This window comes from Amblyomma maculatum, chromosome 11 (genome assembly GCF_055883805.1).
Source record: "Amblyomma maculatum isolate TAMU_Amacu chromosome 11, ASM5588380v1, whole genome shotgun sequence".
NCBI classification, from domain to species: domain Eukaryota; kingdom Metazoa; phylum Arthropoda; class Arachnida; order Ixodida; family Ixodidae; genus Amblyomma; species Amblyomma maculatum.
In genome coordinates, this window is record NC_139354.1 from 157960731 (window position 1) to 158104909 (window position 144179).

Below are 144179 nucleotides of genomic sequence, written 5' to 3' on the forward strand. Positions count from 1 at the left end.
GTAAGGCATTAGAGGTAGTGAATGTTGGTGCTGCCTGAGAATTAGGTAAAGCGGCTGCTGCTGGGATTTTTGGATGAGTAGTGCCAAAAGGGAACGTGCCCGAAAGCATAAGACGCTCCATAATGGTATAGACGCTTGTTTCTATGGCTCGACTAGTATGTTCTTGAACTCTTTGAAATATAGACTGCTCTAATCTGCCATTCGCTGCTGAATACGCCGCCCAAAATCTTGGAGTGTCATTGGAGCCGGAAGATATGTATTATCGCGGGGCTGCGAGAACTATTGCGCCGTTATTGCCTTGGCTACCCGTTCGGACGAGTTTTCTTCCTTTTCTTTCTGGAGTTCGCTGTGCTGACGCCCCTGCGTTTGCCCTTTCTTGAGCCGCTGCTTTCTAGCCGGTTTACGCTTTTCCTTTTGCGAAATTTGTTAACATGTTGCTATTTTGGACAGTTTTTGGCCATAGCCAAGTGAGAGTCACCGCAGTTCCGGCGTGTCGGTTCTGCGTTCGAGCATGATGTGCCCTCTTCGTGTTACCGCAAACCGCAGCGGGAGCATCTTGCTGCCCCCCCCCCCCCCCCCCCCCCGTTAGAGCATCTTGCTGCTCCTTGCTATGTCCAATCTTGTGACATATCGCAAACCGCAACTGGCGGACGGTATGGAAAAACACGGACCGTAAATGACCGCAGTCCGACTCTGTAAGGTAGGCTGTTACCTTGAAAAGTTTTCATGGCAGTGCCTTTGTCCCCAAGTGGGCGCGCTTGCAGGATTTTGCACTTGCGGCAATTCAAATAGATGATTAGTTGCTCAGAAGTCATATTACCAGCATTCCTAATGATTCATCGTATTTAATTATGACCCGTGGTTTCGTATGCTTGAAACGGCACGTTTTTTTCATTGATTGTCAGGGATTCTATAGCGAGAAGTGCATTTTGCACCTCCGGTTCCAACGCGTCAACAGCGAGATGGTTGCTCTGGAATTAGTAGCGGACCGAAAACTTCGGCAATGCATCTTCCTCCAAGAGACTGAGATGAGCCGCAATATGGCGCGTTATGAGTCTGCCTATCCATATACAGTGCTCATCCTTGATTCGGCACGGTTGCTTAGAACGAATAATGGTGGTGTGCTGGTATTTGCGTGCGGCCCTGTAGATCGGCGTCGCCGTGTCTTTCGTGCGGATATTTGTTTTCCGTTTATAAGTAACGACTTTGCAGGCGTCCGCTTCGCCCTGACTAATCGGAGTAGACAGCGTTTGACTTGCGTCTGTCGCCGGTGGACATTCTTTGAATATATTGCGGGTAGCGTACAGCCGGTCTGCCGTCAACAGGAAGAAGCCTCGAGCTCGCTTCTGTCCTTTTGGCGCGGTAGAAATGAAGCGAGCTTGATGAAGAGTTTTCGCACTTGCCTTCAGTGGCGTTGTGGTCCTCGAGATTCGCGAGTGGAGCGAAGGGGTTGGTGCACGGAGGCATCCTTTGAGGCATGTCAACGGCGGCTGAAGGGGGGGCCGAAATTCCTGGTGCCTGCGGGTCCATTTCATCGACAACATCGCTTGTGGTTTCGGTCCGGCGAGGCCATGCCAGAAGAAATCCGAAAACATTTCACAGTGTAAGCTTTAAAACATTGGACCTTTGGCCGCCGGCAGCAGGCCGGACGGCGGGGGCAGTGACGGGCTCTAAAAGCAGTGTCCCAGATAGCAGTCACTGCGTGCGGGAGATTCTGGCCAATTACCTTGGTTTGGCAGGAGCGCGCTCGCAAACGCGTCCGTCGCTCTCTCCTGAAGGGGCTGAAAAAAAAAAAAAAAAACTTTCAAAGCATCTCCTTCGCAGTTGGCCACCTCCTTGTCAAGTCTGTCGAGCTTACACTCTATTATCAACTGCAGCGCTCTATTCCTAGCCTTAGCTGGCTCAAGAAGCGAGCACTTAAAGTTCTTATCAATTGCATAAATCAAAGCTGTTATCAATTGTAACGATCCGCGGCGAAGGATGAAGCACGAAGACGAGTTTGACTTGCCCGATGAGTTGTTCCGACTCTGTTCAACACAGGAACAAGCAGAAAGTGGAGTGACAGTGCAACGATTGCCAACGAATATCTATGAACGGGAGCTTACGAGCGAGTGGGTCTTCGCCGCGGCGGCAAGCGCACCGCATTTTTTTTTTTTTTGCTGTCGGAGGCTTCCAACGACGATTACACCGTGTTGCAACGTACATACGTAAGGAATGTAAGATTGTTTGCATCACACAGTGCGCCGGTAGCGGAAGCCATCGGGCGGAACGATTGCCATCAAGGCGCCACGGGGAGATACGGAAACAAGTCGCTAGGCAAGGGGTTCTACGCACGTTGTGAACATTACAATAGTGAGTAGATTTTGTTTTGGGACTGCGTGTGCCTGGCTAAGTGTTCGGAAGATCCTAGTAAACTTGTATTGTGCTTGTTTTATCTCAGATCTGCGACGCGAACACGTGCATTTCGTGACCCTCGCTGCCCGCAGGAGCAACGCCTCCTCCATGACGGGTTCGTCTAGCGGTACTCCTGTGCGCCGAGAGGTGAACGCAGGTCTGCTGAACACCTGCGTCTTTTTCGCGCGTAAGCTCCAAAAAACCCGTGTTGTTCATCGAACGATCGTGATTATATGCATTAATGTGTGCAATGGACCACTTGTTGTACGTCGGCTTCTCTGCAAGGCTTGTTTTCCAGTCAAAAGGTCCCGTTCCCACTCGTGCATTGTTTGAAGAAACGCACACAGGCAAATTCTTTTTTTGTTTTCAACAGTTGTCTTCGATATGACCTAGCGAGAGCTGTCGAAAGGGTTCAATAGCTGTATACCTGCCCTTTATATGTAAAGTACAGGATGAAGGGACTATTGATTGTCCAGCGCGCCTTACTCCTCGATGACTGGTTTCGGGCCATTTGTCACGTACGCTCTCTGCCTGCGACATATTCGCGACTGGAAAGTGAATGCGTGTAAACGCGCCTGCTTCTTTTAGTTTCAGCAAAGACCAAAAGTGTTTTCTGATAACAAGACTTTTTTTTTTACTTTTTTTTTGTAAAACAAGCCTTGCAGGGAGAGGGTGACTTAGATTTCGGCAAGAGATACATTTACTAAATATGCTGAAACTGCATGAATTGAGACGGGCTAGTGATGCCAAAGAATGCACGTTGCAGTGAAATTTTGTGGTCATGGCAGAAGCAACAGGAGACTAATATTTATAGTGTTTAAATTTATTTGCTACCTAAGAAACCAGGGTGCTTATATTATGCAGGTAATCATAGCATGTTGTTTATATCAGTACAAAGTTACAAGGCTGCCCTTAGAATGAAGCTTGCCTAAAAGGCATTGGTACACGTTGTCAGCATTCCTGCGAATGTTTACGATTCTGGCTGTGGGTTACTTGGTATGGATCTTCAATTGTATGCTAAAGCATGCTCAAAAGCTGTTGAGATTAGCGAAAGGTAGGCCTAAGTGGATGTCATATTTTGGTTACGCAGGAGACGGCAACTACATACTGAAGTCATGGCTGATTACACCAGTGCCAAGCCATCCCAGTCCCAACTCGCTGTCCCTTCTCTGCAACCGTCTTGCAGCCTGGTACAGTTGGCTGTGGTCACTGTGGTGTAAACATGCTTAAACTGAAACGTGCAGCATTACAGCAAGACAGTAAATATTCATGATGCCGACTGTAATCAGAAAATACCACCAACAAAGATTTTGTTACTGCCCCTCATATTCAGTAGAAACACTTATTTCTTGGCATCAACATTCACTTGATTGCTTTACTGCAAAAGAGGCAGCATATAGAGTAGCACATTTACCTTGATGTACATTGACCATACAACATTGACATGTACATTGGAGAATAAATTATTAGGCTCAAAGAAGCCACTCCCTTGCATATTGAAGCTACCTATACAAATAGGTACTGTATGCATGGTGCAGTGTACAAAATGCTTATATATCAGATATAACAAAGCCAGCTGGATGGTAGACTATTAGACGTCTTGATCTCTGCTGTAGCAGCTGCTAGGAGAATAGTGACTAGGCTTCAGTGCCCAAAGTGACTGCTAAATGACAGAACTCTTAGTCACAATAAAATAGCAGCATAACAAAAGGATTGCTGTGGCGATGTGTAAATAAAAGATATTTTACAAAACTAAAATGTGCAACATTGTCAAAAAGAATGCTAAACAGCTGGAAGACACTAAAGGAAGCTAAACTATAAGCATCCAAAAATAACTACGCCATAAAGGTGTGATATGTACACCTTTACACAGGTACTTTTGTCATTGGCATTTATTTTTTATGTCTTTCCAACAAATAACACCCAAAATTTATCTTCTGTTCAAACTGACATCTGAATAGAAAAGGCTTTTACGCAATTCACACAATATTGAAAGAGAATGCGAAACGTGCATAAAATGAACATATTTTGAAACACTAAAGAGACTCCTTGATGGATATAAAGGCACTTGAAAGCTAGTACACATTCTCAACCTTCGAGATATCTGCACCCCTCTCTGGTGGGCGCTTTGTCATATTGCGATCGCGGAAAATGAGCAGATTTACCAGCTCGCCTGCGGCATTACGCACCAGAATGCATAACGCGCTTGCCGTTCCCGCCGACACAATGAATACCGTCTAACACGAACAGGAACTATGACACCGTCATAGAGGCCTTGCAACAATGTGCGACCAACATCATCACTTCTCCCGCTACACGAAATGCAACATACTACCCGGTTCAGGCCTGCCTTTATCGCCTCTAAACTGAGGTCTGGTAGAACAAACTCGTTCCCGCCTCGGTGACGGTAAAAGAAAAGTTCTAATAGAGTGTTTTTTTTTTCTCCGGAACAAACCAGAGTACAAACATCATTTTCTGGACCTTACAAGGACGCGGGATCGAATCCCGGCCTCGGCGGCCGCTTTTCGATGGAGGCGGAAAGTAAGGCGCCCGTGTGCTGTGTGATGTCAGTGCACGTTAAAGAACCCCAGGTGGTCGAAATTTTCGGAGTCCTCCACTACGGCGTTTCTCATAGCCTGAGTTGCTTTGGGACGTTAAACCCCACAAACCAACCAAACCAACCATCTGCACCTTACACAGTCTGAACAACCGCAACTGAACATGAACGCAATGGAGCAGCAGCAGCATCAATCGGAATATCAAGAAGTGGGCTCAATGTGCCAGAAGTTAAACTAGTTGCGAAGCACAGCAGCTAGTCACCGTGGCTTGCATGAGAAGTCAGTGGTGGAGGGTCGTGCGTAGGATCTCGTTCCCCGCACTCCAGTCGTGAGCTCTTAGATAGCAGCTTCCATCTACTTTCTGATACTGAAGTAAAACTTGTTGCTTGGCTAGTTGGTTCATGATCGTACGGGAGAAAAGTAAGCGCAAAAAAAAAAAAAAACACAAGAGAGGAGACAGGACAACGCGCTTCCTCTCTTGTGTTTTCCTGTTTTTGCACTTACTTTTCTCCCGTACTTTACTGTCGGCAGATGTAACAGTGTAGCCTTCATGTTCCTCTTGTATTTTCTAAAGAAACAGAACACTAGATCGCACGGCTCCCTCTCGTTGCTCTTGTCATCGCTGGTAAGCACTGATGGAAAACACTGACTCTTGTGCAAGTCGATTTAGTCGATTTTCGTGACAAACACTTTCGCCAAGCTGTTTACTGCAGGATCGTAGCTTTCATTGCTTTCAAACAGATTTTTCCGGCTACTAACCGCATCTGACCTCGATTTTAAACGACGCGTAAAAACTAGACGAGAAATCATCTGTTTCTTTGCAGGCCTTCATGCTCATGCCTCCCTGTCGTCAGCGGACCCTCGCGGCGAAAAACGTTACCTAGGGGTCCATTTAATTGTAATACTAAAAATGCTTGCCTTTTTAGTTGCAATTTTTTTAGCTTTAAACAATATTACTTAGGTAAATAGAACATTTATACTTTATTCGCTGTGTTCACAAAAAATGTTTGCACATGGCCCTATTATCGTGCAAATAAACGTTTCTGGGGCTGGGCTGTGCTATTAAGCACCCTAGCCTTGCTTGTGTTTGGATAAAGCCGCGATGCCGTGACACTTCACATGTCTGGGCCTCGTCATTTTGACGTCACGCTCTCAAGCTTGAGAGCAATTTTGAGAGCGGTGCGTAATCCGGCCCCTAGTACAAAAGTGATCATGAATTCCTTTCATGCTGCACTATAACTCTTAGATGCTACATCACCTAAATATAAAAGGCGGTGGGGTAATGATAGCTACAAAGGAATCCTTTCGCTGTTCAGTTCTTCCTGACTTTACCAAATCATGTAAATATTTTGAAATGCTTTCTTTAAAGACCGGGCAAAACATTTTTCTGTGGTGTATAGACCTCCAAGTCGTAGTGTAGTCGTAGTATCTCAAACGTGTTTTGTTTCTTGACACTTATTTAACATGGGTAACCCAGAACAAATTTTATTTAGTCCTTGGTTTCTTCTCTTCTCAATCCAGCAGCGCCAATTACAAAACCTTCTAGACTGTAATGGTTTTATTACCATCAGTGACCCAACGCGGATGTCTACTTGGACTTCAACTTCAACAAGTTAGTGATCACCTACCAATATTTTACTTTATAGATAGTGGCGGTGCAAAATCAAGTAAAAGCCGACCCACATGGAGCGATTTTCCCGCGGCAAACCTTGCGAACTGCCGCCCGGCGGCCGTTCGCATAAGCGAATAACACAAAGTCAACATAGATTCAGGAAGGCCTACTCCACTGAGACCGCTTTTCTCACACAAAAGGAGCTGATTTTAGATTCTTTTGAACAGAGAGAACTAACTCTAGTCTTTATTGTATATTTTTCGAAGGCGTTCGATAGCGTTAATCATGCAACTTTACTAGTAAAACTGAAAACATATGGTCTCGCGGTTGTTTTCATCGTATAATAAAATCCTATCCAGAGGTCCATTTTCAGCAAGTTGTAATCGATAACACTGTATCCGATTCCAAGCGTATTTGTGCCGGCGTGTCCCAGGGTAGCATACTTGGACCATTACTTTTCATTCTTTAGATTAATGAGATTGTAAATATTGCTCAAGAAGTACATTGCTTTGGGCTAGTTGGTTCATGGTTGAAGTGGATTATGAAGACGGCGCGAAAGGGACGAGGACAAGGAAGGAACACAACTTTTGTCATCTACGCGGGTGACACCAGTTTATTTTTAAGAGCGCGTTGTGTATCGAGACTGGAGGTAGATGCTATGAGATGCCTAAATTCACTGCACCGAAAATTAATATGTAACTTCCTGAACATTAATATAAATAACACCAAAGCGGTGCTTTCTAGACCCAGTAATAAGCCCGTTTAGGAGCTAACGTTATCAATTGGGTCATCACAAGTACACATCATTTATTCCGTTAAAAGCCTTGGTATCACATTTCACGAGAATGTATCATGGGATGTTCATATTAATAATACAGCCACAAAAGTTTCAAGAGTTGTAGGCATCCTGTCAAAGTTTCGAAACTACTTTCCTCAATGCATAAAAAAACTTTTGTACGATTCATGATTTTCCAGTGCTATAAATTGTTGTTTCTTAATTTTGGGGTACAAGCATGGTGTCTAATATTACAAAACTCCAAGTATTACAAAAAAAAAATGCTTTTCGTGCAATTAGCAACATTCCAAATGATGCACGCACCAAACCTGTCTTTAAGGCACTAAACACTGTACGTATAATGCGATTGTACTCTGTCCTTTTGCATAAGAGGTACACATCAAATATAAATCTAGGCAATGCATTTCTGGCCAATTTGGCTAGACTAATATGTAGGTAATGTCCCTACAATACGATATTGGAGACAATTTGTCTTTACCTCGAACGCCAACTACCTATGGCAGACAAATGCTGTCTTATAATTAGCCGTTAGTCCAACTAAAATCAGTTTGTGCGCGTGTGGGTTATTTTCTTTTTATATAATATATTATTTACTTTGTTAAGAACCCTTTGTGTGGTGCCTTCCTTCTCGGCCTGAATTTTCGATTCCTTCAATATATGTTTTTCCCCAAACAGTGCGTGCTCTTTGCCTAACTATGAATATGTCACAGACATACCATGTGCTGTTGCGTTGTGCGATTTTGGTTATGTAGTGCACAGTGAAGCTGCTGCAGGGGGCGGGGACCGCCGTCAAACCTCACATAGGCTTTTTGTCCTTGCCCCTTATATCCTTGATGTGAAATATATATTGTTAAGGTTTATTTACAGGGTGGTACTGCACCTTAGTCTGATGTGCTAACCAACAGATGGTGAGCTTCCTCTTCTTCCACTTGTATTCCGGAGAGCATCTTTTTGCACTTCCTTGTTCTCTTCTGTTCGCATGCCTGACATTTCCCCCTTCGCAGACGAAGCCCCTGGGCTTTCAGAGTCCCGATCGAGAGTGGCAGCGCTTCATTCTTGCGACATGAACTACCTGTGTTTTCCGACAGGGGCGACCTTCGGAACATTGGCGAGACACGACGTAGTTCAACTCATTGATGCGTTTGAGCACAATAAATGGGCCTGTGTAGTGCGACAACTGCTTCTGGGACAAACCACGCTTGCGGAGAGGTGTCCAGAGCCACACTAATTCGCCGGGAAGGTAGGAGACATCCTGATGCCGATGATCGTAGCGCTGCTTAGAGCGGTCCTGCGAGGCCAGAGTGCGTAATCGGGCGACCCGACAGCGCGGCAGAGGATGCTCGAAACAGAAGGCTCGGTGTCGAGAGAACGGCAAAATGGTGTCGAGACAACGTCGAGGCGGACGGGCGTAGAGGAGGAAAAATGGACTATAAGAAGTTGTCTCATGCTTCGTGGTGTTCCACCGTTCTACCGTGTGTCCAGAAGTCCGTGACCCGACCTATCCTCCTCCTTCGGGCTCCTACCGCTACGTACCACCACGCAACGACTCACCAGTTTCTGTTCGCATGCCTGACAATATGATTAATTGATAGATTTATCGATTGGTTCAAGTGTAGGTGCCCACCTGGAAGCAAGACAGACATTAGACCTACATTTGCCCTTCCTAAAATACTAAGAACCAAACAACACCAAGACGTCTAACAATCTGCTAAACTGTGTGCACCCTTCAATGCCAAATATTTGCGCAATAAAAAGTCGCGTGTACCTCGCAAGGCAAAGCTTAAGCGTCCTCCTAAGTATTTTTTTCTGATTCGCTTATCAGGTGTACCTCTGTTTCTATTCTTCAACATTTTCAAAGAACACTGCTATGCTTCCACAAGGATATTTGCATTTGCTTCATTCTAAGAAATCTAATTTTTCGCTCTTCATTTTGGGCTCATAATGTGTGTATTACGCTGCGCTCCATTTCTGGGTGATATTGCTTGAAATATTTCATTATTTCTTTGTCTTGTGCTTCGAACCATTCCCGGATCCTTTGAACGGTTCCTAATCATATGGTCACACATTACCAGATATCAATATGTTCCTTAAGGGAAACTGCAGTTGTTTTCAAACTTGCTCACCTTCCACTGTACTCAAGTAGACTTATTGTTGGTCATGTTTGTGAAGTTATTTTTACGATTATTGTGAAAACACCAAAGCAATCGCCGATTGAAAGCGCATCGTTCAAATTTCCCGCGGCCCGCGACGGCGCAAGAGAGGAGAGTGAAGAGAGAAAACTCATCCGCGCCGGCGTGCGTGACGTCACTCTGAGGATAGGCCAGGCGCTCCCAGCAGCCCGAGTGCGTTTTTAGCCTGTGTCGTTGCTCGTGTTTCGAGGTTGCGGAAATTCAACGTGTCGCTTGAGTTGAACACCCGTCCCGACATGCGGTACTGCTGTGCCTTCGTGTGTATGAGCACCTTCGGCCGCGACGATGCCAGTTTCCACAAGTTCCCGCAAGGCAAAAAGCTCCGTGCGCAGTGGGTCGCTTCTGCAAAAAGCGACAAGTTTATGCCGACCATATTATTGGGCAATGGAAACTGCAATAATTGCTGAATTCAGTATGGTGTATTCTGAGAGCAGCTGCAATGCATCTGGCAGCTATTTTTAGCAATATATAAACACCTATTGTGAAAGAATATAATGTCCTACGCGAAAATGCGATTATTCGCGCGTAAAAAATGGCAGACGTGCAGCGGGCATGTGCCCGATTTTTTTTTTTTATTGACCACGACCGAATTTGGGCAGTTCATTTTCTGAAGGAGGGTTTCCACCAACGGCTGCGAGCCTCGACTATCTGTTGCGTCAAGCTTCTCGTATAGTTACCATTCGAGCATAACCATACAAAGCAATATTGCGAATATACTGCTGTTGATCAACGCACATACGAAAGCTAAAATAGCATATTCCACTGCCGCATCACCATTGCAAAAACCAGTGCCGCTGGGTCCCAGCGCCCCAGTGCAATACCTGATTATGGGCCCTGTATGACGCTGGAGACCGTGCGTACTGGAGCGCGGCATATTGGCACGCGCCGCACTGGTCGCCCGGAGAAAAAAAATACGCTTCGGATAAAAAGTAAAAATGAAAAGTAAAGAAGCACCTCAACTACATTAAAAAAAAAGTAAAAAAAAAAGATATCGAAGAAAAACCTCGAGTACTAGTGCGCTTCGAACTCGGTATTACTTGCTCCAAAGCTTTCTACGCTAGCCACTCGGCCACGCCGAAAATGTGGGGAATTGCAAACATATTTGCCTCTTATCTCATGATCGCATTCATAAGGTTGGGACATAATGTCTTGGAGTGTACTGGCCATTGCTGCCGTTCTAACAATTATTTCAGCAACCGATGCGATGTTCAAAATATGTGACTGGAGCATGCAGTTACGAATAATCGGTCCCACCATGCCTCGAGAGAATCGAAAACACTCTACACCAAGAATACACCGAGTGCTCGGTTCGCACGCAGCTAGCCAGGCAACAAGCAAACGCCTCAACTGGTTTCGTCACTTCTCTACTAGGCATGTTAGGGACGCCTGAATCTGCCTCCGAATCGGAAGGTAATATTAGAAGTGCTTTGTCGTTGAACGCTGCCACACATACATCTAATTTCGGGCAATAAAAACATATGGAGCTTTGCAAAATGCCGCTCTACATGCCAGCGCCACATTTCGATGCCAGTAGACGCTGATGGCTGGCCTTCGCTTCGTCGATGCTGCGTCGTTTGCGGCCGTATCTGGTGCGTATACATACGACGAGATCCAGATAGTCACTTTAGCGTGCCGCAACAGCTTTTATAACGTCGCAGAGAGCTGTGACGGCTGCGATCTACATGCCGCGCAGCGCATCGGCAGCGTCTCGGGTCCTCACGACGGCGTCACGACAGCTCAACCATGTGCAGGCGGCGGCGCGGTCCGCGGCGTGCTCGAGGGACCGGCAGTGCCGTTCGCATATTTTAACTTCAAAAAAAGACAATGGCGCTTAATTCTGCCTAAATTTATTTAGAGAGTCGAGTTCGCGGTTTGAGAAACTGTTATGCGCCACTAAAATCTCGATTTCTGCAAAAAGTGCTGCAGTGTCTTTTTATGACTCACGCTTTCTTGACCTTAGAATCACTCTATATCTCGAGGCTGTAATTTCTGCTTGTACTCACTTAGGGCACATATTTTTTTTAAACGCAAATGCTACCTTTTGACGCGAACAATAAACTGGCGCGTTTCACCTGCGTGGTTACAATTGTTTTCATGCAGAGTGCGGAGTAGCAAAGCCAGTATCCCGAATCGTCAGCGGAAAGCCGATTTCAAGAGCATACCTGCCATGGATGGTAAGTGTTGCGAGAGATATTGAATGCAATCAAAAGCGTGAAACTTTACTCACTTCTGTCGATTTTCGCAGAAATTCAATCGCAAAAAACTAATTTGCATCGTTCTTATTGTCACGTGTTCGTTCAGATGTCGAAACCAACAAAAGCAGACGGATGTTCAACTGATGAACTTTATTATGCTGACTGGTGCTGAAAAAAAGGTAGATAATCAGCGGAGATAGGAGCAGGCGTGCTCGAAGTCGCCACTCTACGAATGACATCGCACCGTCAACGCTCAGTTTTAAAGTCGACGAAGGAACATCTACAGAAAGCCGGGAACGTTGACTAGCATAACCTGGAACATTGTAGAAACAAACGTGAGTGGCTGGAATCTTGAAGAAACATCTCGGTGCATCTTCCAGGATAAAGTAAATGATAAAGCTGCGCCTCGCTACAACGAGCATGAACAAACGAAGATACGTACCTATCTGAGCGCTAGAATCAACAATAAGGCCGCATGCCAGCGGCCTTCTAAAAACAACTAATAAAGATTTCAACGGTTCGCGGCACTACTGGCCCCTTAAAAAGGCATCGCTCGATGCTTACAAACACAGAAAATGTAATAACTAGAGCCTTTGTTGCGCGTAGTAAGGTTTAGGGCGCCGCGGGGTTGTTGTCGTGCAATCGAGTATGACGTAGTCCAGCTTGTCCGGTGCGTGGAAAAACTTTATATGGCCGAAATACCACCGCAAAAGCTTTTATCCTTGTGCGCGATGGCTTATGGAGTCTAAACCCAAACTTGATCTTCTGGGGGTTACTGGTGCACTCGGCGTGGCGTCGTTGCAAGTTGTATCGTCGGGCAGCGGGGCGAGTGGTCGTTTTCCAACTGCAGGCTGTAGATAGGCGGCGGCGTCGAGATTGTCTTCTGTCACGTGCGGCAGTATCGCGTCCAGTGTTGCTGCGGGCTTCTTGAAGGAACGCGGTCGTTATGGTTGTGTCCTGGACGGCCATGATATACGCCAAGATCAAGTACAGCAGTATGGCGTCCCATGTCTATTGGACGCACATAGCAATCAGGTCCGAAATTATTTTGTAAAGGCGCTCCGTAATTTCATTGGTCTGGGGATAGTACGCTGATGTAGGTCGGTGACTTGAATAACTGTACGTCAAGATGGTTTCCGTGAGCTTCGCCGTAAATGATGTACCTCTGTGAATATTGACCGCTTTGGGGGGGGGGGGGGGGGGAGCGTGTCGCTGGAGAATGGGTTGTACAAAGAACTTCGCGACTTCGGCCGCTGTACTATTAGGCAGCTGCTTTCGGTTCAGTGTAGTGAGTAAGGTAGTCAGGGGCCACGATGATCAACTTGTTACCCGCAGATGAAGTTGAAAAGGAGCCGAGGAGACCCGCCTCAATTTGCTGAAATGGCCTATTGGAGGATGTTATGTGGTTCTGCAGCCTGGCAGATCTGATCGAGAGCGTCTTGTGCCGCTGACACTAACAGCATGTTTTCACGTAATGGGCAACGTCGGCAGGCAGCCGTGGCCAGTTGTTCTTATGAATTCGCCACAGCGTACGCGCGAGCCCGAGGTGACGTGCTGTCACCTGAAATCCTGCAATTCCTGCAGGATGTCCTGTCTGAGGATCTTGGGCACTGCAAGGACCTGGCTGGGTCTGTTGGACGCGAAATGCTTCTTTACGCGGATATCATTGCTTGAGGAATGTCGACAAAAGGTGCCTGTACACAGCGGGAGGGGAAGCGGTCTCTGCTTCCAGGTAAATCGCTAGCCTTTAAACTGAGGGTACCAATGCTGCTGCTATGCACAACTGCTATAGCTTACTGGCCCCAAGAAGGCGTCGTGGTCGTCTTCTGGTGGCGGTACTTCAACGGGGCTCATGACAATAAGTGTGCGTCGGAGGGCTGGCGACTCGACTTGTAGACAACTGTGATGTCGGATTCTTGAAGATGCAAGCTTGATCCAGCAAGGCGACCGAGGGGTCATTTAAAATGGCTAGCCAATAGAGCGCATGGTAATAGTTTACTATCTTCAACGGCCGACTTTAAAGGTACGGAAGGAACTACAATGTAGCCCAGCGAGACAGCGAGATACTCCTTCTTGGTAATCGAGTAACTGGCTTTGACTTTTGAGAGGAACCTGCAAGTGTAAGCGGTAATGTTTTGTACTCCGGCATTCCTCTGAATAAGCATGTCCCCTAGGCCCTTTTACCGTCCTCAATGTTCCAGTACACGCTCCTATGAAGGAGAAATAATTAGTGTTGCAGATGCGGTCTACAGTGCAATCAGTGCGAGGAGCCGGTAGACATCCTTTTCCGTCACGTTCTTCAGGCAGCGGTAATCAAAGAAGAAGCGAAGATTGCCGTCTTTCTCATTCACTAAAACGATTGGTGCAGCTTAAGGGCTCTTCGAGGGCTGGATCACGTCACTTAAGCATTTCTTCAACTAGAACGTGGATGACCTGATGTTCCGGCGGGGATACCCTGCTGTCGGCTCATCGTGTAACGTCTGCAGAATTTCTTGCCGGATGCTTTTAGGCACACGAAGAAGCTGCGCGGTCCTGTTGAGTGCGAAGTTTTTCACAAGGGCGTCGTTGCTTGAGCGAACAACGAAAACGACTCCTGAACACAGGAGGAGGCCGAACGGTCTTGCCTTCCAGGCTAGGTCTTTCAATTCAGCATTTCATTGGTGTAACTGTGCAAAACTGCAAACTGCTAGTGTTTAGCGGTCCCAAAAAGGCGGTGTCGTCTTCTTTCGGGGGAGCATTGACGGGGTCTACAGATATACGTAGTCTGCGTCGGAAGGCTTGCGGCTAGTCCTGCACAAAATGATATTTCAATAGAGAGCTTTAGTTTAGCGTTAGCGTAAGTAACAGTGCTAACGAAAATAAAGTTCGCGTGCCGCAGATCTCGACATCAGAGCTAGTTTTAGTATAGCGTTTAGCAAACGGTACACAAACATGAGGTATCAAAGATTGAGAATATATTCGAGGTGCTTGCCTGCGCCGCTTGGTAAGAAAAATGTTTACTGAAATGAAACGCGTAGGTTGAGCCGCAAGGAGCCGAGACAATCTACTTTGAAGCCACAGGCAAAGCGAAACGTTTAGAAGCAGACGAACATCTGTGGTGCCTGTGGGAACAGACGAACCCGGAAGGGCACGCGTTCTGATTTGGAAGCAGACGTGCGAAACGTTTAGAAGCAGGCGAAAATCTGCTTCTACAGGTGCTACAGACGTTCTTCTGCTTGTAAACGTTCCGCACGTCTGTTTCCAAAGCACAGGCGGCGTGCCCTTCTAGCGCTGCGCTACTGAACTGCACATTCTTCAGGCGTTTTTCAACGATACCGTCGAGGGTCTTTGATGATTCACGATATGTGTTGGTGTTGACATGGGTGGAGTACGAAGAACTGTATCTAGGAGCGCGTAAGTCAGCGCGAGCTCCCGAGCTCGCTCGCACTGACTTGTTTGAAGCCGAGTTTGGAAATCTCGCTGCAAAGCAGAAGTGAGCCGACTATATGCCGCTATCGCTCGAAGAATGGTTAGTGGGTGTATCTGCGGTGGACTCTGCGCTGTTCAGATGGCCGTTCCGATTGAAAAAGAGGATTTTTGTCTGAAAGTGTCTGGCTTGCAGTGCCAGACACTTTCACCAGCGCCCAAGGCGTTATGGTCCCTGGCCGACATGCGCTTTGTATTGCCCTAAGACAGCTTTCATATTCTAACCGCTGGTACCATTTGGAGCCTATCTTCGCTCTGCATTCGTCAGTGATGTCCAACGTCATGGTTCAAACTACCAGCTACATTGTTGGTAGTTTTCGGCACCTGTTTAGCGATGTCAACAATCACAGCTGGCTGACGGAGAAACTCGCAACACTGAGTATTCACACAATTCATTTTTTTTTCTTTTTACTGTCGCTTACGCTTCGAATGAAAACGTGAAAAGTAGCTATGCGCAGACCACGATTGTTAGGCAGCGGATGCTCGAAACAGATACAGGTTCCGCACTTCTTGCAGAAGCGCGACGTTGTCATGAGCAGTGAATCGCACATGCATATTTCCGTTACACTGTGCTCCGACTCTGGCGCAGGATATTTTGATTATGGCGCTTGTCGTCTGCTCTCTTCTACTCTGAGGATTGATGGATGTATACTACAAGAACCCCGCTTGCATGCCTTTTCTGAGTGAGACTTTGATTAGAGGTGCATTTCAGACTTCACAGCCAGCTCAATACGTTCTCGTAAATTAAAATTATATAGCAGCCAAAATTAGTAGGTAAATATAGTAACCACCGAAACGCGACTTTAAACCAATTCGCTGCATTCAGAGCGGTTGCATCGTCGTAGGCGACCCGATTAGGCTTAGGAGCATCAGATTGCATACCGAATTTTAACAACAAAGCTTCTGTACACCATGTAAATCATCGCCGAAGCAAGATTAGTAAAAACAAAAAACGACAGTACCAGTAGCTGCCCATAAACGTGCCAACCGAAACAGCAACGACTCCTTGTTCATATGAAGCGGACGGCTGCCCGTTCCAAGGACGCCGCCATATTTTAACGCTAAATGCGCAAAAGACGCGCGCTAACTTCTCAGAATAGCGTGCAAGCGCTAGTGCTATTTTGCTGTTAGCGTTCAGCGCATGCGCATTTCCGACCCGCTATTTCGCTAATCATGCAATTGTCGCAAATCCCGCTAAACCAAATCTCCCTAATTTCTTAAAGACGTTGGCTCCATCGGGTAAGGCGGCGGGAGGGGTTTTTCAAATCGGCCAGCCAACAGGGGGCATGATGATGGCTTACCACCTTGAACGGTCGACAGTATAGCTATGGGTGGAAATTTGAAGCGGCACAGATGATACTCCGTCTGGGTCGAAGAGTAACACCCCTGTTACACGGCCGGCTGAACCGCGGTTAAGATTAATCGAAGTTACCGAACCTAATCACGGTTAACAGCCAATCGCGGTTAGCTGCTGTAACACAGCTCGCCGCCCTTCTTGGTTAGGTGGTCATTACCCATCAAGTACAACAGCCGAAGCGACGCGGTGATCGGCGGAACGAAGCTGCGTTTACAAATATCTTATTTATAACGTGGTTTAAGGAGCACCACAGTGCCTTCCGACGAGGCGTCAACAAAGCAGTAGCGCGGTCAAGCACTGCACAATGGCAGCACTTCTTTGCATGCCGTAAACACCGCCGCGGTGGCTCCTCCTTCAAAAAATCGTACGCGAACGACACGGCGGATCGCTAGCGCCGATGTCAGAAATCATCGTCCTCATCCTCAGCCAGACTATACCAACTGCAGGGCGAAGGCCTCTCTCATATTGTCACGTACACGGTGACTAAGGATACCAATGATAGCAGGGGGTAGCCCAGACACAAGAACACAGCAGCACAGACGCAAACGTGTAAGCGACACTTTGTCGTCCTCTTCAACTTCGTCCTCCTTTTTCACCTAAGTCATGCGCCACCTGGCAACGCTAGGTGGCATTACCCCCTCCCTCCGGAAAAAAATGAGAAGGGCCGGTAAAAATGGTGTGAAAAGCAAGAGAGTGGTCATAGCGGGTGGCCATACGCTATCGGTGGTAGTACGGCTTCAGTCGCACAATGTGCACAATGTCCGAGCTGTGCTTTCGACGTTTTGGTTGTGTGGCACCGTCTGGGATAACTTCATAACTAAGGTCACTCACACGGCGCAACACTTTGTACGGCCCGAAGTAGCGGGAAAGGAGTTTCTCTGACAAGCCTGGACGGCGAACTGGTGTCCATACCCAGACTTGATCTCCAGGCTTGTAGTCAACCTGGCGGTGCCGGAGGTTGTAACGGTGCGCGTCAGTGGTCTGCTGCTGCCCAATGTGCACACGGGCGAGCTGGCGGGCTTCCTCAGCGCGGATGGCATATTGCTGGGCATCTGAGGATAGCTGGTCATCATCTGGGCACGGGAGCATGGAATCGAGCATGCTCTGAACTTCGCGTCCGTAAACAAGTCGAAATGGTGTGAAGCGCGTTGTCTCTTGTAAGGCTGTATTATACGCAAATGTAACGTACGGCAGCACCTCGTCCCAGGTCTTGTGCTGCACATCGACGTACATTGCCAACATGTCCGCAATCGTCTTGTTCAATCTTTCTGTAAGGCCATTGCTTTGTGGATGGTACGCTGTGGTTTTGCGATGGGTCGTGCAACTCAGCTCAAATATGCGGTCGATCAGCTGTGATGTGAAAGCTGTCCCTCTGTCGGTAATGACGTAGGAAGGGGCGCCATGCCGCAAGACTATGTTGTGCATGAAAAACTCTGCTACTTCGGAAGCTGTGGCATGAGGGATTGCCTTTGTCTCAGCGTATCGAGTCAGGTAGTCAGTAGCGACTACTATCCATGTGTTTCCGGCCTGCGACAAAGGGAAAGGGCCAAGGAGATCCATTCCAATTTGGTCGAACGGAATGCGGGGTACTTTAACGGGCTTGAGAAATCCGGCAGGCTTCTGGGGCGGTGTTTTACGGCGCTGGCATTCGCGACAGCTTCGTACATAGCGTTTCACTGCTGCGGAAAGTCCTGGCCAGTAATACATGTTGCGGACGCGAGCAAGCGTCCGTGAGTAACCCAAATGACCAGACGTTGGTTCATCATGGCAAGCAAGGAGAATATCCTCACGGAGCTCGCATGGCACTACCAGAAGGTAAGTTCTGTCTTGGCTCTGGGAGTTTCTTTTATACAATACGCCTTGCCGTATGCAGAAGGAACCAAGGTGCCGAGATAGGTGTCGAGGCAGAATCGTATCACGCCCTTCCAGATAATCGATGAGTGGAAGGATGTCTGGATCAGCTCTTTGTCGATCCCTGAGCTCAGATGCGCTGAGGGCTCCTAGAAAACCGCTATCGTCATCGGCTGTAGTATCGCCAGTGTCAACGGGTGCTCGTGACAGCGTGTCGGCGTCTTCGTGTTTGCGGCCGGACTTGTAAACAATGGTTATGTCAAACTCCTGAAGACGTAAACTCCAGCGTGCAAGTCGTCCAGATGGGTCTCGCAGATTTGCCAGCCAGCACAAACAATGATGGTCGGTGACGACTTTAAATGGCCGGCCGTAAAGATAGGGACGAAACTTCATAGTAGCCCATACGACCGCCAGGCATTCCTTTTCTGAGGTGGAATAGTTCATTTCGGCACGAGAGAGAGTGCGGCTGGCATAGGCTATTACTCGCTCAAACCCGTCTTGATGCTGAACAAGGACCGCGCCAAGACCGATACTACTGGCGTCAGTGTGTATCTCAGTGTCAGCCGCTTCATCGAAGTGCGCCAGAACAGGGGATGTTTGAAGGCGCTCACGAAGCAAAGAGAAGGCCATCTGCTGCTCAGAGTTCCACACAAAGGAGGTGTCCTTCCTTGTAAGGCGCGTCAGAGGTTCTGCGATCTGAGAAAAGTCCGCAATGAAACGCCGATAATATGCGCACAGGCCGAGGAAGCGCTGAACAGCCTTCTTATTAGCTGGAACGGGAAATCGTGCGACGGCAGCAGTCTTATCGGGATCCGGGCGCACCCCATCAGCGCTTACAACATGGCCGAGGAACTTGAGTTCTGTATACCCGAAGTGGCATTTCTGGGGCTTCAGCGTGAGATCAGCAGAACGGAGGGCTTCCAGGACAGCTCGAAGGCGTTCGAGGTGTTGATCAAATGTTTCGGAAAAAACAACTACATCGTCCAAGTACACAAGACAGATCTGCCACTTGAGGCCAGTGAGGACGGTGTCCATCATCCTTTGGAATGTAGCTGGGGCAGAGCACAATCCAAATGGAAGTACTTTGAATTCATATAGGCCATCTGGAGTGACAAATGCGGTTTTTTCTCGGTCTCTTTCGTCTACTTCGATTTGCCAATAGCCGCTTTTTAAATCAATAGATGAAAAATACTTCGCACGTCGCAATCTGTCCAGTGAGTCATCGATGCGCGGCAACGGGTATACATCTTTCTTTGTCACATTATTCAATTTTCGATAGTCGACGCAAAATCGAAGAGTGCCGTCTTTCTTTTTGACAAGGACAACTGGTGAAGACCACGGACTTTGTGAAGGCTGCACAACACCATCATCCAGCATCTCCTGAACTTGCGTCTGGATCACTTCTCGTTCTTTGGCAGACACACGATAAGGCTGCTGTCGTATTGGGCGAGCGTCGTCATAAGTAATGATGCGATGCTGTGTAATGGGCGTTTGACGAACCTTCGAGGAAGAAGCAAAGCAGTGCTTGAAGTCTAGCAGCAGTTGCTCTAAAGCCCGCCGTTTCTCCTTTGACAAGTGACAGTTAATGTCGATGTTGTCAAGAGATGGCTCGTTAGTTTCTACTGCCGTGGATGCAAAACAGACCGGATCGTGCGCAACATGGTCAGCAAAAGCGATAGCAGTCCCCGGGAACAAGTGTCGGTACTCATTAGAAAAATTTGTGACAAGGAGTGCAGCCCGGCCATTGTGAAACGACAATAAACTTCGGGGAGCGCAAATGCCATGAGCAAGCAGGAGTGTATGGTTCGCCTCCGCTACAGCATCACCGGTACGGAAATCGTCACAGGTAACTTCCACAAGAGCACTGCTTCGCGGCGGCAGCGAGACGCTCTCAGCGGAAACACGAAGTGCGTTATTGCAAGGACTGCTACTATCTTGTTCGGTAGACTGTCCCATCGAAAACGTGACGAGTCTATTTCGCAGGTCGATAACTGCTCCGTACTCCCGCAGAAAGTCAATGCCGAGGATAAGGTCACGGGAGCAGTCACTTAAAACAACGCAACTAACGACGAACGTACGTCCGTTAATCTGAATGCGAGCCGTGCACATCCCCTTTGGAGTAACTATATGACCGCCGGCGGTTCGAAGGCACACACCTGGCCAAGCAGTGAGCACCTTCTTCAAAACAGTCGCCATGCGACCACTCAAAATTGAATAATCGGCACCGGTGTCCACTAAAGCATTGACCGTAGTGCGACCGTCTAAAATAACCGGAAGGTCCAGAGAAACGCTTTTTGCTTCCCTAGGTGACGGTACCAGCAGCTCGCGGTCGGATCGAAGCGGCGGCGACGGGAGGTCTTCAACGCAGCGACTACCAGCGGCCTCGCCCCCGAAGGTCGCTGTTTTCAGTTTTCCCGACCAGGGCTAGACGAGCGGCCTTGGTCCTCTCGCGAGGAACCGTGAGTGAACGAGGAGGAGCGCCTTGGCGAAGGGGAGCGGGGCTGACGCTGCGAACGAGATGAACGCTGCTCCGCCAGGTACTCCTCAATAACTCGGGGCCGTTGACCAAACCGGGGAGGAGGCGAGTCGATGCGGAAGCCGTGGAGACCGAGGCGTCGATACGGACAATCCCGGTAGAGATGTCCTGGTTCACCGCAGTGGAAGCAAAGCGGACGGCGGTCAGGCGTGCGCCAAATGTCGGCTTTGCGTCGGGGCAGCGGGCGATTGTCGAAGTTCTGCACTGGCTGCACCGAGGGCAGCGGAACTGTAGGTGACGCGAGAATGGGCGGTGGTGAAGGGGGAGCCTGACTCTGCAGAACTTCCGCATATGTGGGACGATTGTCGGTCCCCGACAGCAATGGCGGGCTCGGAACTACAGGCGAAAGAGGGCTCTTGAGTGCCTGCCGCACCTCCTCCCGCACTATAGCAGAAACGGAAGATGGCGATTGCTGCAGAGGGCTCCAGAACTTGCTTAGTTCTTCGCGCACGACGCTGCGAATCAGTTCGCGCAATGCATCGGGATGCCGCTCTGAAGATGCAAATGATTCCGCGGTTGTGCGTGTATGAAAAGGTCGGTCATAAGCCACGGCACGTTGGTGTAGCACCTTTTCCATTGTGGTGGCCTCCGCAAGGAATCCGTTTACAGTCGAGGGTGGGTTTCGCACAAGGCCTGCGAACAACTGCTCTTTCAAACCCTGCATCAAGTGCCTGACCTTTTTGTCCTCGGACATGGCGGGATCGGCTCGCCTGAAGAGGCGCGTCATGTCCTCGACGTATGCTTGGACACTCTCATTCGGCCTTTGGATGCGAGAGTGAATGGCACGTTCTGCATGCTCGCGACGATCTGCGCTAGTGTAAGCCTCGAGCAGTTGACGACGGAATTCCCGCCACGAAGTTAAAGCTTGCTCTCGGTTCTCGTACCAGATACGGGCGCCGTCCTCAAGGCTGAAGTAGACGTTCCTTAGTTTGGCAGCATCGTCCCACTGGTTGAATGCAGCGACACGTTCAAACTGAAGGAACCAATCCTCCACATCCTCAAAGAGGTCCCCATGGAAAGTCTTCGGTACCCGAGGGGCCTGCAAGGTGTAGTTACAGGCCGGTGCGAGGCCCGTCACCTGGTGCGCAGGAGCACTAGATGTCATGGCGGCGGGTGCTGGCTGAAACTCCGGAGACAGTCCCTGGAGCCGTCGACTGGAGCGATGCACGGGGGTGTCCAATGGTACAGGGCTGGCGCGACGTCTTGTAGATGGAGATTCTTGCATAGGCGATCGTTTTACCCAGCAGCTCCACCAGAATGTCACGTACACGGTGACTAAGGATACCAATGATAGCAGGGGGTAGCCCAGACACAAGAACACAGCAGCACAGACGCAAACGTGTAAGCGACACTTTGTCGTCCTCTTCAACTTCGTCCTCCTTTTTCACCTAAGTCATGCGCCACCTGGCAACGCTAGGTGGCAATATTTCTCCAATTAACCCGGTTCGGTGCTAGCTGCATCCACTTGACCCCTGCGAACTTCTTAAATTCATCCGCCCACCTAACTTTCTGCCGCTCCCTGCTACGCTTTCCTTCCCTTGGAATTCAATTTGTTACCCTAAACGAACATCGGTTATCCTCTCTTCGCACATACATGTCCTGCCCATGACCATTTCTTCTTAATTTCAGCTAGAATGTCAGTAACTTGAGTTATTTCTCTAACCCATTCTTCACGCTTCCTATCACTTAATGTTACCCCTACCATTTTTCATTCCATAGCCCTCTGGGCTGTCCTCAACTTAAGTAGAACCCTCTTCGTTAGCCTCCACGTTTCAGCCTCATGGATAAGTACAGGTAAGATGCGAGTATTGAATACTTTCTTCTTGAGCGATACCGGTAAACTGCTAGTCATAATCTGCGAGTATTTGCCAAATGCGATCCATCCCAATCTTATTCTTCTTGTTGTTTCCTTTTCATGGTTCGTATCTGCGGTTACTACCTGTCCTAAGCAGACGTATTCGTCTATACTTGCAGTATTTCGCTACCTAATGAAAGCCGCTGTTCCTTCCCGAAGCTGTTGAACATTACCTTAGTCTTCTGCATATTGATTTTAAAGCCTACCTTTCTACTTTTCCTGTTTAGGTCATCCATCATTATTTGTAGTTTGTGACCCGAGTTGCTAAGCAAGGCAATGTCATCAGCAAATCGCAGATGACTGAGGTATTCTCCATCTACCCTTATCCCTAACTGCTCCCATTCCAAGCCTCTGAATACTTCCTCTGAGCAAGCTGTGAGTAGTACTGGGAAGATTGTGTTTCCTTGCCTAACACCTTTTTTAATGGGAATTTTGTTACTTTCTTTATGCAGAACTATGGTTCCAATGCAGCCACTATATATATCTTCCAGCACTGTCACGTACGGCTCGTCTACCCCCTGATTTCGCAATGCCTGCATCACCGCCGACGTTTCAAATGGATCAAAGGCTTTTTCATAATCAATGAATGCTATGTATAAGGGCTGGTTATATTTCAAGCATTTTTCTATCACCTGGTTGATGGTATGGATATGATCGATAGTAGCGTAGCATTTCCGAAAACCTGCTTGATCATTTCCTTGATTGCAGTCTAAGGTTGTCCTGATTCTATTAGCGATTACCTTAGTAAATACCTTTACGTAACAGACAGTAAGCTGATTGGTCTGTAGTTTTTAGGGTCTTTACAGTCCCCTTTTTATGAATGAGGATAATATTTACATTCTTCCATGTTTCCGGTACCGTCGATGACACGTGCACGCACTGCGTATACAGAGTGGACAGTTATTCTAGCATGATATCCGCCCCGTACTTCAACAAACCTGTAGTTATCTGATCATCTCTAGCTGATTTCCCCCTTTTCATAGTTTCTAATGCTTTCTTGACTTCGTCCTTCGTCACTGGTGGAACGTCTGACTGTTTTTCCCTACCGCCAATCTCATTACGGTCCTGACTACTTCGGCTACGTAGAGATCTGTAGAGAACTCCTCGGCTACTTTGACTATCTTATCAATATTCAAGGTGGCCGATATAAGGAAGTATAACATGGACAAAATTGAGCATGCTGTAAAAAACGGGGGAAGCCTTAAAGCGGTAAAGAATAAATTGGGCATAGGCAAAAGCCAGATGTATGCGATAAGGGACAAGGCGGGCAACGTCATCACTAATATGGACAAGATAGTCAAAGTAGCCGAGGAGTTCTATACAGATCTCTACAGTAGCCAAAGTAGTCAGGACCGTAATGAGATTGGCGGTAGGGAAAAACAGGCAGACGTTCCACCAGTGACGAAGGACGAGGTGAAGAAAGCACTAGAAACTATGAAAAAGGGGAAATCAGCTGGAGAGGATCAGATAACTACAGATTTGCTGAAGGACAGGGGGGATATCGTGCTAGAAAAACTGGCCACACTGTATACGCAGTGCCTGGTGTCATCGACGGTACCGGAACCCTGGAAGAATGCAAACATTATCCTCATTCACAAGAAAGGGGACTCTAAGGACCTTAAAAATTACAGACCAATCAGCTTACTGTCTGTTACATATAAGGTATTTACTAAGGTAATCGCTAATAGAATCAGGACAACCTTAGACTGCAATCAAGCAAAGGATCAAGCAGGGTTTCGGAAACGGTACTCTACTATCGATCATATCCATACCATCAATCAGGTGATAGAAAAATGCTCGGAATATAACCAGCCCTTATACATAGCATTCATTGATTACGAAAAAGCATTTGACTCAGTTGAAACCTCGGCGGTGATGCAGGCATTGCGAAATCAGAGGGTAGACGAGCCGTACGTGAAAGTGCTGGAAGATATATATAGTGGCTGCACAGCAACCATAGTTCTGCATAAAGAAAGTAACAAAATTCCCATAAAGAAAGGTGTTAGGCAAGGAGACACAATCTCCCCAGTACTATTCACAGCTTGTTTAGAGGAAGTATTCAGAGACTTGGAATGGGAGCAGTTAGGGATAAGGGTAGATGGAGAATACCTCAGTAATCTGCGATTTGCTGATGACATTGCCTTGCTAAGCAACTCGGGGATGAACTGCAAATAATGATTGATGACCGAGACAGAAAAAGTAGAAAGGTGGGGCTTGAAAATCAATATGCAGAAGACTAAGGTAATGTTCAACAGCCTCGGGAAGGAACACCAGTTTACATTAGGTAGCGAAATACTGGAAGTAGTAGGCGAATATGTCTACTTAGGACAGGTAGTAACCGCAGATCCGGACCATGAAAAGGTAATAACAAGAAGAATAAGATTGGGATGGAGCGCATTTGGCAAGCACTCGCAGATTATGACTAGCAGCTTACCGGTATCGCTCAAGAGGAAAGTATACAACAGTTGCATCTTGCCTGTACTCACCTATGGGGCTGAATCGTGGAGGCTAACCAAGAGAGTTCTACTTAAGTTGAGGACAACCCAGAGGGCTATGGAACGAAAAATGGTAGGGGTAACATTAAGAGATAGAAAGCGTGCAGAGTGGGTCAGAGAAATCACTCAAGTTACCGACATTCTAGTGGAAATTAAGAAGAAGAAATGGACATGGGCAGGACATGTAGTGCGAAGAGAGGATAACCGATGGTCGCTGAGGGTAACAAACTGGATTCCAAGGGAAGGAAAGCGTAGCAGGGGGCGGCAGAAAGTTAGGTGGGCGGATGAGATTAAGAAGTTCGCAGGGGTCAAGTGGATGCAGCTAGCACAGAACCGGGTTAAGTGGAGAAATATGGGAGAGGCCTTCGCCCTGCAGTGGGTATAATCAGGCTGATGATGATGATGATGATGATGATGATGATGATCAATATTCGTGACGACGTTGCCTGCCTCGTCCCTTATCGCATACATCTGGTTTTTGCCCAATTTCGTCTTCACCACTTTAAGGCATCCCCCGTTGTTTACAGCATGCTCAATTTTCTCCATGTTATACTTCCTTATATCAGCCACCTTGCGCTTGTTGATTAGCTTTGATATCTCGGCCAATTCTATCTGGTCTCTTGGATGGGAAGCTTTTATACTATGGCGTTTCTTAATCAAATCTTTCGTTTCCTAATACAGCTTACCGGTTTCCTCCCTGACTATCCTACCGCAGATTTCTACTGCACTCTCAGTAATGATATCTCTGAAATTTTTGTTCATTGCTTCTAGGGTAATGTCGCCATCCTCGGTTAGAGCTGAATATCTGTTATGTAGCGAGATCCTGAACTCTTATGCCGTCCCCCTCACCGCTATTTCGTTGATGGGTTTCTTTCTTACTAATCTATTGCGTTCGTTCTTCAGATTTAGGCTAATTTGGGACCTCACCATCCTGTGGTCACTGCATCGCACTTTCCCGATTGCCTCTACATCTTGCATAATGGCGGGGGTTGAACACATTATGAAGTCAATTTCATTTTAGTCTCCACGTTAGGACGTTTCCATGTCCGTTTCCGGTTCTTCCGTTTTCTTAAGAAGATATTCATGATTCGTAAGTTATTGAGCTCTGCAAACTCAACTAGTAACTCCCCCCTGCTATTCCTAGAACCAATGCCATAGTCACCTATTGCCTGGTCTCCGGTCTGATTTTTCCCTACCTTGGGATTGAAGTCGCCCATTAGTACTTTTCGCATTGCCGATTCTACATCTTCGTAGAAGCTTTAAACTGCCTGGTCATCATTACTACATGTAGGTGCATGGGCGTGTACAACCTTCAGTTTATACCGCTTGTTAAGCCTAATTGCAATGCCTGCCACCTTCTCATTAATACTATAGAATTGATCTATAATACCCCCTATATACTCATTGACAAGGAAGCCTACTCCTTGCTGTCGCTTCTCCGGCAAACCTCGTTAACACAGTACATACCCATCCTTCAGTACAGTATATGCCTTGGCTTCCTAACCTCCCTAAGCCCTATGACATCCCATTTCATACCCTCTAGTTCCTCTAAGAGTACTGCTAAACTAGCTTGAATAGCTAAGGTTCTAGCGTTAAACATTGCCAGCGTCAGTTTCCAATGGCGGCCTGTCCAGCGGAGCCAGGAATTCTTAGCACCCCCTGCTGCGTCACAGGTCTGACTGTGGGCCGTGGTTTTATGGAACTCATCATGAGAGGTTGCGGCCAATACTGCACCAGTGTGGCCAACTCCTATTCTGGTGAGGGTTTGCGTTGCCGGAGGTGTTAGCTGGCATGAGGTCGCACCCCAAACCTGTTTATGCAATTGCATCAACATGCGGATTTTTTTTTAATCCGGTGGAGAATGGCGCGGCACCGAGATTTGAGCCCGGTCCTCTTGCCTGAGAGGCGGATGTTCTACCGCTACGCCACCGCTGCACCAGAAATAATCATGCTGAATTTGTTGCCGTCTGGAATACTTGGCCGATTATCAGTAATGAAGCACACGTGAGGATTGGTAAGTTGCTGGTAAGAGCTATAACCGCAGCAAATTGCTGGTAAGAGCGATAACCGCAATACAAGCAAATTTGTGCTCAAGCCAGCTGCCGCCAGTGCATTGCGTCTCATCCCATCTGCTTGTACTAGCTCTGCGATTGATATGTCGCCTGAGTTAATCCTATCATTCTTTTGCTACAGCAGAATAGGATTCACAATAAGGCGGTTTCATAAGTAGACGATATATGAGAGCGTTGATAAGTTCCAAAGTGCCGACCGCAGCCCGACGGTGATGCACGGCGCCGTCGTTCGTCACGCTCGCGCGCCCCACCGCCGCGGTAAGTGCAACGTAGGTCCGCCTGCGCGCGGCATTCCGTCTTTCCGTGCTACAAGCGTTGCGAACTCGTGTACTTTTATGATACAGCTCAGGGCGCGCATATTTTGACGTTCCGCTCAGCAACAAACCAATCAAACGATACTGTAGGCAAGACGGGGCTTCAGTACGCAGTCGCTGCGCTGTTGGTCGTAACCGAAGACGTCGGGCAGCACAGTATACACTGCCTATTCTATATATCGATATTTATACGAGATACAGCGGGCAAATGATAACTCTGTGAAGCAGAGCCGCTTGTAAGTACGCTTCGCGCACTCGGGCGCCAACGAGTAGCCTCCGTCAACAGATGCCGCCATAACCTCGGTTAACGACGCAAACCTAGGTCGCTCGGTTTGCGATAACCGCGTTTAGTGGTGTAACCATGGCTTGGTCCGCCATGTAACATGGGCTAACCACGGTTTCGCGTAACCGCGGTTAACCCTGCCCGTGGAACAGGGGTATAAGTAGTCTGAGCTTTTGAGAAGGACCTGTTGGGGTACGCGATGACTTTCTTGAGGCCGCCACTCTTCTGGACAGTAATGGCGCCTAGGTCCACACTGCTGGCTTCGGTGTGAATTTCAGCCCTTACCAATCAAAGTGGCTTAAGGCAGGAGAGGACTGTAGACGGCGCTCAAGTTCGTTGAAGGCTTGTGCTTGCGGCGCTTTCCATGTAAAAGGGACGTCGGCCTTTGTAAGCTGAGTCAACGACTGGTCGATGCGCGAATAGCTTTTGACAAGTGTAAGCACATCGATCAAGGAATCTGCGCACAGCTCTTTTGTTGGCAGGTTGTGGAAACTGCGATCACAATTGTTTTCTGTTCAGTCTGGGAAAATTCCTTCATTTCTTACACTCTAGACCAGGAACACCAGCTCCTCGTAGGCAAAATGAAATTTCTCTGGTTTCAGTGTGAGCCCTGATGACGTGATTTCTTCCAACACTGTTCGTAGCCTTTTTAGATGGTCTTGAAAGCTTGAGAAGAAGACAGTGATGTTGTGTTGTCTAAGACATAAGACAAATTTGCCAGTTCAACCCAGCCATCAAGGTATCCTAACTCGCTGGAGCAGAGCAGAGGCCGAATGGCATTAACTTGATCTTGAAGAGGCCTTCTGGCGTGATGAACGCAGTTTTCTCGCAGTCTCTTTCTTCAATTCAATTCAATTTGCCAGCACCCGCTTTTCAGTTCCATCGACGATAGGTACTTTGCATTGTAGAGCCGATCCAGTCTGTTGCCGCTGCGGGGGAGCGGGTAAATATCCTTCTTTTTTATTCTTTAGGCAGCGGTATTCAACACGGAATCAAAATTTGCCGTCTTTTCTTCTTCGCCAGAACAAAGAGAGCCGCCAAGAACTTTTTATTGGCTGGACGACACCGTCACAAAGCATTTCATCGATTTGCTCGTGGATGTCTTGGCGTCTCGCGGCGATACAGGATAGAGGCTTTGACGAAGAGGTTGGGTGTATTCGCCTGTGACAAAGCGGTGCTTTGCCGACGGGCTCTGTCGCACTTTCGACGGTGACAAAAGCGCTCGCTGTATCTTTCAAGAAGAATGCGAATCCAGTCTTGTCTGCTCTGGGGTAGTGTTGGGTAGAGGTAGAACTTGTGCTGATCTCAGAGTGAATCGTCTACAAGCTGGTCGGGGAGGGCAAAGGCTTCTTGAGTGTCTTTTAGCGCATGGAGGAAAGCGATCGTTGTGCTCTTGCCGGTATTCTTCAGTGAAGTTCGTCACTGGTAACTGAGGTTGTCCTCCTCAAATATGGGTGATGGCTCTTGCGACACCGAGCCCTCGGCTTCAAGCTGAGTGTTTCCTTTGACGACGCCTTCGGCGCTTTTTTAGTGTCTGTGCTACCCACCCAGGTGATGACGCTTGAACGAGGCGGCACTGTCAACTCTTTGTCAGGCACATTTATTGCAACCTGGATGAGTTGGATAAGTAGTCATTGTAGGATAAGTACGTGCATTCACATTTACTCTTGCTGTGCATCGTCCTGACGGTGTATAAGGTATCACTCAGCGGTGCGGATCTTCGGGCCATCCAAAGCAGTGGCCACTTTCCCGAGCTGCTCGGTGAACGGTCCATTGATGACTGAATAGTCGGCTCTGGTAAGGCGGTAACCGTACGATCATCGAGAGGAACCTCGAGGTGATTTGTTCGTGTCCTCGTACTGCATGTTGGCTTCAGTGTTATATTGCAGCGTCGTCGTGTACCGAAAGCGTAGCTGGGGCACGCCGTTGTGATGTTCCTGGTTGGCATTATCACTTCGAAGTCTGGGCGGATGCTGATCGAGGATGACTTCACAAGCAGCGTCGGCGTAAAAGCGGCGTCATCGTCACCTGTCTTCGATGGCAGGTCTTCGTTTTTCACCTGAAAGCAAACTCACTAGCAAAGATTGCTCTGTTTAGTCCTCCTCGGGAAACTAGGAGACATTCGTCAGTCGCGTTTGTAGTCCGACGACACAAATCGGGATATGTGTGGCGATGGAGAGCGGGCAGACAGCTTGAATGTGCGTCTCTCCTGCGCAGGAAGTCGTTGATTTCTTGCTGGCGTTTTTCATCGCAAGGTCTTGGAGCGTTGATTTGAAAACCGCTCGATTCTTCCGTACCGGCAGGGGCAAGAATGTGCTTAACCTCAGCACAGTGAAAGCATGAGGGGCGGTTTTGTGAGGCCTCTAAGAAGTAGCATTTCCACCGTTGTTAGGTCGTTCGTAGTGTTGGCGGGCGGGGGCCAAAAGGCGTAAGGCGCGTCGTTCAGGAACGAATTTTTAGCGACCAGAGGGGCCTGGTGCGTCTCGTTGGAAAGCAGGAAGACGTAACGCACCAGCGTAGTTCATCGCAGTGAGATTTTGCTTTGAAGCCACCGGAGCCGTCCCTTAAGGAAAACCTAGGGCCTACTGATCATCACGAACGACATCCCTAAGCGGAGCCAGCTGGGGCTGATGTAATGATGGCCGCAACCGGCAGAGTTTCTCTCGGGCGAGCGCTCAGATATACCACAAGTAGTAGTTGCCTAGAGATGTTTCATCGGTGTGGGTTTGTAAGATGGGCGCTGCACGATTGTACTTCAGGGCTCGGGAGGCAAGGGTCCTCTCCACGGCGGACGCTTCCTGAACGAACATGGCTGTGGCTCTAGGGAATTTCTGACAAGACCAGCAAAAGTCTCTCTGATGCCTCTCATTAGAAATTCCAACTTCCTTTCATCTGAAATTTCGGCATTCGCGCGACCCCCCCCCCCCCCCCTTCCCCCCAAATAGGCACTGCTTCACTTCTACGTAAGTGAACACCGACTCATTAGGGTACTGAACCTTAGACTGCAAAAGCTGTTCAGCTCTCGTATTCGTCGTGACGCTGCCCAATACCTTGAGAAATTCCTTCTTGAATTCTTCCCATGTCATTAGCGAGACTAACAATTTTCATACCGCGTTCGCGTGGCCCGATTCAGAGGGAAGAACAAGTTTCGAAGCCTCACGTCCAAACTGTTGAAAGCTGCAAACTGCTCGTATTTATCCAGCGGCTCCTCCGGATCTTCTCTCTGTGCTCCATTTGAAATTGGCTGTTGTCGATGCTGTTGGCAAATCTGCGGAACAGATGGTTGATTCTGCACCATTGTGGTGGTTGTGGCATTTTCAGGGGTCTCAGAGGGCTATGATAGTACTTCATGTTCAGTCGGCATTCCTTGCAGTCGCCGGATAATCTGGTGTACTCCACGGTGACAGAAATAAGAGTGCTGTATCGGCTAGTAGAGGACGTCCGGAACGCAATGCGTAGCACCTCCACCAGTTGTCACGTGTTTGTGATGATGCCGAAACCAGCAAATAAAAAGGCTGGCATTGAACGCAAGGAAATTTTTATCGGGCTGACTTGCGCCCGAAAAACAACTAAGCAATCGGCGGCGGTGACAGCAGAAAGCGGGCTCAGCGGTCTTTCATCTACGAGCGCCGTCGCACCGTCAACCTCAATTTAAAGGTGGCGACGAAACATCTAGAGAAAACCGCGAACGGTGACTAGCATTACCGGGACATTTAAAGAAACAGACGCGAATGGCTGGAACCTTCAAGAAGCATCTCCGCACATCTTCCGCGATAAAGAAAATGATAAAGGTGCGTTTCGCCACAACGAGCGTGACCAAACAAATAATGGTAGAAATAAAATAGAGCGAAACACACAGACGAACGAATAGAATCACACACCACAAGCGTCTGTGTGTTTCGCGCTGTTTTATTTTTAACCATGCATCACCAACTCTCCCACTTAGATATTCTGTTGAAACAAACAAAACGTTGCGGGCTAGTTGGTTCATCGCAAGAGGGAAACAGCGCAAGCTAAACACGGACAAAAAGGGGAGGACGAGACACACACAGCGCTGACTTACAACTGAAGGTTTATTTCAGACACGTCTGTAAATATACAGTAGCATCAAGGGATACAACAACAACCTGGTTGGGAACAGTCATCGCCATCAGAAAACATACAGGTAAACACAGATCATCCAGCTCTCGATAAGAACTGGATGATCTTAAGGAATACAAGGGATACAACCCAACCAGGTTGTTGTTGTATCCCTTGATGCTACTGTATATGCCAGTATACTGTACTGTATACTCATGATCTCTTTAAAAAATACAATATTATGCCAGTTACTAAAGCTTACGGATATAGACTATGTAAGTCACTTAAACGAGATTTCATAAATAATTCTAGATTTCTGCAGTCACTAGCTGAACTGAAAGCAAACGACAGAGCGTACGCTACACGCAAAATTGAACAATGGAAGGTACACACATAAAGATCAAACTATGCTCTCCAAACATTACACAACATACTGCCACGAACATTAAACGATCTGGATAGAAAACACATTAAACTTGAATCAATCACTTATAAAGAGCTTAGAAAACATTTTTTTGTCCGTTTAGAGGTGTGCATTATTATTTTCCTATGCTAGAAGTATGCACTAGTGTTGTATTAGTTTTTTTTTCTCATTCTATTCCCGCCCCCCCCTGTGAAGAATGTTGTCTGTTGGAACGTTATGTTAATTTTAGTGTGTATATTTTGTGATTGTATATTTTCTGCACTGCCGATGAATATGTGCATAATGTGAATATATGAAATTTGAATATGTGCATAAGTTTGCGTTGCAGGATATCACAGGATGACAAAAGTATATTTACGTAGTCAACTCATACGCAATTTTGACGTCATCGCCGAAGTAATGGAATAGGTTCTGGAATTGCTATATTATTCCACCCCTGGCCGATCCGCCGAGCAGTGACGCCGCATTATCGCATCTTCCAAATATGCCCACACGCAGTGACAATTAGTTTCTCAACGAGCACGCGCAGTCTTCGTCTTGGTGTAAAGCTTTACCACGATGACGCACGCACCTCGCTAGTAAAAAAACATTCATTCTGAGCAATCTCCGAGCTTCGGGAAACTACGCTGCGGATACTAAATGATCGAGAGAGGTCACTAAAACCATGTTAAATATTACTATAATTATGACACGTTTTCTCTTATGCAAGAAGCGAAAACTTCCTTTCTGAACGAAGTGGACGGTAACGCTGCGTCGACTCTCTTGACTCAGCAGCGGCTAAGCGCATGCTAATGTTAATTGCACTGACGTTTCGCATTCTCTCCCGACAGAAGGAATGGTGGTCTGTTTTTGTTTTGATTAGCTGAGTCAACTGCACAATATTTTCCACTTTTAATCCAGCTAATACCTTAGTCCAATCGGTGATTCGGAACAAGCTTTCTTGTTCTATGAACCGGAAAGCGCTTTTCAGATGATGATTTGTATTGGGTGAGGCCTTGTGCTCTGTCGCTCCTTCAAATCGAAAGCGAGGTGAATTGTTTGTCAACGCCATAAAACGGCATGTGCCTGAATGCACAGTGGACCCGTCCTGAAATTGCTAGCCTGTTCACCGATGCATTACTCTAAGACAGAGTTTTGTATACGAAAAATGCAAAAAGCTGCTCTTTGTTTCAGCTGTGGCACGATGGCAGGGCAAGAGAGTTAGAGCCGGCGCACTGCTATTTAAATCGATCTGTAGCGTGAGCCGCTATTGCGGCGAATCTGATCAACGTATTGGAAATTAAAGCAAACAAAAGAGAAGATGGCCCCTTGCCTCTTCAGTATTTAAAATTCTGTGTAATATAAATGTGTTGTTCAGCAAGTCAGCATTAATAATAAGGGCACACAGGCATCACGCCGTATCTTGCCGACAATAGTCAATCAGATTTCGTGTCGTCATAGCACTTTTCGCAACCAATGCTATCTGGAGGAACTCAGTGATCGAACGATACAGCCCAAAATATATCACGGCGTCATGGTAGCCATTTAGATAATCAAGATTCTAATGAAAACCATCAATCGAAGTGTGCTCTCCTGTGGAGAAAGAAAGCTTTCTCCGGTTCTTCGACTGGAATAAGCTATTAGCTTTTATTAAAGGGGCAAACTCGCGCAGACGAGTTCTCAACTTTAGATACAAATTTCAAAAATTATCAATGACATGCACGTCACATGACACACAATAGCGACACGATTATATTATTACGCCGCGTAGCGGCGCACTGAGGAGCTGCTGAAGCAGCAGAAGAAGAAGCGGAGGAAGCGAGGCGCGTGCAGACTGATCCGGGTTTTTCTGAGCCGTGTGCGTCCGTCCTTCATACGAAGTTCACCTGTATGAAAACCACTTCATCTGTTATATTTAGTGGAGGTGCTGGGTAAAACGTCCTGGATCCACCAGTACCTCGTCGCAGCCGTCATGTAGCAGGTTTGCCACCTTGATATCCTCAACAGTACCTTTCAATGGCTACCACCCGCACGAAGCAGACTCATGAACAGCAACCTGAAGAGACGACGGCCTTTCTCCACCAGCGAGAGCTGCGTACATTCCACGGTGAGCCCGAAGATGACGTTAAGGAATGGCTCCGACATTACGAAAGATGCAGCAAGTACAACCGATGGAACTCAGTCGCACGTCTGTACAATGCTGTTTTCTTCCTCGCTGGCACGGCTCTGACTTGGTTTGATAACTACGAAGAAATACTAACGACCTGGGACCGATTTGTTGAAGAAATTACGAAGTTCTTTGGGGATACCCTTGCGAAGAAGGAACGCACTCAGCATCAGCTTTCCCAAAGAGCCCAGCTTCCCGGTGAGACATGCACACGTTATATCGAAGAAATATTGAAACTTTGTCGCATTCTAAACCGGCAGATGTCAGAAGAAGACAAGGTAGGGCACCTTCTCAAGAGGGTTTCTGAGGATTTGTACAACTTTCTTATTTCGCGGGACACCCTTGCCACAGTTTCAGATGTCATCAAGCAGTGCCGGGCATTTCAGGCGTTAAAAGCACGTCAGATAGCGCCCAAATTTAGCTGTCTTTCAAATATGACAACTGTTGCCGGCTCGCATGAAGCGCTGCCATCTTCGATCTAGCTAATTTTCTCAAGGACGACAATCGTTTGCCCGGGGGGAATTGTTACGCCGCATAGCGGTGCACTGAGCAGCTGCAGAAGCAGCAGAAGAAGCGGAGGAAGCGAGGCGCGTGCAGACTGATCCGGGGTTTTCTGAGCCGTGTGCGTCCGTCCTTCATACGAAGTTCACCTGTATTAAAGCCATTTCATCTGTTGCAATATTGTAGTCTATGTAATGAATAAGAGCGAGAGTAATGCTTGCTTTTGAATCATTTAGTGTGTCGCGAAAATGTCTTTTTGAGTGACGCAGACCATTTGCGAAATCAGGGGGTAGACGAGCCGTACGTGAAAGTGCTGGAAGACATATATAGGGGTGCACAGCAACCATTGTTCTGCATAACGAAAGTAACAAAATTCCCATAAAGAAATGTGTTAGACTTGGGACACCATCTCCCTAACACTATTCACAGCTTGCTTAGAGGAAGTATTCAGAGACTTGGAATGGGCGCAGTTAGGGATAAGGGTAGATGGAGAATACCTCAGTAATCTGCGATTTGCTGATGACATTGCCTTGCTAAGCAACTCGGGGGATGAACTGCAAATAATGATTGACGACCTAGACAAGAAAAGTAAAAAGGTAGGATTCAAAATCATTATGCAGAAGACTAAGGTAATGTCCAACAGCCTCGGGAAGGAACAGCAGTTTATACTAGGTAGCGAAGTATTTAGGACAGGTAGTATGTCTACTTAGGACAGGTAGTAGCCGCAGATCCGGACCATGAAAAGGAAATAACAAGAAGAATAAGATCGGGATAGAGCGCATTTGGCAAGCACTCGCAGATTATGGCTAGCAGTTTACCGGTATCGCTCAAGAGGAAAGTATACAGCAGTTGCATCTTACTTGTACTCACCTATGGGGCTGAAACGTGAAGGCTAACCAAGACAGTTCTACTTAAGGGTCCACGGAAACGGCCCCCAAGAAACCACTGATAAAAGTGTTCAGTGTGTAGAACGCATCCTTTTGAGCATTAACGCAAAGTATAACTGCTTGGAACAAAGCCAGCGATTTATTATTAATTTTTAAAACCAGCGTTTTTTGAAATTCCCGGGAGAGGGAATGTCGCCTGGCGGTGTCGCATGGAACTATTTCCCAATCCCGTGACGTCACGGGTCGGTTGACTGGAAAGGCTTGCTAGAAGCTGCCATTCGCTGCGGTCACTGCAACCATGACGTCACGAACACACTTCCGGTAGCTGCGAAAGTCGTCTGCTCGTGCGCTGCTCGAACTCTGTGCGGGCTGTTACAGCTCGCCGCCCTTATCGGTTAGGTGGCCATTGCCCATTAAGTGCAACAACCGAAGCGACGCAGGGATCGGCAGAACGAAGCTGCATTTACAAATATCTTATTTATATAACGTGGTTTCAGGAGTATCGGAGTGTCGTCCGGCGAGGCGTCAACAGCACGGTCAAGCACCGCACGATGGCAGCACCTCCTTGACCGCCGTAAACATCGCCGCTGTGGCCCCTCCTCCCGCATACCGTTCGCGAACCACACGGCGGATCGTTAGCACCGATGTCCGAAATAAAGGGTGCTAAAATTTGTTGGCGTCTGGAATATTGAGCCGAATATCAAGTATGAAGCCCTCGTGAGGATCGCTGACCAGCAGCAAATTGCTGGTAAGAGCGATAGCCGTGATACAAGCTAGTTTCTGCTCAAGCCAGCTGCCGCTGGTGCATTTCAGCTGATCCGATCTGCTCGTACTAGCTCTGCGATTAATGCGTCGGCAGAGTTAATCCTATAATTATTTTACTATGGCAGGATAGGAATCACTATAAGGCAGTTTCATAAGTAGACGATTTACGACAGCGTCGATCATGTTCCAAAGCGTCGACCGCCGCGGCTTCGAAGCGAAACAATAGGCCTAGCGACGACTAGGGACGGTCACGCACGGCGCCGGCGTTCGCCGCGCTCGCACGTTCCACCCCCGCGGTAATTGTGTAACGTACCTCAGCCTGCTCGCGGCATCCCGTGCTGCAAGCGTTGCAAACTCGTGTACTTTCATAGCTAAGGCCGCGTATTTTTTGGCGTTCTGCTCAGCAACAAGCCGTTCAAACGATACTGTAGGCACGCAAGGCTTCAGTACGCAGTCGCTGCGCTGTCGGCCGTAATCGAAGATGTCGGGCGGCACCATAATCTATACATCGGTCTTTAAACGTGATACAGTGGGCAAATGAATAACTTTGTGAAGCAGACCCGCTCGTACGTTTGGCGCACTCGGGCGCCGACGAGTAGGTTCCGTCAACAGACGCCGTCATAACCTCAGTTAACGACGCAAACCGAGGTCGTCAAGCTCGGTTTGCGGTAACCACGGTTAGTGGTGCAACCATGGTTTGGTCCGCCTTGTAATATAGGATAACCACGGGTTCGCGGTTACACTAACCGTCGCTGCGCGAACTGGCGAACTCCTCAGACGTGTGCAAGCGAGGACGGGTTGGCGGAGTACGCCAGCGAGCGAGCGCGCGGCAACCGGAAGTTCGTCGAAGTGACGTATGTCTGGGCGGAGCTTTGAACTTGCTTGTATTCTTTGTTTTTTTATGGCTCCCTTCAGCGTACGAGTTGAGAGGGAAAATTGGAAGGGTCATTTTTAATCGCCGATTTCTCTGGTGTTGCAGAAGCTAGATCGAAAATTTTTCGGGAGAATGATGGGTGGTTCAATAAGTATCAGTGTTATGGCGTTGTTTACCCTTCTTGGTGACCCCTTTCTGGGGACCTTTAAGTTGAGGTCAACTAAGAGGGTTACGGAACGAAAAATAGTAGTGTAACATTAGGAGTCAGGAAGCGTGCAGAGTAGTCAGAGAAATAACCCAAGTTACCGACATTCTAGTGGAAATTAAGAAGAAGAAATGGGCATGGGCAGGACATGTAGTGCAAAGAGAGGATAACCGATGGTCACTTAGGGTAACAAACTGGATTCCAAAGGAAGGAAAGCGTAGCAGGGGGCGGCAAAAAGTTAGGTTGGCTGATAAGGTTAAGTTCGCAGGTGTCAGGTGGATGCAGCTAGCACAGAACAGGGTAAGTGGAGAAATATGGGAGAGGCCTTCGCCCTGCAGTGGGTATAGTCAGGCTGATGATGATGTTGATTATGAGACCAGTTGGTCCTGCCACAGTCAACAGTTCTTTCAGGTGAAGGTTTAGAGCTCAATGGGATCATTACAGTGTTATGGTAAGGGAAGTGCGGACTATGATGTTATCTCTCAGAGACATGCTCATACTTTTACGAGGCTGGCATGCTTAAAAAAAAGTTTTTCATGGCTTTGAGTATCGATACGGCGACGCCTCTGACGCTGACGGACATCATTATTACCAATGGGACGGCGCAAGGACATGATAGCAGGAACAGAATAGGAATAGAAAAAGCGCCTACTAACAACTGAGTTTATTGCAGAAGACACCATCTTTTATACGCCTGCATTGTACGACTGCATTCCAGGATGGCTTGCGTCAGCTCTGCCGTTAATGCCATTCCCCAGTCCGTGATGAGCACTTCTGGAGCGCCGTTTCGAAAGATAATTTGTTCGACAATAAACTTAGTGTCTTCTGTCGCAGAACCATGCTGCAGCGATTTTGCTTCGGCGTAGCGGTTAAGGAAGTCTGTGGCCACGATGATTCACTTGCTACCTATAGATGAAGATGAATTCTCACAAACGCTGCGCTGCTTATTTGTACACGGACAGAGGAACTGGACAAACGCTGAGTTTAAGCGCAACTGCGCAAACCTCAGCGTTTGTCCAGTTCCTTTGTCCGTGTACAAATAAGCAGCGCAGCGTTTGTGAGAAGATGTTCCAACTAGCCCAATATCAAGCACTTCTTAATGAAGATGAAAAGGGGCAGAGGAGACTTATTCCAATTTGTTTTTACAATATCTTTACAGTCACCAAGTATTTGTGAGTTTTGTGCGACCTAACAGTAATTGTCCTGCGAAGGTTCGCACGGCCGATCAACTTCGCTGTATATAATGGCACAAAACCCTCTTCATAGTATGAATAAAGGTTGGTAATATGTAGCGATTATGCTGGATCTGTTTTGACTCGTATTTCTTGAGTTCTTTGCTTACATTAAGTACTCTTGCTCTATTTTGCGTCTGCATAAAAAAACAATATAAAAACAAGTTTTAATTTCACCACGTAATGTTGTTTGGAAATCTTGCTTTAAATTTTTAATTCATAATATTTTAAAATATACGCGAAACTATCCTTCGAACATAACAAAAATGTTTTGGCGCTGAAGATAGGTTTGTTACATGCTAGAAATTTCACCTTGCTATCTTACTCCTAGGTGCACATAGAGAGTACATTCTACATAAATTTGACATACCTGGAATACAGCACATGTGGTGGAAGCCTGATTGCTCACAACTATGTTCTCACAGCGGCGCACTGCTGCATGGACCCGTGAGTAACCACTCAGTATTGCCGAAGTACATACGACCCGGCCCGTAACTAAAAGCTTCTCCGTGGCATTTACAATCGCGTCAAGAACTCAAATACATATAGTACTATATGGGCTCCTTGACGTCTTTATCTGGGCTCTTATTAAGCTGCTTGTTTTTTACGTGGCCGGTTCTTGAAAATGATTGCAACCTTGCTACATTTTTCCCTCAGCGCTAAAACACAATCGATAAAAATTGCAGCTTCCAACTTCCAAGTTCCTGGAGCGCTAACACTTGCAACACTTCACGGGCTGACATCATTTGCACAGACAACTTCCTCGGAAACGAGAATGCTTGTGTGCACCGACTGACGTTTACGAGCAACTGTAAACACACAGCGTAACGAGAGAAAGACGACATATGTCCTGCTAAGAAAGCTTCAAGCGTGGTGGGAAGTTTCACAATTTCGTCATGGCACGGAAAGGTGAACGCTGCGTTCCTGCACCTCAAAAGAGTCATTGCCACTACGTGCTACAATGCTATAAAGCAAAAACGCGGAAGTTTTATCCAGTGGTGGATGCAAACGAATGAGCGTGGCTCTATGGCAGAGACCTTCACGCCTGAAACAAGTGATGTGCACATATTGCTAGAATGTGAACATGAGCCCTCTACGCAGGACACGTGCACCTGAATACATGTACAGGAATGTTTTCTGTTAGCAACACATGCGTTTATTTGCATTGTACACACGGCAAATTCTTTAGCAGTACCCCGCGACCGTCGACTGCCCGGGAAGATGCAGGCGATGGCAAATCAAGTGAGGGCATTTGCACAATTGCTGCTGCTGCGGTAAGCCTCACCTGCTCGGCTGTTCTGATTAGTACGAGCAATCTCTGCCACAGTAGGCTTGGTAGACATCGGCGCCCGAAGACGTTGTCACTGCTTGTTTTCATCCGCCTTATGTGTATACAGAGCGAAAAATATTTTTAAAGTATACACATTTGCAATAAAAAGTATAACATGGCCAATAACTTTGGCATCGTTACTTTTGAAAGAAATTATTATTGTGGACAGTAAATATCGGCGCATGCATTCCTTAAAAAAAAAAAAAAAAAAAACTTCCTTGAGACCGTACTTGCCAATGGAACAAGTATAATATTGGAATGCTACAAGTTCGCAACAATAGAAGCCACAAGCACACATCAGATAGAACAAGCGCTCGCAGGACTCGGACATGAAACTTAATTCAAGGGGTTGCTTCCACAGCAGCCAAGCAGACGACACTCACTCAATCAGCATGATTACGCCCCCCTGCTCGTTCGCTCTTCCGATTTCCTTTTTTTGCTTCGGCTCAGCGCCGCTGCACCGCGCACTGGACGCTCGCGCGGTACTGTTAAGGAATTGACAGGGTGTGCAGTCCCTTGTTTAGTTGAACAGGTTTTGCGAAAGTATTTTTATACCCGTGTCGCCCTCCAGCTTCATTGTGTAGCCCGTCTGATCTGTTTGTCAATTTGTTGCATTGCATTCAGTGATATTATCTTTATTCTGTGTACTTAACACATTGCATTCCACCGTATTCGCCATTGTGCACAGAGATGTGCATAGTATTTATTGTCTTCAAAGCAGTTTATGGATGATTCTTAAAATAAATATTATAGCAATGATTGGGAGAACGAAGAGCGCTGAAGGCCAGTTGGTGGATGGTAATGAGCAAAATTATCGGGATAAAAGTTAGTAGAGGCCGATCACTGTGTTCAACCTCATATTTCGCTGGAAAACGTAGACTTGTTTCGAGCTAAGGCGTCATTATTTCAAAAATATCCTGCATGAACACTTATATTAACGTTTAGTCCTTCCTATGCTTTGTTTTTAAGGAAAGTAAGAGCAAAAAAGGCTGACAGCGTTGTCGTTTACTACAACACGACAAAACCCAAGCAAGGACCTTTCATAAAGGTGGAAGAAGTGATACTGCACCCAGGTTACGATGAAGACACCATCGAGAATGATATTGCGTTGTTGAAGGTATGTACCAAAATTTGTCAACTTTTTTTCTCAAATGATGAGGTTAGAGAACACTTTATAGATACAGAAGTATATACGGAGTGTCTTTTCGTTGTCTTGTTCTCTGACATTTTTTTTTAATCGGGGAGTTATAGCTCGAAATACGGGCTTTTTGATGACTGAATTCCACTTAAGAAAGATATTCACTGCGATATCATGAAATCGGGAGTAGGTGAAAGAATGAATATTTGCGAAGGCGGAGTACACAACAGGGTGGGCTGGTGCATGAGGTTGCAATTTCTTGGCTCCGCTGATCGTCATAAGCTTTAGGGCACTCGACTGCTGGACCGAATACGCGATATTAACTCCGGCCGTTTTTTGATGCGTGTAAACAAGGCACAAGTATGCTGTGCGATGTCATTGCACATTACATAACCACACTTTGTCAACATTATTCCACAGCCCTCCCCTGCGACGTGTCCCTTAGTCTGAGTCGCTTTGGGACGCTAAGAGGTATAAACCAAACCAATCCTATTTAGCGGCCTCCTCGAACTAGGCCATGCTCGCGGGAGGATGGCAAGACAGAATTGTCTTTCCCACTCGGACTGAGACTCGAAAGAGCAGTTCTAGACACAATTGCTTACCGGCATTCACCTGTAGGGAAGAAAAGTGGAGGCTAAAGAAAGGTTTCTACCTAAGTGGAGGTCAACTGAAAAAGAAAATGGTATGTGTTACGTTAAGAGATAAGAAGCGTTCCGAGTGGTTCAGACAAGTAACTTGATTTATTGACATACTAGTGTAAATTATGGAGCAGTGGGGATGGGCGGGACACGTAATGGAAAGGAAGGGTAACCGGTGGTCTATCAGGGTGAAAGACTGATTGTCAAAGAAAGGTGATCGTAGCTGGAGGCGGCCGAAAGTGAGTAAGAGGATGTGGGAGATGCCTTTGCCGTCTAGTCAGGCCAGAGATGATGATCATGATGAGATGCGGGTCTCATATATGTAACCGTGGGGCGTACCCACGGTATGCCGCGTCAAGAGGAGTCGATGTCGCGCAGTGGTCATGCGACGAGCGCCACAGATAAAACAGCGCAGGCGGAAAGGTGCACCGCAGCCAAAGGCGTCGTAATTTCGCCCCCACATGCGCTTCCTCTGAAGGCACATTTTAGGTGAGAAAAAAATTTAGAACGAATTAGGGACAGATACCGGCGCAGCAGCTACGGTACCCAAAAAAACTCATGTCTGAAAATCGGCGCCACATCGCCACACGCTCCTATTGGTATTACTATTATTAATCATCATCATCATCATCATCATCATCATCATCAGCCTGATTATACCCACTGCAGGGCGAAGGCCTCTCCCATATCTCTCCACTTAACCCGGTTCTGTGCTAGCTGCATCCACTTGACCCCTGCGAACTTCTTAATCTCATCCGCCCACCTAACTTTCTGCCGCCCCCTGCTACGCTTTCCTTCCCTTGGAATCCAGTTTGTTACCCTCAGCGACCATCGGTTATCCTCTCTTCGCACTACATGTCCTGCCCATGTCCATTTCTTCTTCTTAATTTCCACTAGAATGTCGTTAACTTGAGTTATTTCTCTGACCCACTCTGCACGCTTTCTATCTCTTAATGTTACCCCTACCATTTTTCGTTCCATAGCCCTCTATTATTATTATTAATACTCATAAAGAATTCAGTATATACATACATCTACCTAATACAAGTTAATCTTAAATCATCGCCTGATCCACCTCTTATGAAACAGTTTTTACCTATTTATTCATCTAGTTTTACTTCTTATTGAATCTCTGGCACCTCGCATTGGCAACTCATAATCAGCTCGATGAGGGAAGGATGAGGCGCTCAATGTTAAGAACATAGATGACAAAGTTGTTCGTCTCCTGCCTCAAATTCTTGCTTGAAAATGTGCATCATGATTTGATAAGACGTGCTTACTTGGCAGAAGCAAAAGTGAAAACGCGCGGTTGGCACTTTTGAAGCCTCTCATATCGATAAAAAAGCTAAAGACTGCGTTTAGCGACACTTCGTTTCGCTGTACGAAGCCGAATACAAGTTCCTCTACTCGCGACTTTGCTGTCTTTTGTGTTTTGTTTGCTTGCATATGTGGTAGCCGGAGGTCTACATATGCTTTGTTGCCAAGAAGAATAAAATAGTTGTTAGTGTAACACCTTTCCGTGCCTCTTCTGCGTAAATTTGGGCTCATCAATTACGTACATTATTGAGAAAGCAGCCATATTCTAACGACCACCGACTGACAAGGAATCTTGTCCGACCTATGCCGTTCGTTTATATCGGCGCTCCAAATGACTAAGCACTTTTATGTCCATTATAGCAGATCGGACGTGCCAATCTCCATAATTAAAGTTTGCCAGCCAATAAAGAGATGGTTGAAGCTTATGTCTGATTATTGACGGATGAAGACCTTTAGTAGCACCTTAACAATAAAAAAAAAACACATTGGAGCGGACTCGAACCCATGAGGTTCAGTAGCCGAGCGTCTTAACCACGGCGGCCTCTCAAAATAAGGACACAGGGCCAAACATCCGCCATTTCACACGGCGGCTCCAAGTTGGCGCCACAAAAGGAACTTATCAGAACAATTGCCCGCGGTTGTACCGCGAATGCTACGGTTAGGACATTTGATGCGGCGGCTCCCAGGTGGTACAATATGGGGAGGCGAAACTGCCTCTTACTGCCTTGTGCATACTTAGAAATGTTTAAAAGATATACCCATTGCCATTTTTTCGGCTTTTGGTAAAAATGTTATACGCGACATGCGCTGTACGATCTCAGCGTACTTTTTGAAGCCATTTGGCATTCAGAGCCCTTACATCTACTTCATGACAGTTCTTGATGTTTTGAGCAAAGTAGAAATAAAACGCCACACCACGTCCGAAGCCTATATGTGCATGATATTGGGCAACGTGCAATGAAGCATCAAAGCGATACCCTAAGTCCTTTTTTCTTTTTATTATGTCCTAGTTAACCAAAACAAATTAAAAATGAAAATGTTTCTCACACAAAGTGCGGTCTGCTTATCTCGGGTTTTTCGCAGAAATATAAATGACACCCCCAAAAGACTGCAATTTTATATTTAGCGCCGCGCCGCAGCAGCCGGGGTCCATCGCAGTACAGGGACGCCTCATGTACAATTTTGCATCGGTGGTGTCAGATGGCAGTTTAATATACGACCTCTGTTTCTGCCGTCCAGCTCGAAAGGTCTGTGGACATAGACCGCTTCGTAAGACCTGTGTGCTTACCAGAGGCCGAGATGAAGCTTACTGGGAAGCCTGTGACTATTGCCGGCTGGGGTGGCACCTTTGAAAGTAAGCTAATAATAAATTTTTCACCTTTTGAAAATTCACGTGCGCCAAGACTAACTGTGTACCGTTTACCTTAAGCAAAGGGTCATGAAAGAAAAATGAGTTTAGAGAAGACGGCAATCCACATGGTCATAGAAACTATAACATACAGAGCGAGACAAACATTATTACAGTAAGTAGATGGCAACTCTGAACTGATGATGAATTATTAATATATAATGTTTCCAATGTAAATGCAGCAGTCACACAAAGAGCTGCTTCATGCCTACAAGTCTAAGTACTCATGGAATACTTTTCAGTAAGATGCCGAAAGAGTAGCACTACGGTCAATGGATTTCGCTCTTTAAACCAGACTCCTTCAATTATCAGTGCATTTCGTCTTGTAAACTATAACCCAGAGCTCACATGAGATTTAAGCTCATAGCTTTCAGCTCGAAGACACAGGGACCACTAACTCTGCTGAAGTACATCGTGCTCGCCTTTCCTCTGAAAACTACGATCAAGCATAACAACTAGCCCAACAACTGACCCTACTGAAGTCACGTGACTCTCTAATTCCTGCTGGCTTTTATAAGTTGCAGAACTGTGTAGACGAAGCATATCCTCAGTTTGTATTGCCACTTTCATATTGAAGCTACTAACTTGATGTGGAGGTGCAGCTGAGGTATGCGTGAAATTGACCGTCCGGCGACCTTACCTCCATCGGTCGCACCACCTAGTTTCCCAGCGGTGGAAAACCAAAGCGGCGATGTGGGGATGGCAAACGGGGTTGTCGCTTCGGCGGGGGAGTGATGCTGCGATGGGACACAGGGCCCAGCACCTCTACCAAATGTAACGGATGAAATGGTTTTAATGCAGGCGACCGTCGAATGAAGGACGTACGCATACGGTTAAAAAGCCCGGATCAGTCAGCGCGCGCCTCGCTTCCTCTGCTTCTTCTTATTCTGCTTCTGCTGTTTCACAGTAAGCCGCTACGCGGCATAACAATATCATTAATCTAGCCTAAATGACTTCTTGTTCCGTCTTATTCAGACGGTGGAGATGTCTTCTGAACAGTAATAATGTTGTTGTTGCAACTGTAGGAAGAAGGAAAAGAAAATCCACGGGCCTGCTACTGGGCTTTGTTGGTGAGCCATCTCCGCTGCCTAGTACGGACAGAAAAGAAAATAGAGAAGAAAGGAAAGAAGAAGTAGAAAAAGACGCGCGAGGATTGGATTGGAGGGGTGGCTGCTCCTGGCCTTAAGGGGCTGTGAATGGTAGATTTCGGAAAGCAAAACAGCGCACTTCAAAACACAGACACAGAAAGGGAACAACACAGCGCTGTGTTGTTGTTCCCTTTCTGCGTGCGTGTTTTAAAGTGCGCTGTTTTGCCGTTGTCAGATGGGGGGGGGGGGGGGATTGACACCCGGAGGTGTCGTGCCCCAGAGTCACACATAACTCATCAGCCCATCATCATCCATTCAACACCTCCGGCAAAGTCCCCCCCAGGGCCAAGTGGGGTCTGGGAGAGTTTTTTAGTTCGAGGTGAGGGTCCTACCCGGACAAGGGGGCCGCCGCGTGATGCCCTCACAGGAGTGAGTGTCATCAAACGCAAAGACGGCCTGCAGCGCCATCGTGGCATCGAGCCGACGAGGCGAACCTTCATGACAGCACAAGTGTCACTAAGGACAACCAATCCCTGTGAGAAAATCATAATGACACAGAGAGTGTTCCACCCTTAACCGAAAAAATCACAGACGGTCCGCACCAAATCTTCGAGAACCTCTGCTCGCCAAGAATGCGACGTTCCCGCTGCAGGCAGAACCAGACCTCTTTCCGTACTTTTGCAATTACTTCATGGAGGCCCGGAACTCTGCTGTTGTATGCGGCCGCGCAGCGTGCCAGCCATACTTGGTACGCGCACTCTACGAGCAAGAGGACGAACTGGTTAACGGCCACGCCTGGCAACGGGTTCAGGTATTGCACGGTCTGGTACGGTATACCCGGAAGCTGGAAGAGGTTAGCTACACGACGAAGAAGCGCTTCAGGAAGGAGACACTGCGAGAATATGTGCACAGTGTCCTCTCTACCACCACAAGTCGGACAAGTTGGTCGCAGGCTGGTCCGTGTAAACGCCGGCGCCTTAATGGGGAGGACTCCCCTGGCGAAGCGGTACATAAAGGACGCTCTGCTTGCTTCCAAAAAATCCGCTGTGATATACCGCCAGCTGGGCTTAACATTAGCGAGGTCGTAAAGACGGAGGTGAGGGGGGAGACTGGGAGTCAGAAGCCTAACTAGTTCCTTTAAGGGAACCGAAACCACATCAATGTCCGCCTCCTCCTTACGCAGACGCTCAAGGCAGGTAGCTGCCTGAGCATAAAAAGGGGAAGGAGAGCCCGATCGTGGCACGCAATGAGAATATGTGCTCTGGGCGAAAAGGCGGAGTCGAGTACTCAGAAAAAACGAAGTCAGGCTTTGAGTCAGAGGCATGTCCGAGTTCAATGCCACTTGGGTCCACCTGACGTGCAAGGCTGAGGCTACGATGCCAAGGTCGGAGATGCCGAGGCCTCCCCTCTCCCTAGGCAGCTTCACCACAAGTCTTTTGACCTTGTCAGGAGCTCCACTCCACAGAAACGGAAAAGGATCCGCTCCAGGTGAAGCTTCGTCCGTGCTGACAAAGGTGTTACGCCAGCGACATAGGTCAGCACCGAGAACAGGAGGGACCGAGTGATAGTGGCTCGAGCCGTAAGCGGACACAAGAGCTTCTCATACTCTCTTGCCCTCGATTCAATTTTCTCTTGAGCAGAGGACCAATTCCTATCTGAAAGGCCTTGTGAATTGAAATAAAAACCAAGGAGACAGACTTCAGCCTTCACGGGAAGACCATGAGCGGGCTGAGGACTGGATGGTGCACACCCAAAATAGAGGGTGGCACTCTTCGACCTATTAACCTTAGCCCCACTCGCCTTACAGTACACCTCCATGACATCCAGAACGGAGGAGACAGAAGCCTCATCCGGGACGACAATGGTTAGGTCATCTGCATAGGCAAAGATGGGAGCTGGTGGAGAACCTGGCGGGAGCGGAAAGCGAGCTATGCGACTGTCTCGAGAGAGCCTTTGTAACAGGGGTTCAAATGCGAGCACGTAGAGGGCAGGAGATAGGGGGCATCCCTGCCTGACTCCACGGCCCACGTCAAAAACTTCGGAGGTGCGTCCTAGCACAGTAACGGCTGAAACTGGCCTGGTATATAGAGCTCTGACCATGCGCTGGAAATCAGAGTCTATACCAGCTTCCTCCAGGACTTGGAATAAGTAGGAATGACTAACAACATCAAAAGCCTTCTCCTGATCAAACGAACAAAGAATACCCTGAAGATTTCTATGTTGAGCCCAGAGGAAAAGGTCCCTAAGGGCAAAACCGTGAAGCTGAGTGGAACGACCAGGAACACTACAAGCCTGATATGGACCTATAATGTCTGGAAGAAAAGAATTTAACCGAGAGGACAGGCACTTGGCTATGAGCTTGTAGGCGACGTTCAGGAGCGTGATGGGACGCCAGGCTCGTAGGTCAGTGCGTCTCGACTCATCCTTACAAAGGAGAGTGATCCGCCCTTCCCTCTGAGTACCTGAGAGCGTCCCCTCACCCAGGAGCCTGTTTACAAGAGCGGTGAAAGGCTTCCTGAGCTGCTTCCAGAACTTGACATAAAACTCAACAGTCAGGCCGTCCGAACCTGGGCTACGATTTCTGTGGAACGATTTGAGCGCCGCTTCTAATTCTGTCTCATCCAAGGGAGCTCCTGATAGGTGAACTGGTTTGGAGGGGGATTCAAGTGGAAGAGTAGCTGTGGTTGGAGCTGGAGCCTGATATAGGACGGAATAAAACTGCCGTGCTGCTTTAAGAACAGCATCCGGAGTGTTGGAGATGGACCCCGTAACCGGGTCTACCAGTTCAGTGAGGGAAGTCTCTGTGCGCGCTAAGCGGCGTCGGAGGAGGTGTCTGCTGCACCAATGTTCCCTCTCCCACCGCTCAGCTCGCGCCATAGCCCTAAGACCATCCCAGCGTTGCTGGAGCAATTTTCGGAGCCGGATGCGCTGCGAGGCGAGTGCTTCGGTGACCCCTTGGCCAGCAGAAAGAGGCTTAGAAAGCAGGAGGATGACATCAGAGACAATGGTGATCTCCTGCCGTTCCTCACGTGCCCGCCTCATTCCCGCTGCCTTGAAACAGTCACGCACATCTGCCTTAATGCCATCCCATCCGACACCGTCTAAGCCTAGGTTGGACTGCAGAGAGTTTCGAAGAATACCAGAGACCTCCTTAACAACCTCCTGGTCCTCTAAAAGCCGCGAGTTGAGGCGCCAGGTCCCCTTCTCGCGAGGGACCAGTATCCCATCACTGAAGCGAAGGATGACACACTTGTGATCGCTCAACGCGGAGGGGACCGACCACATGGAGTGCATGCCGGAGGCTAGTGTTGGAGAGACGTAGAAGCGGTCTAGCCTGCTCTGAAGGCGCCTCCCAGTCCAAGTCATCCCTGACTGTCCTGAGCGGAGCACCTTCCAGGCATCAACCAAATCTAGCTCCTCGACCAGCTCCCTAAGTGCACGCGCCCCCTGCCTATCCCGCTCCTTGGGCGGAGTGCCTCGAAAAGAGAGGCGATCCGCCCTGTCAAGGACACAGTTGAAATCACCCACTAGAACTATCTTGGATGGACCTATTAGCTGGGAGTCAAGGTGCTTGTAGAAGGCACCTAGATCACGACCTCTGTTCGGAGCATAAATGTTAACTATGCGAATGCCAGAATCAAGGTCTACTGACAGGACGCGGCCCTCAGCATCCCTGGAGTGGCGCAAAACCGAGCCGCGGAAGCGTGGCATAAGGATAATACCAACGCCGCGGGAACCCGACGCACCATAGCTCCAGTAAGACCTGGTGCCAAATGTTCTGTCAAAGCTCCTGATCTGGCCAAGGCGATGGATGTAGGTCTCTTGCAAGACCAAAATATCTATGTTTTTAGAGCTAGCAAGCTGAAGGATCTCAGCTTGCTTGGGACGACGGGACATGCCACGACAGTTAAAAGTAGCTAATGTGAGTGATGCCATGATGAGTTGAGAAAGAAGCTGCCTAGAAACCTAATAAACGGAAAAGAAAACCCGCGAAAGGCGGAACTATCGGAGCAAGAGACCTGGAAAAATAAACACCCTATTGAGAACCTGGGGCTGCCCCAACCTGACGGTCGGGGGGGGGGGACTTCTCTTTAGCAGAGGAGTCGGAAGTGGAGGGGGAAGGAGACGAGGACGAGGAGGAACTGGAACGCTGAGAGCATTCGCAGTCAACCACGCCACAGAAGGAGCAAGCGGACCTTAGGGACGGTGAGGACGAGGGGGGAAGCTCTGCCTCATCGGCCTCAGCAAAACACTCACAACCCTTACCCTTACATAGCAAACAGGGAGCTAGCTCAATGGGAGGAGAAATAGAATGCTGCCTCTCACCAATGCTGACTTCCTGCTCCATGTCTGAACCTTCGTCCTGGCTGGAAGATGTCGCGCCAGGTTCCTCGTCCCCGTCGGAGGGGTTCCGTGCTTTCCAAGATGATTTACCAACTAGCCCGTTCCTTCACCCTTGCGAATGGTAGGTTACCGGCGCCTAATTGCCGCTACAGAGCCAGTACTCAGAGTGGCAGCAGGTGGTCCATAGCAACCACATAAGGTGCAACACTTAGCAACTACTGTGTTTCAGTGTTTTCAGTACAATTTGCATGAGCGTGAGAACGAAAGCCACGTAATGTTTCTAACTTACTAAAAATGTCAGCAACTGTTATCCAACTCATCTATAATAGTAATCCAGGGCAACGTCTAATACAAATAAAAGATGGAAAGATTGCTTGCATAATAATGTGCGGAAACGGCGGTGTGTTCAGCCCTGCTAAGGCCAATATAGGACCCACTGCTGCATTGATTCGGCAGCCCGATTCACGCTAGCGCTATTTCTCGCGACAACAGCCCACATTTATGTTGCGTCAGCAATCATTCTTAAGAAATATGACGAACATACGGAAGCTCTAGTTTCTATTTCCGCCAAGGCAAATATAGGACCTACAGAGGTTTTTGGTGTTGTTGTTGTCGTTCTCTAATTTGATGGCACATACCCACACAGGGCGATCAGCCATGAATTGGGGTGCAGGGATATTAGATTTTGAGATGTATATTTACATCGCAAAAAAAAAAAGAAATCATTGATAAATAATAAAAAGGGCAAGTAAAATATGAAAACCCAAAATAAAAAGGAGAATTATACATTGAGATTTGTATTTACAGATTAAAAATTTCAAAGCATATTAGCCTGCAGACATTTTGATTCTATTAAAAAGTTTTGAATGGCGTTAAAAAAAACAGACATGTGGCTGTACCCAAGCATGGTGGCACTGAACGATAATATCTGGCTGTTCAAAATAAGACCACGTATTTTTTTGTGGGCAGCCCCAAATGGGCTGGGTGTTTTTTTTTTTTGGATCTAGAGCCCACTTGCTGTTGCATGTGTCTTAATGTTCTCCAGAAGGGACCAATTGTGGTATCATGCTAGCTCGCCTGCCTTTCACTCCATCACGGCCTATAGGGGACCCAAATCAGTTTTCTGTGGGCAGCCCCAATTGGGCTGGGTGCTGTTTTGAAACCTAGAGACCACCTGCTGTTGCACGTGCCTTCAAAGTACCAACAAGGAATCGATTTTGGTACCATGCGGGCACGCCCGCCTTCCAGCCTCATTACGGCCGATGGGGGACCTAAAGCGGTTTAGCTAAGGCTGCCTCAGTTGTGCTTCACTGGGGCCCAAATTGAGCTCTCATTAATATTTCACCTGCCTTCACGTAAACTACATGAGGCCGAGTGGGGCATCTTATGGGCATGCCCGTTTTATTGCCCCAGGTCTCAGAGAGATTTCATGTGGGCGGCTCCATTTCGGATCTATTACGGCTTTCTCATAAAGAGCTCACATTTAGGTTGAATTTGCCCTCAAATATCCGGCAAGGGACCCTTGTGGTCTGGATGCGGGAATGTTCTCTGCATTAGCCAGAGCAACGCCGCTCTGGGACACTTGCAGTAGGAACAAGCGCGAGCCCAATTTATATTTGCCTGCGCACTGACCACAGTCGCAATATTAATGACTATCGCGCAAGCTTCTTCTTTGTTAAATCGATATCTCAATGGAAGAACTGACAAAAGCGCAAGTGCGCCCCAAAATACTTTTGGAAGACCATTAACCCTAGTCAAATTAATCAGATTCCACTTCGTAACAGCGGCGAACTTCCTCTACCTGACAACGAGGTCGCAAATATTCTGAATAAAACATTTTTTCAGTGTTCACAAATAAACTGCGTGACACTTTTCCAGATACACCATACGTTACGCACGCACTCAAGCAAAACGTCACATTTCATCTATTGGGCATTGTTAAGGTCATCGAATCTTTGAAGAACTCCTCATCCACTGGTATAGACGGTATTAACACCAAAGTTTTGAAATATACTAGGCATCCATGTAGCCTGTTTTTGTCACTCATCTTTCAGGATTCACTCCAAACCGGTATCAATCCCACGTGACTGGCAGGTGGGCAAGGTCATCCCAATTTTCAAGAAGAAAGCCGTTCATCACCGAGTAACTACCGCCCAATTTCAATAACAAGCGTCAGTTGTAAAATAATGGAAAATATTTTTTCTCAGATTGGGGGGGGGGGGGGGGGCAAATTTTAACGTCAGTAAATTTCTGTCATCACAATCAGCATGGTTTCCGCAAAAATCATTCTTGTGACACTCAGCTTTAGCTTTTCCTGCACGACCTAATTTATACATGGGCAGCAACATCCTGACTGACGCAGTATTCTTAGATTTCGAAAAAGCGTTTCATAAGGTTCCCCAGTGTCGTATTTTGTTAAAGCTATCACGTCTTAACATTCATTCGTGCGTTTTGAGCTGAATTCGAAGATTTTTGGATAACCGTCAACAGTTCGTAATTCCTTAACGCCAGTGCTTTCAGGTGGTATGGTGCTTGGGCCTCTTCTTTTTTTGATACACATTAATGACCAGCCTAATAATATTTCTTCTCATATTCGCCTCTTCACTGATAACGTCGTTGTTTACCGAGCAATAACAAGTTCCGCTGACTCTCTCGCGTTACAAAGGGATCTTGTTCGTATACAGGACGGGTGTAACACTTGGCTCATGTATTTAAATGTCTCTAAAAATGTACACTTGCCAATTCACCACCGTCGTAACTACATTGCTCCCGATTACAGCATTAATAACACCCAGATTGCAAAAGCTGAATAAGTGATATACCTCGGTGTACATATTTCATGTGACCTAACATGAATACAGCATGCTCATCAGATAACAAATCCTGCTAACCGTGCTCTAGGTTATATATGAACTAACCTTTCCAGCCTATTAAACAACTTGCTTTCCAAACGTTTGTGCGTGCTAAACTAGAGTATGCTAATGCTATTTTTGACCCATACCAAAATAGCCTTACTAATACCCTCGAATCAGTTCCGAACAGAGAAACACGATTCATTTTGTGAAACTATTCCTATTATTCGAATATCTCAGCACTAAAAGCTCAATTAAACTTACCCTCTCTAGCCTCACGGCGTAGAAGTGCGCTTCTTAACCTTTTTCATAAATTTTTCCATTCTTTGCCATCTGATAACCCGTACATAAAAAGAGCCCACCAAATCTCCCGCTCCAGCCATATTAACGCAGTACCCCCCTCAGGCGCACACTATTCCTTTTCAGCAGTAATTGTTTTCTGCGCACAGCCCAGGACTGGAATGGCCTGCCCACCGAAGTCGCTACAGTCATCGACCCCAAAATATTCAAGCGGCTCATTGAAAACATCTCATTTTGATTTTTGTTAAACTTATTTGCCCTTTAACGCCCACTCCCTCACATAATGTTTCATCGGAGACCTTTGAGGAATAAATAAATAAATAAATAAATATATAAATAAAATATGAATAAAAATAAATAGTTAATAAATATGTCTTTTTTCACGCTGTGACCGCCATGCTGTAACGACGTCGGCAGCTGCGCTGTAATGTCACAGGGAGAAAAGCAGAAACTTTACTACCTGTAATCACAAAGCAAGAACCGAATCTGAGACCTTGATGTCATTCCTTTCCAGATGACTCAAGAGGTTCCGACGAACTGCTGCATATTAATCGAAGAATATTGCCCTACGCGAAATGCAATCGGACGTTTGTGGAGGACTGGCAAGCAAACTATTTTAACAGGTCCATGGTGTTTTGTACCTCCTCTGCTGGCAAAGATGCATGCACGGTGAGTATGACATGTCAGCGCATACTGCAACAGCCTGAGGAAAGGTACTGATGATTTTTCAGAGTTCATCAAGAACATTTAAAAATACTAGTTATGCGGTTTCAGAAGAGAAATCATAAAAGGTGGTTGTTCGATTCTTTTATCCACTATCTAAAATCAGATTTTAATGTCCGGTCACTGGAAAATATGTATCTGTAACTATTATGGTGCAGAATGAGGATTTGTTGAGGTAAAGACAACGTTACAAGAGGAAGAATACAATAAACATTATATCAAGAAATTATTCGAATATTTTGAGAAATTTTTTATTGCTACAGCGCGTTGAGGAGAAAAGTGTTGAAAATTGTGCGGCTCGTTGTAACATACACATGGAAAGCACCAAACAGTCAGCAAAACTTCGCGAATGACAAGAGAGTGTTTTTCAAATTTGTAAAATGGTGTAATAGAATCTAAGATCAAAAGCAAACCCATGCGTGACGTTGAATCTCAATTCACCACTAACGAATTTCAAGGAACTAAGCTACAGCGGCGTATGTCTGTATTTAGCTCTCGTGTAACCGGACCTGAAGAGTGTTCACTAGCGCCACTCTCGTCCATAGGGGTGGAAGTAATGAGCCATGTATTCAATGGAAACGTCACATTTATTTTAATATACAAATTATATATATATATATATATATATATATATATATATATATATATATATATATATATATATCGTAGGAGCCCTAAAAATACAGGAAACCATCTGATGTTTCTTTTAATACAATGTTTTTGGTAATAGTGCAATAAACTGGCCACTACAGCAGAAGTTGGGTGAAGAACGCGTGAAATTTGGTTCTGAACATAGACAGAACACAGGATGCAAAAGCGCATTATTCTTAAGAGAAACATAAGACATATATTTACCTCGAAGATGTTCCAAACTTTCTCTAATACATTACAACTTCACCATCCATACAGCTCTTACCTAAGGTGGTGATCGGATAAAGGTAGTTAAAAACTGGCTATCATTAAATACATGTGCAGTGATCATTAGGATAAGAAAATTTCCTTTTGTAGGGAAAACAGTCCAAAGAAAAGTTTGGTCTTCTCTCCTAAACTGATCCAGGAATAAGTACTGCTACCGTCGTCATCAGCTGGACTATATCCACTGCCGAGCGAAGACCTCTCCCATATTCCTCCAATTAACCCGGTCCTGTGGTAGCTGCTTCCACTTCATTCCTGCGAGCTTCTTACCCTCATCCGCCCACCTATCTTTCTGCCGCCCCCTGATACGCTTTCCTTCCCTTGGAATCCAGTTTGTTATCTTGCAACATAGCGCTAAACAGACAGGGACACAACGAGACATACGGGATGGGCACTAACTTACAACTGAACTTGTATTGCATGAAGAAAGGCAATATAAGCACTATTTAAACAATGAAGAGGACACATGAAATGATTGAACATACAAGGAAGCAATCAAACAATGTTATTGTCGAGAGACATTCACAGATTGGCAGAGAGAAATTTCATTTCCTTGTCAGATAAAAACACTGAGGTGGTGCTTACACACGTGTCTTCTTTTTGGGATAGTATATTGAATGCTTCTACGATTTCCCTGGTGAGCTGGTCTTTGTGGTGATCAATGACAGAAGAGCTTTTAAAATCAGGATAACAATCAAGACACTTTTTGTTTTACCATCTTTTTCTTTTTCATTGATGTAACTAGCCAGATGCCCTCTCACACCATTCCTGACATCATTGTTATGTTCCCGTAACCTATCATTGGTACCAGCTCACCAGGGAAATCGTAGAAGCGTTCAATATACTTTCCCAAAAAGAATATACGTGTGTAAGCACCGCCTCAGTGTTTTTATCTGACAAGGAAATGCAATTCCTCTCTGCCAATCTGTGAATGTCCCTCGACGATAACATTGTTTGATTGCTTCCTTGTATGTTCAGTCGTTTCATGTGTCCTCTTCATTGTTTAGATAATGCTTATATTGCCTTCATTCATGCAATAAAAGTTCAGTTGTAAGTTAGCGCCCTTCCCGTGTGTCTCGCTGTGTCCCTGTCTGTTTAGCGCTATGTTGCCAGAAAACCGTCACCAACTCGCCCAAGCTTCCATCCTGGTAAACTTTATTTCTTCTACAAAGTGCCCTTTTCCATGTATGTCTTTGCAACCGTGCACTATAGTCCCCTCATTGCCTTGGCTGCCTGCAAATCGAGAGTGCTTGAAGTCTATATTCGACACAAGATTCTACCGCCTGAACTGCAGTGGTGGTTTGGTGGGTATCAGCCATCCCAAGGACACGGTGTCAGGATATGCAGGATCATGACATCAGAATGGCAGGACATAACTCGCCTTCGCAAGAGCGCTCTGCTCCTGCGACTGCAAGCTGAGTGCGGCCTTTTCGGAGCACACAGGCCTTCCGGGAACACCTCCTCATCGCAGGAAGGTCCACTGAAGTCATCTGGCCACAATGCCGGCCGGCTCTGTGGTGTCTTCTCCATAAGAAGGCATCCATAGGGGTGAGCAACGTCTACTGCACAGACGGAATTTCCCTTCCTCGTGAAGTGACCAGTGTACTTGGACTAGGACCAAAGTTCGCCTTTCCGCCCAAGAAAACACCCCCAGAACTGGTCGCAATTGTTCAACACGCCTCCCGTCTTGCTCCCGACTCAGAGAAAGACAGATGCATTTCCGAGGGTATGGACGCTGTGAAGCGGTATGGGCATGCCAGATGTAATAGTATTGCTATTAGCCGCACAGTCTCCTATTTAAGAGAGAACTCGCTTTGCTTGTTGATGTCCGACAAAGAAGGAGGATTTGCCGTCATACCTAAAGCCACCTTCGACACCAAGGCCTCTTCGGCCATTAACTCGGTCTTTGACAAGAAAAGTGTCTCTACAGCATCTGTGAAAAAGAAAGCGATGCAGTTATGCTCCAAATTGAACTTATGTGGTCTTCAAAAGAGTATAGAAAAAAGTGAATATGTTTTTCGCAGCGAAAACTCATAAGGTTGATTGCCCCTTCGTTTAATTATATCCGAAAAAGGGTCATGGCAAAAATCGATATCGACCTTTCTCAAGAAGCAATAAGGATGCTTAATGTCGAGTACCCGTATCTAACAAAAAGTTCCTATGACGTAGTAAAACTTCTGAAAACTAGAACTGATGGGTTACTTGCCTTTTCTATTGACGTCAAAGATTTATATTATTCTATCCCCCATGACAAGTTACTTTTGTGCGTTGAACAGTGCATAGACCGTCATGGCTCCACACCCTTCCAAAACGCCTCAGGGGTGTCGGTGCAAGGGTTCCTTTAACTGCTTACAACGTACCTGTCCTCGACGTTTTGCTCCTGGGATGGAACCATACACCTTCAAAAAAAACCGGAGTTCCGATAGGTTCTTGCATCGCACCAATTTTAGGCGTTATCTTCCTGGCTTCAGTGGACACAGTTAGCTCAAATTCTAGGATTTCTCTATGGTTAAAATATTTCGGTATGTAGATGACTATTTGGTTTTGACGAATGTAACTCACCAGAACTTTCATGGGACTGCACAACAAATCTTAAAGTGCTTTTGCACGGCCCTATCTCCTTTAATCCTAACTCATGAGATGCCAGCAGATGTAACCATTCAGTTTCTGGACGTAAAGATACACCTACAGGCGCATCACACCTGCTGGTTCTATGAACCACGGTGCGAAAAACCGGTCCTTTTGTTCCATTCAGCTCATTATAAGATAGTGAAACGTGCCATCGCAAACCTCTGCTTTTCCAATGGACTCAAAACGTCTTATACACATTGTAAGGCATCTAGTTTTCTTAATCAGTGCAACAGGGTAAAGGAAGCAGGTTACCCGCCGTATCTTCTGGTATCTGTCGCTCAGACGTTGCTGAAGCATACCCTGTCTGAGTTCGGAAAGGCCGAACCTAGAGAGCCGACACCGGAAAACAAAGAGAGAGACCAACAAAAATTGACAGTTATTCCTTATTGCCACACACTTTCCCCATAATCTTAACAGGATAATGAGCCGTGTGCAAGTAGAGTTGGTTTTCTCCGCTCCAGACAAGTTAGCAATTCTATGTAATCGCGTGAGCCCTCGTCGTAATCAAGCCATAAGGTGTAAAAAGAAACACAAAGACCGATATGTCACATGTAAAAAGAATGTAATCTATTCTATACCACTAAAATGCGGCCGGAAATACATAGGGCAGACAGGCAGGTTGTCTCAATGATCGGTTACGGGAACTTAACAATGATGTCAGGAATGGTGTGAGAGGGCATCTGGCTGGTCACATCAATGAAAAAGAAAAAGATGGTAAAACAAAAAAGTGTCTTGATTGTTATCCTGATTTTAAAAGCTCTTCTGTCATTGATCGGCACAAAGACCAGCTCACCAGGGAAATCGTAGAAGCATTCAATATACTATCCCAAAAAGAAGATACGTGTGTAAGCACCGCCTCCGTGTTTTTATCTGACAAGGAAATGAAATTTCTCTCTGCCAATCTGTGAATGTCTCTCGACGATAACATTGTTTGATTGCTTCCTTGTATGTTCAATCGTTTCATGTGTCCTTTTCATTGTTTAAATAGTGCTTATATTGCCTTTCTTCATGCAATACAAGTTCAGTTGTAAGTTAGCGCCCGTCCCGTGTGTCTCGCTGTGTCCCTGTCTGTTTAGCGCTATGTTGAAAGAAAACCGTCAGCAACTCGCCCAAGCTTCCATCCTGGTAAACCAGTTTGTTACCCTAAGCGACCATCGGTTATCCTCTCTTCGCACTACATGTCCTGTCCACACCGATTTCTTCTTCTTGATTTCCACTAGAATGTCAGTAACTTGAGTTATTTCTCTGACCCACTCTGCAAGGTTCCTATCTCGTAACGTTACCCTACCATTTTTCGTTCCATAGATCTCTGAGTACGTTCTCAACTTAAGTACAACTCTCTTGGTTAGCCTCCATGTTTCAGCCTCATAGGTGAGTACAGGTAAGATGCAACTGTTGTATACTTTCCCCATGAGCGATACCGGTAGGCTGCTAGTGCTAAGCTGCTCTGCGAGTGCTTACCAAATGCCCTCCATCCCAGTCTTATTCTTCTTGTTATTTTATTTTCATGATCCGGATCTGCGGTTACTATCTGTCGTAACTAGACGTATTCGCTTACTACTTCCAGCGTTACCTAACGTAAACTGCTCCTCCTTCCCTAGGCTGTTGAGCGTTATCTTAGTCTTCTGCATAATCATTTGCATGCCTACCTTTCTGCTATTTCCATCTAGATTATCAATCACGCATTGCATTTGGTCCCCTAAATTACCTAGCTAGGCCATGTCATTAAAGAATCGCAGATTATTGAGGTAGTCTCCCTCTACCCTTATCCCTAATTGTTCCCATTACAAGTCTCTGCGTACGTCCTTTAAGCAAGCTCTGAATGGTACTGGAGAGATCGAGACTCCTTGCCCAACACCTTTCTGTATAGGGATTTTTTACTTCTTTTATTCAGAAATATGGTTGCTCTGCATCCACTGAATGTAGCCATTATGCAGCCCCTTCCAGTACTTCACATACGGCTCGCCAACACTCTGATTTGTGCCTGCATCACCGCCGAAGTTTCTACTTAGTCAAATGCTTTTTGTAATCAATCAGTGCTAATCTATAAGGGCTGGCTATATTCTAAGAATATTTCTGTACCCTTGTGGATGGTATGTGTATGGATATATTCGATTGTAGAGTACCCTTTTTGGAAAACCTGCCTCATCTTTTGCTTGACTGAAGTCTAAGGTTGCCTTGATTGAGCGAGAACTTTAGTAAGTACCCTCTACGTAAATGATAGTAAGATGATTAGCCGGTGAAATTTCAAATCGTTAGCTGCGTATACAGGGTGGCCAGTTTTCCTAGCGTGATTTCCCCCCCCCCCCCCTTCAACAAATCTGCGATTGCCAGATTCTCTCCAGCTGCTTTCCCCCCCCCCCCCCCCCCCTTCAACAAATCTGCGATTGCCAGATTCTCTCCAGCTGCTTTCCTCCTTTTCATAGTTTCTAAAGCCTTTATAACTTCTGCTTTCGTCTCTGGCGGAACGTTTGACTGTTGTTCCGTACTGCCAATCTCTATTGTCCTGACTACGTTGGCTACTGTAAAGATCGGTATAGAACTTCTCGTCTACATTGAATATCTTGTCCATAGTCGGGAAGACATTGTCTGCCTGGTCCCTTAGCGCATACATCTGATTTTTGCTAGAGCCCAATTTCTTCTTCGCCGCTTCAAAGCTTTCCCCGTTCTTTACAGTATGCTCCATTTTCTCAATGTTATACTTCCTTATATCGGCTAATTTGCGCTTATTGTTTAGCTTTGTTACCTCTGCCAGTTCTATCTGGTCCGTTGGGTTGGCAGCTTTCATACTTTGGCTTTTCTTAATCCAATATTTCGTCTCCTTAGAAAGCTTACCGGTATCCTCTCTACTATTCTGCAGCTTATTTCTACAGCGCGCTCAGTAATATCTGAAATTACTGCTCATTGCTTCTTGGCTAATGTTGTCATCTTTGGATACAGCTTAATATCTATTCTGGAGTGAGATACTGGAGTTTTCTGCCCTCACCCTTACCGCTAGTTCATTGATAGGCTAATGTTTGTAGGCTCAGTGGAAATCAAAAAGAAATGGGCATGGACATGATATGTAGTGCGAAGAGTGGATAAGCGATGGTTGCTTAGGGAGCAAACTGAATTCCAAGAAAAGCAACAAAGTTAAGGGTCGAATGTGGTCAAGAATTTGGCAGGGGACAATTGGATGCACCTCATGCAGAACTGGGGTACTTGGAGGAATATGGGAGAGGCCTCCGCCCTGCAGTGGGTATAGTCCGGCTGATGACGAGGAGGACAAATTGCATTTAAACATTGCGCGCAACGTTACAGATCTCTTAATCGTTTCTAGAAAAACTGACGACTTAAATACAACGCTTTCTGGGCTAGTAGTTGGCGCCACTTGAAAGGACTAACAAATTGCGTCGAACCACGCAGACCACATGACAGAAAGCAGACGCGTGTCGTCTTCTTCCTTTCATGTGGTCTGCATGGTTGGCGCCAATTTGATTAAAACAGATTCCACTGTTATCAAATAACGCGCATTGTGCTGAGGGTGTTGCACCTTTCCGATTACATCCTTGTTTTTAGCAAAAGTACGTTTTGGAAAGGAAAAATGCAGACTAAAATATGATATCTTGTGTCAGGTGAAAGCGAACACTAATTTTTTCTTCACGGCCGTAAACGCGTACGCGTACGGCGTAAAACCCGTGAAGCGTGGAAGGATGAATTCGCATTTTTCATCGAAGCATAATCGGTGCCAAATATTCTCCGAGTGCCGATGTAGTCTCGGTAAGACCGTTTGTGCTGTGTAGTTTTACAATAAATCACTACTTTCCCTTCACAAACACCAAAAAGATTCGATACGTGCACTTCAACGTCTACGCCTGAGGATCAGAAATGATGACTTTTTGTGGCGGGAACGTATCGGCAAATGTATTTTTCCCCATATCACGTGTTCTTCAATGTTTCCTCTCCGGTAGCCGGTATTGCTCTATTGGGCTCATTTTTGCCGCATTGGCGAGGAAAGCTGCGAGCACGTCGAATGAGCTGTTCAATCAGATACAACGATATCGCCTTGTTAGCGGCGAACCCTGCCCTTGTCTCGCGTCCTATAATCATCATCATCAGCATTTATTCCTTAAGGTCCTATTACGGACAATACATATGGGGGAGGGGGAGGAAAACGGCTTTAATAGTCATTAATTAACAGGTGAACAAAAAAAACGCAGATATTGAGTAAGAATAACCGACGGAGCAGAAACTGTTATGTTATTAAAACAACAGTGGCAAAAATATGAAGACACTAAACGGCCATAAAAACAATAATATATCGAAAAGAACTGGCAAATTGGCAAGACAGTGGAGAACTACGCAAGAACACATCATGATCCAACACTACAAGCAAGTAGGATTGCATCGAGAAGAGCGCGAGGAAAGGTGGCTCTTGCAGTTTGAAATGGTCAGTTAGTACGTGCCCAAATTCGGAAGGATTAGATTATATAATTCCTTCGGGAAGACTGTTCTATTCCTTATATGGGGATGGGCAGGAAAAAATTGTTGAAGGCGCTCGAAGATCTGTACAAACGCTAATGGCTAAAGCAGTTGAACAATCGGCGAGATGAGCGGAAAGGAGCGCGCAGTAACATTTCGCACAGGGCCTGAAAACTGAAGTATAATTTCTGAAAAAGACAAAGCATTGCTAGTTTCCCAGAAATAACGAAGAGTTCAGAACAGAGATACGATTTCAAGTTAGTAACGTTGAGCCGTGCTGTATATTGGGAAGTTTTGAAGCATGCAGAGCGGTTCAGGATAGCCTCGACTGGCTGGACGAAGTAAGCCTGATGGGGGCTCCATATTGCTGCGGCATATATATCTTAGAGCAGACGCAGGTTTAATAAGCTAGTTGTCTGATGGAAGGAGGGGATATAGCTATCTTCGAATGATGCAAAGTGGTCTGGAAGTGCTAGCAGAGAGTTTTAAGATGTGACCTACGCAAGGTACTGTTTTCGTTATTTCGACACCAATGTACATAAATGAGTTGGTTAGTGACAGAACGCTGGAGTGGAGTAAATACGAAAAAGAAGCAATTTAGCGTTTACGTGAAATATGCATCCATTTACATTTAGAAACGTATAACTGCGTAAGCCAGCTAGTCGGAGCACCATTTCTAGATTTTGTTTAGATCAGCTTGTAAAATTTCCAGATTGTTATTGTTGAAAATAGGCGATAAATGACGCAATCGACTACAAAGAATACATATTGCCATCTGGTTTTCCTATGTTCTTGCTGCGTCTGAAAGAAGAGGACACTGAAGTCGGCTCGCGCGTTGTGTTTGGAATGCTGCCTGTCCTACAGCTTAGCCCTGTCGTTCACGTCTTGCCCTGTTGGACATATTTTGGTGTCGGCGCAAGGTATCGATCCCAGTATATGTACCGCACTCCTCTGAACGCTCAGGATTGAAGTCCTGTGCCAGTCGACACTCCTGTGCACCGCGCTCGCCGGAGGAACCTAGGCCTACCACCTGAGCACGGGCCGTTGGAATTCACCACCGCAGCCGCCCCTCGACTTGTCATTGCAAGCTCCAACTTATAACACTCTACAGAACCCACGACTGCCTAAACCTTTCCACGGCAGTCAGAATGAAGACGTCGAAGACTGGCTCGTCCAGTTTGAACGGGTCGCCTCGTTTAATCAGTGGGACGACGCCGCGAAGCTCAGGAACGTCTTCTTCAGCCTGGAGGTACGAGCCCAATCTCCAAATGCTAATAGACGAAGAAGGGAAGTGTAGTTTTGGAAGTGATCATAACCGTATTTGTCAGCAATGGGGCCCTTGATGAAAAGAAAAATGGAACTTAGACAAAAAGTAAACGCAAAAGTAAACGACGATCAAATAGAGCAGATAGCAGCAGACATTGAGGAAGCACAAAGAAAAAAGCCGCATGGAAGACTGCGATTATGAACAGGTAGAACTACGCATAAGGAGAAAAATATATGAGGTTGAAGTAGCAAACCACTGGAGTGGAAAGAGGAAGCCACGGAGCTGGTGGAATAAGGAAATCACAGAAGCCATTGAACAAGAACGGACAGCTTCAAGGGAACACAGAGAGGCAAAGAAAGCACGGGTATCTGAGGAGGAAATCGACCAAAAAGGGGAATCATCTCTACAAAATAAACTTCATGTATCGGAGGCCTCGACCAAAGCAAAATAAAGCAGTCAACCGATCGCTTGATGGCTGACATACATGATGCCACTAGATGCCAATTCCGATCAAGCTGATTAATGAACTTGGTCCAAGAAGTAAGGAAACGCTGTTAAGAGCTTTGGAAACAGTCATAACGAATAAGCAAATTCCGGACAGCTGGCGGCAGAGTAAAATGAATTTGATTTATAAAGGGAAAGGAGAAAGGATGCACGTAAAATCCTACAGGCCGATTACCATAACATCTTGTATAAAAAGGTTGGCCATGCAGGCGGTGACATTAAACATGCAAGCATGGGTAGAAAGTAACAAGATACTCGGAGAACTTCAGAACGGCTTTAGATATGGTAGGCGCTTAGATGATAGCCTGTTCGTGCTTACCCAATGCATCGAAATATCTAGACTGGAAAATAGACCTTTGTATTTGGCCTTCCTGGACATAAACGGGGCGTACGACAACGTAAACAGGGAACTCCCGTGGAACATATTAAAAGAAGAAGGTATCGGTTACGAGGTACAGAGTTCCTACAGAAAATATGCCGGGATAACAAAGCAGAAATTACATGGTAAGGGATGAGGAGTACGGAAGCAGTCAAGGTATGCAAATCATTAAGACAAGGTTGTCCTCTATCACCGCTGCTGTTCATGCCTTATATGATAAATATAGAACGGAGGATACAAGAAAGTAACCTAGGTTTTAACCCGTTATATAGATTAGGCAGAACGGCGGTAGAGCAGCGCCTCTCCGGTTTAATGTATGCAGACGACATTGTGCTGCTAGCAGAACGTCATGAACAATAGCAAACTCTGGTTAAGTATTGCGGAGACGAAGCGGACGCTATAAGCTTCAGTTTTAGCAAAGTTAAACAGGGTCAGATGATTTTAAATGGCTCAACTGATTAGTGTCTTAAAATACAAGGCCATGAATGACCCAGAGTGGCCTAATATAAATATCTAGGGTATGGGTAAATGAAAGATTGGCATATATTGAAAAGCATGAACAATCACTTAAGGCAAAAAGGCGAAGAAATGCCGGGATAGTGAAGCATAGGGCATTCTGGGGATACAGCAGGTATAAGGTTTTGAGGGGTGTTTGGAAAGGAGTTATGTTGTCAGGGCTTACTTTCGGAAATGCGGTTTAGTGCCTAAAATCAGAGGTACAGTCTACATTAGAAATAAATCAGAGAGCTGTCGGACGATTAGCACTGGGTGCGCAAAACCTTAAATAAGGCGGTGCAGGGAGATACGGGCTGGTAATCTTTTGAAGTACGGGAAGCTCAGGGTAAAATATTATATGAGGAACGCCGTAGGAAATCGGACAGTAACAGACGGGCAGCTAAAGTATTAAATACATATGCCTAAAACTCGCTGACGCACAATGGAGGAAAATAAATAGGAAACTAACCAGTGACTATGCTGGTCACAAGGACGAAGAAATAAAGAGCATTAAGCAACAGGTCAAAAACGCAGAATGTAAAAATTAGGTAAATTTGATGGGAAAGAAATGGAGTGTGGAACTATACCGAAAGTGAAAAAGGCAGATCAGGAAGGAAGCTTTCTTTGAGAACTTAAGAGGCAGTGACCTACTTTTTGAAGCTAGATCAGGGGGTCTTAGAACACGCAGCTACAAAATAAAATTTAAGAAGGAAGATGACTCATGTGCAGTATGTGGTATATTTAGAGAAACAATTGACCATATTATACTCGAATGTAATGGCATCCATTCGGAAGTTGATGCAGGCGCAGTCACTCTTCCTCAAGCTCTGGGGTTTAGAGATACCAGTGGCCGGGTGAATAAACCTGCGGTGGAAGCTAGTAAAAAACGATTGGAAGATTGGTGGCTTAAAAGCAGAAAAGTGACAATGTTAGTAATGTAGAAATAAAAAAATTACCGACGATTACGTTACTTCCTAATGCGAAATTTGAGCGCAGGAAATAAGCTGTTTCACTTTTTCGATAGATTGAGGCAAAGAAATCGAGCAACACATGTATGCGCTATCACAGAATTTTTTCGTCTCGCTCATGGCTCAGAAAGAACTGGCAGATAATTTTGCAGTGGCGAACGGCAGCGGCAATTTCGGCTCGGGCGGTGCACATATACAGATCCGCCGCCACCGATCTGGCTGTCTGATTGCCACCGCACAGGGGCTGCATTGGAGGAGGAGCGAAGAAAGGAATTAAGTTCGAGCGGGCGCTTTCACAACCGGAGACTCGCAGGAAGAGGGGGGAGGGGGCGGCGTGTACACCCAGCGGCAAACGATGGGGGCAGAAGCGCGCGCAGCAAGCGGACAACGCGATAAAGGGAGGAGGGAAGAGATAGCAGACTGATGCTGACGCCGATAGTGAGTCAACCCCAGCTGCGGAGTTGGTTTCAGGGTCAACGCCGCCGATGCCGACGCAAACAATATGATACCCTCGCTTCCACAGCGCCAAGAACCAGGTCTAGCCGTGGGAAGGTGGTCACGTATTCGTCGACGTGCCGGGGCCTACGTGAAATAACTGGCGCGTCGGCAACTGAAGAGCACCCTATCCGCCACACAGGAACAGGGGGGGGGGGGAACCTCCCCTCCTCTTTCTGCATGGCGGCGACGGTGTTCTATGCAGTCACGTTATCTTGACTCTCTAGCGGCGTCAGCGGCATCCAGCGGTATCAGTCGGTCGCTGCTAGCGCTGGGGGGATGAAAGGGGGGCGGAGCTGGTTACGAGGCCGACGCCGACGCGAAACCCAGGAACGGACGCCAAAGAGCTGCGCTCTAAAACACAATAAATAGAATGATGGTATGGTTGACGAATCTAAAATAAAGTAAGATAGGGGGAAAAATGAGCATGATAGCAACTGCTACCACCCAGTTTCAAAAAAGGGACGCTCCTATATTCCATCTATCCATCCATCCAGAATCGCGAATGCGCCCTAACATCGTGGCGCGAGTTCTGCTGCAGCATCCTGGACACCTACACCAGCTCGGATCGCCGAGAATGAGCGGAAAGGGCTTCGCACTCTCGCATGCAGATGCCGAACGAGACTCTATGTACGTGGAGGACATGACCAGGCTGTTCCGACGATCTGACCCGGCCATGCCCGAAGAGAAAAAGGTGCACCATCTCATGCGCGGCGTTAAGGAGCAACTGTTCGCTGCCCTCGTGCACAATCCGCCGACCATGGTTGCCGAGTTTCTTAAGGCGGTAATCACGATGGAAAGGATGCACCAGCAGCTGTCTACGACCTACGACAGGCCGGTACTCGCCGATTCGATCACAAAGCCGCTTTTGGCCTTCGGGGCTACTCCTGACCTTCTCCACGACATCATCCGCTCCATTTTGCGCGAAGAGCTTCAGATTCTTTTCGGTGCCCCCAGCCGACGGTCGGCTCTGCCGCTAGTATCGTCCGAAAATAGCTTCAGCAAGCATTTCGGCCTTCGGTACCGTCTGCTGACCCGTAATCCTTGTCCAGTCTTGTCGGCGAACGTATGCCAACGTCTTGCGACGTCCTCCGACTGATTCCACACAATTACTCCCACCCGACCAAGGCTCACTATTCCGCCCACCCCGAGCCGTAAATCCACAACTGCCGACGACCCCAGCGAAAGGCAGACCTGTGGCGTGCCCCATATCGGCAGCGCCTGTGCTTTCACTGCTGAGAATAGTTGACATGTATCGGCAGTGCTTATATCGACAACTCGGGCTGTAGGATTTCCCCATCGACACGCGTCGTCCTCCATTAGGCCAACGACCCCGATATATTGAGGACTACGTAGCCCATTAGTGCAAGGCGCCAACTTTTCAGCGACAGTCATGATCTCCGTCTCTACGCCGACTATTCTCGCAGCCCGGCTCCTCCTGCATGGCGCGGCGACGGTCGCCGAGTCCGCGTCGAGAAAACTAAAGAGAGTGACCTCCGCGGGCGAGGCCGCTTCAAATCGATGCGACGAAGACCCCCGACAACGTGACTTGTGAGCGACCTCGACTTGATGGCCCCGACGATAGTTCGTACACATGATAGATTCTCGCTGGATATACCCGTGGTCCTCGACAGCTATACGGCTAGCGCATTGGTAGACACTGGCGCTGATTTTTTAATTTTAAGCGGGAAGATAGCGGCGCTTTTTAAAAAAGTAATGACGCCACGGTCTGGCACGCAGATTCGCACCGCTGGCGGGCATGGCTTAACTCCAGCGGTCAGTGCACGGCGAGAGTCCAAATTCGAAACTCCAAGTTGTCAGCTGCCTTGTGATATCTGACTGCTCCCGCGACTGTATCCTTGGTGAAGATTTTCTCCAGGAGTATGGGGCCATTATCGATCTCCGGAAGCGTACCGTAACCTTTTCTACCGAGAAAGCTGATGACACCTTCGGAACGCCAATGTCGCGCCCTTCTTTGAATTTCTACCGAAAGCGTTTCTATTCCGCCACGTTCCAGTGTTTTTGTGATTATTAATTGCGAGCAATTTCGTGACGGAACGGCGGTCGCTGAGGGCAACCAGTCCCCTTTGCTCCCACCTGGCATCACCTCGGCGCAGAGCCTCACCAAACTCCGCAGCGGCCGATCTGAGCTCCTGGTGACTATACGAATGAACCCCGTCATCTTTTCCGCGCTACTGCAATCGCATTCGCCGACTCCTTAGCGGACGGTTTTTGAATGTTTTACGTTCGGAGCGGTTGAAAATGTGCGCTGATCCCTTGATCGTCTTGATAGTAGTACAGATCTCACGGAAACAAAGTAGCGCGAACGGCGTTCTCTCCTGCTAGAATACAGCACTTGTTTCGCGACCTCATTGAGAATTCGGCAAACGCCTCTTCTGAAACACCAGATAATTACGCCCGACGATGCCCGCCCTATACGCCAGCAGTCGTATTGAATCTCAACGATGGAACGTGAATTGATTCAGACGCGGGTTTAGGAGATGCCTCGTGATAGTGTCATCCAACGCTCCAGCAGTCCGTGGTCGTCCCTTGTCGTGCTGGTAAAGAAAAAGAATGGCAACCTTCGCTTCTGTTTTGACTATCAAAAGTTGAACGATATTACTAAAAAAGACGTCTACCCGCGGCTCCGTATCGACGATTGGCTCGACAAGCTTCGTCGCGCCCAGTACTTCCTCTCCATTGACTTGAAGAGCGGGTACTGGCAGATTGAGGTCGATGAGCGGGACCGCGAAAAAACAGCTTTTGCCACCCCGAGTTTAAAGTGCTGCCAGTAGGACACCTTACCCCGCCTCCGTTATCTATTCTGTCCATGTGCTGATTTTTGTTTTCGCTTGCATTGCCCATCGCTCGCGCTCAGTCTCTGATTTCGTTCTTTAAGAGGGGGAGTAATGCCACCTGGTGTTCCTGTAGGAACGCTTCCTGTTCCTACAGCTTACCCCTGTCGTTCACGTCTAGCTCTGTTGTGCGAGGCAATATTGTAACGAAAGAACTATAGCACAACCAAGACGAATACAAGAAAAGATTGCACAGGACTAGCGCTAATGATTGCGAACAGAAGCGGAGCAAGAACTGAACCCTGGGGTACTCCAGAGATAGCTTCAGTAGATTGAGATGCGTGTCTGGTGAAGGTGGTGAACTGTGAAAGGTAGTTAAAAAGAGCATATCTAGGATAAGATTAGAGGGTCGAGTGACAGGCATGCAATTCACTCGCAAGATACAGGATATACAGGTTATACGGAATATGCAAGATAAAGGATATTCTAGAAGAGTTTACATGAGAGGGGTCAGACCAAGCTCCGGTTTTAAAAATTGGCACAACTTAATTTTCAGTCATTCGATGTTTTACTCGTGTCGATAGACTGGGTGAAGATGAGCTGCAGGATTTCGTTTGTAATCTATTTCGTTCCTTTAAGATTTTTCGGAGGATTTTTATCTGAACCGGATGATACAGATGGCTTGAGACTGTTGTCGTGACGCTGGGGCTAAGTCGACCCGGCCTTCACTTGGTAGCGTGCAGAGACTCCGGGTTCATGAAGGATTGAATCTTCGAAGTTGGTAAAACATATACAAGCAGGTTTATTGGCACTTTGAGAAAACTTATTTAAATGATTGTTTACATGAAAAAGAAGGGTATATTAACAAAATGGCAAGCGTAAAGAGTTCATAGCGAGAAGCGTCTGGATGAGCCGTTTACCCAGGGCTCAGAGCCTTTTTTTCGTGCTCAGCAATGTCCTTAAAACCCCCTATGTCCAGCCCCTCTCTGAAGATGCTGACCAACCAGTTCCAGGGCACGCCCCTCAGATATCGGCATCCAATCGAACACATCACTGCACTGATGGTCTGATTCACTGCCTGGTCCGGCATTGTTTCGTTGGGCGTGGTCACTTGTTGGCGGGAAGAGCTTGGGAACGGCGAGGAGGTACATTTCTATTCTTCAGCAAAGATTCGATATGCTGGTTCCGGTAAGTGGATTTCCTTCTCAGAAACCCAAGTGCACGTGCGCGCCGCATACTGCTCTCAGCATTGTCCCTTTCCAGCAATTGCAAATCTTTCCTGCATTCCCGGGAAATCCTCTAATGGCCGTAATCACCTTGCTCCTTTCTTGTCCTGTACGTCAGCGGACGTGTCACTCTGTCGTCTCCTTTGGACAGAAGGCATTCCTTACTGGACGATAGCGCTTCTCGACGGGAAGGGTGAACAATTGAACGAAACCACTTCCGGCTATTTCCCGCAGGGGGACATTTCTTTGTATTTTTCTAGACGTTCCTTTGACAGGGCCAATTTGGCATTTGCAGGGTCTCCACAAAGCAAAACAGGCTTACACAAAAGGATTCATGGAAACAGGCTCACTTAGCGCCCTTTGCACCAGCAGCCCATATCCTCAGCACATATCCATGCCCACAGGCGAACAATAGAGCGCGCCAGTGCGAACGATGCAAGGTCATAACAGCCTGCTCCCCCGCCAGAAGAGTCACGGAGGGCAGCAGTCGCAGCTGCTGCATGAAGAGACGACTTAATGGCCTGCACATGAATGCTTGAAGCTCGCTGTTGCTTGTCGCGTTGTCTTGATTGTCGTAGGCCAAATTGCTTGAGCTGTCTCTGAAACTCAACCACATGTCTAAGCAAGCACTCGGCTCCCGTCTGAAGAGACCAGGTGAAAAGAAAACTGCCATTGTTGTCCGAGAAAAGCCCACACTCAAGACGCTCAGGACCCACGTATGCCTAGAAAACCAAACGTGCTGCTTTACATAGTCACACATATACAAGCGCACGAAAAAAAAAAAAACCTGATTATCAATTTGGATACATGGTGAGGAACACCTCGGACCGCTTAGAAACAGCGGCTAAGCGCGTCCGCATTCCCATTTAACTTCCCCTTTTTGTATCTTATTTCAAAATTGTACTGCTGTAAAATCAAGCTTCAGTTCCGATCGATACACAGCACGAATATCATACTTTTGCTTCAGTTCCGATCGATACACAGCACGAATATCATACTTTTCAAGCCCTAAGTGTAGCGAGCGAGGCTCCAGTGGAATCTTTAAGGGAGTACAGCCGTTCCGTAACGACTTCGAAGGGTCGGCCGTACACATAAGGGCGGAAGTTCCCTTTTGTTCAAAGTATATATGGCTAGGTACTCCCCAGTAAGTCAGTAGTTTAGCTCCAGCTTCGTTAAGGTGCAGCTCGCGTAGGATGCGACATAGTTAACATACCCAGGTTTACGTTGCGCTAGTATCGCACCAATACCTGTGCCGCTGACATCAGCGTGGATCTCAGTGGGTGCAGCAGGGTCAAAATACCACAATATGCGTTGGGAGGTAAGCAGTCGGTGCAGTCTGCTGAACGCTTCGTCGCATAGAGAAGACCATCCAGAGAGGTTGTTGCGTCCACGAAGGAAGGTTATCAAGAGTGATCGTTGAAGCAAAATTGCGGATGAAGCGTCGGAAATCAGAGCCGAGGTCGATGATACTTCAGAGTTCCTACATAATGGATGGTTTTGGGAGAAAAGTGACAGCACTAAGTTTAGCTGGGTCGGAAACCGCAGTGTCATTAGAAATGACATGGCCCGAAATGGTTAACTGGCATGCAGCAAAGTGACATTTCCTTAAATTTAGTTGGAGGCTAGCAGCAGTAATGCATTCGTAGAGATGTTTTAATCGAGCGAGACACGTCGGAAAATTCGGCAAGAAAACAACAATGTCGTTAGTTAGCACAAGCAGGTCTTTCATTTGAGGCGGAGCAATATGATGTCCATGTGCTCGAACGTGGCAGACGCATTACTCAGTCCGAGCGGCATGATGTTAAATTCGTACAGTCCGTCTGACGTCAGAAATGCGGTCTTGGCACGTTCAGCATCGCACAGCGGAACTTGCCCCCTGAACGGAAACCTAACCGGAGGTCTAAAGATGGGAAAATTTCGGCGCCTTGCGGTCAGTCAAGGGCGTCGTCCATTCGAGGCAAGGCATAGACGTCCTTACAGGTGATTTTTTTCAAGCGCCGATAGTCAATGAAAAAGCGGATAGAGCCGTATTGTTCCTTATAAGAACTACGTGGGAGGCCGCCGGACGGTGTGAAGATTGAATGACGCCCCGCTGACGCATGTCGGCCACTTGGTCGTCGATGATTTTACTTTCGGTTGCGGAAACGCGATAAGGTCGATGGAGGAGGGGCGAATGGATACCGGTGTCGACCCAGTGGGTAACAACCGATGTGCGGCCTAAACTATGGGGTAAAAAAAGGGGAACGGAACTGTTCAAGCAATGCAAGGTGTTGGGTCCGGTGAGTCGGTGCGAGCTTATTGTCACTAGAGCTGGCGAAGATATCTACCGAAGATGGATTAGCTGAAGTAGCAGTAAGCGCAGCGAACGGTATGTGGCAAGGCTTATAATCGCAGTTGTCGCATTCCAGCATCGAGGCATAAGGCTGGATGTGTCCCAGACGTTCGCCAAGAAGTAAATAGAGCGGACAATTGAATGGATTGATGACGGCCGCGTGGCGCTGCAGCCAGCCTAAGCAGTAGGCACGGCAAAAGGCAATAATAGACAGTTGCAATGCGTGAAGCCGTCGGAAGGCATGAACATGGCAGGTCGGTTGGAGAGTAGAATAAAATAGACAGAAGAACGGTAGTACATGGCAGCATTGAAACGTCGTCAGCCACAGTAGGTTCGGTGCACGTAGTAGGGGTGCCGGTCATCATGGCATAACAGAGATAAAACAGCGCTACGTCAGCATGAGTACAGTCAATAACAGCCTGATGTTAGGATAGAAAGTCCCAGCCCAAGTAGACGTCGCGAGAACATGATGAAAGGACGATGAATTCAATGATGCAGAGAGCGCCCTGCATACGAACTCTCGCTTACAGGCGGCCTCAGGGTAGATGAGTGGCAATTGGCGGCACTAAGCGAATAGCCATATAGCGTCATAGTTCCTGACACAGCCCAAAAGACGCGGACGTTAGAAGGGGACACAAACAAAATACACACGCAGCCGTGAGAATGGGACACAAACAAAATACACACGGGCAGCGCCTATGTGTTTTTAAGTTTTTGCCCCCCTTCTAACGTCCGCGCCTGTTGCGCTGTATCAAGAAATATGGAACAACAACTCGCTCATGCGTCCTAATTAGCCTCGCAGCAGCGTCGTCCCTTTGCACATGTGGCGGCACAATGTTTCGTTTAACAAGGCCACAGCATCATCGGTGTCAACTAGGGCAAGAACATCGATGTCCTCTACGCAAACATTTATCAAATTCGGCTGCGAAAACGAGGGTTTAGATCTTTCATCAAAAACACAGTTGTTGCCACAGGAACTGCGGTCACTAGATTTTCTGCGGCCGGGTAGAACGTCAGTGCATGGGGGACACTGAGAGATGACGCGGATGGAGAGCGGCGACGAATCGATGGATGGTATTCGGAGTCGAGGAACTTGAAAGTCGGGGTTCGGGTAAAACGCAGGCGAAACTCGTAAGTAAAAAATTTAGCGCAAAAATAGAACACAAAGCACAACGAAGAACACATAAGACGGTTGACGAGCGCTATCAAACGCTCGTAAAAAGTCTTGTGTTCTTCTTTGCCCTCTGTGTTATGTTTTTGCGCTAAATGTTTTACCTAATGGATCACCAACTTGCCCATCAATATGCTCTCAACTGCATTTCTAGTACAGCGGGACCATCTTTTTGCGTGTCTCCGCCTTCTAATTCCCTTATTGATCTTCTTGTGCAAATCGTAAACGCAACAAGTCCAGCGCTCATCAAACGTCTTATGTGTTCTTCTTTGTCTTTTGAGTCCTGTTTTTGCGCTAAATGTCTTACTTAATTGATCACCAACTAGCCCGGTAACATGTTCTCCTAAACTCGTAAGCGTATGCTCGGGCGTCGGCTTCGTCAAAAGAGGTCATGACGCGGAGGGAGGCAGCAGTGACGCATCCCGTGTTCAGTGATGCCACAGGCGTAGGAAATCGGCAAGTTGTCTGGTGTTCGCCATGGTTGGAAACGTCAGGGCGCGGCCGAACAGCAGGAGCGGGACTGACTCCGCCGAACCACCTCCAAATAGTGGCGGTGGTTGTCGGGTTAGTTCAGCGTAAGTAAGCGACGAAACAACAGGATGCGCAGCAACAGGATACGCAGTAACAGGAAGCGCTGCGACGGTATGCACTGCAACGGTAGGCCGGTGACAAACTGACGGCATAGCCTCAGAAACTTGGTCGCGGATGATGTGTTGAAGTGTCGCTACCAGATTTGATGGCGGTGTCGGAACAGAGGGAAGCAGCGACAGCTGCTGAGCGACTTCCTCACGGAAAAACTGCTGGATATGAATCATGGGAGATCTGTTGACTGCTATCGTCACGTCGACGTTGTTAGGAGTCTCGGCCTGTGCGGAGAGCGACCAAGAGAAGACTCGCCATCAACGCAGCTGGTCATAATTCTGGCACAGGTTGACAATCTCACTGGCGAAGGTTGGGCTCGTGGCTACAAGCATGTGAAAGGCGCGTCCTGGATGTCCTTGAGCACATGCTTGATGTAGTCAACCTCTGTCTGATGCACTGACGGGTTTCGACGTTTTCGATACAACTGGTGAAGTTTCACCAACCTGCTGGGAGTGAGAGCAAATACACTGCTCAGTGCAACATTTGAGCTCGACCGGATGCCCGAAAATACCAATAAAGGCAATCTTGAAAGAGGAACATGTGAGGAAGTACGATTCCTGGTTTTTGAACCAGAGTTTCATGCTATCGTCAAACTGGTTGTGAGCGCTCATCCGGTGGTAGGAGGACAACCAGTCCTCCCCATCATGGTCGTCCATGCCACTGAAATGGCAGCATCCTGTTGTCGAAGCGCGCCGTGGCTGGTTTCGCGTAGCGGTGAAGAAGCGGCTGTTGGATGGCGTCAGATGGCATCGTGGTACCAATTTTACGACTGCGTAGCTCCAGGATCAGTCCTCACACACTCCACCAAGATTATAACGAGCTTGATTGAAGGCCGAGCTCGCTATCTAGGGCTAGGTCATGAGAACCACTAGCGCTGTTGCTTCAACGGTGCACCGTCGACTTCAGACAATAAATAAAGCTTCTGGCATACTACATCAATCGAATTATGCCGTCAAGGTCTACATAAAGCAGCGGCATTGCTTGTGCGCGTATTGCTTACGTGACCCCACTTATGTGCTGTAGGCGACGCAGCCGAACTGCGTGCTTAACTATGCAGCTCTCCTGCGGTAGTACTTTGAAATTCTCACCTCTCAAATGGTCTTCCCTGCCTTCTTTCATGTCGTCGCAGTCCATGTAGCTAACCGTTTTGGCAGGACCAGAGCGCAGGCGACGAAATGTGTGCGGAGATGTTTTTGTACACGTGTGGACAATAGAGTGCGCGTGCCCTCATCCGCGATCGGACAACGACCAATGCGCTTTCGTCTGTTTTCTCAACCGGCGAGCATGATGGATAAGAGGGCGCAGAGGGAACGTGGACAAAGAGGATACAGCAAGACAAACTTCTCTGTGTCCACGTTCCGTCTGCGCCCTCTTATCCACCGTGAAAAGCTTTCAACTAGCCCAACTTTCCTTTCTGCTGAAGCGGTGAGCCCTATCCTCCCTCCATTGTCCCTGTAGCCATACAAATTGGGTTTAGATGGTGCCAAAACGCGGTAGCAAGTATGTTCCGTCGTGTTTCTTATGTTTAAAAAAGCCTTGTTTGCAGTCAGTGGCAGACATAAGAGTGGTGACAAGGAACCAGATCCGAGCCCGGACTTAAGCTATATCTGTGGAACATCTTGGCTGCGCTTGGGCTTGCCGCACAGATGCCGCCATTCAACGGCTTTTCTTTGGCTTCTGTATGAAGGAGAGAGCACAGAGTAGAAACCATTCGCTGATGCTATACGGGGAGGTACGGTACGCAAACCGTGGGCAAACCAACAATGCCATATGCCGTTGCCTACGACAGCATCAAAGCTGCACTGCCGGTGATCCACCACCGGTGATCCGAGCTTGCTTCCAAAGACGAGACAAGTTGGAGGAGACCTCTAAGTGCCTCCTTTCCGGCATTTAAGAGATTGAAACGCTGCCAAACGAGCACAGCAGCCACCAAACAAACAGCCGGAGAAACGTCATCTTTATCATCTGTTATTCCCGCTATGCTACCATTGGACGTGATACTTCGTGACCAATCCGTGTGCTGAATTCGTGACCCCTTACAACAGCGTCTGTTCGCGGTAAAGAACCACGCGTTCTAGAAAGGTTAAGTTGACCACCGAGACAGCGAACCAGACAAGCCATCTACGCAACCATAGCCTCAACACGAAGGCAAGCTTTAAAAAGCTTACGAATTTGCAACCTTTTTGGCGCTACCTCATGCAGCAAGTCTATGGTGGGCCCGCGCTCGGATTTGTCAATATGGCCGCCTAAAATCTCATCCGGTCGAGCTCGGCTGCCTATGTAAGGGAATGACAAAGGCTTAGAACAGCCCATCTTTGGCAACGGGCCTTGGACCAAAAAGCATGACCCACGTGGCTAACATACCGCCAAGGTAAATCAGGCATGGGCCATGGCTTACCAATAATGAAAGGCGCAACCACGGCCGCAGTGTGGTCACATCAGGGTACACCCATGCCTGGCCCGGGGTGTACTCGTTCACGGCCAGTGGTTTATCCGTGCAACGTATGCAGTTCTTTTGGGCATGAAAATTGCTGCTGCGGCGGCATTTCTGCATATATAGTTTTTGTTTGAAGCGGGCTCTAGCTTTGTTGCTTTGACAATCCATAATGGCGACGATCTTCGAGTAGGCGAAAAGCAATTCGTATTCAAACAGCTTAAAATAAGGGCTCCACAGCAACAAATGTCGATATAGAAAGCATTTTTTTTGTGCAGCGGTGGCGTAGCTGTAGAATATCAACAAATGTCGATATAATAAGCATTTTGTTTGTGCAGCGGTGGCGTAGCTGTAGTATATCCGCCTCGCATGTAAGAGGACGGGGGTTTGAATTCCGGTGCCGCGCAATTCTCCACCGGAAAAAAACAACAAAATCCATGTGTCGATGAAATTGCGTAAACAGGTTTGGGGTGCAACCTGAAGCCGGGGAACACCTCCTGCAACGCATTCCCTCTCCAGGAGTTGGCCACCTTGGTGCTATAATTGGCCGCAACCTCAAATGATAATTAGTCCCATAAAACCCCGGCCCTCAGTCACCAGCGGCTGCGGAACAAGTGACCACGGTGGCGGTGAGACTTGCGACGCAACAGAGGGTGCTAAGAATTGCTGGCTTCGCTGGACAGGCCGCCATTGAAAACTGACCCTGGAAACATTAACGCTAGAACCCTGGCTAGTGAAGCTAGTTAAACAGTGCTGTTAGAGGAACTAGAGGGTATGAAATGGGATGTCATAGGGCTTAGTGAGGTTAGGAGGCCGAATGAGGCATATGCTGTACTGAAGGATGGGCATGAACTATCATCATCTTCATCAGCCTGACTATACCCACTGCAGGGCGAAGGCCTCTCCCATGTTTCTCCACCTAACCCGGTTCTGAGCTAGCTGCATCGACTTGACCCCTGCGAACTTCTTAATCTTATCCGCCCACGTAGCTTTCTGCCGCCCCCTGCTGCGCTTTCCTTCTCTTGGAATCCAGTTTGTTATTCTCAGCGACCATCGGTTATCCTCTCTTCGCACTACATGTCCTGCCCATGTCCATTTCTTCTTCATTTCTACTAGAATGTCGGTAACTTGAATTATTTCTCTGACCCACTCTGCACGCTTTTTATCTCTTAATGTTACCCCTACCATTTTTCGTTCCATAGTCATAATCTGCGAGTGCTTGCCAAATGCGCTCCATCCCAATCTTATTCTTCTTGTTATTTCTTTTTCATGGTCCGGATCTGCGGTTACCATCTGTCCTAAGTAGACATATTCGCCTACTACTTCCAGTATTTCGCTACCTAATGTAAACTGCTGTTCCTTCCCGAGGCTGTTGAACATTACCTTAGTCTTCTGCATATTGATTTTCAAGCCTACCTTTCTACTTTTTCTGTCTAGGTCATCAATCATTATTTGCAGTTCATCCCCCGAGTTGCTTAGCAAGGCAATGTCATCAGCAAATCGCAGATTACTGAGATATTCTCCATCTACCCTTATCCCTAACTGCTCCCATTCCAAGTCTCTGAATACTTCCTCTAAACAAGCTGTGAATAGTACTGGGGAGATCGTGTCTCCTTGCCTAACACCTTTCTTTATGGAAATTTTGTTACTTTCTTTATGCAGAATATGGTTGCTGTGCAGCTACTATATATATCTTCCAGCACTTTCACGTAAGGCTAGTCTACCCTCTGATTTCGCAATGCCTGCATCACCACCGATGTTTCAACTGAGTCAAATGCTTTTTCGTAATCAATGAATGCTATGTATAAGGGCTGGTTATATTCCGAGAATTTTTCTATCACCTGATTGATGACATGGATATGATCGATAGTAGAGTACCGTTTCCGAAACCCTGCTTGATCCTTTGCTTGATTGCAGTCTAAGGTTGTCCCGATTCTATTTGCGATTACCTTAGTAAATACCTTATACGTAACAGACAGTAAGCTGATTGGTCTGTAATTTTTAAGGTCCTTAGAGTCCCCTTTCGTGTGAATGAGGATAATGTTTGCATTCTTCCATGGTTCCGGTACCGTCCATGACACCAGGCACTGCGTATACAGGGTGGCCAGTTTTTCTAGCACGATACCCCCCCGTCTTTCAGCAATTCTGTAGTTATCTGATCCTCTGCAGCTGATTTCCACCTTTCCATAGTTTCTAGTGCTTTCTTGACCTCGTCGTTCGTCACTGGTGGAATGTCTGACTGTGTTTCCCTACCGCCAATCTCATTACGGTCCTGACTACTTTGGCTACTGTAGAGATCTGTATAGAACTCCTCGGCTACTTTGAATATCTTTTCCATATTAGTGATCACGTTGCCCGTCTTGTTCCTTATCGCATACATCTGCTTTTTGCCTATGCCCAATTTCTTCTTTACCGCTTTAAGGCTTTCCCCGTTCTTTACAGCATGCTCAATATTCTCCATGTTATACTTTCTTATATCGGCCACCTTGCGCTTATTGATTAGCTTTGATATCTCGGCCAATTCGATCTGGTCTGCTGGATTGGAAGCTTTCATACTCTGGCGTTTCTTAATCAAATCTTTCGTCTCCTTAGACAGCTTACTGGTATCCTCTAAAACTATCCTACCGCCTACTTCTACCGCGCACTCAGTAATGATATCTCTGAAATTATTGTTCCTTGCCTCTAGGGTAATGTCGCCATCCTCAGTTAGAGCTGAATAGTTATTCTGTAGCGAGATCCTGAACTCTTCTGCCCTCCCTGTCACCGCTAATTCGTTGATGGGTTTCTGTCTTACTAATCTGTTGCGTTCCTTCTTCAGATTTAGGCTAATTCGGGACCTCACCATCCTGTGGTCACTGCATCGCACTTTCCCGATTACCTCTACATATTGCATAATGGCGGGGGTTGAACACATTATGAAGTCGATTTCATTTTTAGTCTCTCCGTTAGGACTTTTCCATGTCCATTTCCGGTTCTTCCGTTTGCTGAAGAAGGTATTCATGATTCGTAAGTTATTGCGGTCTGCAAACTCAACTAGTGACTCCCCCCTGCTATTCCTAGAACCAATGCCATAGTCACCTACTGCCTTGTCTCCTGCCTGTTTTTTCCCTACCTTGGCATTGATGTCGCCCATTAGCACAATATACTGCGTCTTTACTTTTCGCATTGCCGATTCTACATCTTCATAGAAGCGTTCAACTGCCTGGTCATCATAAATACATGTAGGTGAATAGGCCTGTACAACCTTCAGTTTATACCACTTATTAAGCCTAACTACGATGCCTGCAACCCTCTCATTAATACTATAGAATTCATCTATATTACCCTCATCTATTACATTCATCTATGAACTATATTATCGAGGTTTACCGCAGAGGCCAGAAGTAGGAGTAGGCTTTCTTGTCAATAAATATATAGCGGTAATATAGATGAATTCTATAGTATTAATGAGAGGGTGGCAGGAATTGTAATTATGCGTAATAACCGCTATAAAATTAGGGTTGTAAAGGCCTATGCGCCTACGTGTAGTTATGATGACCAGGCAGTTGAAAGCTTCTACGAATATGTAGAATCGGCAATGCGAAAGGTATAGATGTAGTATACTGTACTAATGGGCAACATCAATGCCAAGATAGGAAAAAAGCAGGCAGAAGACCAGGCAGTAGGTGACTATGGCATTGGTTCTAGGAATAGCAGGAGGGAGTTACTAGTTGAGTTTGCAGAGCGTGAGAACTTAAGAATCATGAATACATTCCTCAGCAAACGAAAGAACCGGAAATGGGCATGATAAGGTCCTAACGGGGAGACTAAAAATGAAATTGAACTTCATACTGTGGTTAACCCCCGCAATTATGCAAGATGTAGAAGTAATCGGAAAAGTGCGATGCAGTGACCACAGGATGATCAGGACCCGAATTAGCCTAAATCTGAAGAAGGAACGCAGCAAATGAGTAAGAAAGAAACCCATCAACGAATTAGCGGTGAGGGGGAGGACAGAAGAGTTCCAGATCTCGCTACAGACTAGATATTCAGCTCTTACCGAGGATGGCGACATTACTCTAGAAGCAATGAAGAATAATTTCAGAGATATCACTACGGAGTGCCCTGTCGAAGTAGGCGGTAGGATAGTTATAGAGGATATCGGTAAGCTGTCTAAGGAGACGTAATATTTGATTAAGAAAACGGCAGGGTATGAAAGCTTCTAATCCAAAAGACCGGATGGAATTAAAGCAAAGCAGCAGATATAATTGGCCGAGATATCAAAGCTATTCAGTAAGCGCAAAGTGGCCGATTTAAGGAAGTATAACAAGGAGAAAATTGAGTACGCTGTAAAGAACAGAGGAAGCCTTAAAGCGGTGAAGAAGAAATTGGGCATATGCAAATGCCAGATGTATGCGATAAAGGACAAGGCGGGCAACGTCATCACGAATATGGACAAGATAGCGAAAGTTGCCGAGGAGTTCTATGCTGATCTCTACTGTAGCCAATGTATTCAGGACCGTAATGAGATTGGCTGTAGAGAAAAACTGTCAGACGTTCCACCAGTGACGACTGTCTGTTATGTATAAGATATTTACTAATGTAATCGCTATAGAATCAAAACAACCTTAGACTGCAATCAAGCAAAGGATCAAGCAGGCTTTCGGAAACGGTACTCTACTATCGATCATAGCCATACCATCAACCAGGTGACAGAAAAATGCTCGGAATATAACCAGCCCCTATACATAGCATTCATTGATTACGAAAAGCATTTGACTCAGTAGAAACCTCGGTGATGATGCAGGCATTGCGAAATCAGTGGGTAGACGAGCCGTACGTGAAAGTGCTGGAAGATATATATAGTGGCTGCACAGCAAGCATACTTCTGCATAAAGTAACAAAATTCCCATAAAGAAAGGTGTTAGGCAAGGAGACACGATCTCCCCAGTACTATTCACAGCTTGCTTAGAGGAAGGATTCATCGAATTGGAATTGGAGCAGTTAGGGATAAGGGTAGATGGAGAATACATCAGTAATCTGCGATTTGCAGATGACATTGCTTTGCTAAGTATAACAGGAGATGAACTGCAAACAATGACTGGTGACCTAGACAGGAAAAGTAGATAGGTAAGCTACAAATCAATATACAGAACATTAAGGTAATGTTGAACAGCCTCGGGAAGGTACAGCAGTTTACGTTAGGTAGCGAAGTAGTGGAAGTAGTAGGCGAATATGTCTACTTAGGACAAATACTAACCGCAGATCCGGACCATGAAAAGGAAATAACAAGAAGAATAAGATTGGGATGGAGCGCATTTGGCAAGCACTCGTAGATTATGACTAGCAGCTCACTGGTATCGCTCAAGAGGAAAGTATACAACAGTTGCATCTTACCTGTACTCACCTATGGGGCTGAAACGTGGATGCTAACGAAGAGGGTTCTACGTAAGTTGAGGACAACCCAGAGGGCTATGGGAGAAAAAATGGTAGGGGTAACATTAACAGATAGGAAGCGTGCCGAGTGGGTCAGAGAAATAACTCAAGTTACTGACATTCTAGTGGAGATCAAGAAGACAAAATGGGCATGGGCTGGACATGTAGTGCGAAGAGAGGATAACCGATGATAGCTAAGGGTCACAAATTGGATTACAAGGGAAGGAAAGCGTAGCAGGGGGCGGCAGCGCGTTAGGTGGGCGGATGATGTTAAGAAGTTCGCAGGGGTCAAGTGGATGCAGCTAGCTCAGAACCGGGTTAATTGGAAAAATATTGGAGAGGCCTTCGCCCTGCAGCGGGTATAGTCAGGCTGGTGATGATGATGATGATGATAATTGTTAAATAAAAAGAACAGGCCAAAAATTGCTTCTGAAACAGTAAGTACATTTAGTTTAAATTATTCAGTTTGTGAGTCTTCACAATCACTTATGCCAGCTTTCAGCTTCTAGGCCGACATGAAGATGCCAGTCTTTCTTGCTTCACGTACCCGCTCTTTCATTTCTGCTTTGTTATGAGCCATCGCAGTAGTCCCGAACATCACGGGCTGTAAGTCAGGAGGGACTCACTGTCCCTCTTCACGTGCCCTGGAAAATAAGCAATAGAAAAAAAGTAAACTAATGTTGCAGGCTGGGCGTGTTAGTAGCGCAAAAAAGACGCGGGCAAGAACTAGGCGACATGGATGGGCGCTGAACTTACAAGAGCTTTTATCTTGGAAGAATTCTCAGGTATGCACATTCTGTGTAGTCGGGGCTGTCGCTCACGCATGGGCAAAGAGGTGAGATCTTGTTGAGGGTGATAGTGGCGGTGCTGACACAGCCCTCTCCAAGACTACATATTTATTCAAATTCTGCGATTTCTTTTATAATGCGTTCTTTGCTCTTTCTAGTTATGAAGGTGTTATCAAGTGCAGGTGAAAAATTCTGGCAGGTAACAAAATGGCTTGCGAGGAAACCTTCAAATATTTTTCCCTCGCGCATTTTTGACGTTCCTAGTATGGCCTCGTAATCTCTTGGTTATGCATCTCCCAGTTTGCCCACCATTCGGTTTTCCACAACTTAAGGGAATTTGGTAAACTACCCATTCTGTGCATTCAACAAAAGGCCGCCCCTGTTCTTTGCCACAGCCTCGCTGCTGGGCTGCCTCTGGATGAGTTATCTTTGGCCACCTTGTGGAAGCAAAGAACACGACTTTCACTTCGTAACGCAGGGCTATCTTTTTCAGATTGCCTGATAGTGTGTGTACGCTGTGCGCGGGCAGCGTACGTTTGTGCCTTTCTGAGGACCTTTTTCGGGAGGCCGTCGGCGATTGAAACCAGGAGATGCTGTGGGTATACAGCGCTCAGCAGTCTTTGGGCTTGATGGACAAACGCTGCTGATATAAGATTCGAGCAAGTTTTGACGAGAGCTTTCTTTAGGCATGAGATGTCAGGAACTTGTCAAGTGAGCGGTATCGAATGGTAGAAGGGGTTTGTTGACGCGCGGTTCATCGCACCAGTCACCATCATCTTTAATGTGAAAATGAATATTTAGAAACCTTAATTGGCCATTGAGTCTGAGTACGTGGGTGAGGTCAAGAAGGTTCATTATCATTTCGAACGCAGCCAGTACATCACCGCTCCCTTACAAAAAAGCTTAATGAGTTTCTGATTAAATGGTAATTACATTCCTCATCATGCACATTAACATTTCTATACATTTTCTTGATGCATTTTTGATGAGTTTCACAAGAAAGTTGGCCACCGTGTTTCTGGTTGGTACCTAATGTGTGCATTTCTTGTGTGTTGTTCATGAGTGTTGACCAATGAGCACCTGATGGCTTTCACTCTTGGATAAAAAGTAAAAGGTAAAGCGTAGCGAAGCACCTCAACTTCATTAAAAAAAGCTCAAAATTAGAAAAAATAAAACTAAGCGAAAAAAAAACTGCACCCCTGGCGCGATTCGAACTCGGTACCTTTACTCCGTAGCTTTCTACGCTAACCACTCGGCCACTCGGGGAACTGGTAACGTCGCTAATGTATTTGCTTCTTATCTCTAGACTGCATTCATAAGATTGGGACTTCATGTTTCGAAGCATGTTTCGAAGTGTACAGGCCATTGCGGCTACTCTAACAATTACAATTTCTTGACCATTAGAACTTGCATCTAATGTTCTAGATACCTATGCCCACTATTCTGTCCACTGCAGTCATTTTAACATGTCGAGTTTGGCATCGCTGGCAAATTTATCAGCGCTGCCTCTTCGGTGGTTGCTACCTTGGGCGTAATTTTCGCTGAACACGGAGCTGTAGCACGAACCTTTAAGGAAAAAAAGTGCGACCAAGCTTCAATACCGGCAAGCGCAGCAGCGCCAACACTATTTTACTGGTAACTAAATCTTATTTGTATCTAAACATTTTGGGAAGCGATGCGATGACTGAGGGCTCGGCTAATCTATACGCAGAGCAAGAAGGAGCTCGAAAGCTTAAGAAACACGCAAAATATTATGCATTATAAAGAAGGCATTGCTTCTCGTGCCCTGGTCGCGCACATGCTCCCCGGACGGTCCAGTTCCGAGTCAACGCACGGCTCGGGTTACGTCCGCGCGTCGTCGTCGGCGCAGGCCGGGGTGCCCCTGCTGGTCTCTCCAAAACGGCCTGCTCGCAGCAGCAAGGAGGCATTGGAAATGGAGCGGCCTTGCGTCCGTTTGCTTGGAGGCGGTGTGGCAATACGTCGGTTCGCGTACACAACAATATCCTTGCGCGTAACACCCTCAAGCATATTGTCCAACCACAGCACCCATTCGCTTGGCAAGAAGTGATTTGCAATGGCACAAACACCCAAGACGCAGGATGTAAGCGTGTTTTGAATGAAACAAATGTCCAAAAAATTGTTTTTGTTTTTACAGTGCATGCTAAACAGAAATGAAAACATAGTAAAGAATATACATTCGCTTAGTGATGTATAATTTCCCTCATTTGAGAAAGTCAATGTATTTCCACATTAGCTCCTATACAAAAATACTGTTGTGTTTTCCGAGTACAAAACTTCTTGCGTAATCTCAAATGAAAGTCTGTTGCGGATCTCATGTTAAAACACATAAAAATTGTTTCTTAGGTAACATCCTACATATGCTAATCAGAAATGAAAACATAGGGGTCTGAAAGTGTGCAGTTAACAAAGATATAATATATATTCACTTAGTGATGTATACATTTCCTCATTTGAGAAAGTCAATGTATTTCCACATTAGATCCTACCCAAAAATACTGTTGCGTTTTCCAAGCACAAAACTTCATGTGTGATCTCAAAGGAAAGTCTGCTGCGGATATGATGTTAAAACACATCTAGTCTTGAATCTCCTTTGAGTGGTTGATGACTGATCAAAAACACATTACGTGGGTAACAGAAATTCAATATCCATTTTTGTAAGGGCTAACACATTAAATCGCCTGCGAGTCACAGTCTAAACCTAAAATATCATCTCCATAACAAAAAACCTTGATAACATTGCTGTCCATGAGGGAGGCAGTTTTCTCATACGCAATCTTTTTTGTGTAATTTTTTTTGCTATAAAATTTATGTTATTGAGTGCGTGGTCTGTTGATTTGAATATGTAATGAATACTGCATGTATTGATACCTTTTATATATCGTATGTAAGTGTTGTATAATGCTTTTTTTTTATATTTTCTATACACTAGCGGTGTGTGCTGTTGTCTCTTTTGGGAGCCAAGGCCCAGTCAGGCTTGTCGCCTTTTGCCTTAGCTTCCCCTTTCTTGTAGAAAAAAAGAAATAAACTCCAACTTCAACTCCTCCAACTTCAATAAGTTGGCGACTGATGGGAGCCAGCACAAGGTCACTGAGAGCAGGGGCTATGCAGGACACGATACATATACTTTGCTTTTACAAGCGTGCTGTCCCTTCAAACTGAATGTAGGTTGACTTAAGATAAAAGTTCAAAAATTTTGGAAAACCCTGTAGTGTGTACCCCAGGGTGTTTTGAAAAGCAATGAAGCCATATCTGCCAATAGAATGCTCAACGCACTCAAGGATCAGGTTGTGAGGTAAAAAGTAAAAGAGATGTTTGATGTCAATGGAGAAGGGCTGGCAGCCTTTGCCAGTGTTAGAGCTAAAAATTCCAAAACCTTGTTGGAGTTGTTAACAAAAAAAGGGTCGTTCACGTGAAAAAGTTTAAGCTGGTGCTGTAAAAAACCAAGTACAGAATGCTGCCATGTTGCAACTTCATGGACTACGGTTTTCAGTGGCACATGTACCTCATGGAGGTTTGCGCTAAAAAATTATATAAAAATCTTTCTTGCTCTTCTCGATCACCTAGACAAGTTCAGATAGATTAAACCACTCTCAAAGTTTCTTCTCTCTGGACTCGACATTGCTTAGAGGGAAGCTAACCCTACTGTGTTGTGTGTTATATTGCAAAGATGTCTCTAAGGAATGTAAAGTCCAGAGCGAAGAAACTTTGCGAGGAGTTTAATCTATCTGAACTTGTCTAGGCGATCTATAAGAGCCAGAAAGATTTTTTAAAATAATTGTTTAGCGTAATGCCCCATAAGGTAGATGTTCCACTTCCCAGCTTTCCGCGCTTCTGCTGGTAAGCACAAGACTGCGGTGATTCTGTACATACAAGGCTGGAAAAACCGCGTATGTACGATGTGTAGTCGATGGGAAACATCGACTAAAAAATTTGGCAAAAGGTGAATGTCCGAGTGGTTCTTTCTCCTCCGAACAAGCTTCAAGAAATGTTTGGTTTGGGCTAGTTGGTAGCAGATTCTTCAAGACATAGCGCAAAAAAGACGGGGACAACACAGATGTAGACAGGACAGGCGCTGTCCGGTCTACATCTGTGTTGTCCCCGTCTTTTTTACACTATGTATTCAAAGCTTCAAGAACTGCGCAAAATGTCTAACCCAGGCGACTCTCTCAAGCTTGGGTGTAAGAAGCGTCCCAGCGACAAGTTTGTCAAATGTGCAATCGGTCGTGTATAATCTACCGATTTCATAGGGCAAGACATATGTAATACAAAGTGGGGGGGGGGGGGGGGGGTTGTCAACAACCGCCACCGCGAACATTGTAGAAATGTAAGGAAAACGTGTGGAGGGTTCTACGACGCACACTGCAGAAAGTGTGAGTCAAATGATGATCCCAGTGAAGTACTCTGTTCCGGCCAGATTACAGAACCGTGTGCGAAATCCAGCTGCATGTCTTTCTACAAAGAATGCACCATTGTCACCAGAGTTCCTGCCAACTAACGCGTGAAATTATCGAGTCGGAGACAATAGACAGTTAGGGGCAAAATGCGTGTCCAAGCCGTCGATTGCTTTATCCCTCAAGGAATTACAATTGCGCTCGTCTTGTACCCTGTCGTGTGTGCGTCGGCTTTCACGCAGCTATAAGGTGCCTGAAGAATTACAATACCGGCGTCGTCATTGTATGGTTTCGGACTGTGCATGTGTGATGACCGGCCAAGATTTGCCTATGCATGCTGCTTCGCGGTTCACAATAAACAGTTGAAAGTTAGCACTCCCTTGTCTCTCGTCTCATTCACTGTCTTCGTCTGGTCGTGCACTTCAAATTTATGAAAAGCAGAAAACTAAGAATTCAAAATTACAAATTCAGAACAAGATATTAGAGAGTTGGGACACCTTACCTTTTGGAGGCGCTGGAGATTCAGTCCAACTTGGGCGTCTCGTTGTTGTAGTCGGCTCCTTGGAGTCCTCCAGGATGCTGCACATGACGGCCAACGCAAGTAGCGCAGGTGAAGGATTTGTTGACAAGTGAAGCGCTTGACAAGGTGCGTGCAGGACCGCTTTACGCCGAGGAGCACAGAAAGCAGAAACGGAGGTAATGATTGCTTATTCCGTGTTTCAATTTAGGGCTGAGCAATCGGCTGAGCAAAAAGCAGGTATTTGCATTGGCTCGTGTGTGGCGCCAGTTCTGTGTGACATATTTTTATCTCGCGTTGACAAGAGTTTGTTAAACTCGCTTCCTGACGTGCGTATTTTTAGGTATGTAGACGACTATCTAGTGATAATGGACAAGCCGCACAATTCATCTATTGACGAGGCTGTTGCTGACGTTCTTGACTCATTCAGGTCTCTCTCAAATTGTTTAAAGTTTACCCATGAGCTCCCACGTGACAATAGCATACAGTTTCTTGACCTAAGAATTTCATTTTTAGAAGGACACATATGTTGGATGTACAATCCAAGATCACAAAAGGCACTCCTCCCCTATAGTAGCGCTCATTCCAAAATAATCAAAAGAGCAATTGCCATGAATTGCCTAAATTCCGCCTTAGAAAAATCGTGTACGCATCTAATGTCCGAAAGTGTCAAAATGCAAACAAAGCAATTGCGTATGTCTGGCTTTCCTCCTGGTACTTTATCTGCAGTTGCAGAGAGCCTGCTTCAGAAGAAAAAGGGTATTAAAAAGAAAGATAAGCAAGATCAGAAGCAGGTCACTCAAGTAATTCCGTACCTTCATAAATTATCTCACAATCTTAAGAAAGTTGCCAAAAGATATGATGTAAACGTGGTCTTTTCTGCGCCGAGTAAGCTTTCAAAAATTTGTCCTATGATGGTGAGAAAAGAAAAGCCGATTTGTTCGATCAAGCACCACCTTTGGTTAACTCGGTGCACTACTAAGATAGTGTACAGCATTCCACTCACCTGTAGTCGTGTGTACATAGGTCAAACTGGACGCTGTTTTAATCAGAGAACAAAAGAACACCACGATCAGGTGAAAGAAGGAAAAGGCAGCAATCTCGCAATTCACTGCCGAGACTGTAAGTGCAAACCCATTTTTCGGAAAACTAAGTTTCTTGGGCGGGGAAGGGATCAGGTAGAAAGAGAAATTATTGAGGCATATCACATTAGAAAAGCAGGCGATCAATGTGTCAGCACCCCATCCCTCTATCTACATGATAATGAAGTGGCTTTTTTAGACACACATGTTTGACTGTCAGAAGGTGATAGTAGCTCTGTATTTAAGCTTGGGTTTTTCATAATAAACTTTAGTTGGAAGTGCAGCATTCGTCCTGTCGTGTGTGTTTTCTTCTTGTCGTTGTTTTATTCATGCTGCGAATGGGTTTGAATATGAAGTATTTTGGTTCAGCTGTGCCTCAAAATAAAATAACAAATGCGAGGCAATATGGGAGCGAGGTCATCGGAACACGAATCTCATCCCTTCATTTCGCCCATACCAGGGAGACTCTGGCGGCCCGGTGACCACATGGAAAAGGGGACTTGGATTCCAGGTAGGCATAGTCTCCTTCGGACAGGGCTGCGCTCGGAGCTATGCCACAAGCGTGCATACCAATGTGCGCTTCTATCTGCCCTGGATGATCAAGGAGATGACAGCCCGGAAGGGAAAACATATCTTCCACCCAGACATCGACAGAGATTCTTGGACCCCGCTGCCCATGCAATATCTTCAAACATGGCATGGCTTTCTTGCTTTCATAGCGCACAACTTCACAGCGGAAAATGAGAAAGACAGAGTCCTTAATTCAGAGGCCAACGCGACGACCGTCTCCCCGAGTCCTGAGCTACGACACTGGAAACCGGGGCGCTTGAAAATTAGTCCCCTTTTACTCCAAAAAACAATGCGGCAGTAATATAGATTGATTATTCCGACTTGACTGCCATTACAAATCACTTTTTAAATAAATGCGTCCAACTGAGATGTTGTTACACTTATGAAGTCTTTATTTTTATGGTATTTACTCGCACTCCTGATGCCCGAGCTTGCAAAGACCTCTTTCACTTCAATTACTCTGAGAAAAACCTCATGCGCTCACATCTGCACCAGGCGCCACCATGTGAAGATTGAACGAATGAACGACAACTCTAATGAAGATGAATATACATAGAACAAAAAATAACGCGGTTGAATAAAATAGGCCAGTACTTCAAGTAAAAAATTACGAGGGACTTTAGCGATCAAATTGGTGAAAGGCGAAAGCCTCAGTGTTGCATTCTTCTAGGCAACTGAACGTAATTAGTAAATAATGAATTATTAGGTTGGCCATTAGGTAGACACTTGACTAATTACCTATTTGAATAGACGTTATTTAGTTATAATGCATTAGTTAATTAGCCATATATTAGTAATTGGTCATTGATTGGTATGTGGCCTATAAGGCACGTATTCGCGCGTACTCTGGTGGTGCTCTGCGATTGGTCGAGAGCTCTATGACGTCTTCCCGCCTCGGCCAATCAGAGCCGCCGCACAAGCGGGACTCATTTCGTTCACGACAGCATGAGCCATTAAAGGTTTTCGCCTTAAAAGTAGAATAGCATACACTGCGTATCCTATTCCGATGTAAGAAAATAAGCGTCTGAATTATCTGTACTTCGCATCCGGTGCTCGAACAAAAGAGGAAAGAGCTCATCAATTGTCTACCTTCTCAGGTGTTCAGAATAATTTGAAAGCACTCGGGCAGACAATAGCGAGTGAAGTGCACGGGACAAGCGCTACACATCCAACTTTGTTTATTCCATACCATCCGGTCCGGTGACCTGTCTTCCCACGCAACAGAGACGACTAGCGCAGTGTAATGCGTAGTGTAACCGACAAAATGAGGAGAGTGTGAGAAACAGCAGCACGTTCTGCAGCAATGTCCCTGGCGTATCACTGAAGCTCTTTTCACATAACCTGTGAATGAGAGAGCATTCCAATATTTTTGCTTTGAGCTATTTTGTGCCTCCTCCCAGGATAGTAGATTTGTATTCTTACAGTGAAGTGGCGAGCTCAATCAATTTTCTGCCCCCTACGAAAGTTCGTGCTCCCTGAGACGTTCAATAATACATCGGCCGGTCTGGCCGACATACTTTCTCGGAGCTGAGCGAAACCTGTGCGGGGAAGAATCCGTTTTATTATTGGAGCTGCCGGATGGACGGGCGGACGGACGGACGGAGGGACGGAGGGATGGACGGACGGACGAACGGATGTATGTATGTATGTATGTATGTATGTATGTATGTATGTATGTATGTATGTATGTATGTATGTATGTATGTATGTATGTATGTATGTATGTATGTATGTATGTATGCATGTATGTATGTATGTATGTATGTATGTATGTATGTATGTATGTATGTATGTATGTATGTATGTATGTATGTATGTATGTATGTATGTATGTATGTATGTATGTATGTATGTATGTATGTATGTATGTATGTATGTATTTGTGTGTGTGTGTGTGTGTGTGTGTTGTGTGTGTGTGTGGATGGATGGATGGATGGATGGATGGATGGATGGATGGATGGATGGATGGATGGACGGATGGACGGACGGACGGACGGACGGACGGACGGACGGATGGATGGATGGATGGATGGATGGATGGATGGATGGATGGATGGATGGATGGATGGATGGATGGATGAACTCTGTTTCCTAGCAAATCGAATTTATCCAATTTTTACCTTCTGTGTTTTTCACCTGTTGCTTAATGCTCTTTATTTCTCTGTCCTTGTGACTAGCATACTTACTAGTTAGTTTCCTAGTTCTTTTCCTCCATTGTGAGTCAACGCTTTTTAAGTACAGGTATTTAAATACTTTAGCTGCCCATCTGTTACTGTCCAATTTCCTCAGGCGTTCCTCATATAATATTTTACTCGGAGCTTCCCGTACTTCGAAAGATACCCAGCCCATATCTCCCTGCACCGCCTCATTTCTAGTTTTGCCGTGGGCACCTAGTGCTAATCGTCCAACGGATCTCTGATTTATTTCTAATGTCGACTGTACCTCTGATTTTAGGCACGAAACCGCATTTGCAAAAGTTAGTCCGGGCACCATAATTCCTTTCCAAATACCCCCCAAAACCTCATACCTATTGTATCCCCACAATGAATTATGCTTCATTATCCAGGCATTCCTTCGCCCTTCGGCCTTAAGTGATTGCTCATGCTTTCCAATGTATGCCAATCCTTCGTTTATCCATACCCCCAGATATTTATATTCTGCTACTCTAGGAATTTCATGGCCTTGCATTTTAAGACCCTGATCAGTTGAGCTGTCGAAAATCGTCAGACCCGACTTAACTGCGCTGCAACAGAAGCCTAGAGCGTCCCCTTCGTCTCCGCAATACTTAACTAGAGTTTGCAATTCTTCCAGACTCTCAGCTAGCAGCACAATATCGTCTTCATACATCAAACCGGGGAGGCGCTGCGCCACCGCCTTTTCACCTATTCTATACGACAGGTTAAAACCTAGGATACTGTTTTGTATCCTCCGTTCCAGGTTTATCATATAAAGCATGAACAGCACCGGTGATAGAGGACAGCCTTGTCTTAATCCTTTGCATACTTTGATATCTTCCGTACTTCTTATCCCTTCCCACGTAATTTCTACTGTGTTATCTCGGTATATTTCCAGTAGGAACTCTATTATCTCATAACCGATACCTTCTTCTTTTAATATGTTCCACAGGAGTTCCCTGCTTACGTTGTCGTACGCCCCGTTTATGTCCAGGAAGGCCAAATACAAAGGTCTATTTTCCACTCTAGATATTTCGATGCATTGGGTAAGCACGAACAGGCTATCACATAAGCGCCTACCATTTCTAAAGCCTTTCTGAAGTTTTCCGAGTATCTTGTTAGTTTAAACCCATGCTTGCACCTTTAATTTCACCGCCTGCATGGCTAACCTGTACATAACAGATGTTATGGTAATCGGCCTGTAGGATTTTATGTGCATCCTGTCTCCTTTCCCTTATAAATCAAATTCATTTTACTCTGCCGCAAGCTGTCCGGAATTCGCTTATTCGTTATGACTGTTTCCAGAGCTTTTAACAACTTTTCCTTACTTTTTGGACCGAGTTCATTAATCAGCTTGATCGGAATTCCATCTATTCCTGTAGATGTGTTTTTAGGAATATTTTTTTCTGCCTTTTTCCAGTTTAGATCGGTCAATTCTAAGCTGCTTTGTATTCTGCTACCTTGTGTTGCTTCCTGATTTGCCGAGATTACCCTATCGTCGCTCCTAAATGACTCGGCTATAACTGATGTACTGTAGTTCACTGCGTTATCTCCCTTTAAACAATTTCTCTCGTTATCTTCAATCCGATCCTGCTTTCTTTGATTCTTCTTCCCTAGCCAGCTTATATGGTTACAGAATTTTGTTGATCCGCCTCTAGAGACATTGTGTATGTCAGCCATCCAGCGATCGGTGGACTGCCTTATTTTATTTTGGACGAGGGCCTGCATCTGAAGTTTCTTTTGTCGATATGATTCCCATTTTTGGTCGACTTCCTCCTGTGATACCTGTGCTTTCTTTGCCATTCGGTGTTCCCTTGAAGCAGCCCGTCGTTTTCCAATAGCTTCCCTGATTTCCTTATTCCACCAGCTCCGTGGCTTCCTCTTTCCATTCCAGCGGTTTGTTACTTTAACCTCCTTAATTTTCCTCCTTATGAGTAGTTCTACGTGTTCATAATCCCAGTCTTACATGGGGCTTTACTCTATTGCTTCTTCTATGTCTGCTGCTATCTGCGCTATTTGATCGTCGTTTAATTTTGCGTTTACGTTTTGCCTAAGTTCCATTTCTCTTTTCATCAAGGGCCCCATCTGCAGACTAATACGTTTATGATCACTTCCCAGACTACTCTCCCCTTCTTCGTCTATTTCAATTTTTATGACCTTGCTATAAATTTCCTGCGACATTAGACAATAGTCAATGGTCGTCTGCCTGTTGCGGAATTCCCACGTGATTTGGCCTTTCCCGTTTTGTTTCTCTATCTACTATAACTAGATCGTGTCGCTCACAGAAATCTAGCATTAGCTTGCCGTTACAATCCGTGTATCCATCCAGATCGTCGATGTGGCCGTTCATGTCCCCCAATAGAATAATATTGGCCCCGTTTCCAAGCTGGCTTATATCGTCACTGAGACATTCAACAAGATCCCTGTTTTCTTGCCTGCATTGATGTCCTGTTTCTGAATAAACTACCCCTAGCCATGTCCTTATGCCGGCAATTGTTCCTGAAGCCCAGATATGTTCTTTACAAGATGATTTGAAGATGATATATTGACTTAATTAGCCGCTCCCTGGCTTGCTCCATTCTGCCGAGTACTGCCCCACAAGCCCATTGTTGGCTTGGGCAGGCTCGTATTTGTATGTCATTTTTGAAATAAATAAATAATTTATATTTATATATATTTAATTCTTTGCCAATTCCTACCCTGGTGTATCAACATACCTACCCTTCCACCCTTTTTTTGCGTTCTCGTTCTGTTGCACCCTTGCCAGACGTAGCCTTCTATAAACGGCGGATCTTCTAGATCCCTCAGATGTGTCTCGCAAAGAGCGTACACACCTATTTTGTCATCCTTCAACTGCTGTTCTATCTCTAGCCATTTCGCTCTTTTTCTACCTGCTTGCATGTTTATGTAGCTGATCCTAGTGTTAATTTTCTTTTTTTGTACTTTTCTTTCTCGACCTACTCTTTCACATTTTTGGGGGCTCAGCCTCCATTATTACACTTTCTTCTGATTCACTTCTAACTACCTCTGTGCACGGAGTCCTCGCGGACCCCCTAAAAAAGCTACAGCCCTGCCTGACAGGCGCCAGCCGATCTCTGCTCCCACCTTTCTGTTAAAATGAATGCCTTCTCGCTGAAAAGCCCTGCCAAAACCTGCTTTATATACCTCCCTGTTTACCTCAACCACTTCAAAACGCTTCTCCAGGCTTAACTTTTTTATGTCCTGATTAACTGTCACCACGTCCTTTTCCATCTTTCCGTTCAATCCTAGCACCTCTGGTACTGTCCATACAACTATCTGCGTCTGCTGTGCTATCTCCCTGATCTCGTCAGCTCCCTTAGCTAAACTTTCCACCACTCCTGCAGCGTCACCATTTAGGACATCGTTTAGCCTCGCGGTTACTATTACCATACTGCGCTCTGCGGAATTCATCAACAGCCTATCTTTACTCTCTTTCAGCACTGCCCTCACTGTTCTCCCTGGGAAGGCTCCAACAAACACTCTCTTATCACCCTTTACAGGTTCCAAGATATCTCGCTTGCACCTGTTCATGTTAGAATCTCCGGCGATAAGCATCTGGGCCTTCCCTCTCCCTCTCCCAACTGTTGGCTCCTGCTTTCGGTTATCTGTGTCCTTATCTCTGGGATTTTCATTCTTCCTTACTTCTTCCTTTTTTTCCGGCTTCTTAGCCGCTTCTAAATAACTCTGACGGTTCGGATCCGCCTGACCTACTTTACTTATGCCTTCCATGCCAGTGCTGGCCCCAGCCACGTGGCCCGCATTGGAATGTTCGTCCTCGTTGGTTCCAAGGATAAAGTCGGCCCCATTTTTTTTTTCAATTTGAGGAAGCTGTCCAAGCAGTTTCTGATTTTCCGCCTTTAACAAACGTACTTCATTTTCTAAATCATCCACACGAGACACTAAACTGCCCCTTTCTTGATCAAATCTATCTCAGCGCGCACTCAGTACGCAACACCGACACAAAAAGTCGCTGCCTTCCGCTTCACCTACAGAGTCAAAACGCGTTTGCTTGAGATTAACCTGCGCCTCACACTGAGTGCACTTTACCTTCTTTTGATTGCACATCTTAAGCGCTCATCGAATGAACTATATCTATTACGAATTCTCAGAATATACAAATTGCCAAAAGAAGACACAAGAAACGACTAGCAAACACGCGTTAAAAAGCCAATTCTGCGAATGCCAATAGCCTACAAAAAAAAAAATTTATCTAAACAAGATAGCTAAATAATGAACGCCAAGAAAACCTAGCTGCCGGCACGAAAAACTAGGCCGCTAGGGCCAAGAGCTAAAATCTTTTCTTTAGGATGCACCTAACCTAACTAGCTGAAAACGAAATAAAGTTAATAAAAGAAAGAAATCTATTTGAGGCTTCGGAAGCTGCCGCTGTCGCCAGTCCGTCCGTTTCCGGTAGCCACGTGCAATCGGAGGAGCGATGGAACACGCGTCCGCACCACACGGCTGTCAACAAACAGCCATTTTTTGTATGTGGCGCCATCTAGCTGCCAAGTTGAGAATAATCGTCATGCTGGTATGTGCGGTCCCTTCCAAAGAGCAGGCGAAAAGTAGTGTACAGCAGCATTTCGGAGAATTTGCATGCAAAGTATTGCTTTCTGAAAGTACATGGCTGAAAGAAAAAAAGTTTTTCAGCAGCAGCTGATCCATTTGGTCGTCAGAATTAAATGAACAAAATTGTTGATCTTAATCGGGTGCGCTGAAGGCTTGATTATTTATTTATTTACAGATATTGCTAATCCCATTCGGTGTTGTTGCAGTAGGGCATATATTAGGAGAAGTGTATATAGAGCATATAAGGAACACACAGTGACATGATCATTTGTACAAAGCAAATCAAGAATGCAAAACGCATAGGGTACAAAAATGGTGAAACATATTATACAGACAAAAACAAATATGAAGTTGATATGAACGAGAATTATACATGTACTACGACACTACACTAAGAGAAGAAAAAACATAAACGTACTGTTTGTTTTTTTATGTTTTATGTTTATAGAACTCAAGAGACTTCTGATGCACGTACAAGAAAAGAGTGAGAAGTTTGGGCTTAAACTGAACATTAAAGAGACAAAGATCATGGCAGCTTGCCCTATTAAGTCTTGGAGCATCAAGGGACAAGAAGTGGAAGCTGTGACAGATTTTCTTTTCTTGGGCTCCAAGATTACCTCGGAAGGAGACTGCAGCCATGAAATTAGGAGACGCCTGCTTCTGGGAAAGAGAGCAATGGTTAGCCTTGACCGCCTAGTAAAGAGCAGAGACATTAGTCTGCCAACCAAGATCCGTATAACCCGTGCTATGGTCTTTCCAGTTGTGATGTATGGATGCCAGAGTTGGACTGTGAAAAAGGCTGACCGCCGAAGAATTGACGCGTTTGAATTGTGGTGCTGGCGAAGACCCTTGAGAGTTTCTTGAACTGCCGGAATATCAAATCAGTCGATTTTGTCGACCATAAACGCTGACTGCTCATTGGAGGGTCAAATTCTAAAGTTAAAGCTCAGCTACTTTGGTCACCTCATGAGAAGAGAGGAGTCGCCGGAGAAAGATTTGATGTTGGGAAAGGTTGAGGGTCGCCGGAGAAGGGGTAGGCAGCGAACGCGATAGTTAGATGGCATCCTCGAGGCGCTGCAGATGAAGTTATGTGATGTTAGCAAGATAGTGAGAGACCAGAAAGCGTGGCGTGACATGGTCCATAGGGTCACGAAGAGTTGGACACGACTGAACGACTGAACTGAACTGAACTGCTTTCATATGTATACGCGTAAATCACAAGGAACACAACAAGGACAGAATCTAACGGGCTACTATCGAGATAATGAGCATAAAAGAATTTTTTGCTAATAAGTTAAATATTTTTCCACTGCGATTGCAAACTTAGTAAACAAAGATAAATTAGTAACGGATGAACTCCGGCTGTTCCATTCTCTTATTTCTAAAGGGAAGAATGAGTATTTGAAGTAGTCAGTGTGGAAGTGATATTCAGTTAGCGTATTTGAATGCTCATTACTTGTCGGTCTAGTTGCAGAGAAACCGATGTATTTTGTAGGATCAACTTTTAAGTGTTGATAAATATAGTTGGTACATAAGTTTGAGGCGTGCGATTTCAGCTCGGGTTTGAAGTGTTTTTATTCCCTGTCTTTTCATTATTTCAGTCGGTGAGTCAGCTGTTCTGTATTTATTGAATATGAACCTAACTGCCTTCCTTTGTACTGCTTACATTTTATTGATGTCTTTATTGGTAAAAGGAAACTAGACGACATTAGCATATTCGAGGACAGAGCGAATCAATGCATTGTAAGCTAGTAATTTAGTTTTATAAGGAGCTAATTTGAGGCGCCGCCTGATAAAAATAGTTGTTTTAGTGCAGTTAATGTGTAGCACAGGGCACCACTGGCCGCAAGCAAGGCAGGGCAGCTTTCGATCTACTTTTTATCCTTAAATTATTTCTGGAGATGGGCTACCGTAACAATTTGAGCAATGAAAGCAAGCAAATATAGCCGTTTCATATCACGTTTTGGAGCAATGCTAATCGCGAAACATTTGTTGCGTACGCCGATCATTCATATACTGTTTACTGTTTGAGCGGCTACTGCGGGAGGTCTCCCAACATTATGATCCATTACTCATTTCAGATCCATTTTCTCTGCCCTATAGGCTACTTTTGTTGGGTGGTAAGGTCGGGGCGCAATAGCGTCCACTACAAGTCAGTATGATTTCAGCATTTTGTAAATGACTCAACCATCGGTTTGCCGGTATTTGCGGGGAGATCTGTTGTTGAGGGCGTGAGCGGCTATCCTGCAATTTCTTTGACTGGCCGCTAGCTGCGTTTTTCTGATGCTGTCGTCATGCTGACATCGAGATGACAGAGAAAATGGAAAATCGATACGGAATAGCGACCTTAAATAACGTCTCATAATCACCTCAGCGAAGTTGTTTTCCTCACAGTTTTAGAGCCCATTTGTCGTCGCAAGGTTTGTTTGCTTACTTCTAGAAATCGCTGCTATTCCCATGACCATATTCCCATTTATTATCGGCAGCAACAGTTTACAAGATGCGCGTTCTTTTTTAAAGAATTGTTCCGTGATTTCACTAAATATTAGGCTGAAAACAAACTTATTAGGCATCGTTGTCTTCCCAAAGTTCTTTCACACTTTCATAAACTGCAGGTGACTGCATCGAAAAAGATTTTATTTATTTATTTATTTATTTAGAACACACTTCTAGCCTTTTTCGATGGTGTTGCAGGATTGGGATACATCATGATAGTTAATTTGTAACGCGTCGCGAGTTATACACACTACGGAATAACATCGGAAATGAGTAGTCATCATGCGCGGTAATTGCGAAGTTTATGGTGTAATATACAGCACAACATGAGTACAGATGAAGCAATATTTCTTAACAAGCAGTACACAAATGCTTGATTATCATGTTGAAAAAAAAAAAGAATACGGCAGACGAGGAAGAAAAATGTGCAGAGATTCAGAATATGGCAGGCGAGAAAGACAAATGTACAGAGATTGAGAGTTAACAACATCAACGGTTAACATGTTCCATTCCCTAATCGTTTGGGGAACAAATGAATAACGAAAGGTATCAGTATGAAATATACTCTACTTGAGACTTTGAATGTTTAGTTCTAACGTTTTTTTAAAATAAAGGACTAGGCAAATCTCTGAATAATGTTTAAAGCACCATGGAAAAGGAACTTGAGGCGTAAAATTCGGGCGCCGTTACTAATATTGGCGAGGTTCACGGTGTTCAAAAGTTCTGTCGCGGAGTCGTTACGTCCATATTTGTTGAAAACTAACCTTATTAATAGCTTTCTGCTGGACACTTTCTAAATTATTTATGCGTTGTTATGCGTGCGGAAAGCAGCAAAGAATATTGTACTCGAGCACAGGTCTGACAAGTAGACAATATGCTAGTAATTTGGCATCGGGGAGCGAAGACAGGTTCGAAAGTTAAAAGTGCGGAAAATGATTTTTGTTGTTATATTTTGCATATCTTTTTCCCATTTCAGATCTGTAGAGATGAGGACTTCAAAACGTTTGTATTCTTGGACTCGTTAATGATTTCTTCGCAACTTCAAACAGGAAAATGAGAGTGTTCTTATTTCTTGACGCAGTCATGAAAACTGATTTCTGTAGATTTAGTCATCTGCCATTCCCGACACCATATTGGTATTTTAATTAGGTCCGTGTTTAAATTTACATGATCGTTTTGTACCTTAATTTCTTTATGTACAATGCAGCCATCTGCGAACATTCGGACTGCTATTTTAATATTTGATGTTAGGTCAATATTGTAAAGAAGAAATAAGTTCAGTTCAGTCGTTCAGTCGTGTCCGACTCTTCGTGACCCTATGGACCATGTCACGCCACGCTTTCCGGTCTCTCATTATCTTCCTAACATCACATAACTTCATCTGCAGCGCCTCGAGGATGCCATCTAATCATCGCGTTCGCTGCCTACCCCTTCTCCGGCGACCCTCAACCTTTCCCAACATCAAATCTTTATCCAATGACTCCTCTCTTCTCATCACATGTCCAAAGTAGCTGAGCTTTAACTTTAGAATTTGACACTCCAATGAGCAGTCATGGTTCATGGTCGACAATATCGACTGATTTGATCTTCTGGCAGCTCAAGGAACTCTCAAGAGTCTCCACCAGCACCACAATTCAAACGCGTCAATTCTTCGGCGGTCAGCCTTTTTCACAGTCCAACTCTCGCATCCATACATCACAACTGGAAAGACCATAGCAAAAGTTATACGGATCTTGGTTGGCAGACTAATGTCTCTGCTCTTTACTAGGCGGTCAAGGCTAACCATTGCTCTCTTTCCCAGAAGCAGGCGTCTCTTAATTTCATGGCTGCAGTCTCCTTCCGAGGTAATCTTGGAGCCCAAGAAGAGAAAATCTGTCACAGCTTCCACGTCTTGTCCCTTGATGCTCCAGGACTTGATAGGGCAAGACGCCAGGATCTTTGTCTTTTTAATGTTCAGTTTTAGCCCAAACTTCTCACTCTCTTCTTGTACGCGCATCAGAAGTCTCTTGAGTTCCACTTCACTTTCTGCCATTAAAGTGGTATCATCCGCATATCTAAGGTTGTTGATACGTTTTCCAGCAATATTCACTCCAGCTGAAGACTCGCCCAGACCGGCTTTCCTCATGATGCACTCTGCATATAGGTTTAATAGGCAGGGCGACAGTATGCAGCCTTGCCTCACTCCTTTCTCAATCGGAAACCAACCAGTAAGACCATGCCCAGTTCTAACTGTGGCCTGTTGCCCTTCGTACAGGTTCCTGACGAGACAGGTGAGGTGAATTGGAACTCCCATCTCTTGGAGAGCTTGCCACAATCTGCTGTGATCTACGCAGTCAAACGCTTTCGCATAATCAATAAAGCAGAAGTAGATGGGTTTCTGGAACTCTCTTTCTTTTTCCATGATCAAGCGAAGGTTGGCAATTTGGTGTCTAGTTCCTCTGCCCAAGCGAAACCCAACTTGCACGTCCGGAAGCTCCCGATCCACATACTGCTGCAGCCTACCTTGGAGGATTTTGAACATCACCTTGCTAGTATGCGAAATAAGCGCGATCGTGCGGTAGTTGGAACAATTTTTGGCACTGCCTTTCTTTGGAATTGGGATGTAAACTGACCTCCTCCAATCCTGTGGTCACTGCAGGGTTGTCCAAATCTTCAGACATAATGTACGCAGAATGTGAACAGCGTCATGGTTGAGGTTTTGAAGCAATTCAGCTGAAATGCCATCAATTCCGCTAGCTTTGTTCTTAGCAAGGCTGGCTAAGGCCCATTCAACTTCACTCTTCAGGATGCCCGGCTCGAGATCAGTAATCACAACCATCTTATGTTGGGTTTGCACATTCGGGTCCTTCTTGTACAGTTCTTCTGTGTATTCCTGCCACCTCTTCTTTATCTCTGAGGCTTCAGTGAGGTCCGTGCCTCGTTTGTCGTTTATCACGTCCAGCTTAGCACAGAAGCGTCCTTTGATATCTTTGTCTTATACAGAGCTCTTGTGTTCCTGAATTGGCGGTTGTCCTCAACTGCTTGGCACTGTATGTTCAGGAAGGCACTCTTATTTCTCCTTGCTATTTTCTGAAAATCCGCATTGAGAACCTTGTATCTTTCTCTTTCCCCCATAACTTTTGCCATCCTCCTTTCCTCAGCTATTTGCAAAGCCTCTTCAGATAACCAGTCTGCTTTCTTGCATTTCTTTTGCTTTGGAACTACCTTAGTAGCAACTGCTTGTATTATATCACGAACATCAGTCCACATCTCTTCGGGCTCTTTGTCTTCTAGATCTAATTCTTGAAATCGATTCCTCACTTCCACATCATATTCTAATGGAATTTGATCCAGATCATACCTGAAAGGCCTTCAAGTTTTCTGTGTTTTCCTCAATTGAAGCTTAATTTTGGCAACAAGAAGCTGATGATCAGTGCCACAATCAGCCCCAGGCCTTGTTTTTACTGCTTGTATAGCTCTTCTCCATCTCTGCCGGCAAAGAATATAACCGATCTGATTCCTGTACAGACCGTCCGTTGAAGTCCATGTGTACAGGCGCCTCTTGTGCTGTTGAAAATGAGTGTTCGCTTTGGTCATGTTGTTTTCTTTACAAAACTCTACTAGCCTCTGCGCAGCTTCATTTGGCTCACCAAGACCGAACTTGCCTGTAATTCCGGATATTTCTTCACTCCCGACCTGAGCATTCCAATGTCCTATGAGAAAAACTACGTCTGATGATGGGGTGCGGTCTAAAAGGCATTGTAGGTCCGCATAAAATCTCTCAACGTCAGCTTCTTCGGCGGTAGTGGTCGGTGCATAGACTTGGATAACTGTTTTGTTAAAAGGGTGACCTTGGATTCGAAGTGAAATGATTCGGTCGTTTATGGGGTTGTACGCTAGCACTGCTTTGCCCATTCTTCTGTTTACTATAAGAGCCACCCCATTCCTTCTCTTGGATTCGTGCCCACAATAAAAGACATAATGGTCGCCGGAGATAAATTCTCCCATTCCGGTCCACTTGAGCTCACTGATACCCAAGATATCAATGTTCAATCTGTTCATTTCTCGCTTGACGACATCCAGGTTACCTTGCGTCATAGATCTTACATTCCATGTTGCTATGTGATATATCTCCTTGCAACATCGGACTTTCCGGTCGCTTCCCGACACATCCACAACTGAGCGTCCTTTTGGCTTTAGCCCAGCCGCTTCATTCATCCTGGAGCTACTAGGAATCGCCCTTTGTTCATCCCCATTAACATGTGGGACGCCTAACCTGGGGGGCTCATCTTCCGGAGCCATATCATTAATGGTATTGTGACTGGCCATACGGTTTTCTTGGCAGAAAATACTGGAGTGGGTTGCCATTTCCTTCTCCAGTGAATCACATTTTGTCAGAACTCTCTGCCGTGACCTGTATATCTTAGGTGGCCCTACACAGCAGAGCTCACGACTTCATCGAGTTTCGCAAGCCCCTCCGCCACGACAAGGCAGTGATCCATGAAGAAATAAAATAGGTGCTAATACCATTCCCTGGGATACGCCGGTCATTACTTTAACGCGCTGCGATGTATGACCGTCGTAATGCACATACTAGTAAGCGTTTTGAAAGATGAAATTTCATCCAGTTTGTTACTTTATTAGAGCCGAAGAAATTTTGAAGCCTAATTATTCGTTTTAGGTGCGATATGCTGTCGAATGCATTTGATAAGTCTAGAAATAAGATGCCAATCTAGCGGCGTTAGTCAAGGGCGGATGGGAGATCGTGGATTGTTCCTAATAGGGAAGCTGCAATCGTCAGACGGCGCCACCAGCGCACTGACATCCGCGCCACCAACGGAGCTTCAGCCAATCACGTAGGCGCTCCACGGCCGGTCTCGAGGGAGAGCGCAGCGCGCTTCTCTTCTCTTATGGCCTCTCCAATGGGGTCTGTTTCCACCGCCCGCCGCGCATCGGTGGGGTCGCCACCGCCCCACTGCTGCGCCTCCGCTACAGCCGTTCATGCGCAAGGGAAACGCGCGTTCGGTTTTAGCTTCGCCCGCGTCAGTTGCAACCAGTAGGTCCTGTCATTTCACCCCTTATGGTTTATACAAAGGCCGTAATAAGCATCGAACATTTATCGTGTACGAGGAATAAAATACAGTCAATTATCAGCGCGCGCGCCTTCATCGGGGTTGCGGCGCCCAGTTGAATGAAGCTTCGGGTACACTTTTTGCCCCTAAATTTTGTACCAAAATAAATATACCAGGTTATGCAGTGTGCCTTTGAAAGATATAAGTAGGTGTATGGCGACCTTACGCGAGTGCATGGCAAAGTGATGGGTGGTGATTTTGTCAACCGCTACCGTTTTCGTTCAGAGCATTAGAGGACCGGCGAAAATTCATGGTGCGTCTCAGATTCAGAGTAAGGAACCAAATTTACGCGTTTAGTAAAAATTTCAGTTGTGTACTGGAGTGGGCTGTTCTAATTTTGTTCAAAACATATCAGTCAGTTGAAAGACCGAATATGTATATGTAGTCTCGCGACTGACGCGACACAACATATGACAGAATGAGAGACGCAGTCTGTTTAATACATAGATAAACAGCTTTTAATCAAGGAAATGGACGTAAACAGTTATGCATAATATAAAAAAAGACAAACACAAAAAAAATGGTCCTTCAATATTACACATTGTACTGATCAATTCATCAAAATGCGACCTGCGGCTAAAAAATTCAGTCTCAAAATCTTCCTGCACGGCTTGTGCACATAAGGAGTTGGCCACTCGCTCCTGCCTGTCACTTTCTTGGCATTGTAAAGAAGAGGTTCCTATTAAGTGGGCAGAGAAAGTGATTTTGCGGACTAGCTGACTGCAAGTTAGGCCACCCCTGCTCCGGGCCTGCTCGCTACCAGTGCCCGCTACCAGTGCCTGGATCCCCGCTTAACACTTTTTTATTTATTTATTTATATACCCTAAAGGCCCTTTCAGGCATTACTTAGGGGGGGAGGAGTCACATGAACGAAGTTGGTTATAACAGGCACATAAGTAACAATTGCACTTAAGGATCAGAGAGGAGAGAAAAAAAAAAGTCATTCAGGTCTCTATTTTTCCCTTTTTTTTATACAGTAGTTATATGACCTAAGCAATTTTATATGCACTGAAGAAACGAGGTATGCGCGCGCTTAATACCAAGCAGTAGGCTGAAATGGACAAGAAATAACACAGCACTACACATCAAGGAAAAAAGTAATGAGCATTGCAAAATATTATTAAGAAAGTTAAGTCAGTTTAACATTCAATTCCCTCCAAAGCCTTGATGAATGAACTATGGTCAGGTAGGGTAGCGACATCTGCTGGCAAACTGTTCCATTGTGAAATAGCAAGTAGCAGTGGTGAATATTTAAACAGATTTGTACGCGCATGTACGGGGTTGATTTTAAATGGATGGTCTACGCGAGCGGATATGTGGGAGGCAGGGCGAAGGAACGTTTTTCGAAAGTCTGATGAACCATGGTATAGCTTGTGCATGAAAGATAGGCGGGCATTTCGTCGCCTAGTCTCAAGGGGCAATAAATTAAATCGTTGCTTGATACTGTTTACGCTAGTTGGGTAGGAATAATCGTAGGCAATAAACCTGGCTGCTTTACTCTGTAGAGATTCAATGGAGTTTGCTAAGTAAGCTTGATGAGGGTGCCAAATGATGGATGCATATTCAAGCTGAGACCTGACAAGTGTTGTATAGGCTAGGAGTTTCGTATTTTCATTAGCTTGATAGAGAGTGCGTTTTAGAAAGCCTAATGTTCTAGCGGCCTTGTTGACAATGTGTTCAATGTGAGTGCACCAAGTAAGGTCAGAAGATAAATGTACTCCTAGGTATTTAATGGATGACACATGTTCAATGGCATCGTTACCAATGAAATAGGTATGAAGGACAACGCGTCGTCTTTTAGTAAACGTTAGAGCTTTAGTTTTGTCAGTATTTATTTGCATTAGCCACGTTGTACACCAGTCAGAAATAACGTTTAAGTCATCCTGTAAGATGATGTGGTCACGAGGGCTTTTAATTGGACGGTAAATGACACAATCGCCTGCAAACAAACGAATACTAGAAGCAATGTTAAAATGTAAGTCATTTATGTACATGGGAAAAAGAATCGGTCCTAAGACAGAACCCTGAGGTACACCCGATTTCACCGAGACAGGAGCAGAGGCATTTTTGTTAATGACAGATTGAGAGCGATCACTTAAAAAATCCTTGATCCAGTCAATGACGCCAGGGGATAAATTCATTGCATTAAGTTTATGGATTAGGCGGAAGTGAGGAACGCGATCGAAGGCCTTAGCGAAATCAATAAAGATGGCGTCAATGGGATGAGTCGAATGAACAGAATGGTGAAGATCAGTGACCAACTCAAACAGCTGCGATTCGCAGGAACGTCCACGTTGAAACCCGTGCTGATTAGAAAAGATGAGCTTAGAATTTACAAGGTACTGCATGATTTGAGATGCTATAATGTGCTCAAGGAGTTTACATGAAACGCAAGTGAGCGAAATAGGCCTGTAATTGTGAAGTGAATTTTTGTTTCCAGACTTAAAGACAGGAATGACATGAGCAATTTTCCAATCCTTAGGGAATTTGCCTGTGTCAAGGGAGTACTGGAACAGCCTGCACAGCAGTGGTCCGGAGATATGTTTGGTTAGTTTTAACAGCTTTGTGGAAATTCCATCGGGTCCGGGACTAGAGTTCGAAGAGTTGTCACGATGTGTCACGATGGTGGAGGTCGCGGGATTTCTCTTCCATTTATTCGCTCTGGAGCTCCGCAGGCGCCGAATTCCTACCTCAATGACCGACTCCAGCTCTAACACCACCGGCCCCGCTACCTCGGCACCTTCTATTCCATGCTCCGGGGTGCTTCGCCAGCGGGACCCGCCGGTCTTCAGCGGTACCGACGATCAGGACGTCGAGGACTGGCTTTCTTCGTATGAGCGCGTAAGCACCCACAATAAGTGGGATGACGTCCTAAAACGTAACAACGTGATCTTCTACCTGACCCAAGTAGCAAAGTTATGGTTCACAAATCACGAGGCTGACATTCCAACTTGGGCGCCGTTCAAATCCCGATTTGTTGATGTCATCGGTCGACCTGCGGTCCGCAAACTTCGCGCCGAACACTGTTTGCGCGAGCGAAGGCAGCAGACAGGAGAAACCTTTACCAGATACATCGAAGACGTTTTAGATTTGTGTCACCGTGTAAACGCATCAATGACTGAAGCCGAGAAGATTCGCCACATCATGATGGGCATCCACGAAGGCGTATTCAACATTCTGATGGCAAAAGAGCCCCGTACTGTAAGTGAAGTTGTCACGATGTGTCAAAGCTACGACGAATTTCGTCGGCAACGCATCGTCCCTCGACAACCTGAAGCCACGATCGCGGCTATGTCTGACACCCCTGTCAGCTCCACACTAATTCAAGAAATTAAAGACTTCGTACGGGAAGAAGTTGCACGTCAATTATCGCTAATTTCAAACGTTCCGCATTCCAGCTCACACCTGGCTCCGACCATAAGTCAGGTTATTCAGGAACAAGTTGCCGACGCACTTCCGCCCCCTCGACAACCTACTCCTCATTCCACACCACTGACAGCTCCACTCATTCATGCCGACGCTGTTCCGACGTCCGGACCCACACCACTGTCCTATGCTGATGTTGCCGCAAGACCACCCCCTCCTACGCCTTTGCCATCGTATGGTCCGCCTCAGCGCGCATTTTTCACTCAGCGTCGTGCGCCACCTATTCTACGCCCTTGGCGCACATCTGACAACCGGCCAATTTGCTTTGCATGTTTTCTCCCTGGCCATGTTGCACGCCTGTGCCGCCGTCGTCCGACACCGTACGCTTTCGATCAGAGCCCGGCTGCCTACGCACAGCCGCCATCCCCACCCCGTGCGCCACCTCAGCCCTCGTCTCACTTTGACCCCTTCTCGCACGACCACCGCTCAATCTCTCCGCGTCGTCGCTCGCCGTCATCGATGCGTCGTCGCTCTACCTCGCCAATGCCGGAAAACCACTAGACGCAGTTCCGCAGGCAAGAACTGCGCTTTCGTCGACAAGTGAAAGTCCTGCTTCGTCACCTAATAATTTAATCGGACTTACCATTGAAAATATTTGTACTCTTGCGCTTGTAGATACTGGTGCTGCTGTGTCGGTTATTAACGTTAGACTGTGCCGCTTGTTACGAAATGCTGTTTTGCCGTATTCTGGGATTTCTTTGCGCACCGCCGCTGCTCAGCACATCGCACCGCTCGGTACCTGCACGGCTCGAGTCACCATTCAGGACGTTCTCTATGTAATCAGTTTTATCGTTCTCCGTGACTGCTCCCATGACATTATTTTAGGGTGGGACTTCTTGTGTCGCAATTAATTGCGCTCGTGCCGAGGTAGAGCTTTCTCCGCTGAGCACCGCACCGACCGCCGTTAACGTTCTTGGGGAAGCCAAATGCCACGTTGCGGATGCTACTGATATCCCGCCTTTATCTGCCGCTATTGTGCCTATAAACTGTCCCTCTCTTCAAGACTGTACAGTGCTCTTCGCCCCGTCTTCCCTTTTCGTATCACGACGCTGCCTTCCCCTACCCTTCGCCGTTTTTAGTGTACGAAGCGGCCGCACTGAACTAGCCATTACTAACGATTCCTTCTATCCACTCACGTTGCAATGTGGCGAGTGCGTTGGGCATGCCGACCCGGTTCGATCAGAAAATTTTGTTACCGTCCCACCGCTTCTCTCCGCCTGTGCCGATACAATCTCCGACAGCATAAGTGCCCTTAGCCCACCTCGTTCCTCGTCTCCTTCATCGCCTCTTGCTACCTTTGACAAAGCCATCGACAGTGTTCTCGCTCCAGATCAACGCGTCAAGCTCTTCGACTTGCTGAACCGATTCCGAACTTCCTTTGACATCCAGCAGCCATCCTTGAGTCGGACATCAACTATTGCCCACCAAATCCATACTGGTACGCACGCCCCGTTACGCCAACGTCCTTAGCGCCGCATTATTGATGAGCAAGTCGATGAGATGCTCCGTAGAGGTGCTATTCAGCCTTCCAGTAGCCCTTGAGCGTCCCCGGTCGTTTTAGTCAAGAAGAAAGACAGGTCTATTCGATTCTGTGTGGACTACCGCCGACTTAACGCGATCACACGAAAGGACGTCTATCCGCTGCCACGCATAGACGACGCGCTGGACACTTTGCATGGAGCGCAATTTTTCTCTTCAATCGATTTACGATCTGGCTACTGGCAAGTTCCAATGGATGAAGACGATCGCCCCAAGACAGCTTTTGTCACCCCCGAGGGGCTCTATGAGTTCAACGTCATGCCTTTTGGCCTGTGTAACGCGCCCGCCACCTTTGAACGCATGATGGACAATATTCTCCGCGGTTTGAAGTGGCACACATGTCTCTGCTACTTGGATGACATCGTCGTATTTTCATCCGACTTCGCGACCCGCCTAACTCGTCTTCAAACTGTCTTGCAATGTCTTAGCGACGCTGGTCTGCAGCTCAATCTGAAAAAGTGCCATTTCGCCGCTCGCCAACTTCCTTTTTTAGGGCATTCAGTGTCCAAGGATGGCATCCTTCCTGATCCATCTAAACTCCGCGCTGTCGCTGAGTTCCCGAAGCCAACATCTATCAAGCAACTACGCAGCTTCATAGGCTTATGCTCCTATTTTAGGTTTTAGGCGTTTCGTCCGGAACTTTGCGACCATCATTGCTCCTCTGACGCGACTTCTCAGCGCCCACAAAGATCTTTCTGTCTGGTCGCCGGCTTGCGATACTGCTTTTACGAAATTGCGCACGATACTTAGCTCACCCCCCCGTATTGCGCCATTTCGATCCGGCTGCTCCTACCGAAGTGCACACCGATGACAGCGACGCCGGCCTCGGCGCTGTTCTTGCCCAACGAAAACCCGGTGTTGAAGAATACGTTGTGGCGTACGCAAGTCGAACGCTGACCAAGGCCGAGACCAACTACTCGGTGACAGAAAAGGAATGCTTGGCAATTGTTTGGGCGCTTCAGAAATTTCGGCCATACTTGTATGGGCGCCCATTTGATGTTGTTACTGACCACCACGCTTTATGTTGGTTGTCTTCACTAAAAGACCCCACCGGCCGTGTCGCCCGCTGGTCGCTTAGACTACAAGAGTATGATATCCGAGTCATCTATCGTACAGGGCGTAAGCACTCTGACGCAGACGCTTTATCCCGCTCGCTAGTGTCGCCTGACGCTCCGTTGTCCCCTGCCTCCAGCTCCGCCTTGTCTTCTTTGTCCATCAACGACATGTCATCAGAACAGCGCAAGGATCCGTGGCTTACATCACTAATCGATCTTCTTAGGAACTCGTCACTTTCACCGGCTCCTCGCGCCCTTCGTCGTCAAGCGCAGCATTTCGACCTTTATGACCATCTTCTCTATCGACGCAACTATATGCCAGATGGTCGTAAGTGGCTGCTCGTCGTACCTCGCCACCTCTGAAGTGATATCTGCGCATCTTACCACAACAATCCGCAGTGTGGCCATGTGGGTGTATTTAAGACTTATGAACGGTTGCGACAGCGCTTTTACTGGCGCGGTATGTATACCTTCGTGAGTAAGTATGTGCGTTCGTGCATCGATTGCCAACGTCGCAAGCCGCCTCCTCTCCATCAGCCGGCTCCACTACAGCACCTTCCGTGCCCATATCGACCATTCGATCGTGTTGGCATCGATTTGTATGGACCTCTACCGTACACACCTGCAGAAAATCGTTGGATAATCGTGGCCGTCGATCACCTTACTCGCTATGCGGAGACAGCGGCACTTCAGGATGCCACGGGACCCACTATCGCGTCCTTTCTTCTTCATCATTTCATTCTGCGGCACGGTGCCCCCCGAGAACTTCTAAGTGAACGAGGCAAATCTTTCCTATCCGAGGTTGTCGAAGCGCTCCTACGCGAATGTCAAACCACCCACCGGACATCCAGCGCGTACCTCCCTCAAACCGACGGACTGACAGAGCGCTTCAATCGCACATTAGGTGACATGATGTCCTAGTACATCGCCTCTGATCACTCCGATTGGGACAAGATTCTGCCATTTATAACCTACGCCTACAACACCGCCGTTCAAGCAACTACCGGATTCTCGCCATTTTTTCTGCTGTACGGGCGTGAACCTTCGTTTCCACTCGACACCATCCTTCCCTACAGTCCTGATATCTCAGAGTATACATCGCTTTCAGCAGCTGCCAGGCACGCTGAAGAATGTCGCAAACTGGCTCGCTCACTCACTTCGGACGAGCAAGCCCAGAAACAAGCGCACAGCGACAGCAGCCACTCTGTCCACCAACTTTCTCCCGGTTCTTACGTGTGGCTCTGGGTCCCATCGACACCACCCGGCCTGAGCAGCAAGATTATTTCCAAGTACCACGGACCCTACCTAGTGCTCCAACAGACTTCTCCAGTGAATTACCTAATTGAACCGCTCGCCGCATCCACCGACCTTCGCCGCCGTGGGCGTGAGATTGTTCACGTCGAACGTTTGAAGCCTTACTACGATCCCGCATTCCTCTCTTCTGCGGGGGCCGGATTGTAAAGAAGAGGTTCCCATTAAGTGGGCAGATCACCGTGAAGGAGGAAGAGAAAGTGATTTTGCGGACTAGCTGACTGCAAGTTAGGCCACCCCTGCTCCGGTCCTGCTCGCTACCAGTGCCTGGATCCCCGCTTAACAGCATAATTAATCGAGAAGAAGGATTCTGAAAAAAAATTTCGAATATCAAAGAAGCGGACGTTATAGTATGGCTGTTGCCAATTCCTTCCGGGCAACTCAGTGGTGAATTCTCAAGTGCTGATTGAATCAGGATCTTAAGTACTTCGAGAACATTTGTGTGCAGTAGGTTCATGGCAGCTTTTTCCATACAAACACTGGTTCAATAGGGCAACAAGCTCTGGTTTCGGATAATTCAGCACACTAGAATATTGTCCTCGTAAAAGAGTGTACACGAGACTGCTTCTTTCGCTAGTTTCAAAAAGAATACCGGAAAAATTGCTTCACACCCGAAGTTGAATAATTTAACGATATATCCAGCGACGTAAGGTAAACCGGAATAAGTGACAGTGGGTAGTGGGATAGCAAGAGATGTCACTTCCTTCAGTGCCTCAGTTACTGACTGCGGCACAGCAGAAATGATTTTTTTTGGTATCGACGCAATTTGCTCTCAGATGAAACGTCCGTCTTAACAATTTAGTCAAGTGTCGCTAGCTATTACGGTCCTCGCATTTAGCATGTCGTTCCCTTCCACAAATTAGCCTTACGTTTCCGAAGAAAGCAGTAAACGTCACGGTTCTTCTTGTTCTTCTTCGAATCTTCCATACCTCTCCAAGATGCTCCTTGCTTCGGTAAGCGACGTGTAGTTCACACGCAAACACACTGAGACGAAGGCCGACGAGCTTGCCGTAACAAAGCGAAAATTAACTTTATACAACACCAACACAAGATACAGGAAACTAATTTAAACGAGACACAGAGACGGCACACTTTACAAACGAGACTGGGCGAAAGACAAACTGCAAGCTGAGCGCATCGCTCTTTTTTACGACTTCTCAGTCGGGGCCTGCCTACTACGCTTTCTTCTCCGAGCGAGAATCAAACCAAACTCAGAACCAGAACCAGAACCGTCGATGGCTGCGCGACGCGCTCTTAACTAGCCAGCGCAGAAGCGGAGGACGAACGGAAAACAGCTTAGCCCTGCCAAAGCCATGCCTCCCCCTCTCTGCCTTCTGAAGAGGCCTCGAATTTACTCGAAAATGATCAGCACGCACGGCCTTCCCACGTAAAGCGAGGAGGAGGGCCGGGACCGTGCGGGGGAATGCACGCGTGACTCTGCCCATGACGAAAGGGCGAGGAGGCGCAGCGCGGAGGCCGAGATTACGTAATCGGTCGCGTCGTGTTTTCGTAGCTCGGAGAACATTCCATCGTCGTTTTCTGCGGCGCGCGCGCCGAAACATTAAAGAAAGGGCCACCGCGGCCGTACACGCCCCACCATAAGAGGATTGCTGGGCTTTTTTGCCCAGCCAAACCGAACAAATACAAAAGGCCGCGACTTTCCGTTCACAAGAACACGATCTACATGCACAGTTCCTTTTCACAGTCCCAGGGTGGCACGAATGACATTCGCGACAGGTCGCAGTTCTTGTTACACAAAGTTCACAAGCACGTTTCGTGTGCACAGTCACTGCACGGCATGCAAAACGTTCACGGCAAGTCCCAGATCCTGGGGTTCCGCACACATCACATGTGGTCAAGTCCGGCAAGTGTTCTTTGCATGCTTCGCTTGCCACTTCAAGCTCGCGAGCGCACACACTTTCATGCACAGGCGAGCAGGACCGCTCACGCCCGCCGGCGCGACGCTGCTCAGGCTCAAGTGGAGAATTTGTTTCATCTCGACACTCGTTAGAGCTAGGGAGAGGTGCGGCATCATGCGGATCGTGTATATCTGCAAAAATGCAGCATGCTAAACATCATCATCATCATCAGCCTGACTATACCCACTGCAGGGCGAAGGCCTCTCCCATATTTCTCCACTTAAACCGGTTCTGTGCTAGCTGCATCCACTTGACCCCTGCGAACTTCTTAATCTCATCCGCCCACCTAACTTTCTGCCGCCCCCTGCTACGCTTTCCTTCCCTTGGAATCCAGTTTGTTACCCTCAGCGATGATCGGTTATCCTCTCTTCGCACTACATGTCCTGCCCATGTCCATTTCTTCTTAATTTCCACTAGAATGTCGGTAACTTGAGTTATTTCTCTGACCCACTCTGCACGCTTTCTATCTCTTAATGCTACCCCTACCATTTTCCGTTCCATAGCCCTTTGGGTTGTCCTCAACTTAAGTAGAACTCTCTTGGTTAGCCTCCACGTTTCAGCCCCATAGGTGAGTACAGGCAAGATGCAACTGTTGTATACTTTCCTCTTTAGCGATACCGGTAAGCTGCTAGTCATAATCTGCGAGTGCTTGCCAAATGCACTCCATCCCAATCTTATTCTTCTTGTTATTTCCTTTTCATGGTCCGGATCTGCGGTTACTACCTGTCCTAAGTAGACATAATCGCCTACTACTTCCAGTGCTTCGCTACCTAATGTAAACTGCTGTCCTTCCCGAGGCTGTTGAACAATACCTTAGTAATCTGCATATTGATTTTCAAGCTTATCTTTCTACTTTTCCTGTCTAGGTCATCAATAAGTATTTGCAGTTCATCCCCCGAGTTGCTTAGCAAGGTAATGTCATCAGCAAATCTAAGATTACTGAGACCTAGCTGCTCCCATTCCAAGTCTCTGAATACTTCCTCTAAGCAAGCTGTGAATAGTATAGGGGAGATTTTGTCTCCTTGCCTAACACCTTTCCTTATGGGAATTTTGTTACTTTCTTTATGCATAACTATGGTTGCTCTGCAGCCACTATATATATATATTCCAGCACTTTCACGCACGGCTCGTCTACCCCCTGATTTCGCAATGCCTGCATCACCGCCGATGTTTCAACTGAGTCAAATGCTTTTTCGTAATCAATGAATGCTATGTATAAGGGCTGGTTATATTCCGAGCATTTTTCTATCACCTGATTGATGGTATGAATATGACCGATAGTAGAGTACCTTTTCCGAAAACCTGCTTGATCCTTCGCTTGGTGGCAGTCTAAGGTTGCCCTGATTCTATTAGCGATTACCTTACTAAATACCTTATACGTAACAGACAGTAAGCTGATTGGTCTGTAATTTGTAAGCTCCTTAGAGTCCCATTTCTTATGAATCAGGATAATGTTTCCATTCTTCCATGGTTCAGGTACCGTCGATGACACCAGGCACTGCGTATACAGGGTGGCCAGTTTTTCTAGCACGATATCCCCCCCCCCCTCCGTCCTTTAGCAAATCTGTAGTTATCTGATCCTCTCCAGCTGATATCCCCCTTTTCATAGTTTATAATGTTTTCTTGACCTCGTCCTTCGTCACTGGTGGAACGTCTGACTGTTTTTCCCTGCCGCCAATCTCGTTACGGTCCTGACTACTTTGGCTGCTGTAGAGATCAGTATAGAACTCCTCGGCTACTTTGACTATCATGTCCATATTGGTGATGACGTTGCCCGCCTTGTTCCTTATCGCATACATCTGGTTTTTGCCTATGCCCAATTTTCTCTTTACCGCTTTAAGGCTTCCCCCGTTCTTTACAGCATGCTCGATTTTCTCCATGTTATGCTTCCTTATCGGCCACCTTGCGCTTATTGATTAGCTTTGATATCTCGGCCAACTCGATCTGGTCTGTTGGATTGGAAGCTTTCATACTCTGGTGTTTCTTAATCAAATCGTTCGTCTCCTTTGGCAGCTTACCGGTATCATCTCTAACCATCCTACCGCCTACTTCTACCGCACACCCCGTAATGATATCTCTGAAATTATTGTACATTGCTTCTAGGGTAATGCCGCCATCCTCGGTTAGAGCCGAATATCTATTCTGTAGCGAACGCGTTGGTTAGATGGCATCCTCGAGGCACTGCAGATGAAGTTATGTGATGTTAGGAAGATAGTGAGAGACCGGAAAGCGTGGCGTGACATGGTCCATAGGGTCACGAAGAGTCGGACACGACTGAACGACTAAACTGAACTGAGCGAGATCCTGAATTCTTCTGCCCTCCCCCTCACCGCTAATTCATTGATGGGTTTCTTTCTTACAAATCTGTTGCGTTCCTTCTTCAGATCTAGGCTAATTCGGGACCTCACCAACCTGTGGTCACTGCATCGCACTTTCCCAATTACCTCTACATCTTGCACAATGGCGGGGGTTGAACATATTATGAAGTCAATTTCATTTTTAGTCTCCCCGTTAGGACGTTTCCATGTCCATTTCCGGTTCTTGCGTTTGCTGAAGAAGGTGTTCATGTCGGTAACTTGAGTTATTTCTCTGACCCACTCACGCTCCCTATCTCTTAATGTTACTCCTACCATTTTTCCTTCCATAGCCCTCTGGGTTGTCCTCAACTTAAGTAGAACTCTCTTGGTTAGCCTCCAGGTGAGCACTGGTAAGATGTAACTTTTGTATACTTTCCGCTTGAGCGATACCGGTAAGCTGCTAGTCATAATCTGCGAGTGCTTGCCAAATGCGCTCCATCTTAATCTTATTCTTCTTGTTATTTCCTTTTCATGGCCCTGATCTGCGGTTACTACCTGTACTAAGTAGACATAATCGCCTACTACTTCCAGTCCTTAAGCGTCTCAGGCTATGAGCGCCTTAATGCAGGGCGCCGGGCAATTTTGACCACCTGGGCTTCCGTTACCTTGCGCTCGTATTGCAGAGCATACGGGCGTATGCATTTTGCCTCCATCAAAACACGGCCAATATTGAATCCGAGTTCAGCAGCCCAGCGACCTCACCATTGAGCCACTGCGGCGGGCACAGAACGCATTTAATACGCGCTATTTGGCTCCCTGCTTTGGTGCAGCGATAGCTCTCCATTTCTACGAATGAATAGCAGAATATATGCATGGATGATTCACATGAATGAGGATGCACATTGCACAGGAAACAGTCCCGATAGAGGCAAACACAGAGTGCGCATTTTATGCGCCGGCGTCAGCCAAGAGCCATCGCAAGAGCATAACAAATCGAGCACTTCCTTGTCCTCTTCTGTGCGCATGCCTGACATTTCCCCATTCGCAGACGAAGCCCCTGGGCTGTCAGTCAGTGTCCCGAGAGTGGCAGCGCTTCATTCTTTCGACATGAACTACTTGTTTTTATTTATTTATTTACCAAATACTGCAGGCCCTAACTGGGCCCTAGCAGGAGGGGGGAAAAGAATACAATGCAATAAAATATGAATTCATCAAAAGTAACATACTAAACACAAGTGACAAGCAAATTACGACAAGACATGCTCAACACTAACAAGAAAATATACACCAATATGAAACACGACTATGGTTAAAACGCCAGCAATTTATCAATAGATTCAATGGATATTATTACATCAGAAGGTAGCTTGTTCCATTCTTCAACAGTACGAGGGAAAAAATAATACTTAAGTGCATTGATTTCGGTTTGATACGGAGTTACAGATTGTGCATTATGATGTCTTGTTGGACGTGTTGTAAGGGGCGTAAGGTAAGGTTTAGGGTTCATAGCAAGTTTGTTGTTTTTTAGCAAAAATAGATACTTTAGTCTGAATTTTTCTTCGTAATTGCAATTGTGGGATGGAGTTCTCATTCATTAAAATGGAGGGAGAGTCAGATGTGCGGTACTTTGAAAACACGAAGCGTGCGGCTTTCCGCTGGATAGCCTCCAATTCCACAATATTCCTCTTGGTGGAAGGATCCCAGACAGTGCAAGCATACTATAGTTTGGGTCTAATGAGGCTGTAGTATGCTAACTGCTTTACCTTGGAAGGGACATTTTTAAGTTTGTGGCGAAAAAAGGCCAAGTTTTCTGTAGGAGGATGAGCATGTATTGGCAATATGACTGTTCCAACTGAGAATGTTAGTTATGGTAACACCACGGTATTTATATTCTGTAACTTCTACAAAAGGATGCGATGGGAGGGTGTATGGAAATGAATGTACTAGTGTTTTGTTGGTTATTTTCATAAAAACAGATTTTGCGGCATTAAGCTGCATATCCCAACCACTGCACCATGTGTGAATTTTCTGGAGGTTAGAGTTGAGGAGAATTTGATCTTTAGGGCTATTTATTTCGTTGAACAAAATGCAATCATCAGCAAAGAGCCTGATTTGGACTGGTTCAGATATGACAGTAACGATATCATTTATATAAATGAGAAATAGCAACGGCCCTAGTACACTTCCTTGTGGAACGCCTGACGTAACTAGTAATAGATTTGAGTGATAACCAACAATGTTAACAAACTGTGCGCGGTTGGTGCGATATGACGAAACCCACGTGACTAAAAATTTAGGAAGACCAATTAGCTCAAGTTTATAGACTAGTTTTGCATGTGGTACAACATCAAAAGCTTTTTGAAAATCTAGAAAAATTGCATCGACCTGCCCTGAGCGGTTAAGGACTGTTGCAAAGCTGTGGATAACCGATATTAGTTGGGTCATAGTGGATAAACCTTTCCTAAAACCATGTTGATTAGAAGAGAGTACACCATTGTCATCAAGAAATTTGGTTATAGAATTAGCTAAAATATGCTCTGCCAATTTACAACATGCGGAAGTGAGTGAAATGGGACGATAGTTAGCAACAAATGCCATGTCACCCTTTTTAGAAATAGGCACAACGCAAGCTGCTCTCCAGTCGGGAGGTAGCCTTCCTGTGGCAAATGAGGTGCGAGATATTATTGCAAGAAATTTAGAAATAATTTCTGCATAGCTACGCAAAAAGATGTTGGGGATTTTTTCCGGACCAGGAGAAAATTTAGTCTTGAGATTCAACAACAGCGAAGTTAATCCTTGCAAAGATACAATGTCTGGATCAGGGAAACAAAATGCATCACTGCGCAATCTGCATGGATTTGGAATTGAAAATACACTATGGAAGTGCCTGTTCAAGTGTTCAGCGATGCTAGTTTTGTCAACAAGAATTTCACCCTCATGTATTATACGGTTAATAGGCTTTTTCTTTTCTGCTAGATAATTCCAAAACTTTTGAGGGGAGTCATGAATAAATCCTGGTAGTGTGTGCTCAAAGTAGTACCGTTTTGCTTTCTGAATTTCTTCAGTGAGGTTCAATTTGAGAGTTTGAATTATAGGTAAGCAGGCTCCGTTTCAACCATTTATATTTCCTCGTAAGATGCACTATGTGTCGATTGATCCAAGGATGTGTTTTACGTATTTTCTTCATTTTCGTCGGAACAAAATTGTCTATGCAGTGGAAACATACTTTTTTAAACTTTTCCCATAATACAACAACGTCAGATTCATCAAAAAAATGAAGACAATACTCAAGATAATCTAGTACACTTTCATCATTTGCATGTGAAAAATCCTTGAAAGGAATTGTTATAGCGATAGGAGTTTTGGCCATATCACGCACAGGAAATGAAATGTAGGCCATACTGTGGTCAGACAAGCCGTATTCAATCGATAGTGATAAATTCTGGATGGAACGCCTCAGGAATACAAGATCAAGCACAGACGCGGAGTCGCCTTGCACACGTGTTGTTTCTCTGACAACTTGTTGCAGGCCATGACAAAGCATTATGCCACAAAACTTATCAGCATGTGCACCAAAGCCTGAAACAAGAGATGGACAATCCCAGTCGATTCCTGGCAGGTTGAAGTCTCCCGCCAATATAATCCTGTCACCCTTAAACCTAGACATATGATCAGCAAGTTCGTTTAAGAATGTTACAGGTGAATCTGGAGGTCGATAAACTGCAAAAACTAGGAAAGACTGACCGCAACAGGATGCCTTTAAAGAAATACTTTCATGGCCAGCGATTTGCTTTAGATTAATAGCGCAACAGCTGTGTTTTACAAGAACCGCTACCCCACCCCCACGAGAAGGCCTGTCACAACGAAATGCTTGATAGCCGGGTGGAAAAACGTCTGTGTCATCAATCTCATCTCGTAGCCAAGTTTCCGTAATTACAGCTATGTGCAGATCATATTCAAGTAATATAGCCTCAAGTTTTTCTGTTTTGTTTAGAACACTGCGTGCATTAAGGTTTATTAGTCTGAATATGTGATCACTCGGAGCCGCAAGTCAAGGTGTTTGCGAGCCGCTCTGATTATCTGACCTGCCAGATTCTCGCCTGGAAACCTGGTCTGGCAGCTTCCCTCGTGCATTCTTGGCGTCATCCCATGTGTACAGCGTTCCATTCATAAGAAGCTTATCGTTCAGTAGAATTACTTTTTTGCTGTCTTTTCTTGTTTGGCACTTTCCCACAAGAGCTTGCGTTTTCTGAGTGTGTTACGAGAATAATCACATTGCAGCGATATGTATTCGCCTTTAAGTTTATGCGCATTCTTCAAGACTTTCTGTTTTTCGCTATAATCCTGGAAAAAGACAATGACAGGTCTTGTTTTCCCCGGCTTACCAATCCCGTGGATCCTTCCCACAGAAGAACATGAGACTCCAAGTTTCTCGGAAAAAATATCCTGAAGTGCTTTTTGCTTAAGATCGTCGTCGTGTTCATCGGATTCTCCTTTTACTCCGAACACTAGCAGATTTGATCGTCTACTTCGATCTTCTAAGTCGTTAATCTTGTTCTGAAGAGAACGCACAGTGTTTTCAAGGGTGTCTATACGTGTTATTTGTTTTTCAAATTCCAAAAATTTAGAGCACAGATCATTGACTGTTTTTTGAACATTAGCCTGCTGTTCCCTAAGGGCAGTTATCTCAGATGTTATTTTATCCTGACCTTCCACCAATTTCTCCAAAGGTTCACGAGTGCCTTGTTTATCGGGGCCAGGATTCAACTCGATATCGCCACAGAGCAATAATTCGCACACACAATATGCATCACACCCAATTTCTAAGCACTTTTGTGGTCACGGCAAAACCAAAAGGAATAGGTGGTCACTCTTAATGGTAGAATAATAGCCACAAGCCTGCACAAGGCAGAAGAAGGGCCTGTTAGGCAACATGCCCATTGTCGATGCGTCGTGCCCACTGAAGAGGAAATCTTGCGGGACGTCTTTTAAAGCAAGATCTGTTAATGTCACGTGGAAGTTCGACGGTAGCGCTCCAGTCGTGAAGTTGATGTGCAGGGGACGATGCGTCATCAGCGGCAACTGTTGATAGAAGCACGTGTCGACAGCTGGTTCTTCGAAGATGCCTGGCGATCCAGCACAACTGAGCAGTCGAACCTGCACAAGGCAGAAGGGCCTGTTAGGAAACATGCCCATTGTCGATGCGCCGTGCCCACTTGTGTTTTCCGAGAGGGGTGACCTTGGGAACATTGGCGAGACACGACGTAATTCAACTCATTGATGCGTTTGAGCACAATAAATGGGCCTCTGTAGTGCGACAACAGCTTCTGGGACAAACCACGCTTGCGCAGAGGTGTCCAGAGCCACACTAAGTCGCCGGGAAGGTAGGAGACATCCTGGTGCCGACGATCGTAGCGCTGCTTAGAGCGGCCCTGCGAGGCCCGAGTGCGTAATCGGGCGACCCGACGAGCCTCTTCAGCGCGACAGAGGGTGCTCGAAACAGAAGGCTCGCTGTCGAGAGAGAACGGCAAAATGGTGTCGAAAGAACGTCGAGGCGGACGGGCGTAGAGGTGGAAAAATGGACTATAAGAAGTTGTCTCATGCTTCGAGGTGTTTTAGGCGTAAGTAATGAATGGAAGCACGTCATCCCAGTTCTTGAGCTGTGAGTCAACATACATCGCAAGCTGTCTGGGGATGGTACGGCGTAGAGTGACGCAACTGGCAAGTACAATAGCGCCGAAGCTGTTCCACAACATCTGCCGTGAACTGGCGGCCTCGGTCACTGATAATTACACGAGGAGGCCCATGACGGAGGACGACCGCGTGAAGAAGAAAGAACGAGACGTCAGCGGGGTTGGCGGAAGGGATGGCGGCAGTTTCACAGTAACGCGTGAGATGATCAACGCACACGATGACCCAGCGATTCCCTTTGGACGAGCGGGGAAACTGACCTATGAGGTCAACACCCACTGCTTATATGGTGTGGTCGGTGGTGTCACCGGCTGTAAGTGGCCCGGCGGAGAAGTCGTGGGGAGTTTGAACTGCTGGCACTGCACGCAGGAGTTCACGTAACGCTGAGTCGTTTGACGCATATTTGGCCAGTAGAAACGTTCCTTAATGCGGGTAAGAGTCCTGGCAAACCCCAAGTGCTCAGCTGTAACGTCATCGTGCATAGAGTTTAGAACAGAGGAGTAGAGGCTAGCCGGAGCGACTAGCAGAAAGCGTGCACCGCCAGACGAGTATTTTTTTCGATACAACAAACCATCGCGAATGCAGAAAATGTTCGCAGATGCCGGATCACGAGCTTTTTCAAAACGTGATACCAAGTCTTGATCTTTTCGTTGTTCTCGCTGAAAAGTGGCAAGACCCGGAAATTGTACGGAAACGGCAGCAAGATAGTCGTCAAAGTTTCATTGCAGAGGGTAGTTGCGAGAGGCAGCGGCGAGAAGCAGTCAGCGTCAGCGTGCCGGCTGCCACTTTTGTACGACACTGTAAAGTTGAACTCCTGAAGGCGTAATGCCCAGCGGGCCAACCGACCGCAGGGGTCGCGTAGATTCAGCAGCCAGCAAAGCGAATGATGATCGGTGATGACTGTAAAGGCACGTCCATAAAGGTACGGGCGAAACCGCTGTACGCCAGAAACGACGGCAAGACACTCTTGCTCAGTCACGGTGTAGTTGCGTTCAGACGTGCTAAGGGTGCGACTTGCGTAAGCCACAACGTGTTGGTTTCCGTCATGCCGTTGTATGAGCACAGCACCCACGCCGATGCCACTTGCGTCATTGTGGAGTTAAGTGGGGGCTGTCGGGCTGAAATGACGCAGTATGGGCCGCGAGGTAAGAAGACACTTGAGCTGGCGAAACGCAGAATCACATTCAGGAGTCCATTTGAAAGGAATATCTTTCTCCAAGAGGGATGTGAGGGGGTAGGCTACGTCAGCAAACTTAGGGATGAAGCGTCAAAAGTAAAGACAAAGTCCCAGGAAGCTCCTGATTCCTTTCACAGACTTGGCTCTTTGACGCAGCTGACAGCTTCAATCTTCTGTGGGTCAAGCCTAAAACCGTCTTTGTCAACCAAATGCCCAAGCACAATGATCTGGCGTACACCGAAGCGGCACTTCTTAGAGTTCGGCACGAGACCCGCTTTCTGCATGCAGTTAAGGACAACAGCTAAACGGCTTTTATGCTGGGCGAAGGTCCTCCCGAAAATCACTACGTCATCTAGGTAACACATGCAAATTTGCCACTTCAGTCCACGCAAAAGAGTGTCCATAAATCTTTCAAAGGGAGCCGGAGCGTTGCATAGGCCGAAAGGCATCACGTTAAATTCATATAACCCATGGAGAGTCACGAATGCCGTCATCTCCTTGTCTTTCGGATGCATCGGTATCTGCCAGTATCCGGGCCGTAAATCAACACATGAAAGTAGGAAGCTGAATGGAGGCAGTCAGTGGCATCATCAACACGCGGGAGCGGGTAAACATCCTTCTTGGTGACAGTATTTAGGCGGCGATCAGTTCAGTTCAGTCGTTCAGTCGTGTCCGACTCTTCGTGACCCTATGGACCATGTCACGCCACGCTTTCCGGTCTCTCACTATCTTCCTAACATTGCATAACCTCATCTGCAGTGCCTCGAGGATGCCATCTAACCATCGCGTTCGCTGCCTACTCCTTCTCCGGCGACCCTCAACCTTTCCCAACATCAAATCTTTCTCCAGCGACTCCTCTCTTCTCATCAAATGACCAAAAGTCGGCACGAAATCGTCAGGTGCCATCTTTCTTTTTGACGACAATCACAGGGGCGGCCCATGGGCTAGATGATTCCTGAATAATTCCTCTTTGCATCATACCACGGACCTGTTCGTCAATTACCGTATACGTTCTGAAGGTGAAACACGGTATGGTGTCTGTCTAATCGGGTGTGCAGATCCAATGTCGATCACGAGATGGGTGCGGGAAGGCGGAATCGGTGGTGGCTGATCTCGAGCAAAGTTGAACACGTCCGCATGTTTCATAAGAACCTCCATAAAATTCGGCGGTCGCTGGTGGGTAGCGATTCATTTATCATGGACTGAAACTGGGAATCGGCATGATCGGGACGTCTAGTTGAACGAGCAACGCCGTCACTGAACGCGGCGATGTGCATAGAAAGGCGTTCTTCTTCAAAGTCGGCGAGTTTCAAACCACGCAGCAATACGGCAGGTTCGTTGGTATGGTTGACAGTTCAGAGCGTGGCACGGCCCTCGTTCACTCGAACAACGCTGCGGGGCAACAGCACACTCTTTTTGGCACCGGAAAGGGAATCGGGTTGCACCAGAGCATCGAAGGCATTAGGAACCGCGCCCGAGGACACAACTGGGACGAAGATGGCGGACATCGCCGGAACGACGGTATCCTCGAAGACAGAAAACACTTGGACAGCCCGCGGCGATTCTTCTATGAGGGCCGATCGAAAGCTGGGGCTTATTGATATCTCGCCACTGTTGAAGTGGAGAGTTGCGCCACACTGCTGTAAAAAGTCAACTCCTAGAATAACGTCGTGCGTAGAGCGAGAGAGTACCGTAAATTCAGTTCTAAACTCGTGTCCAGCGATCGCTACATTTACATAAAAAATACCAAGTGGAACCAACGATTCTCCCCCTACACCTCGAAATATGACGGTTCTATGCCATCCAAACATAATTTTGCGGCCGAGACGGTTCTTAAAATCTAAGCTCATCACGGAAACTGTAGCACCCGTATCCATTAAGGCCATAACATAAACACCATCTACTAACACTTCCAAGCGGTTCTTCAGCATAACGACCGGTAGAGGAATTGGCACTATCGATGACCTGGCGACCGCTCCTCCATCGGCCGCACACGGTAGTTTCCCGGTGGAAAGAACGGCGGGAAGAAGGCGAACGTCGGGAGCGGCGGGCAGGAGGAGTCAGGCTGTGGTCAGAAACTGGTGAGTCGTAGCGTGCTGGTGCTTAGCGGCAGGAGCCGGAAGGAGGGGGATAGGTCGAGTCTTGGACTTCTGGACTCACGGTAGAACGGCGATTTGACCATTGGCGCTGGTAGCGTGGTCCCGGGTTCCGGCGGCGGCAGAATCTAGATATGTGGCCAAGCATACCACAGCGGTAACAGAGTGGTGGTTCACGAGCACGGTCCAAATATTAGTCCTCGGTAACAACATCCAAGCGATCAGCAAAGTACAACCGCTGGGGTTGTTGCGGAGGAGGTGGCGCCCTGTAGTTGGAACGAGCTAGGGGAGCAGGGCCATATGAGTCGTTTCGGTGGTCACGGACGGGAGGAGGAGCGGTAGCATCCCAAGAAGAAGAGCTCTGGATGGGAGCTGCCTGCAGGGAGCAGCTATCACAGAGGACTGCACTGCGGTTCACATCTTGATGGCGGGAGAGCTCATCACGGACAATTTGGCGAATCATGTGGGCCAAATTCGGAGGCTCATGTGAATGCTCGTGAGAATCCACGCTTGCAACAGCGGTCACGTTAAGCAGACGGCCGAATTTCGGGGTTATGCGACGCAGCTTTAAAGTTTCGAACATCCGACAGTGCTTGATCACGGCCGTGGGAGAATCTACGTTTTCGTTTGTAATTAAAAAGTTATATACGTCCACCGCCATGCCCTTTAAGAGGTGGCCAACTCTGTCTTCGTCAGACATGCTCGGATTCACCGCTTTGCAGAATTTTAGGACCTCTTCTATGCACATTGTGCATGTTTCACAAGGCCCTTGGGCTCGCTTGAATAAAGTCTGCTTAGCGCATTTCCGTTTTGCCATGGTATCCCCGAAACAATTTCGAATCTCCTCTTTAAAACAATGCCAGCTCATTAGGGACGCTTCATGGTTCTCAAACCATGTCATGGCGGTGGAGTCCAAGAAAGAAACATCATTTGCCAGCATTACAGTGGCATCCCAGCTATTGTACTTGCTCACCCGCTTGTAATTGGTCAGCCACTCGTCCACGTCTTCGCCAGCCTTGCCAGAAAAGGTCCGCGGCTCACGGTAATGCTTCCATGCGGGTGCCGCTGGACCTGGCTGCCGTGCGTCGCCGTCGTGGAACGTTGTGGGTGTCAAATGGGGGAGCCCAGAGAGTCGTCGGCTCGAACGAGGTAGAGAAGAATCCGTGTTGATCGCTGCGGCACCTTCCACCAAACTGTTAAGGTTTATTTACAGAGTGATTCTGCACCTTAGCCTGGTGCGCTAACCAACAGATGGCGAGCTTCCTCTTCTTCAACCTCTATCCTGGAGAGCCTCTTTTGGCACTTCCTTGTCCTCTTCTGTGCGCATGCCTGACAGCAGGAATATCTTGTGTGCTCATAGTGATAGTCTGTGTACTTGTAGACCGTAGATCAGGAAACGGACCGAATTCGGGAGATAAGCCACGTAGTCGCTGGCCGCCCTGGTGAGCAGGCGTTTCTACCCTGGGAGTGCGTGCTTGGCTGCAGTCGCGGCTTGAAAGGCGCGTCCCGTAAATTAAAAATTCACCCAGCACCTCCACCAGACACACGTTGGCAAAAAGGGGTGTGAAGGCCGTAGAGCCGGTAACAGAGTCCGGTGTTGGCGAAGTCCCAGGACGAACGGTCCCGGTCCGAAACGGGAACTTCGTCGTCTTCTGCTTCTCTTCCTTGTCTTCTTCACACTGGCGGCAATACTATCTCTGTGCTTAGCTTTTAATTTCGTTGCGTCTATTACAGGTAGCAGTTTATTTATTTATACAATAATGCAGGCCATAAAAAGGCCCTGGCAGGAATGGGGCACAATCGAGCATCGTTATACACACCTATGTACAGTACATTTTTCCGTGGAAAAAAGAGAGCAGAAGGAAAGAACAAGAACACATTTTGATATATTACAACAAATTGACGTTATTGCTTCAAAAATTGTTGAATTGCGGAGAGGACATTTGCACCTTTAAACACGTGCGAAGGCAAACCATTCCACTCGGTTAAAGTCCTTGGGAAAAAAGAATAATTGAATTGGTTTGTGCGGGCAAATACAGGAGTTAGTTTATGAGGATGATGACGTCTCGTAACTCTGGACGATGAGGGTTGAAAGTACAACGAAGGATTCATACGGAGCGTGCGATAATAGATGTTGAAGAGGAATGTTATTCTTGCTAGCCTTCTCCGAGATGCTAATGATTCGATTTAATTTATTCTCATCAACTGTGATGGTGAATCATGTCTGCGGAAGCGGTTATATATGAAGCGTTTTGCTGATCTTTGTACTTGCTCTAACTTATTAATATCCTGCTTTGTATAAGGATCCCAGACTTCGCAGGCATATTCTAGCTTGGAACGGACTAAACAATTGTATGCTAGACGCTTTACATCGGAGGTGCAGTGCTTGAGCCTATGTCTCAGTTGGCCTAGTTAGCGGCGGGCAGATAAGCAGGTGTTCTGAATATGGGGGGACCAGTTCAAGTGATTGGTAATTGTAACTCTAAAATATTTGAAGCTGTCGGTTTCAGTTATAAGGGTGTCTTTGATAGTGTATCGGTAAGAATGGTACGATGTTTTGTTCGTGATGCGCATGAACACGGTTTTATTGACGTTAAGTTTCATATCCCACTTTTCACACCAGTCAGAAACAGCGTTAATACTTTTATTTAAAACCGCTTGATCACTTGTGTTAATAATAGCCCTGAAGAGCAGGCAGTCGTCCGCAAATAAACGAATATTCACACTTGATGGATAGAGGCAGTCAAGTCATTCACATAAATTAAAAAAAGAAGAGGACCTATCACACTTCCTTGCGGAACACCGGAGGTTACGGCAAGGCAGTCTGAATAATGGCCTTCAAAATCGACAAACTGCTGGCGCATGTCTAGATATAATGAAATCCAATTAGGCACAGTTTGAGGTATACCCAGCTCGTCAAGTTTATATAATAGACCGGAATGCGTAACCATGTCGAATGCTTTGCTAAAATCGAGAAATGTTACATCAGTTTGGCCAGCATTATCGAGTACCGAAGAAAAGGAATGTATTGTGGAAACCAGTTGAGTAGTTGTCGACAACCCTTTGCGAAAACCATGCTGAAATGGGGAGAGAACGTTGTTCTTATCTAGGAAGTCAGATATGTAGTTCGAAATAATATGTTCCATTTGCACGCAGTGCTGGTGAGAGATATAGGACGGTAGTTGGTTAACTGATCGCGGTTGCCTTTCTTGAAAACAGGCACAACACGGGCAAGCCTCCAGTCAGATGGAACATCGCCAGTAGGAAGTGATGAACGAAATATAATAACAAGAAAGTGTGCTAGTGATTCAGTGTAACGTCGCAGGAATACGTTTGGGATGCCATCAGGGCCACAAGACGATTTTGGCTTCAAATTGAGAAGCATTGAAAAAATTCCTTCATATGTTATGAATTCCGGGCTAACGCTGGTCGTGTTATTGTAAGAACTAGGGTGGGGACCGGGATTCGAAAAAACTGACTGAAAGAAATGATTTAACTCCTTGGCTATTTGTGACCTGTCGCGAACAACGTTTTCGCCGACCTTGACCCGATCGACGGTTCTGCGTCCTTCATGATTAAGGTGGCGCCAAAATTTGGCAGGGTTACTTTCAGCTAATGTATTAGAATAAAAATATTGTTTGCTGACACGAAGTTTTTCTGCCAATGCAGTCTTAGGTTTTCAAGTACACAATTACTAGTCTTACGTTTTCTAAGCCGTTTGACTTTGCGAATTAAATGAGATATCTCGCGGGTAATCCGCGAAGTTTTTCGGCGAACAGTTTTAGTATTACTTGGGATGAAGTTATCTATGCAAAAGTGGCAATGGGACTTAAATTTGTTCCATAGGTCATTCACACCGCCCTCAGAAAAGTTATCTAGGGCCATTTCGAGGTAATCAAGAACAGATTCATCGTTAGCCCTGGTAAAATCCCTAACGGTCTTCCTGCACCGAACTGGTGGGTAATTAGCTATAAGCATATTGCATGTAAACAGTATCAACTTGTGATCGGAGATGCCATCTGCTACTTCAACACTAACATCACTAAGTGATCGGCTGTGGAAAATCAGATCTAATACTGAGGATGATGTGCCCTGTACTCTCGTTGGAATATTAACAGCTTGTGTGAGATCACAAGCCAACATAATGTACGAGACAACGCTTTCATGAGGCGAGTTCGATGAAAGGTTGGGCCAAGGGAATTCAGGTAAGTTAAGATCTCCGGCAATTATTATACACTTTCTGCTGTACATCACAAGAAGGTCATGCATTTTAGTTAGAAAATCAATGCTGGCGGAAGGAGGGCGGTACGTCGCAAACAATATAGACGAATCTCCATACCAGTCAACTCGAAGACACAGACTTTCGTGATCATCTATTTGCTCTAACAATGTACCTTTTGAGCCATTGGATAGTATGACAGCAACCCCACCAACACGAGAAGGTCTGTCTTGTCTAAAAATGGAATATGAAGCTGGGACAACGTCTTGGTCGCTTATTTCTTCGTGAAGCCACGTTTCAGTAATTACGGTCACATGAGGGTCATAGCATAAAATAATACTTTCAAGTTCGGTAGTTTTATTTACTATACTTCGAGCGTTAATGTTTAGAAGGCGCAGATAGTCTGGTGCAGATGAAGGGACTGGTCATGCGTGTTCCGTTAAAGCAGATGAGCGCGAAATTTTTACCCGAGTGTTACTTTGGTCGTCCCATACAAATATCTCGTTATCTATCCGCAGCTTATCATTCAGCAAAAACACCATTTTCCCACTGTCTTTTTCGCCCTTAGCACTTTCCCAAAGTAATCTCCGCCTTCGAAGTGTGCAGCGTGAATAGTCATTTTCAATGAAAACATTAGTTCCCTTAAGTTTTTTAGCGTTCTTCAGCACTGCTTGCTTTTCGCTATAGTTCTGAAGATACAAAATAACAGGACGGTTTACTCCCGTCCTTCCTAGCCTATGAATTCTTCCAACAGAATGGCATTGCCCAGCGAGCTTGTTTTCAAACAGATCGGCGATTATTTTATCTTTAAGCTGGGATATTGTTTCATTTTCATCTTCCGGAATTCCATAAATAACCAAGTTCGAGTGGCGGCTGTAATCTTCTAGGTCAACGAGTTTCTCTGAATGCAGTGTTATGGCAGATTGGACATGATGTAAAGATTCGTCTAGGCTATCAATTTTACATGTGAACGAGCTTATGTAATCCACAGATTTTTCTATTTCACATAGTTTAACACTGAGGGCAGCTATTGATGCATTGGAAACAGACAATTGCGATTTTAGTTCGTCAATGCCTTTATGTATTGCAGCCTGTCCCTCTAAAACATTTGCGAAGGTAAGGCCAGAGCTCGGTCCAGGGTTCATCTCAACGTCGCCGCAGAGCAGTAATTTGCACACATATAGGCAGTCATGCATAATACACAAGCATGTATGTGGGCTTGGCAAGACAACAATGAATGTGTTACTAGATTTGATGGAATATGTATAACTAACCTGAATAACGAAAGGCATAGGTCTCGTCAACAACATGGTTGATTTTGATTCGCCAAGCCCACTGATGTCGAGGGGACGGGGACAGCTGCTTATATGTTGTGCAGAAGGTGACGTCACAGATCGGAGCGCCACGATGATATCGTCGGGGAGAAGGTGAAGCATCTGGCAGAAAGGTGCGGGCATGCAAGAAGATGGCGGCTTGAGGGGCGTTGGATCCAGGGGTAGCAGCAACGGCGACGAACCAGCAGGGACAGCAAGGACACCACCGAGCGCAAACTCCTGTATAACGAAAGGCATAGGTCTCGTCAACAACATGGTTGATTTTGCTTCGCCAAGCCCACATTCTTGACTCGTCGCAATACGATGATCCCATTTTGCATTCCCGTCTTCTCCAAACGCATCAGCGGAGAACTGTGCAGCATCACACTTGGCGATAGTTCGCGACGGCTGCAGCCTTCGAAGCATCAGTACTTACCCCCCATTTTCTTCGTCTGAACTTTGGTAATGAGTGAGTGCACAGTTTTGATAACGCCACCGGGCCCTCAACTACAAAAATCAGAGCACCACTAGCAGTTGCCTAATGGGAAACCACTCTCGGGTACATAACACGATCCAAAAAGCACATACCATGGAACGGCAGCAAAGCATGTCCAGCGTGAGTGAGCGCCTTAAAGCTTCTTTATTTCGCCACCATACGGTGCGACCTGTTTCATAAAACAGGCAGTTGACAGTTGACAGCCGTGTGGTGCGGACGCGTGTTCCATCGTTCCTCCGATTGCACGTGGCTACCGGAAACGGATGGACTGGCGACAGCGGGAGCTTCCGAAGCGTCAAATAGATGAGTTCTTTCTTTTATTAACTTTATTTTGTTTTCAGCTAGTTAGGTTAGGTGCAGCCTAAAGAATAGATTTTAGCTCTTGGTCCTAGCGGCCTGGTTTTTTTCGTGCCGGCAGCTAGGTTTTCTTGGCATTCATTATTTAGCTACCTTGTTTAGATAAATATTTTTTTTTCTAGGCTATTGGCATTCGCAGAATTGGTTTTTAACGCGTGTTTGCTAGTCGTTTCTTGTGTCTTCTTTTGGCAATTTGTATATTCTGAGAATTCGTAATAGATATAGTACAGTCGATGAGCGCTTAAGATGTGCAATCAAAAGAAGGTAAAGTCTACTCAGTGTGAGGCGCAGGATAATCTCAAGGAAACGCGTTTTGAATGTAGGTGAAGCGGAAGGCAGCGACGTTTTGTGTCGGTGTTGCGTACTGAGTGCGCGCTGAGATAGATTTGATCAAGAAGGGGGCAGTTTAGTGTCTCGTGTGGATTATTTAGAAAATGAAGTACGTTTGTTAAGAGCGGAAAATCAGAAACTGCTTGGACAGCTTACTCAAATTGAAAAAAAAAAAATGGGGCCGACTTTATCCTTGGAACCAACGAGGACGAACATTCCAATGCGGGCCACGTGGCTGGGGCCAGCACTGGCATGGAAGGCATAAGCAAAGTAGGTCAGGCGGATCCGAACCCTCAGAGTTATTTAGAAGCAGCTAAGACGCCAGAAAAAAAGAAAGAAGTAAGGAAGAATGAAAATCCCAGAGATAAAGACACAGATACCCGAAAGCAGAAGCCAACAGTTGGGAGAGGGAGAGAAAATGCCCAGGTGCTTATAGCCGGAGATTCTAACATGAACAGGTGCAAGCGAGATATCTTGGAGCGCGTAGGGGTGATAAGAGAGTGTTGGTTGGAGCCTTCTCAGGCAGAACAACGAGGGCAGTGCTAGAAGAGAGTAAAAATAGGCTTTTGAAGAATTCCGCAGAACGCAGTATCGTAATAGTAGCCGCGGAGCTAAACGATGTCCTAAATGGTGACGCTGCAGGAGTGGTGGAAAGTTTAGCTAAGTGAGCTGACGAGATCAGGGAGATAGCACAGCAGACGCAGATAGTTGTATGCACAGTACCAGAGGTGCTAGGATTGAACGGAAAGATGAAAAAGGACGTGGTGACAGTTAATCAGGACATAAGAAAGTTAAGCCTGGAGAAGCGTTTCGAAGTGGTTGAGGTAAACAGGGAGGTACATAAAGCAGGTTTTGGTAGGGCTTTTCAGCGAGATGGCATTCATTTTAACAGAAAGGTGGGAGCAGAGATCGGCTGGCGCCTGGCAGGCAGGGCTGTAGCTTTTTAGGGGGTCCGCGAGGACTCCGTGCACAGAGGTAGTTAGAAGTGAAGCAGAAGAAAGTGTAATAATGGAGGCTGAGGCCCCAAAAATGGCAAAGAGTAGGTCGATCAAGAAAAGTACAAAAAATAAATTTAACACTAGAATAAGCTACATAAACATGCAAGGAGGTAGAAAAAGAGCGAAATGGCTAGAGATACAACAGCAGTAGAAGGATGACAAAATAGGTGTGAACGCTCTTTGCGAGACTCATCTCAGGGATCTAGAAGATCCGCCGTTTATAGAAGGCTACGTCTGGGAAGGGTGCAACAGAACGAGAACGGAAAAAAGGGTGGAGGGGTAGGTATGTTGATACACCAGGGAACAAATTGGCAAATAATTAAATCATCTTGTAAAGAACATATCTGTTTTTTAGGAACAATTGCCGGCATAAGGACATGGCTAGGGGTAGTTTATTTATGAACAGGACATCAATGCAGGCTGAGAAAACAGGGATCTACTTGTTGAATGTCTCAGTGACGATATAAGCCAGTTTGGAAACGGGGCCAATATTATTCTACTGGGGACATGAACGGCCACATCGACGATCTGGATGGATACACGGATTGTAACGGCAAGCTAATGCTAGATTTCTGTGAGCGACACGATCTAGTTATAGTAAACAGAGAAACAAAATGTGAAGACCAAATCACGTGGGAATTCCGCAACTGGCAGACGACCATTGATTATTGTCTAATGTGGCAGGAAATTTATAGCAAGGTCACAAAAATGGAAATAGACGAAGAAGGGGAGTGTAGTCTGGGAAGTGATCATAAACGTATTAGTCTGCAGATGGGGCCCTTGATGAAAAGAGAAATGGAACTTAGGCAAAACGTAAACGCAAATTTAAACGACGATCAAATAGCGCAGATAGCAGCAGACATAGAGGAAGCAATAGAGAAAAGCTCTATGGAAGACTGGGATTATGAACAGGTGGAACTACTCATAAGGAGCAAAATTCGGGAGGTTAAAGAAGCAAATCGCTAGAATGGAAAGAGGAAGTCACGGAGCTGGTGGAATGAGGAAATCAGGGAAGCTATTGAACAACGACGGGCTGCTTCAAGGGAACACCGAGTGGCAAAGAAAGCACAGGTATCACAGGAGGAAATCGACCAAAAATGGGAATCATATCGACAAAAGAAACTTCAGGTGCAGGCTCTCGTCCAAAGTAAAATAAGGCAGTCCACCGATCGCTGGATGGCTGACATACACGATGTCTCCAGAGGCGGAGCAAGAAAATTTTGGAACCATATAAGCTGACTAGGGAAGAAGAATCAAAGAAAGCAGGATCGATTCAAGATAACGAGGGAAATTGTTTAAAGGGAGATAACGCAGTGAACTACATTCCATCAGTTATAGCTGAGTCATTTAGGAGCGACGATAGGGTAATCTCCGCAAATCAGGAAGCAACACAAGGTAGCAGAATACAAAGCAGCTTAGAACTGACCAATCTAAACTGGAAAAAGGCAGAAAAAAATATTCCTAAAAACACATCTACAGGAATAGATGGAATTCCGATCAAGCTGATTAATGAACTCGGTCCAAAAAGTAAGGAAACGTTGTTAAAAGCTCTGGAAACAGTCATAACGAATAAGCAAATTCCGTCCAGCTGGCGGCAGAGTAAAATGAATTTGATTATAAAGGGAAAGGAGACAGGATGCACATAAAATCCTACAGGCCGATTACCATAACATCTGTTATGTACAGGTTAGCCATGCAGGCGGTGAAATTAAAGGTGCAAGCATGGGTTGAAAGTAACAAGATACTCGGAGAACTTCAGAAAGGCTTTAGAAATGGTAGGCGCTTATGTGATAGCCTGTTCGTGCTTACCCAATGCATCGAAATATCTAGAGTGGAAAATAGACCTTTGTATTTGGCCTTCCTGGACATAAACGGGGCGTACGACAATGTAAGCAGGGAACTCCTGTGGAACATATTAAAAGAAGAAGGCATCAATTATGAGATAATAGAGTTCCTACTGGAAATATACCGGGATAACAAAGTAGAAATTACGTGGGAAGGGATAAGAAGTACGGAAGATATCGAAGTATGCAAAGGATTAAGACAAGGCTGTCCTCTATCACCGGTGCAGTTCATGCTTTATATGATAAACCTGGAACGGAGGATACAAGACAGTAACCTAGGTTTTAACCTGTCATATAGATTAGGTGGAAAGGCGGTAGAGCAGTGCCTCCCCGGTTTGATGTACGCAGACGGTATTGTGCTGCTAGCTGAGAGTCTAGAAGAATTGCAAACTCTAGTTAGGTATTGCGGAGACGAAGGGGACGCTCTAGGCTTCAGTTTAGGCGCAGTTAAGTCGGGTCTGATGATTTTCAACGGCTCAACTGATCAGGGTCTTAAAATACAAGGCCTTGAAATACCTAGAGTAGAAGAATATAAATATCTGGGGGTATGGGTAAACGAAGGATTGGCATGCATTGGAAAGCATGAGCAATCACTTAAGGCCAAAGGGCGAAGGAATGCCGGGATAATGAAGCATAAGGCATTGTACGTTGAAGGAACAAATGACCATTTTCTCAGCGATGTTTTTGTTCTAGTGCTTTTGTATTATCCATAAGGAATTCTACGCGCAGCATCGTCTGTTTACCTGGAGAAAGGACCGAATACGATGTGTGTACTTTCTAGACGCAATCACTGGAAAATGAAAAGCCGGAAGACTCGCGAGGATTACCATTTTAGTTTTGGGCATTCACACGGTGGTAAAAAAAAAATGACAGTTTTTCGTGCAGACTGCGAGCATGAAGGCCCCGGTACATTTATATGGCGCACAACATATATATCGCCAATAAACAAAAAAAATAGTTTTTTCCGCCTATTAGTTTAGAGTTTGACCATTCCAACCGCGCTAGGCGGTGGCAAAGGAATAAAAAAAAACTGTACAGGAATGAAAATAATGTGCGCTGTCGAGTCATTCGAAAAAACGAATGCAGCCTACAAACACTGTTTTAATGAGGCAGTTTTCCATGCCCTTTCCAATTCTTTCATTCTACTAAAATGATTTGAAATACGTTGCTTGCTCATTGAACGTTATCGTCTTTTTGTGCAATCCGCGTTAAGGTGAAGGTGATTGCGAAACACGTCTGTGTATTGCCTGATGCCACAGCGCATCAGGACCTCGACGCGCACAAAATTGATTCTGAATCATTCATTGCTGTGTCTGTCACCGTCGATTTGCGAAGTCGAGACAAAACATGAGCGAAGAAATATTGTTACAGCTGGAGAATGATGAGGACGAAGTGGCGCGCTCGTTTGTGGAAGATTAAGAAAAAGAAGTGCGTCGAACGGGGGGCCCTCGTAGCCTGGCTCCTTGGCTGTTCCTCAATGTATATATCTTTAATCCTCTTTTGTAAATATATTTCTCCCTGTTACAAAATTATATGCCAAAATTTAAAAACCTTGAAGAATTCACAAATTCCGTAGAATGTTCAGAACAGCGCGGTGCGCTATAACTGGACAAAGGCTTTATCGATGAGGCCATAATTACTTGCGCAACAAAATTATGCAAGGTGTTTTAATGGTTTTGAAAGCTGAGGTAGTGTAGAATAGGTGGAAAAAGTTTAAACAATGTGAAAACTGTTTTTGTTTTCCTAAAAAATTTCAATGTTCGCTGTTTTCTGTAAATTAGCGCGATCGTATCTCTGTATCCAAATGTCATAAAAATATGAGCTTTAGCTGTTTGCGGATAATTATGCTGAGAACATATTGTGGAATTATTGCTGCTCTACCATGAACCTTTTCTGAAATAAAGGCCTGCAAATTAGGAAAAGTTTCGTTTCCTGGGCCGATGTTGAGAATTTTTATAAAAACATCTACTCATACCCGAAAAGCGAACATTAACTGAATACAAATAAAAGCATGTATATATTTAGTCGGATAATTTTAGCTAGCTAACTTGAGCATAATTTGTATAATCTATAACCAAACTTGGCCAGAATAGAAAAGAAGCTCGGAACTCCGCCTCTTTGACATTATTAATCAGTCATCACGCAACAGTATATAATTATTTTGAAGTAAATATAAAAGGTCGAACGAACATCCTTTGTTCGATCATAGGTGGCGAGAGAGGGGACGCGCGCATTTGTCGATGCACCAGCTGTATGGATTTACGCAAGAATGTGGATGGTAGATGGGGAGGCTTTCTATTTTTTTAGAAAATGTTTGTCCGTGGTTGGCTTGAAGAAACAATGCGTTTGCGAACACACAAAACAAAACTATTTATTAGAACTCGACTCGAGCGGTGCGCGCTGGCGGCCGCTCATCGGTACGGTCCGAAGTCACGGCTGGCCGGTGCAAGCAGAAGAGGGCTGGGTAAAGGAGGAATGGAATGTTGAGAGGGTCGTTGGTCCTTCGTTCCCACGCGCAGCCCTTGCGAACACAACACCGCGGCGGGAATCACGCGCTGGTTGAGCGGGTCGTTGTTCCCCCTCGCCTACGCGTCTACGTGCAAGACACAACAGACAGCATCCCCAGCTGCGCTGCTGTGCGGCCTCCTCCCGAAGCGTTCATTTCAGAGCTTGTTGGAGACGCTACAAGACTTGTGACAGCTTCTTGAACCTTTCTTTAATTTCTTCCCTCATTAATTTTCTTTTTCATTGTGCTGTGCATAATTTTCTCTTGCGCCTATACATGTCCATGTGCTCCGGTTTGTGCTTGCTACATATCAGTGAATAGCTGAGCTGTGAAATGTCGCCGGAGTACGGATTACAGCAACGGCGGGATACCATCGGCATTATCGGACTCAGTGAACGCCGTCATCTTAGACCGTGAGTATATATCTTTGCAGCATGTCATTGCTTCATAATTGGTTCTATATAATCTCCTACCAGTCCCAAATGTTCTCTTTCCTTATTCTCCTCGAAACAACTGCGCGAAGCATGACTTCAAGAACTAAGCGAATTTTCGTCCGGGTTACATGCAAGCAAGTGCGTGGACTTATTTGCTGGCTGCGATATGAATAGCATTTGCGCCGAAAATAGAGGAGCCGTGCGTAACAGGTGTGTATGCCACCAACACGTGACAGAACACTGCAGGCAGCCATTTGCGCAGTTTTTTGACTGTGCAGCGCGCCGCAATAAATTAGTAACCAGATACTATGCACCCGGCTTTGTACATATATTTTGGACAGCCTCTCTTCTGCGCGCAGGAAGCCATGTTCACACAGTTTTTGGTTTTTGTTAAGAGTTAAGGGCAGTTTTTTGTTTTCAGATGTACAGACGAAGTTTTGAAAACTGTTCGTGCCGTCTGTGCAAGCGAATTTTACAGTGGGGCAGACATGTGCGTCATGCCGCTTGATGATTAGGCTATAATTAAGTCATAATGAACCTCCACTTTTATAATGGTTAATATCATATTCAAGAATTGAAAGCCGTGAACAGCGCAAGTGAGCCCCTTTTCAAAGTTTTCTTAATCGACGCCCCCCTTCTGAGCCCGCGCCTTCAGGTGAGGGCGTTATCAGAAAGCGGCGACAATAGGAGAGCGATTTCGCAGACGCGCTTCGAAGGCGGGGGAAAATAACAATACAAGCAAAAAGGCACATCAGCCGTGTGTGCACTGCGTCCCTGTCACTGCAAAGTAAACAACGTGCACGCGGGACACATTGTACAAAACATTGACGGCCGGTATGAGGCAACCATATCGTCCGAAATATACTGCTCGCGAAGCGCTCGATCACGGCGCGCACTTTCAGGCGAAATGGGACAGGCCGTCAGGTCCGCCTGTTCGGCAATTACAGCTCTTTGTACCTCACGTACCGTACCGTATGCATGAAGTGCACGCCATAGCCATCGTGCAAGAATGTTGAAACCGAAGCAGCGATCCACGTATTCTAATTCTATAGGAAATCATTTGGGAGTAGAAAAGAGCAACTTAATATGATGTGCATGGTTCTTTAATGAACGATATGTATAAATGGACGGTTGAATAGTTACAGTAATGGAGTGTTCCGCTAGAATTGTTTACGGCCGTGACCGCAATAAACGTTACTCATATTTCTCTTAGCTTTAAGCTCTGGCATTGATAAGCCTATCTAAAGAACCGACTGGCAGTGACAGGTTGTTTACAGCTGTTGATCAAAAGGTAGGCCATCATGCTATTATTGCAGGCATATTTGCTTCTTTTTGTACCTCTGTTTACTAAAACTTGATTTTGTTCCCCATTCCTAGGGACGCTGCACCTCTTACAACACTCACTGTTCAGTCGCTTTTATTCAAGTATACAAAAAGGAGGAAATGCGCATGCACTCATAGGATAGCCTGTCTTTCCGTTAACAGCTGCAAATAACACGCCACTGCTCCTCGGTACCTTGGATGAAGTTTTCAATGGGGTTACCTGAGATGCCTAGCAATTGCTGTAATATTTATACCAATCACTGCAGTGAAACAGAAAGGTAACACTGCATCACTTAAACTGCTGCATGCACCTATAAACGTGCCTTAATTTATTGCCTATTCTTATAGACGCAGGACCTCTTGCTATAGGCTTTGTTCAGTAAGCAACCGTCTTTCATTGCTTCAATTTCTATCTTTCCACCACTTTCTTGTTGCTCTGGGTGTGATCATTTGATTTCATTGTTCAAATCATATTGTTTTATCATGTGTGAATGATTTAGCCTGCACATACATGCTTTCATTTTTTTAGATGCGCATCGGGAGCGTTTTCTACGTAGAAATGGATCGATTGAGTTGTATCACTGGTGCGAAAACCGACAACCCCCAGAAGATATGTGTCCTGTGGTTGGAAGGGCAATAAAGAAGAAGAAAATCAGCGGAAAAGCCTGCCTAAAAAAAGGTAGCACTGCATCACTGTAACTGCTGCATGCACCTTTAAATATGCCTTATTTTTATTGCCTGTTCTTATAGACGGTGGACCTCTTGCTATTGGCTTTTTGCAGAAAGCAACCGCCTTTCATTGCTTCAATTCCTATCTCTCCACCACTTTTTTGTTACTTCGAGTGTGATCCTTTGATTTTATTGTTCAAATCATATTATTAAATCGCCGGTGAATGATTTCGCCTACACATACATGCTTTCATTTTTTTAGGTGCGCATCGAGAGTGTTTTCTACGTATAAATGGATCGATTAAGTTGTATCACTGGTGCGAAAACCAGCAGTTCGGTACCCCCAGAAGATTTGTGTCCTGTGGGTGGCAGGGGTATAAAGAAGAGGATAATCAGTGGAAAAGCCTGCCTAAAAACTTACAAAGATGGCGCCAAAGCGAAATGCTGATCAGGGTTAGAGTCTGATTACTTCTGTTATCCCATTTCACTTGCTAGGTGATGTGACATATATGAAGCACCTTAGTATAATTTGTGGTATACTCACTGAAAATTGTGTAGACATTAACTTTTTTCTCGTTCAATTATTTTGAGTGACGCACGAATTGGAATAAAACGAAGTCATCCACACATCTAATGCCCATATTAGATGCGTGGATGAGCTCATTAATTGTGTTCCTATGTGAGCATGCAATAGTTTGCCGAATATATTAATATGTTAAAAGTTGATTTTTTTACTGTTAGCCGGAGTAATACATATGCTCCATATCATAGCATTATTCGCCTGTAGTTTGTATCTGCTCTTTCCTAAATTGTATTCTACAAAGTATACGTGTCATCTCGTACGTCTATTTAACTAGCGAACAATTTGCAATCGAATCCCTTTTGTGATGTTTCAGCTACAAATACTGTATGACAGTTGTGACAATATAGGTAGCTTTAGGTATAACATATAGCGCGAAAATCTTTAATATATGCGATGATATTTTTATTCACCGCATTGGCTAAACCAGCCTGTTGAAGAGACGAAATGAAAACAAATATGGATGTCTTCGGACAGGAACAGTAATCGTGGTGCAATGACCATTTTTTTAATTAAATTTTCATATGTCGTGGGCTAATGTCTCGACACAAAGGAATGACCCTTAGGTTTGCCAGATGCGACGTAGTATTCTCGAAAAAAAAAAAAAAAAACGCCTATCACTAAAGCTGGAAAACGCCGTTTTTGTCGTTTCAAAAAGTTGCACGTTTGGAGGCCGGCTGGTTGCGTAAAATTTTGTCATCCACTGTTTTTTACTCACCGCATTTGGGTAACGTTTACTTGTATAAGAAGTATTAAAAGTGTGTTTCATTGATGCAGTTGATTTAGTAAAATATCGCAAACTTTGCTTCAAGAACAACGCGCTACAAAAATGTTAATGTTCAACCTTACATACTGGCGTGACGCGTTGCGTTGTTTGCACTAAAATATTCTGTGTTATTACGCAGGTCATTATGTTAATTTAAGGCAGAATTTGGAGCTCTAAGCTGCTATGTGTGTTCTCTGTAACGCCACCAAAAGTATTATGCTGGAAAGCGGTTTGCTTATGATTGTAATTATAAAAATTACACATTGAAAAATCATCTTCAAAAATATAGTATTGTTAGTGGTGGTCAAAGCTGAGAAATGGAATAATATATTAATAACCTAGATTTAATACTATTGCACCTAGCAATAAAAAAGAATGCAGGACAGAGAAAAAGTTCAGCCTTCACTTGCGTTCTGCCATGAAATTGACAGAAATAGTGAATTAATACCATTTTAAGCTATATTAAGTATTTGTCCCAGAAGCAGAAAAACGGTGTATAAGCGCTGACAATGTTTTAAATTTTACTTAAGGTAAAATGTAACTAAATTCAGCAAATACTAAATTGAAGTTTTGATGCCTATTCCATAAGGGGGAGCCATATAAGCACATCTATAGAACAAAAACAAGCATTTTTATATTTCTAATATTACATTTTGCAGAATTCAATATATTTACTGACTCAAATTAACAAAGTACTTTGCATTGTTTCCACAGATTTTGATAAAAATTGATGTTGCGGCCGTTTCTTCAATTCTAATCAGTTTTCCTTATTTTACCGTTTTCTTACTTTTGTTCAATTTCAAAATAATATGCAGATACGCACAAATCTAGAGCTTCAAATTTTTTCAGAAATAAAGAATGAAACCTAGATAATGTAGAGAAATAGTTTCTCTGCCAAGATATTATTGGATCTTGCAAGAATGCAGGCTGAGTTTGGCCATTATCAGCACAAGCACTCGGTTTAATATTTAATGTTATATTTTTAAACAGTATAACGCAACACTTTTTAGTCCGTGATATTTTTGAGGTACTGAAGAGTTTTGAGAGGGATTTGAATGAAAATCGAAGATGGTCTTTTTTTAATTGCAGCAAATTTGCCCTTTACTGCTGTTTTCGAATTCTGAGCAATTTTGATGCGTTGTGGAGAACACACCAAGTGGTCTGGAGCTCCAGATACTGCCTGCAATTAAGAACATGCGTCAGGAAGTGAAAACATATTTAGTGCAACCAACCTAATGCATCATATGCCAGTACATAAGGTTAAAAATGAATATTTTTGCAGCGTATCGCTCCTGAAGAAAATTTTGCGATTTTTTAATAACACAACTGCAAAAACAAAATAGGTTTCTAATAGTGTTTGTAAATATAAAACCTGCATATATTTAGTGAGTAAAAAAGAGCAGATGACAAAATCATGGTATCCAAACTTGCAACATTTTGAAATGGCAAAAACAGCGTTTTCTACCTCTAGAGATACACCATACAATTGTTTTTTTTCGAGGAAACTACGCGTATCTTGAAAAACTAAGGTTAATTCTTTTGTGTCTAGATATTTGCGCACCACATATAAGAATTTCATTGGAAACGAAAGATGGCCATGGGACCTCGATTATGTTTCTTATCTAAGGCACCCATAATACGCTGTGAGAAAGCCAATATCAAGGGCTTTTTTTAATATTCCATATTTCGAACGGTTGTGCCATCTAAGAAAATTTGAAAGCTAGGCACACCTTAGGTGTCGCCAGCCCTCACTTTCTGTTACAGCTGCATTTGCTAAGCTGAATTAATGCGTTCAGTACTTTATTTTAGCCACGAATATAGCGCTATTACGTGTCAATTTTAAAGGAAGGCCGCAGTGACGCGATTCCTGTAGAATTTGTAAGTGAAATCTGTAAACCTTACAAATCTACCCATATATATGGTCTCTTGCAGGTTTTATTCAAGCTACATTACACCTGCTGCGCCCCATAGCTTGAGCCAAGGGTTATAAATAAACCATTAGAAACAGACGATGGAAACCGGTGGTGCATTGCTGGCAGCCACTTAGGACAGCGCAGAAAATTTTTATTTTGTACGTGGGGAAGTGAGGTTATTCGCTTCAAGTACTAAATATTCACTTTAGACAATAAATAGGACTTACAGAGTCGGTGAGCACGTTCGGAAACCCCTGTTTCAATATCTGAGGTTAGAAACCTCATGTGTACCTTTTTTTCCAGCTGCAGATAAATTCCGGATTATGTAGATACCGAAACCGTTACCAGCCCATTCGCGCACCTCAACTGTGCTGCTCACAACATGATTTTGAGCGGACAAAACAACCTGCCGCTATGATTGCTAGCCCCATCATGAGTAAGGGTGATATGCTGGCGATGGTTGCTTCGCGTCGGCCCTTTGGCGCACATGAAGGCTCGAGTTAGAATGAGCGCGCCGAACTTTGCAATGCGGATAATGACTACAAAGCGGTAAGGATATAAATGAGTTTAACAGTATTTTTCAGCTGTAAAATACAAATACAGTCTTGTTGGACGATGTGCTGGCGCGGACGAAGAAACCATAGGCAACTTGTAGGTCTAACGCTACACAGGGCTGTCGAGCCAAGCCAAGTCCTCAATTGTATTGTCCGGGAATCAGATTTCTGTATTTTCGTGGTTTCCTATTGTATCTGGCGTTCAAAATGCAGACGTGAGGGTTCTTTATCACAAATAATCAAACGTGGATTGTGCCGGTACTCTTCAAAGTAGCAACACCATTTATTGTGTAAGTCATTAATCAGTAATTTAGGTAAATAATGTCCATAAGGATTCCAAACAAAACCTTTTCTGTGGCGCTCAAGGTAGCTTCCAGCAATATATATCTGGTTTCCTTTGCCTGCCTCCGAAATGTTTTTTTTTATCCCTTGGATCAAATTTGCTTGGACAAGCAGTATATGTGTAAAAATGATTCACCTGTGAGCTACCCGTTTAAGTGAGCTCCCGTTTAAGTGAACTACCCACAAAACCAGTCAAAAGCGTATATCAGCTAACCAGCGGCCAGTGCAGCAGTCGTGGGCTTAGATCGCTTGTGTATATTATATCTAGCCATTTAAAAAAATGCAAATGGTCGCCGAACATTCTCTTGGTAACGATATTTAGTATAAACTGTTTGCACATCGCAGAAAGCGTAGGAGCGGCAAAAAACTAGTGCGCCAGTCATATGCGGAGACAGCCGACAATCAAGCACTAATTCCTAGTGTGGGATGAAACACTGGCTGTCTCAGCCGTATTGCTGTGGAGGCGATCAAAATGCAACAGGACACATGCTATGCAATGTATGTGCGTCTTTCATCCTAATAAACCCAAGGCAGCTGAAACTAATCTGGAACTCATCAGTATAGTGTTTCTCATTGACCATAAATTTCGGTACATGAATCCTGGAATTTTCTACATCTTCCTAAAATAATACACGCGATTTTATATGTCTCGTAATAGTGTTGTAAATTTTGTTTCCTCATTGTTTTTGTGCAGGTGCCATTTGCGAAAAAGTTGGGGTGGACGATTTGGAGGCACACGCATTTATTCGCAGGTGGCTGCCTGGTTCCTGTGACAGGGGGGGTGGAAGAAAAATGTGTTATGCTGAAACCTCCCCTGGCGAACCAGGCATGCCACCTGTGAATGCAATTGCAGGGTCAGCCCCCTCACTACGCCTATGAGTGTGCCCTCCAGCTCCCTGGCCCCTTCCACTTCCCGAGAGCCCGCCTTGC

General features: G+C 46.0%; 1 long non-coding RNA gene and 1 pseudogene across 2 annotated transcripts in view; both read left to right on the forward strand.

The window, feature by feature from the left end:
- The first annotated feature begins 11566 nt into the window (after window positions 1-11566).
- On the forward strand, window positions 11567-90078 carry LOC146175265 (trypsin-1-like; annotated as a pseudogene). Its single transcript, XR_014702174.1, has 6 exons — window positions 11567-11723; window positions 39418-39548; window positions 41395-41533; window positions 44749-44863; window positions 54016-54170; window positions 89614-90078. The product of XR_014702174.1 is annotated as a trypsin-1-like (transcript).
- A 46572-nt stretch (window positions 90079-136650) lies between these two features.
- Window positions 136651-144179, forward strand: part of LOC146175266 (uncharacterized) — a 7681-nt gene continuing 152 nt past the window's right edge. The window contains exons 1-3 of the long non-coding RNA XR_014701915.1: window positions 136651-137081; window positions 138955-139104; window positions 143944-144179. The exon at window positions 143944-144179 is cut by the window's right edge and continues 152 nt beyond it. This is a non-coding gene — a long non-coding RNA (uncharacterized LOC146175266). The remainder of the gene's footprint in view (window positions 137082-138954; window positions 139105-143943) is intronic.